Here is a 104,564-nt window from a genome sequence, read left to right as displayed (position 1 = left end):
TTTGACACCCCTTCTCGGTTTTGTCCTCATCTCTGACTTCATAATGTATTTCTCCTGGATAATTACTATAATAATTAAGATTGATAGTAATATGTAAGATGTTGGTACCATAATATATTGGGCTTCGTTACTTGGGCTTCCAGACATTGAGCCCATAATTTATGTAAAAAGGGAAGAGCCCTTAGTCTATAAAAGGGACTCATCACCCTCACAATCGAGGGGTCTCATCCTCACATCCCCAAATAGAAACTCTCTCCCAACTCTCTTCCTTTGTGAACTCAACAGAGGGCAATACCCTCACAAACACAACAACATTTTGTAATTCATACATACAGTTACAGAGGAATACAATCAACATCAGTGTAGACGTAGCCCAAACATTGGGGTGAACCACGATACATCTTTGTGTTCTTGGGCATTTGCATGATTCAAGGTCGGATTTACGTTGTTCCAAGACCTTCCGGTTTTGTGCATCAACATTTGGCGCCATCTGTGGGAATCGACACGAAAAGCTATGTCGTTTCTTTCTCAATTTTTCATCTCACCACCGTGAAAACTTCACATCATCCATCGTGAATATGCAGAAACCCAAGAACCCAAAGTTTTCCCAAAATTCCCGACCTGAGCCACACTTCTTTCTTTCTCTTTCTCTCTCTTTCTCTCTCTCTTCGTTTCTCTACCCGCTCTTCCAAAACCTCTACCTCCGTCGCACTTTCTCTCTAAATCGAAACTCATCGATTCCATCCCAGAGTTTAATACTCTCCGTATTGAGCAATATTCATATCTGACTGGTTTGGAAGATCAAGTGAAGAATTACGAGGGTCAAGTGAAGACATATGAGGATCAAGTCCAGACATTGGAGGCTGAAATTAAGGATTTGAATGATAAGCTTTCTGCGGGTGATACAAAGATGACTACTAAAGAGAGCTTGGTTAAACAGCATGCTAAAGTTGCCGAATAAGCTGTATCAGGATGGGAAAAGGCTGAAGCAGAGGCTCTCGCATTAAAAAATCATCTAGAATTTGTGACTCTTTTGAAGCTCACTGATGAAGATCGGGCCTCACATCTGGATGGTGCTCTTAAAGAATGCATGTAGCAGATACGATATATGAAGGAAGACTTGAAGTCGATACTAGAGTATCTGCTGGTGGTGGTACGGTTTTGCAGTCTGTTCAGGCCACCGCAAATGGTGGAGGCTCTAAAGGTGTTGGCGGGAGGTCCTGTTCTGACCCCCGCACTCTAGTCTCCGTCTCTCCACCCCTTCTCTGTCCCCGTCTCTCTCAAGCCTTCGTGGTTGTAGAAGACTGCCAAACATTTGGACACGCAGAACTAAGTTAGGGTAAATCAAGATGATCATCCCAGCTGTTTCACATGCGGTAAGGTTATCGGAAACAAATGGGATACGTATCTCGACCTGAAGCTTTATCAAAAGCTACAGTGGCATTTCAAGCTGCATTATTGATGCGAAAATTATCTTAACACACAAATTTAACCCTCTTTTGACAATTATAGTATAAGTATAAGTAGGGATCGTTCTGGACCGGGGATTAGGAAGGCTTGCTAATAACCTCTAAACTGACTCAAAAGTATAAAACTAAACTTAAAGACACTTAACAAGACTCACAAGACTCAAAGCAAACTTAAAATACTCAAAACAGCTTAAAACAACTAAATAAACTTAAACTATACACTAGGAATGACTTTGGACGAAAATTGACTTTTACTTGAATCAAAACACTTAAAAACACAAATTAAAACAGATTCTAACTAATTAGACACACTAAAGTAAAGGGGGATTGAGTTTTGGACGAAGTTGAAACAAACAAACAAGTATGAAAAACTAGATAGATTGTAAAACAAATTTGAGAAATAAGATGATGGATGGGATAGCTAGAGGCTTTTTCTCCACACATGACATGTATGCAAATAACTTGATTTCCAGTTACTACTTCATTGAATTATGAACGACAATGCTCCAAATTAACCGTTACATCACTAGTTAACTCTCAGATTTTCCTTGTTTTATTGGATTGGATGACATCATTCGACCCAAAACATTCTTCAAAAGTTCCCTACATGACATCATAATAGAGATACAATCAAAGATCATTACGTTTAATGAAAATCATAAGCATTGACAAAGCACTTGCAACTATGACATCATGTCGCTTATGCTAGGAATTGAACTTAACGCGATCGTTTATAAGCGACCTTCACTACATGTGAATATAAGTTTGTAACGATTATGTGAAACTTCCTTATATTCTAGCAACAGATTTATGCATGCTAATTAAGTGTCGACCCTTAATTAACAAATACAAATAAGTTATCAATCAAATAGTTAAGCCAATTGCATTCACGATTCAAGAGTTCATAACTGGAATTTATCAAATTATATTGCACACATAATCATGACTTTGAAATCACCCATAGCCAAGAGGGGTTTAGCCACTCATATTTACAACAAAACGAAAGGAAATGAATTTAAACATTAGAAACAAAAGAAAGAAAACACCTAAATGCTCAAACGATCCAAGTTGGACAGCAAGCACGTCCAAGCACTTTCCTTCCATTCCTTTGCTACGGCACAAGGTGTTGATGAGTGTTTGAAGGTTTGTTTGTACGGAGTAATGGATGTGAAGATGAATGGATGTGTTTGGATGAAGGTTGTGTTGAAATGGGAGTGAATGATCTAACAAAGTATGAACTCAATTTATGTTACACACACTTCCTTTTATAGAGGAAGTGCAAGGCAAAGCATGGGTAAAATGGAGTGGTGTTGAAATGATTCAAAGGTGAAAGTGAAGTAATGATGCAAAGCATGGGTAAAATGGAGTGGTGTTGAAATGATTCAAAGGTGAAAGTGAAGTGATGATTGATGCAAGAATTAAACATGGATGGAGTGCATGGCAAAGGTTTGTTATGGTACAAGGAACCCTTAATTTGTGTCCTAAAATGCATAGGAAACCTTCAATGTTGCTGGAACTTAGGGACATTTAGGATTTAGGAAAGATCAAACCAAAATAGGAAACATTGGCTTAACTTTCCTACTTCAAGTAGGAATCCTCATCTTTAGGTCTTCAATTTCGTCCATTCCTTTAGTTCCAAGCATGTGATATTTATTCCAAGCCCAAAATTGCTCCAAAAGGCTCCAAAATGCACATTTTTGCATACTTTGTCCTTAGAACCTGAAATTGCACAAAAATGACTTTAAACATAAAACAACTAAGGAATAACAACATAAATGCATGAAAACAACCTAACTCAGTCGCATAAATATGCTCCTATCAATTATCCCCTCCAATCGGTGTATGGTAGGATGACTACTTGGTATACTCCAATGGCACCGCTGTGGAGCGTCTTCACAACGCTGGGCAGTCAGTGATGGCAATTACAGAGCCAATTCAATACGGACAGTTCATGATCCTCAACATGATTGCTTTCCTTGCATCATTGAGCATAATTCTACTGCTCATGAGCGGATTGCCTATGAGGCGGTGCCAGGGCTAATTCTCTGGAAGAACACAATGATGTCGACAACGAATGACTTTGAATAAAGGGGTTCCTATCTGCCCAAGGCAAGAGAAGAGAATAAAATCTGAGAGATTAGGATTTGACTGGGTAGGACCACAAGTGGGTAGGTGCACATGCATGACAGCATGACAGCAGCGCAGAGACAATAGGCGCAGTACGCACATGGAAAAAATCTGCAACGATCCAGTACGCAATAAGTGTAGTACGCACCAACGATCTGCAACTGTCGACCACCAACATGAAAAAAGATAAGCACTTTATCTTTGGGTTGATTTGTTTAAAATTATCATTTTATTATTTAATAGTTTATTATTATCTTGTGTTGATGGATGCTTTACAATATGCATATTCTTTGAGGAGACCACATCATTTCTATCACATTTATATTTTAGTGTGCAGTTAGCTATATATTATTTGCTTTCATGATATGTGTGCATATAATGCGGCACCTCACGATAAATATATGTATATATATATGATCTGATAGTGCAGTGATGAAACCTTCATCATGAAGGGACAAAAGGAAAAAGAAAAAAAAAAGAGCTTTACTTTTCACATCATTGTGTTTTCTCAATATCATTGTTTATTTAATATCTTATTATTTTATTTGTGTCATGGTGACTAATTATAAAATAATAATTTTATTATTTTTATGTCATAATGACTTATGATTAAATAATATAATTATTATTTCTGATATCACATGATTACTACCACATTATTGATTTATGCAACGTGTCATTTATCACACAACAGAATAAATCATTTATTCCTAGAAGGCACACAGTACAATATTTTTGCCTTGACAAACTTTGTTAATTTGATTTATTTATTATACAGTCATACTTATACTGTCATTTATTGTCAGGAATTATTGAGCAACTAGATCTACTGATCAACATTGTTGCTGATTAAAGAAGTCTACCAACTTATAAACTGATGGGCCACGTGCTCATGGTGATCTCTTGTCTGACTGGACACCCTCTATTATCACTAACCAGGTGATCAAAAGTACGTCCAGTACTCCAAAATTATTCGGCAGCCTGTCGCTATTATCACCAACTAGGTGATCAAAAGTACGTCAAGTACTCCAAATTTATACATGAGCATCACTCATGTCAATCATACGTAAACATTCATGAGCATCACTCATGTCAATCATACATAAACATTCATGAGCATCACTTATGTCAACATCCATGAGCATCACTCATGTCAATCAACATAAACATTCATGAGTATCACTCATGTCAATCAGCTTCGAAAGCTTCATTTACATAGCTCCAACTTCGAAAGCTTCATTTACAGAGCTCAAGCTTCGAAAACTTCATTTACATAACTCTAGCTTCGAAAGCTTCATTTATAGAGCTCCAGCTTCGAAAGCTTCATTTACAAAGTTCTGGCTTCGAAAACTTCATTTATAGAGCTCCAGCTTCGAAAACTTCATTTACAAAGCTCCAGCTTTGAAAGCTTCATTTACAAATCTCCAGCTTCGAAAACTTCATTTACAAAGCTTCAGCTTCGAAAACTTCATTTACAAAAGCTTCAGCTTCGAAAGCTTCATTTACAAAGCTCTGACTTCAAAGCTTCATTTACAAAAGCTTCAACTTCAAAGCTTCATGTACAAAGCTTTAGTGCATGGTATACAAAGACCGCCTCTGAACAACCGCCATTTTGGCCCATACATGGATTAAATTTGAAGTCTCCAGCCAACATACTCTATTGATTGAAGACTTGGGGGACTACTCTATGTACCACATGTTGGGCTTCCGCAACTGAGCCTCATGAAAAATACTTGGGAGACTTAGCTCATTATTTATGTACTGAGGAGCGAACCCTTATTCTATAAAAGGGACTCCCTCACTTTCATTAGAGAGCACCCATCACTTATGTATTGAGAAGAGAGCCCTTATTCTATAAAAGGGACTCCCTCACCATCATTAGAGAGCATCGCCGCCTGCTAAGCAACCACCTCACCGCGAGCATCACTCTTAGCCCATCACTTATGTATTGAGGAGCGAGCCCTTATTCTATAAAAGGGACTCCCTCACCATCATTAGAGAGCATCGCCGTCTGCTGAGCAACCGTCTCGCCGCAAGCATCACTCCTAACTCATCACTTATATATTGAAGAGTGAGCTCTTATTCTATAAAAGGGACTCCCTCACCATCATTAGAGAGCATCGCCGTCTGCTGAGCAACCGCCTCGCCGCGAGCATCCACTCTAACCCATCATTTATGTATTGAGGAGCGAGCCCTTATTCTATAAAAGGGACTCCCTCACCATCATTAGAGAGCATCGCCACCTGCTGAGCAACCGCCTCACTGCGAACATCAACTCTAGCCCATCATTTATGTATTGAGAAGCGAGCCCTTATTCTATAAAAGGGACTCCCTCACCTTCAACGCCACAAGTCGAGCCAACCAAGGCAACATAAGCCACAAGCCGAGCAGCCTTGCAACCTCGCAACATGTGCTACTTCTAGTTGAGAATCATTTCACATTAAGCACTGCCTCATATCGAGTATCAATTCTAGACGACATCTAGTTACTTCGGCCTACACATGGACTGAATTTCAAGTCTCCAGCCAAAAGACTCTTGATTGAAGACTTGGGGGACTACTATTGGTACCATATTATATTGGGCCTCGTTACTTGGGCTTCTAGACATTGAGCCCATAATTTATGTAAAAGGGGAGGAGCCCTTAGTCTATAAAAGGGACTCCTCACCCTCACAATCGAAGGGTCTCATCCTCACATCCCCAAACAGAAACTCTCTCCTAACTTTTTTCCTCTGTGAACCCAACAGAAGGCAATACCCTCACAAACACAACAACACTTTGTAATTCATACATACAGTTACAGAGGAATACAATCAACATCAGTGTGGACGTAGCCCAAACATTGGGGTGAACTACAATACATCTTTGTGTTCTTAGGCATTTGCATGATTCACGGTCGGATTTACGTTGTTCCAAGACCTTCCGGTTTTGTGCATCAACATAAGAAAATATTAATTCATTCAACAATTTCCATTTAAACAGATCGATAATGCAAAATTTGGTATAAACAGAAATATAAAGAAGAGGAAGGAAAAAAGAAAAAAAAAAGAATGGGTAGATGGTAGGAGGAGGAAAAGTCACCAACGAGAGACGTGGGTAGTCCTCTTATGGGTTCCTTCTATATATGCTAGCATATGGGCACACACAAAGTGTGTGAGAAATTTTTTTTATTTTTGTTTTTGAAATAGAAGGAGAGAGGAAAAGAGTGATACAGAATGTGGGAGTGAGAAGTTTTATTTTTATTTTTTATTTAGAGATATGTTAGTTAGGATTACATGTAGGTGAGGCTTAAAAAAAACAGCAAAATTTGGTTGTGTGAAATTACATTTATGCCCCATATTTCTTATTCATGTTCCGTTTTAATTAGAGGGTTAAATTGGTAATTTCATAAGATTTTGGTTGACAATGAGTGTTTTATTAATTAGTAGAGATATATATAATTTTAAATAAACAATATTATCTACACTAAGGGAGAGGGGTGGGTCTTAGCCTCACAATGAGCTAGCAATAATGTGGTTCAAATTCGTCTTTGGAGAGAATCGAACATAAGACCTCTCACTTACAAGTGAAAAGGAATATCACTAGACCGTAGTATTATGTGGCGGGTTCCTTCTATTTTTAATTTAAAAAGGATAAAGAAATTTGAATAAAAAAGTAAAGCAACGATTGTCGTCTATAATATTTTAATTCAATATTTAGGTAAAAAATGAAGGCTGAGTATCACGAGACCAAATATTATAAAATTCAACAAGATAACTGAAAGTTGTAATATTCTCAAAATATGTTATTTCGTAAAGAGAATATTCTAAGCATATGATGTTTACAAACCCTACAGTCTACCGTAAATAAAGTTTTTTACCTTAGAAATACTTAGATCTACTTTTGTATTTATCTCATTGGAATTTCTAAAGTCATTGAATTTGCACACTAAACAATGTGTCATCATTTACTTTTACTTTTTGTGATAAATGGACTCAAATTTAAACCAATCACACACTGCCGTGTTATTTCACGATGCAACATGTATGACACCACCACAAACACACACCCCTATCCACCAATAAAATTTCTATAATTGTAATTCAAGGGTTAAAATTTAACCATGGTTAGGGTGGGAAAAAATGTTGGGTTATGGTTAAGACTTGGGAATAAATACTTAAGAGAGGAAGGCCCATGCCCTTGTTCTATTTTATAATTTTTGGTATTTGGGATACGTAGGTTGTGAGAAGTTTTGTTTTTGAGAAAAGGGGCCAGTTTGGGGGATTTTTTAGATTTGGGCTAAGAAGGAGGGGCAGAAAAAAGAAAAGAAAAAAAATTGGTGGAGGTCCGTCCATGGTGTTTCTCTGAGATTCAAATTCCTCAGCCAGTGACCAGCGCAGCTCACATAATAAGGTGATTAAACTTATCTCTGAATCTAGGGTTTTACTAAAATTTAGTGAATTTCGTGCACTGAATCACTGATTCTAGGGTTTCATTTCCGACTTTAATTTATCAAATTCGATCTGTTTGGAGCTGAATTGGAACTGATTGAGTTAGATCCATGGCTGTGATTTCTGATTTCAATTCTCTGATTTGGGTTGTGCTTTTTAGTTTCATTGATTTTGCATCTGTGTAATTATGGGCTGAATGTTTGGTTGAGCTAATTATCACTTCACTGGTCAATTTTGAGCCTCAGAGTTAAATTAGACTCATATATCGTCATTAAATGAGTATGAATTAATATTTTGGTTGTGTTGTGGTTGCGTGGTGAGAACGAGGGTCTCGAAAAAGCGTTGTTTTTTTTTTTTTTTTTCCGGATATCTATTCGATATGCATTTGTTGTTGGATACTTATGTTTGCATACAACTTTCATGACAATTTTCTAACTGAATTCTATCTAATTTGAACAATAAGGTTGCTGAATTGCTAGAGTAATTTGGGAGCATGGGCAAGTAGCAGTTGTAGTCTTGGCTTTCTTGTAGCTTTGGGGATTTTTTATACTACTTTAGGATTAAAAAAAGGCTTCAAGCTCAAGTGCTGTAAAAACAGTAAGCAAACATTAGAGAGGACGAAGATAGAATAGGAATATGGAGTGCAACAGAGATGAGGCGGCTAGGGCAAAAGAGATTGCGGAAAGAAAGTTCACAGCAAAGGATCTTATGGGGGCAAAGAAGTTTGCCTTGAAGGCTCAAAATTTGTTTCCGGGGTTAGAGGGGATGCCCCAAATGTTGGCAACCCTCGATGTGCATATTGCGGCGGAGAACAAAATAAATGGGGAGGCTGATTGGTACGGGATACTTGGTGCGGATCCAAAAGCAGATGATGAGGCAGTGAGGAAACAATATAGGAAACTAGCTCTTATGCTTCACCCTGATAAGAACAAGTCTATAGGAGCTGATGGAGCGTTTAAGCTACTATCAGAAGCATGGAGTTTGTTGTCTGATAAATCTAAGAGGCTAGCCTATGACCAGAAGAGGAGAGTACATCAAAGGGTAGCAACTGCGAGTGGGAGTTCACAGGCTCCTCTAGGGGCCAATGGTTTCTACAATTTCACAAAAGGTACAACATCAGGCGCACAGACTCAGAAGGTTAATACACAGACTCAGAAGAGTACCACAGAGACTCAGAAGGGTACCTCACAGAATCAGAAGGGTACCTCATGGGCCAGCCGCTCTTCAGCTCCTGCTTCATCTCAAAAACCAAGAGCTAATACCTTTTGGACAGTGTGTCATAAATGCAAGATGCAGTATGAGTATCTCAGGATTTATCTTAATCATAATCTTCTTTGCCCGAATTGCCATGAACCATTTCTAGCAGTAGAAATAGCTCCACCACCTACAAATGGTGCCAAGTCAACTCCACCAAAGCATGAAACAGCTGATAGAATGGGTGTTGGATCTGCTGGTTTCAATGGTAATCAATCGTACAACCAAAACAACTTCCAATGGGGTTCATTCTCTAAAGCATCAAGTGCTTCTACGGCTGCCCAAGCCGCAAACGTGGTTAGCCAGGCATATGAGAAAGCCAAGAGAGAGCGCGAGCAGGCTCAAGCAGCATTAAAAAGAGAGGAGTTACGGAGGAAACATCAATCCTCCAGGAAGGCAAGCGGTGCTTCATCTACAGGGTACCCTAATGCTGCCAAGAGAAGAAGAGGAATGGAAGATGTCGGTGTCAGCAGCTACGGAAGGGATGTCACAAATCAAATGGGTGTGGGAGCTGGAGGAGCTGGAACAACCAATTTTTCTGGACCAAACGGAAGCGCCAGGCCTAGTATCACAAGGGATATCTCCCAGATTGATATTCCAAATTTACTAAGGGAGAAGGCTAGAAAAGAAATTCGGAAGAAACTAAATGAATTCACTGTGTCCAAGACTGCAGCCAAAGAGACGGTGAATGGAAACGAGAGAGAAAAATCTTTGGGAAACATTGATGTGCATAGAAATCAAAAGCAGTCTGGTGAGCCAGTGGACACAAAGAATGGCTCTTCTGACATGAAAGGTTCTGGCATTTCTGGTGTCCATTCAGATGCAGACATATTGTCGATAAATGTTCCTGATTCTGATTTTCATGATTTTGACAAGGATCGAACAGAGAAGTGTTTTGAAGATAATCAGGTCTGGGCTGCATATGATAATGATGATGGCATGCCAAGGTTTTATGCGTTAGTTCAAAAGGTGATTTCTGTGGATCCTTTCACAGTGCGGATCAGCTGGCTGAACTCAAAAACAAATAGTGAACTGGGTCCTCTTAACTGGGTATCCTCTGGCTTCTCAAAGACGTGTGGGGAGTTCCGAGTAGGGAAATATGAAGTGAGTAATTCACTTAATTCTTTTTCTCACAGAGTTCGGTCAACAAAAGGTCCACGAGGGGCTATCTGCATATATCCCAGGAAGGGGGATGTTTGGGCGCTATACCGGAATTGGTCCCCGGACTGGAACGAACTGACAGCTGACAATGTCATTCACAAGTATGATATGGTCGAAGTTGTTGAAGACTTTAGTGAGGAGCAAGGTGTACTTGTGACTCCCTTGGTGAAAGTGGCTGGCTTCAAGACAGTATTTCACCGGCACTTGGATCCCAGAGAGGCCAGGAGGATCCCTAGAGAAGAGCTGTTCCGGTTCTCTCATCAAATCCCTTCATGCTTGATCACGGGTCAGGAAGCTGCAAATGCTCCAAAGGGTTGTCGGGAGCTGGATCCGGCAGCTACTCCGTTGGAGCTTCTTAAAGTAATAAATGACATTAAAGAGGAAGATATGATGGAGATTGACACAAAGTGCCAGCAAGGCGATGTAGCAGAGGATGTTGAGAATAATACTGGCATATAGATAAAGCAGCGAATTCTAGTCCTGTCACGGAAGAAGCGAAAAGGGGCTGATTTGTGATATATGCAGATAGAATTTGCTGACATACAAATTTTGGGGCTATGCAGCATGAGTTGGTGAATTTTTGTGGAAAGTTTGATAGGTGAACATCTCATCCATGCGCCCTGGGAGTTGAAGCAGGAAACCCTGAAGGTCCCCTCACGCAGCTGAATCCGAGATTTTGTTCGAGGCGATAGAAGGTGAAACCGTGAAAGCCCAAAAATTTACATTTTCCAACAGCCATTTTTTGTCTCCTGTGAAAGATATATCTCTAACTATTGGTTGTCCATGAGCCGATGCTCCATTAGTCCATTTCCTTGATGAACTTGTTAAAACTCTAGTGTTGCTGTTAGTCCTCCGATTCGTTATCAATAGTAGTGGAAGCTGATACCCCATTTCATTTCAGTTCACGAGTTATATACTTTTCCGATTTATTTTCTTTGTTTCTGTTAAATCTCTTCCTGTTATGAAGGCCTATGAAACTGGGTTAGGTGCAATAATTAAAACTCATGAAGGTTAATGGGGGATTTTTTCTTAGGAAAACTAATGAAAAAGATTTGAAAACTTTGAGTTTTAACAATAAGGACAAAATAAAGGGTAAAGTGAATAGTTCCAGGATTGACTTTTTAGTGTAAAAATATGGTTTTTCGTTAAAGTGAACAGTACCGGAAGCTTTTCGTTAAAGTTCCCTTTTTTCTTGGACCGATATTGAATTTTAGAATATGACATACATTGTTGAATAGATAATTTAATAATTCAATGTATTGAAACAAAAAATGGAGGTCGATGTCAGATCTTGTCTAAGTCGAAGGTAGAAGATACGCAATAATCATGAAGAAAGCTTACCCCTTTCCTAATTGGTATGATTAGAAGAAATGTTTCCGGGATTCCGCTGAGTTATCTCTTCTATCTTCAATTTGAACAAGATTAAAAGTTGGCATCCGTTCTTTTTGACACTGAATGGGATGAGTTGTCCGATCCCAATCCCAAGTTTGAGAAAATATTTTCATATCAAATATTATATTATCTTTACTTTATAATGCACGAAAATAGTCTAGCTAAGATTTCAAAGACTCGCTCTTATATATATTGACATGATTCTGTTTTGGTTAAGTCACAAACGTCAAGAGCTCAAAAAAATCGAATTCGATACCAAATTAAACTGCCTATTGTGTGACTTAGCTGAACTCTCATTTTTCTTAATGTAAAAATATCGATGTACTAAAAAAAAAAGAGCTCAAAAAAGTCAAATTCTGTAGATCATGAATTTTGTAAAATCAAAATTGTGATCTTTTTTTTTTATTATTATGGAAAAAGTGTAACCCAAATAGAAGTACAATGTTCGCTTTGCAACGTTATTACAACTTGTAAGTGAGAGGTTTTAGGTTTGAATCTTGTGGATGACGAATTCGATACCAAATTAGGTTGCTCATTATGTGGCTTAACCGAACTTTCCCCTCCTTTTAATGTAAAATATATCGTTATACTAAAAAAAATGTAAACAGAGTACTTAATTACACTCGATGAATTTCTACAAACAAAAATTCCCTTGTCTTTGATGATTAATTTTTTAATTAACGTTTTCTTCCTCAATTTGCATGAGTTATGTTAGTAGTGTGATAAAACTATATCAAAAAAGTGAAAGAAAGTAATGATGTCTAATTCTCAACAAATTAATAATGCTAGATAATAACAGAGTTCTTATTCTGCATCAATTACTATTCCAAATATGCATAAAAGGAAATTGAAAACAAGTAGAGAAAATTAAACATACCTCAATCTTCAAAAAATCCCTAGAAAAGCCCTTTGTCATCATGAATGACATTGATTAGTGTAGTGAGATGTGTCTATTTATCTACATATGGCTAAAAATGTAAGCGGATTGAAAAAGGAATATCAGAGTGCCTAGAATTCGGCCGAGAGGGTGACAACTTCAATTTGTTTGCCATTGATTTCCCCACTTACAATTATGCCGGGAAATATCGGGAAAAATGCTTTCGCCTTCTACACAGAGGAGAAAAAGTGGTGATTATGGCTTTGTGGCGAAGAAGGCGATGGAAGGATACAACCCGTCCCTACCTTTACAATTTTATAAATTTTAAAATAGTGATTTTACGAAAATTGCCCTTAGAGGCAAAGATTTTGACTTTCGTTGACCATCGGTTAGAGAGACTAGGACTCATTCTTTTAGCATATCCTTGTAGTACTCATCACTAAAGCCATTCGCAAGTCCGGATTATATGGTACAGTTACAGACGTTTGAAATTGGTTATTTAAAGTTTAGTTAAATAAATTGAACTCCTATCTTATGGGAAAGAGGCCCAATTAGATTGTTGTTAAGTGACCAATTAGAAATTTAAGGGAAAAAGGAAGGACCAATCAAGCGTGAGAAGTTAACACCAATCAAGAGAGAGAAACATCCCTCCCCATTTCGTCAACCCGTGCACACCACAACCCACCAGTGACCCGGGTTGTTTCCGGCCAAATCCACCATTTTTTCAGGCGTTTTGCATCCATCCTTCACCTGCAACTTCTTCCACCATTTCCCTTCTACCATTTCCGCCCAAGATTGAAGGGTTTTAGGTCCATTTTCATGTAGAACTTCACCGAAGAACCCGGAGGTCCTCGACAGCGATTCGTCGATCCGGTAAGCTGCACCACCAACCATGTCACATCCCAGTCTCGACTCTGTCGTAGCACGATATTATCCACTTTGGGCTTACCATTCCCTCACAGATTTGTTTCTGGGAATTCAAACGAGAACTTTCCAGTGGGTCACCCATCCTAGGAATGCTCTCGCTTAACTTCAAAGTTTCGATGGAATCCAAAGCCAGTGAGTTCCCAAAAAGTCTCGTGCTATAGGGAATGGAGCATGTACATATAAGGCACATCACCCCCTCTCCGTTGGTCGATGTGGGATGTTACAATCCACCCCCCGTAGGGGCTTGACGTCTTCGTTGGCACATCCGCACCGAACGGCAGAATGGCTCTGATACCATTTTGTCACATCCCAGTCTCGACTCTGTCGTAGCACAATATTGTCCGTTCTGGATGTGACAGAATGGTATCAGAGCCACTCTACCATGTGGTGCGAATGTGCCGTCTAGGATGTCGAGCCCCTAAGGGGGTGGATTGTAACATCCCACATCGACCAACGGAGATGGGGTGATGTGACTTATATTTATATGTTCCCCTCCCTATAGCCTTTTAGGAACTCACTGGCTTTGGATTCCATCGGAACTTCGAAGTTAAGTGAGTTTGGGCGAGAGCAATCCCAGTATGGGTGACCCAATGGGAAGTCTTAGTGTAAGTTCCCATAAACAAAACTGTAAGGGAAAGCCCAAAGCGGACAATATCGTGCTACGGCGGAGCTGAGACTGGGACATGACATAATAGTATCAGAGTCACTCTACCATTAGGTACGGATTTTTCGGCGAGGACGTCGGGTTCCCCTAAATGGGGTGGATTGTAAGATCCCACATTGACTAACGGATAGGGGGTGATGTGTCTTATATGTACATGTTATCCTCCTTATAGCACGAGGCCTTTTGGGAACTCACTAGCTTCGGATTCCATCGGAACTCTAAAGTTAAGTAAGTTCGGATGATAGCAATCCTAGGATGGGTGACTCACTGGGAAGTTTTCGTCTGAGTTTCCAGAAACAAATCCATGAGGCAATGGTAAGCCCAAAGCGGACATTATCGTGCTACGGCGGAGTCGAGACTGGGATGTGACAAACCACCACCCATAATCGACTCTCCTTGAGCCCAAGAACAAGACCTAACAAGTTGCAGGGGCGTTGGAACACCGAGGAAGGAGAATCGAAGTTCACCTATTCTAGGGTTTCCAACAGGTGCGAGCTAATTTGGGGCTTTTCCAGGCCAAATTGGACTTGGACACAGGTATAAAACTTGCTTTACTCGTTGAGATCTTCTTTCATATGAAATTTGGTAATTTTTAGAATAGTTGAATTTTTAGGCAAGTTAGGGCGGCCAGCCACCGCGTGCGGCGGCGCGTGGGCCAAGACCCTACCTGACCTTTCTAGGCTAAATTTGATACTCCAATTCCATATGTGAAGTCCGAGTAACGAAATTCCATTGTTTGGGTACAATTTCACTAAGGTTTGCCATTTGGTCATTATTTGAATCGACGATTCGACCGTTGGATCGTCACCAAGCTTTAATACATTATAGCACATAATATATGAGGATATTCAAAACTCACGGATCAGGAATCCGACATATGGATCTTCCCAAATTGGATTTGTAAGCTCGTAAAATACAATGTTGACCACCACTTGAATTTTCAATTGACGGAGATCCAACTGTTGGATTGTAATGAAACTTTAGTATGATATTCTAAAAGCATAATGTGGATCTTTGGAAGTTACAGATTGGAAATCCGAGGTGCGGATTTTCCAGATCGAGTTACGTAGGGTTATGGATCCAACCGTCGACCTTTGACTGACGGTTGACTTTTGGTCAATGGGTTTTAAATCATTCTAGAACGTCCTTGGGGGATGTGTTTTATGTAAGTTATGTGTTCTATCGATAAGAATTCTAAGACGTGATTTGATAATTATTTTAGGGGCCAATCGTTTGTGACGCTAGCGCGAACTCTAGGTGAGCGGGTATTTTTCTTTTTATAGTGTGTGTGTGTGTATATATATATTGAAGTGATTTATGCATTTCATGCCTTGATTAAATTATGTTATGTGAAATGTTGCGCTATAGTGAAATGCGAAAATGATCCTACGAGATGCGCAGGTAAGTTTGGGTAAGCTTATTATATTGGTTTCAATCATTAAATCATTATGGCATGCATATATTCATGTAGTGCTCATCATTATTGTACTCCGGTGTTAGTGTTCCCGCCCCGGACCAGGGTCAGGGCCAGCCTTCACGTGATCACCTCGTGCACTGCACGCTTGCCTTGGATCCTAGCTTGTCGTACACGTTGCATTAGGCGACTTTGACTCGTAAGTGACCACGCATAACGCTAGCTTCACGTGATCGTAGCACTAGAGCGCATATTATTACACCTAGCCTATCGTACAGGTCATATTAGGTGACTCTGACTCGTGTGTTAGCATAGATTGATGAGCAATAGGTGCAATCGTACAAGTCATATTAGGTGACTCCGACTTGCATGCTAGTATATATTGAGCTTATGATTATATTCATATTGCCGTTGAGATATTCTGCTATGGTATATTTATGGATTTATTGTTGGCATGCATTTGATTTCATACTTATACGTAGTATGATTTTTGGGAAACTATACTTGTTTTACGGCGAGGGATTACAATGTTTTCAAAAAGGTTTTTATAAAACTTTATTTTTAGGCCCACTCACCCTTATTTTTCGCCCCTCCAAGTTTTAGCAGCTGAACTATCTCATCGACGAGGATTCTTGGAAAATCTCAGTATATGTGGCTACCTTTGAGAGTATAATCCTTATTCTATCTTACTATACTTTACTATGCTCTGACATCACGTGTGAAATGGGTTCATTCTCGCTCACAGCGCACTCTTGTATTTAGGCACTTTTAGTTTTAAAATTTTTTCACATTTTTCACATCACTACACTTTATGGCTTCGTCACCTTCCAAGTGTCGGCCAGCACAACTCGATTCGGAGTCCTAGTGGACATTCCGGGTCGAGTTGTGTCAAAGGATGTTGGGTAGAAACCTCGAGACTTAGAGAAAGAATTTGGGAAGGGCTTTGGTTTAAGAAATATTTCAATGGAAACATTATACCCAGTCCCAGTTTGTCATTATGCACTCATTTTGTGAGTATCATATAATATTAAAATAATGAAGTGAAAATTGACTTAGTACTACAATCTAATAGTATTCATCTTCACTTGTAAATATGAGGTTTGAGATCTACTCTTACGGAGTTTGATATCTAAATATGGTTGATTCATTATGTGGCTTAGCCTAAATCCTCACCCCTTCCAATTACTGGTGGCCCATTGGATGGTTGGACCATGGTTAAAGTGAGAAAGATAAATGTTGGGCTGGGAAAACTCGAAACTCTTTGTGCTTATACAAGTACTTGTCTAAATTCTAAGCATGTCCGAAATTTCGACAAAATTTCTTTCGTATCCCCCTTTTTGGCAAGTTATTTCAATACATTTAACATGCCGACGTTTTCGTTGATATTCCTTACTTACATTCTCAGATAAGACCGTCAAGATCACTATTTAAAAGATTGGTTGAGAGAACTTTTTTTAGAGTGAGTCAAGTTGAGAGGATTTTTTTTAGATTTTGGTTAGACAATGGCAGCGTTAAAACTAGTGACGGAGGTTTGTCCAAGGAGATCTTTGTGATTCAAATTTCTCAAACAAAACAACTCGTATACTAAGGTAATTAAACTTATCTCTGAATTTGTGTTTTTCTTAAATTTCATGTTTTCATATACTAGTCACCCATTTTACGAATTCACTTCTAAACTCCTACAGATTAAGCTCTTTCAGTTAAAATTCGATATCAAAAGTTGAATTATAATTGATTTCCTAGATCCACATTCGCTATGTGAGGTCTATGTCAAAGTTGTTATTTTCTTCCAGAAAATGGCTCAATCGACTTTCTTGTGACAACTTACTCGAAATGTTTCTTGAAATTTAAATTTGGTTTGGTTAGTTTAAATTGTTTGATTAATTTTTTTGTGCAACTAATGTATGTGATTTTTGCTCAAATTTCTCAAGTATTAATATTAAATAAAAGATCAATAATGAGTTTCATTTCCGAAAATATCAAATCAAGGATACATTTACAAGCTTTGTTTGAGCTATTTTGTTATGAGAAAATTACCATCTCAGTGGTAACTTTTGTTTTACAATAATTTGATATAATAAAATAGTTACATGGAATTTTTAAAATTTATGTTTTATCTTTGTGTAGGAATATGGACGGCAACAAGGATTCGACATCTTCATCTACTCAGCCAACTTCCAGATTTTTTGGACGAGGTGCGAGAGGTGCAAGATGCAGTTCCAATGCCAAATCTTTTATCTTCACTGTAGACTTATATGCCACAATTGCGGCAGAAATTGCTCCGCCACCGCAAAATGCTCCCTCCAGAACATGCAGGGGTTACGGTAGTACAAGCAGCTCCGAAAGATATGTGGGAGAATCATCTACTGCAGCGTGGAGTGCTACTAAAAAATCGTTGGGAAAGAGGCGTGCTGACGAACATTTTCCATGGTTCTTGCTCCTTCTCAGCAGCAAAACCTTTAGACCAAACATCGTCTACATTGAGTCTAATGGACCAGGATCCTCTCCTGAGCTAAGGATGAGGATCCTCCTCATCAATGAGCGTGGAAAATTGGATGAAAATCCAACGGCTACAAACAGGGGATCCCTTTAAAGTTATAATAATTGTAGCCGTTGGATTTTCATCTAACGACCCACATCCCTTGATGAGGAGGATTCTCATCTTAGCTCAGGAGAGGATCCTGGTCCGAGTCTAATAATCATATGATGATGTGGCAGTTGGTTAAGTGATTGAATAGATTGAGTTAGTTAGGATAAAGTTGTTAGTGAGGATATTTGAGTCTTTTGTAATAGATGGTTGTTACTACAAAAGGTAGCTGCAAGGCCATTTTTCCTCAGTAAGTTGTACTCGACTTTTCTGAGAAATATACAGAGCATTTTCTTTCATCTTCCTTGATAATTCATCTTTCTGCCATTGTTCCTTTCTTCCACTCTTCATAATCTCATGTGTTAATATGATATCATCGTCATAATTTGGCTCGCTGCTGTAGTTGGTCCTGAAGGGTCTTCCGTTGTATTCGTCGAATTGGTTGATGATTTCTTGATCGATTGGGCTGCTAGTGTCTGTTGCTGGAGTTCAGAGTGATGGGTTTTTGTGATTTGCTGATGGATTAAGTTGTATTAGGTGATATTGTTCAAATTTTTCATCTGGGTTGTTCAATAATTTGTCGAATGATGGCTGGGTATCTGCACTATGATTGGATTGAGATTCTGTTATGTTTCTATTGCTTTGGGAATTATGTTGTGTTCTCTCTTGAATTTGTGGTAGACATGTGTTGAAATAGTTGATTGAAGTGTTGAAATTACAGTTTCAAGAAAGTGTCAATCTTTCTGTGTTCAAGATTTGTTTGTTAGAAAGTGTCAATCTTTCTGTGTTCGAGATTTGTTTGCATAGAGTGTTATTCTCTATAGTAAAGTTGTTGATCATATAGTTTCTTGTTTTGTGAAAATGTCAATCTTTCAATCATGACTGCTCCTATAATCAAAGTTAAAGATGTTTTGGGTATGATTACTATCAGGTAGGGATGGGCAATGGTTATGGCGGGCAAGTAACCGCGATTATTTACCCATAATCGTTTATGCTCATACTCGCATAACCGTTTACCCGTTGGGTAATTGCCTAAATAGTTATACTCATACCCATAACCGTTTATAAATGGTTAACCATACCCATAACCGCATACCCATTTAACCGTAACCGTTTAATACCCGTTTACCCATTTATCATTTTTAACCCGTTTATCTTTCTTTTTTTACCATTACCCATTTTTCACCCGTCTACATGTTTTTTAACAACTTGAAAATTAAAAAAAAATGTCATAATTTTTTTTTTGACAATTAAACACCGTTATAAGTACATTCATCATACATTTCCATATTTTAATTTTTTAAGTCCTTATATCATTCCAATAATTGAAATAATAGTTTACGGACGATATTTTTAACTGTTACCAATGAAGGTAAATATAATATTTGCCAAGTATTATTGGGTTACAAAAAATATTTAGAAGACATTTCTGTCAAAGTATTTATGTCAATTTCACGGTTACCCGCAAGGAATTTAAATTAATTTGGCCAATTCCTTGATGATGAGAATCATCATTCCTGTAGTAGTGTTATTGAGAAAATGATCGATGAATTCCTTGCTAATTTATTAGGTGCTAAGTATTATTGGATCGAGAACATGGTTTGTGTTAGCTTTACATATATAAAATAAATGGGTAAACGGTTACCCATTTATAACCGCAGTTAATACTCATAATCGTTCATTTAAATTTTGCGGGTAAACGGTTATACCCATAACCGTTTATTTATCTAAACAGTTATCCATAACTGTAACCGTTTAATTTAAATTGGCGGGTAACCGCGGTTACCCATAACCAATGGGTATTTGCCCATCCCTACTATCAGGCTTAGGGAGGATAATTTTGCAAAATGGGCATTTCAATTTCAGTCTATCTTACGAGGGTATAAATTGTTTGGTCATTTTGATGGCTCAACTCCGTGTCCAACAAAGTTTGTTATAAGTCCTAATACTAGTGTCACTAAGGAGATTACAGTGGAGTATCTTGAATGGGAAGCAACTGATATGGCGTTATTGAGTCTCTTACTTGCTACTTTAATTGACGAAGCCATGAAGTATGTGATTGGTTGTAGAACAGCAAATGAAGCTTGAATTAATCTTGTAGATCGATTTGTTTTTGTTTCAAAATGAAGAGTCAATCATCTGAAAATTGAATTACATACAATCCAAAAAGGGTCAGATACAATTGATAAATATATGTTAAGACTTAAACATATTAGGGAACAACTTAGTGCTGCGGGTGAAATGGTCTCGGATAATGACATAATGATTGCTGGTCTTGCTGGATTGCCAAAGGAGTATGAGGTCATTTGTACTGTTATTTTGGCCAGGGAATCTATACTTACTTTGAAAGAATTTAGAGCACTGTTGCTTAGTGTTGAGAGAGAAATTGAGGGAGAATTGAATGCAATCACTCAGAATCTGTCTGCTTTGTATGTTCAAGAATCTAGTTCTGGTTCAAGTTCGGGTTCTAGTTCATATGCATAAAGTTCAAATCCTTAAAGTCATGATCATATTCCTGCTATAACTGCAGGTACTATCATTGCTATACCATATGGTTCAACTTCATCATCTCATGCAGATCAACAACCATATTATTCTCCTGCTGAGTCTTATGGTTATGGGTTTAATGCTCATTCTGGTGGCCAGAATGTACCAAGATCACAGTCTTCAAATGTTCAATTTCCAACTTAAGGCAATCAGTATAGAGGATGACATAATTACAGAGGTGGAAATAGTTACAGAAATAACGATGGCTTTAGAGGAAGAGGATATACTAATTCTGGAAACACATCTAATTTCTACTCTACTGGTTCAAGGCAGTTTGGTTCTGGAAATAACAATTGGTCTGGAAATGTTGACACTAGAGCTAATGTAGTGATTGAGTGTCAGATATGCAATAAAAAAGGACACACAGCGGTTAATTTTTTTCCACGGGAATACAAATGTTCCAGCCACTGGATTTGTGATTGAGTGTCAGATTTGCAGCAAGAGAGGTCATTCTGCATTGGATTGTTATCAAAGGGGAAATTATGCTTATCAAGGTCAACCTCCACCTTCATCATTGTCTGCAATAAATGCACAACAGACTGCAACATTTGTTCCTTAAGATGATTGGGTTATTGATTCAGGGGCTTCACATCGTATAAGCTCTTATATCAATGCTCTATCTTAAGTAACACCATTTGAAGGGCCTGAGAGGATAACTATTGGGAATGGTACAGGTTTACCAATTAAACATATTGGTTCAACTATACTTCAGACACCAACACACTCTCTAACTCTTAATAAAGTTTTGCATGTGCCTGCTATCACTAGGAGCTTACTTTCTGTGAAACAATTGTGTGATGACAACAAAAGCTGGTTTATATGTGATGAATCTGAATTTTTTGTGCAAGACAAGAAGACAAAGGAGATAGTGTATCAAGGAAATAGTACGCATGAGGAGTTATTCTAGATTCTTATGGTTACTAGTTCAAGAGGTTCTCAATTTACTATCAAGAATCCATAAGCTTATTTGCGAAAAGTAGTAAAGAATAGCATTTGGCATAAAAGGCTCGGGCATCCAACTCATGATATAGTAGCTATAATGTTGAAACAGCCAAATATTTCAGCTCAAACAGATGATACACATAGTACTTGTATTTCCTGTATTAAAGGCAAGATGTCTAGGACTCCATTTCCACTTAGAACAGATAGATGTACTTTTCCTTTTGAAAAAGTGCACATTGATATATGGGAGCCTTATCCTATAAGATCTCTAGAAGGCTATAGGTACTATGTAATATTTGTTGATGAATATACAAGATTTGTATGGATTTTTCCGATGAGTAATAAATCTGATATGTTTATGATATTTGTGAAGTTCTACAAGTTTATTCTTAATCAGTTTGGTGTTTCAATCAAGTCTTTACAAACGGATGGAGGGGGTGAATATACAAGCAAAAATTTTACTTTTTTTCTTGCTGATGAAGGTATTATGCAATTAATTTCATGTCCTTACACTCCACAATAGAATGGAGTTGCAGAAAGGAAACATAGACATATTGTAGAGACTACAATTACTCTTCTTACTTATGCGGGTTTATCTTCTGAGTTGTGGTATTTTGCGTGTGCACATGTAGTGTTATTAATAAACAGAATGCCTTGCAAAAGTTTATCTTTTAGCTCTCCTTACTTCAGTTTGTATAAGAAAGCACCTGATCTACTGTCTCTTAAGGTGTTTGGTTCAGCTGTATTTCCATGGCTGAGACCATACAATATGAATAAATTACAACCAAGGTCAAAGTTATGTGTGTTTTTGGGTTATACACAAGAATATGAAGGCTATATCTGTTACCATATGCAAACCAAGAAGATCATAATCTCCAGACATGTGTATTTTGATGAAAGTTTAGTTCCTGCAAAAATGGTTAATAACACTAGGAATGGACTTCCACAGAGACATGAGGATTGTCAGGAATCAAGAGCTGTGCCTATTATTGTATCTATACCTATATCAAGAAGTTAGCAAGGTGGAACACATGCAGGTTCACAAAGTTCATTGGCTCAACCTGAAACAAGTAATGAGAATTTGATAGGATTTGATTCTACTGGAGTACGCAACAGTTCATCTGAGAGACAATTTGGAGATAGTGGATCGACTAAGTCAGAAATTCAGGGATCTCGGCCATCACATACTCTTTCCTCTCCATAAGACACTACTCATTTGCTTCCTGTCATGGACCCTGCACAATTACAGGCAATCCTCCCATTTACCTCATCTTCTATAAGCCATAATTGAATTATCACAGGAACAGATTCCAATCGTATTCAAACCAAATTACAAATTGGTGCTATTCCTTAAAAGAGCTATGTGGGCTGTCTGTCTTGCTTCATTACCTCAGTTGTCTTCTTTACAACTTAAAGAGTCATATAATGATGATCAATCTAGTGCAACTAGTGAGAATTTTTCTGAGGGATTTTCATTCTTGGCTAATATCACAGATGGTGAAGAACCTAAAACATTTAAAACTGCTTCAACAAAACCAGAATGGTAGCTTGCAATGCAAGAGGACTTTGATGCATTGAAAACCCAAGGAACCTAGCTGTTGGTTCCACCACCATCAAGAGGAGTTTAATTCAGTACTCTTAACTTGATCTTCCTAATTTGTTGATGCATAAACCACACACACCAATACATGTATCACACTAAATTCTAAATTAAAACCAATATCCCGCTTAATTTAGAAACAATGTTATCTAATACTCTCAATTGTGATCCACTAGATTCATTCACCATTCATTTATTCAATATTCACAACATGACACAATTTTTTAATGCATGAATCACACACACCAATACATGTATATCAGATTAAATCCTAAATTAAAACCAATATCCTGCTTAATTTAGAACATAATATTGCCTAATATTCTCAATTGTGTTCAACTACATTCATTCACCACTCATAATTTGATACTAATAGCCCTACCCACATAAATTTAAATTAAAACCAATATCTCACTTAATTTAACATTTTAATGCAGGTTTTAGTTTCTAAATGTAGCTAGCACTCTTAATTTGTCTTTCTACGGAGACTTATTAGAAGTTTTGTCATATTCTACTTTTGCTTTTTCTTGTACTGAAATCATTGACACAGCATGTCGCCATGGATCGCGCGACACCGACATTGCCAAGCAGTCCATGTCCGTAGAGCCCATGCATGCATTGTCCATTCATTTGTTTAGGATATGACTTTGGACTTACATAGGACAGATGAAAAGCATGAGTTGGTGACCTGCTCAATTTATATTTAGAGAATATGAAATTTTTGTCTATTAAGAGCTTGAGTTTTAGTTTTGATCACCGCGTTTTACTTCGACTTTGACATAAAGTCAATAATAATTCAAAATTCTACTTATACTTGTTCCAACTCTGTTGGCTTTGATTAGGTAAGAAAATGTCACTTTAGTTAGGTCAGATCACAAGTTTTTATTTTAGATTTACTCCTTCGTCCATATCTTTTGCAAAGTTAGTTTATAGTCATTTGATAACCATTTTGTTGTTTGTTTTTGTTGACCGTGAAAACTAACAAGCCTATGTGGCGCGCAGACTGAGTAATTAATAAGCTAACTATGTCATTTGGTTGTATGTGGGACGTGCCAACTCAACAACCAAGCTCGGCGGGGGAGTAAAATTTGCTAATGTCGCGTTGAGCGCAATGCTGACTTCTTGATCTTGCGACTGCAGCCGAGGAAGAAACACGTCTTAGCCTTTGGGTTCTAAAGCCTGAAGACAAGGCTGCTAGTTTTGCGAAGTTTACAAATCGTCGGCGCCGAGTTCATTCACGGTGATTATATTCATGAGAGTATAAGAACGCCGAACTAGCACCAGACTATATGGACACAAATACTCAAAAGAGATGTATGTCTTAATGGTAAATGTGATTCGGGCGTCGGAATGCCGAACTCTAAAGTATACTTGTGAATATCCAATCATAAAACAACTCGGTGTTCAACGTGTCGAGCCTAGTAACCTGTAACACCTCACTTCGTCGAAAAGGCTGATAAGATGACCTCTACCAACAAGGACTCGAAAATCCTTGTCGACCGAGACTTGGATAAATAATCAGTCGGTCTCGAAGCATCACTATTTATCCAAATTGAAGGTGCTCCTTGATCGGCTGATTCTATAGCTCCAGTGCTGTTTATCCAAACTGAAGATGTCGCCGGTTGCCTTCACAATGTTGTTTATCCAAACTGAAGATGTGTTGGCGAGAAGAAAGGGGGAGAGGATACAATCTCAAAGGTTGTTGAGAAGCTTTGCACAGGGCAATTTGTGTGTTGAATTGGAGGGGGTTTGAATGAGTTTATAGTAGCAAACCCTTTCATGGCTGAGCTAAAATCATACTCGGATTAGAACTCATCAACTTAATCTGATTAGGTCTCGGCCAATTCTAACTCCAAAATGACTTTGAACCAAACTCTTTAACAAACCAGATTCATCCCATAATTCTCAGCACCTTCGGCTTCAAAACTTCTTGTTCCATTAGGAATCGACTAATTCACCCTTTATCTAAACTTCTCCTCTTCGCAACAGGATTCAGCCGACCCTAACTGGATGGCCCACAAAAAAATTCTAGATAAATATCATTAGGCCGAGAATAATCCCAAGCTCAGCCCAAAAAAATATTTTGGGCTCAAACAGTTTTACAAGTCACTTTTGTGTTATAGATCATAGGAAGAGAATGTTTCAAAAAGGAGAAACGAAAATGTATGATTGATAGTGAAATAAATGTGAATATGAAATGTATGAAACGACACACATATTGAAATTCAACAACCAAAGAAGGAAAATCTAGGATCCAGAAGTTTAGGGCTTTCTTGTGTGTTTTTCTGTATTGGGCTCAACTTTCGAGTTGAATTTTTCTTTTGTTATAGTTTTGGAGGCTCATCTGTTGCTTTGTATTTTCTGTATGTGTGAGCCTCTAATTTTGTATGTAAAGTGTGTCGGTAATAAAAATTTACCTTTGACAAAAAAATGTAAAAAAAAAAAACAAAAAAAAAATCTAATTTTTCGTCCGGGGTCACTTTCTATTTGTGCGGTCAATTGGATCGTGTTTGCATATACCGCGTACGTAATGGATCCATTGTCGAATTTCCGGATACGGGACCCGGTCCCTCTACGCGTTACTTTCTCTCTCTTCTCAAGTCCACCTGTTCCGCGTAGACTCTAATTCTAACGCACACGGTCTCAAGCACGTACTTACCCCCAATCCCCACCCGACGCGTGTCCAAAATTACGTAGTTCAGCCAATCGCAGCGAAGGCGGTGACTCCCTAACGCCGCGGTCGGGGACCCTATCATCCGTTTGCTAAATATAAAAGCGTCTGAAAACACGGCTGTTTTTGGCGAAAGAGAAAATAAGGGCGAGAGTCGGAACTCGCCTGCAAGAGAGAGAATTCGACGAGGAAGGGGAAAAGCCTGCACGAGGAGAATTAATCACCTGAGACGCACACTCAGATACCGGATCTACACCCACAACCATGGTAATTCTCTATCATTGCTCCGATCTGTAGATGTAGATGAAATCATTTGGGTTTTCTGAAATCTTATGCCTTGATCCAGATCTGTAATTGTACGATTAGATTCAGCTATGAAAATTGAATTGGATGAATTAATTGTTTCGGTAGCTGCATGTGGAATTGGATTGTGTTTATGTGTGTGTATTTAAATTTGAATTGGGGATTTTTTGCAGACGACTTCAAGGCGTGTGGCTGACAGGAAGGTGGAGAAGTTCGAGAAGAACATAACGAAGAGAGGGGCGGTGCCTGAGACGACCGCCAAGAAGGGCAAGGATTATCCAGTGGGCCCTATTATCCTTGGCTTCTTCATCTTTGTTGTCATCGGATCATGTATGTCCATCTCACTCAATTTTGCCAATCACAAATCTGATGTGGTTATATCATAATCTAGAATTTGCTTAATTGTTATAATTTGAATAGTGATTCTTAATTTGGTTGATCTGCATTGTATTGTGGCTGCATGCCCTGGAAATCGTAAAACTTTAATTGGGATTAAGAAATTTATACAAAGATTGAAACTTTAAGCACCCAATTCCACAATGCTCATCTGGCTTGAAGCCGAAAAGGGTTTTCAGATTTGTTTCATTGCCTTGATTTGAAGATCAAAACTGAAACCTAAACCATCTATTTGGCAATGCTCATGTGGGTTGTAGCCTAAAGCGGTGTTTGAACTTGTGGCATTGCCCTTGATCGAAAAGATCAAGCGGGTGTCTGTAGTTTCGGTTCATTTTGTGTCCCTTGCATAATTGAACTGCATTGCGTGAAAGGTTTTTGGTGGTTTTGTGAATCTGACATTTTTTTGACTTTGTGTGGAACAGCTCTCTTTCAGATAATCAGGACTGCTACGAGCGGAGGCATGGCCTGATCAAGTTGACCCTACTGATGCAGCTGCTGCTTTCTAAGTTATGAGAGATGGCGTCAACCTGTCGTGCCGTTTTACTGTTTTGTTAGCGAATAGGAAACTGATGATATACAAATGTGATGTAGTAAGAACTAAAACAGCGGTGTTTCTATCTTGTGAAGTGAAAGAAGTTTGAATAAAGGACCCCCTCCACTGCTTCGCTTGAATTCTACCTTTTCTTTTTCTCTCCATATACGTTGCTTCATTTTCAATGGCTGGATTAACTCGTCTCCGACGATTGTATCTCGTGTGTCTGAGACATGATCGTGTCTCCGGCAACCATCTCTCTTGTGGTTGAGTTTGCCTGACATAAGATATTGTGCAACAATTCAGGGTTGTGAAAGCAACTATATTGCCCTTGCCTTGGCAGTCTTTAACCCTCGAGGTTAAATTTGGGGCTCATTTGATGACCATTGGACGAGGTTGGATTTGTGAATTTGGGCTCGTTTGATTACCATTTCTACCTTGTCCAATTTGAAGAAATTCGTGTGCACCTTTGATTTTGCGTAACTCACTCCTGAAACCAGGTGATTTATTTCCAGAATTAACCGAAACAATCCGCAGCCAGACACAGCAGTTGCAAGAAAAAATTCTCATGAAATACCACCTAATGGTAGACAGACGGTTTATTTGAGTACAAGACGGATATGAGAGTACACAAAAGAGTAAAACTCCGGCCGTCATACAACCCATGGAATTGTCCACTTCATGAAACAAGTAACGAAAATTGTCGAAAACAAATTGGCCGGGAAAGCTTGCAACCGACCATGACGAACCGATGGTTAAGGAACACTCCCATTCTGGCCATGCTGAAGCCCACCAGAAACAGAAACCTGATTCAAGCAACAGCAGTCAGGCTTGGATAAAATGCAGTGCCACATGCAATCCATTGCCGCTTCTTCCCACGTGGCACCACGCAACCGGGGACCTTCAGCCATTCCCTGCTCGACACGTTATATGTAACCAATCGGGTCATTTGTCTCGACCTCAAGGACAGCATGAGCAAGCCTTTGTTACCCAGGCAAGTCATCCTCACGTGCTTTCCGTAAAACTCCAAGCACCATACATTTGGCATTCTGTCAACCTCCTTCCATAGAAGTGTCATTTTCTGAAGCTCCCAAATGCAAACGCATGTGACAGCATTCTTTGATAACAATCCCACGAGCATGATCCGGCCTCCACATTCAGCAAGTGTGTGGTCAGTCAGATGCAGCGGGGTGGGAATTATAAACTGCTTCCAAATCCCAGTGGCCATATCATATGACACAATCCCTTCAGGGTCTGAACGCATGAAGTAGAGTGTGCCATCGATTGAAACTGCCTGCGACCGGAAATTCAGTGATAGTGGCAGCTTAACACCTGATGGCATGATTCCTGGACGGGTCCAGGAATTCGTCACTGAATCATAAACTTCATACTCACCATCACAAACCACCCAAAGGATCTTGTAGCCGCCACTGGCTGAACTCCTATTCAGAGTCATCCCCACAGCAATGCGAGACCAGACCTTAACTGACCTGGCTGGCAACTCTTTAAAAGATTGATTCAGGGGGTTGCAAACATAGAAGTTCCTATTACCGATATCAAGAAAACACACCAGTCCCCCTGCTGAAGCCACCGGTAAAACAATTAACTTTGTTGGCAGAGAAAAAATGGTGGGATGGTGCCACTTCTTCAAGGAAGGGTCATACATGGCTCCAGAATTCACGTTTTCATGAGTGATGGTGTAAAACCATGGAGTAGCTTGTGGGACCTCCGCACAATGTTGAGAAAAACTTTCAGAATCCAGCAAGGAATTCCATTTCCTGCATACAGTACGAAATCGAAAAAATGTAGCAACGGGAAGCCTAGCAATGACGGCTTCATAAAGGTCTTCTGGGAAATCTTTCCAAATATGCTGTTCCATAGGCTCAGTGGTATTGGTAGTTCCAGATGATTTACCCCGGGTTTGCTCCTTACGAGATCTCTTGGTAGGAGGAGGCTTGCACGGTTCCAACATCTTAAAACTTCTAGATTTTCCAGCTGCCATCATAAGATTGTAGTAATCATCTGCAGAACCTTCATCAACGTTAATTGGGCACCACCTGTGTAAATACAAGTAATGATGAAGTTAATTATATGCTCCCTAATTGAGGAACTTTACTGTAGTTAGAAATTAAACAGGAAAAAAAATATGAAATGTACCCATGTAAAGGTCAACAAAGTACATTGACATAACGACATGAGAAACAATAACAAGTTCTGAACTATTGAGTACAAAGATGTAAAACAAAACCCAATCTGGGGTTCTTATCAGAAAAATGAAGTAGGAATATCTATGAGGCCACCACAAGGTCTTATCTATGATTTCATTACATTTTTTTCTTAAAGAACTGATTCAAGCCAACTCCGTGCATACAGGCTGCAAGCTTTACCGAAACTCTATTAGATTCCTTGGAAAAGAACTTCACTTAGCCTTAAATATTAGTTTAAGTAATTTGCAATAACTTATCAAAAGAAGAAAGCTAATACTAGAATATGGAATTGACAAGAAATGAAAGATATTGAATATTATGGTCCTAACTTAAAGAGAAAGGAAGGGTCATGGATGTAGTAGTACGCAAGACCAATGACACTTAAATTTTGAAGGTTCCACCCCAAAAAAACTGAAATCAAACACCAAGGATAAGTTCAATTCAACAGACATCAGGTGAACAAACTCGGAGAACAAGTGAACAAATTAAGATAACATTTCGTACTTAGAATTATTTTATGAAACAATGCTTCTCCCAGTGTGCAGGATTATCTTGTACAATTAGCTTGTAGTTTTCATGGAAATTAAGCAATATATCGCCAAATAATGCAACTTTAAGCAACAAATTGTTGAAGGCTGGAATCCAAGTTAGCCAGTTTACCAGTCAAGAAGTGAAGACAACCAAGCAGAACATATAATGCTAACCAACAACCTACACCGAATAAGAAAGAGATATAGAAAATGTAGGAAGTTTGTTGAACACTAAATAATAAATATGAAGAGGTCTACGGGTGAATGCATTATACGTTAGCATACAGTACAAGAAACCAAAGGTGAAGTTCATGTGTCATATCTAACCAGAAACTAATTGTCTATTCGGTACCTAATGTAATTAATGTCGCCTACCAATTAACCCAGCTTGGTCTAAGCAATTCAAGGAAGATGGTGAAGTCGGCGGTCTAAGTTTCTGAAAACCCCTCTTCCAACTTTTTTTCATATGTTTATCAGATTATTCAACTTCCCGGGCCTAACTGTTCTTTTGCTCCTTCCCTTTTCTGGTTTGCTATGGTACACGCAATCAAATGGTACTAAAACAGAAATGGGCAACCGTGAAAAGGTTCAGAGTTGGCCATGAACCTCCCAAAGAACACCGTCAACCCAGAAACCCAACCCCGGCTGGACAGTCATGAACACAAACCAGAGAGGGAAGAAAGAAACAAAAATATCAAGCATTTGAATCATTAATACTGTCTATCACTAAATAGTTCGGTAGTGCTCATCAAATTTGTGCCAAAGAAATAAGCTAAACACAAAAGGAAGAGATGTGCAAAGCACATAGAGTAAAAGGCAGAGATTAAGTAACAATTTCCTCAAATATGTAAGACCCAACTCCACAATGGCAAAACCATTTCTGAAAGCAATCAGACCCAATTTCTCAATCGTAAATGGCAACAAGCAAACAAAGGAAAGCAACCAAATTCGGCAAGAAAATCAAAGAAAGCCATGTAATTTACTCTTCGGAGGAAGAAAAGAAACCAAACAAAGCAGGCAAGCACGTTGAACAAAAATCAGAATGACACCAACAAACCATGAAACGAAAGAAAGGGAAGAAATTGAAGACATGGGTCGGAAAGAAATGGAATTTGAGAAGGTGAGAGAGATCCAGAAGAGGGAGGGAGGGAAACCTGAGGTGGTGGTGGTGGTCCTGCGGTGGTTGCTGAGAGTGATGATGGCGGAGTAGAGGAGGAGGTTGAAACTGAAGTTGAAGATGGTGATGGTAATGAGGAGGAGGCGGGTGAGAGCCGACGAGCTCCTGAAGCTGACCGATGAGCTGTCTCAGCATGGCCAGCCCTTCCATGCCCCTCACAGGCTCTCTCTCTCTCTCTCTCTCTCTCTCTCCTCTCTGCGATTGACGACCCAAAATCCCAACAAAACACACAAAAACCAGAGCTTTTATTCTTCTTCTTATTATTTTTATTTTATTTGACTTATTTGTGGAGAATTAATTAAATAAGAGGAGAACCCCAGAAAAACCAGAGCTGCCCCTTTCCCTTCTCTTCTTCCTCCATCCCCAACCCCCCAAAAACCCAACCCCCACCTCCACTCTCTCTCTCTCCCCCTTTTCTTTCACTCCTCTTTGCTCTCTCTCTCTCTGACCCACTCTTCCTGTACCACGCCAGCGCGCCCATACCATTTACCTTGTACTGTTTCCACTCCTTATTACTCCCTTTCATGTTTTGAATAACAATGTCTTCCCCTTTTCCAACTTTACCCTTCCCCAATGTTTTATTTTTTTTGGGTAATCATACTAGGAAAGTGTTATTGGCACTTAAAAAATCTCATTCTACATTCCTTATAAATGTATTTTTTCTTCTAAATATAGAAAGTTTAGAGTGTAGAATGAGATTTTTGAAGTGCCAATAATAATTCCCTAATTACTATTCACTTGTTATAATACTTGCAGACGATCTAATTGATATGTCATGTACTTATACGAATTGTAAAAATATAAACACATTATATAACACAAGTGAATTTGACCCCAAAAAAAGAAGTAAACACAAGTGAATTGGTAAAACTTTATGTTTGTGAATTTTGTCGGATGATAAAAAAAAACTAAAAATTTATTACTAAAAATGTATTAAGGTAAGTTTATTTGTTTTCCTTTTTTTTCAAATTGTTAACTTAAACTAAAAAAATATTTTGTAACTGTTATAAATTCTGAGATGATCTTCAGATTTTTTTTTTTTATATGTCATGTGAATTTGTACACCCTTTTTCAATTTGTCATACAAGCTTTTTAAAATCATCAATTTATCATCTCATCTTAAATCTTAAACTTGTTTTGTAATTATTTCAAATTATATATTTTAAGTAATGGGTATACGAGTAAATTCATAAGTCTAAATATTTAGAGGATTTTGCAGTCCAAGCGTGTGAACGCAAGATTATAACTTGATGATGGTCAAGGAGACAACGGAGGAGAGAGAGCTTTTGAAGCACCAATTAATAGCTTGGCTTTCAGAAAATCAACGGTTGCGATTAGATCTGGGAAGCTCTCTCTTTCTTGTCCCTGTTCCACGATAAATTTATATTATGACCGGAATATGGATAGTAACATCACTTATTTTTATATGAGTTGATGAAAATTTTACTTTTTAAGTTGTTAATTTTTTAATACACATATCATATATTATGACCTTGATGTACTGTACCGTGTTCCGATCACATTGAAAATATGTCTTATTCCACGCACACGGCATGATTGTCCCTCCCAACACTTATCCCATTTCATGATGAATTTTGTTAAACTTACGGAAGTACCTACTTCTACTTGATGCCGTTCAATCTTTCTTTCTTCTACTCATTTGCCATAATTGCCCCAAGTACCCCTCAAGTACTTTCATTATTCATCTTTTTTTTTTTTTTTTTTTGCCCTTTTATACTAGAGAAAAAGAAGATTATAGAAATAAAAGGCGTCCAACATCGGTAAAGGGAGTTCACGAATCCAAAATCGAGAAACTAAAACACCATGACTTAAATGAGACATGAAATTCGTCAAAAGGTTAGCTTTTCGAAAAATACCTTTGAAGGTTACTTTTTTTTTTCTTTTTTACGTCCAGTTATTCTTTATCTTAGATACCTAATTTAAACTTTTTCTAGAATTGATTCAACCTTTTTTATACATGCGAAATTGATGATATCTACCACTAAAAAACATGAACAAAAAGAGAAGTTAAAGAATGCATACATTCCCCCCCCCCCCCCACAACATTTGATGAAATGAGTGATGGTAGCAAAGCTTGTCTTAAGTAATCATACAATTCATTTCCTAAGCAAATGGCCAATATACTCATTCAATCACACATCATCAAGTGACTAATAAGTGAGTGGGATGTTTTCCTTTTTCTTTTTTGCCAAATCACATCTTAAAAATCGTATAATAAAGTTTAAATTAGATTAACCTAAATCTAGCTAAAAAAGATTGATTTATATGTATCAACCACATGTGTTAGTGTTTTCCTTTTTCTTTCCCCTAAGACGTGTGGCACTTTCCTTTTACTTAATAAATTTGTTACAAAATGGACTGTCATATGCCACTTTGATTGCCACCACCCCCCATTACTTACTTCCAGTGTTTAATATATTGATGAAATTGTCGATATTTTCGTCAAAAAATAAAATAAAAATGAGAATCAATATGGAAACGGAGAGGGGGGAAGGGTAAAATGCAGACTAAATTTTCATTGTTTATTTGCAAGATATCTCGAAAATTTGTGAATATCAACAATATTTACTGATTTTCTACAAAAATTTCGAAAAAGCAAATTAAAATTTTCGAAACTGTGAAATTTGTTTAAGAAATTTCTCCAAAGTTGTAGACCAAATTTTCAACTACATAGTATTTAAACACTTTTTAAATTAATAAATGTATTATGGTTTGATCTAACATTTTTTAAAGCTTCATTTAAAGTTTGAATTTTTAACAAATTTCTATCATTTTCGTCGAATACAATCGATATCAATATTTTTGTACCTCACATCAATGTTTTTTTTATCGATATTGATATTTTAAACACTGCTTACTTCCGACACCCTCAAGCTCAACCTCAAAGGTGCCAACTGATGGAATAAGTAACAATTGCTTAAATCACATCATAGCTAGCTAAAGCTAGAAAGTTGCTTCAATGGAGCACTTGAACCTTGCCTAATTAACTTGTCTTCCTATATAGCACTCACCTTTTTCTCTTGAAGCTTCAAAAATTAGATATCATTTTGCAAAATGTGAGGCAATCATAACCATCAATATAAGATTTCATTTTGCGAAACATGGGACAACCACTTGTTTGATTGTCTCACATTCTAGATAAAACAGGATAGTGTGAATCGTCCGACTGTCTCACTTCTGGAAAAAGAGATCCGCCATTGTAATTTCTTCCTCAAGTACACAACTAAACAAAAGAAGGAGGAAAAAGTGGGAAAATGGTATGGAAGGTAATTATGTAAGGGGGAAGGGGGTGGAGAATTTGGCAAGGGAGGAAGTGATGATTAAAATGGGGAGGATAAAGTTAAGGTAAGATGGAAGGTTTTGAAAAATAATGATTAGGTTTGGCAAAACCAAGGGGAATGAGTGAGAGAGATGCGGATGCGGTGGGTAATCATTTCACATGCTCTTCTCTACTTCTTCCCTCCTAGGGAAGGAAGAAAGAAGACTTGGTAGTTTTTGGTGATGAGGGTTGTTTGGTAATTTCCGTGGGTGAATGGTGGGTATAAATGGTATAATTGGTCATCATCACATTCATGATGGATTCCCTTCTTTTACGTGTGCCAACTGAATTAGTGCATTCCATAATTCCGTTCCTTTTTACCTCCCTTTCGAATGAGTATTTTTTTTTTATTATTTTTGTGAGAATTTTGAGGATTCTCTGATCACGTACGTTCATCGTGAATTGAATGGTTAGAAATCATTATAAATTTTTTATTTAAAATTAAATACAAACAGTACATGAAGAAAACTAACCACACGATGTACGATGAATGAACATGATTAAAGGATCCCCGAAATCCTCACAAAGAGGATATTCGTAAAGAGGATCCGGAGATTCCTCCCTTTCCCCGTCTCAGATTTTTCTTTTTTTCTTTTTTTGAATCTTCACTCAACACTTTCAATTTTCTAATTTGTATTTAGCTATTAGCTGCTAAGCTCATTCCTCAACTTTGGGGTCATTTTGGTCATTTGGGCCTCTAAATAAGTTGGGGGTCCATCGCACGATTGGGCTCCAAACGAGGCCCAAGTCTCGAAATGCATCGAGTCCAGAAGAATCACCAACTAATGAAAACACATCACCCTATAGCCCAGAAGAATCACAACCAATGAACACACATCAGGTGTTAAATTGTTAAATGTTTTTTTTTTTGTCAAACGATAGGTTTTATTAGATTAGATGTTAAATTAATCACCGACATGATTCGAACTCACGCTGTCTTGTAAGAGCTTAACTCATTTCCACCATTATGGTAAAGGCCACTTGCTTAAATTGTTAAATGTTAGGGAGAGTGTAAATTTGTGGTGATCAAATCTGCACCTTGAGTGCATAAGTATTATTACTTTTTTCCACTATGGTAAAGCGTCATCTACGAGAATTTCTATAATTTTGAAACTTCAAAGTGTGCAAAACACCAATAGTAGAATTTGGCTTTAGAGAAAAGAACCTTTTGCAGCGAAAAATGGATCAACAGAGCCAAGGGAAATTGGTATCTGCTTTTTTAGTGTAGTCATTTCACCGATGATTCCTCCTCCAATGAGTCCAAAGTCAAATAATTTTAGCTTGCAATCCTACAAAAATTGTGAAGATTTATTAAATTCGATGAGGATTTCAAATAGATAACAAGATTAAGGGGTAGATTTCAAATAGATGAAAGGCATGAGGTCCAAACCCAATCCAGCATTTTGTGAGGGGCATTCATATTCAACACCAAATATGGCTTTCCCCTTGTTGTGTAGAAATTCAACCAGGCCTGCTTATTTTTTTTTTTTTTGAACAACCCAAGGCTGAGAAGCCAAACAGAAGCAAGAGAGCCTACGACGAGGCAAACACAACGAAGCTAAACATAAAGCAAAGCAGTGAGCGGGGATACAAACCACAGACACTTGCACTAAGTAAAAGTGTCACCCCAAACCCACCACAAACGGCTAATAAGGACAAGGAAGATCATCACTACATAAAACATGAACTAACGAAGATGGGGGTCTGTCAACCCACACAAAATCACACATCTCCGTAAGACCAGCTGACACAAGAACATCCGCTGCCATATTGGCTGATCTTGGCACCCAAGACCAGCGACAGTTCTGGAAAGCCGAACCCAACCTTTGAGCCCTAGCCAAAATGGGGAAAGCCTCCCAGCTGCCATTTTCAAGAGAACCATTTAAACAGGAAATAGCCTGAAGAGAGTCAGATTCAATGATAACAGAGCTGAAACCCAACGAGGCACCCAATTCACATCCGCGAAGAATCGCAATAGACTCAGCCACTAAAGAAGAAGGAGCCAAAAGAGAGGACCTAACCGCAGCCTGAAAAAGCCCACCTTCCTGTCTAGCCACCACCCCCGCAAAACGCATCTGAGAATATTTAGACCAGCTAGCGTTCACATTGATCTTAACAAAATGAGAAGAAGGAGGACACCACCTGACTCTAGCAGCCTCCCGAGAACCCAACACTGGCCGAGCAACACCCAAATTTGACACAGCATGCAAATAATTCCCGAAAGCAGTCGACAATGAAAAAATAACCTTAGACGGGTTGATAGAAACCTGATTAAACAAACTTATTGCACAAACCCACTTGAGATGATATGTTCGGAATTGCTAATGCAGGAAACACTTCTATATAAGCTTATATTCCTAGGGCGCTTTCATTAAAAATTCAACCTTCTTCAGAAAATAGCGGTTTTATACTCTACAAAACTTAAACTTTTTCGGTCAAATACTGTCATGAACGCTTATGATTACCAAATATCAGCTCGATCCTACCAAAAGGAGTCAAACATGCCCTTAATAATAACAAAAACTTTTCACCAAACTGCATATATATAACCCACACGAAATAGAATGTTCAAAACACAAACTGAATTTACCTTTTACTGTCAAATTATGCAGAGTGTCCCATGGATTGAGGTCATAGACAACACCTTCAAGTTTGGATGACCATTCACAGTCGGATGTGTCAAAAACTCTTCTTCCGGCAACACAAACTAAATCATCAATTCGGTAAACCTCCAAAACCCAAAAAGTTAATTAACTTTTACAATTACCTTAATCATCAAAATCTCATCATACATGAGTTTGCTGCAGCCTGCTGATTTTTCATCCCATATTTTTACATCTCGAGCTTCATCTGTTCCCGTAACCCTTGCTTAATCCGTCTTCGATATAATTTTAAAAACTGAGTAAATCCAATCAAGTTGTTCTGGTGAAATCATTGGTGCATGCTTTCGAGTCCGCAGATGTAAAGACTCCAATGCTTTCTGCAGAATCCATCAGCCAAAGATAAAAAAATTTAGATGATAAATGAGCACAAAAAATATAGAAAAATAGCTACTAGGCTGGTTATATATATAATAGCTAGTCAGCTGCCTTATTTTTGCTCTATCCCAACTTCAAAAAATAAAGACCAACCATAAAAACATTGAATTACCACGAAAGCGTACCTGATTCCATTGCTAAGGAGCTGAAGACACGTTATTGTGGATGCAAATTTCTTCCTTCTTGATCTTGGACAATTTTGCACCTACAAAACAATTAACACCTTAGGTTAAGGCCAAGAGCCTCACACGCCCACGATGAATGGGGGGGCTTTGGCCGAAGAACCTCCGATGCCAAAGTTAGAATTTAGAGAGAAAGAGTGTTTAGAGAATTTTGGGATTTTTTACAAAGTGTTGGAATTGGCTTTTTTGGTGAGAATGAGAGTATATTTTTAAGGATAGGAGGTGGCTAGGGTTTTTTGGGTTTTGTTCATGATTGATGGTAATTTTAGGAGTTATGTAGTTAATTGACTAATTAATTTGGCTAAATAGAATTATTGCCAAATTAATTAGCTAATTAGTGGGATGAAATGGGCAAATATGGGGAGATCCGCTAGGATGGCCGGCCATTTGGGAGTTTTGGGGTTAAATGGATGACTTTCAATTAACAATTAATATATTATTTAGGTAAATATATTAATTGGCTAATTAACATTACAAAAAGGAATGAATATATGATTTTTATGGCATGATCAACTAATCAATAAAAAAGATTAGCTAATCAGATGTGAAAAAGGTAAGTCAAAGTGGGAAAATAAAGGAGATGGCCGGCCCCTCTTTTGGGAGAGAGATAACCGGCCTTTAGGGTGTTTTTTTGGTGTTATGGCTAATTTAATTGACAAATTAATGAGTAATAATCCCATTAATTTGTCAATTATCTCAATTTATGTAGGATAATTGGTAGGTTATGAAATAACTACCTAAAATGTGGATGGATGAGATAATTTGGAATTGGTTACCTTTTCTGGAGCATTTTTGACTTGGTTGAGGAGAATTGCTTGCTACTCGCACGTAGGATCCTCGTTATACCTTAAGGGTATTTTTGTCTTCTTTTTCCCAAAATTCACGTGTCGCCTTGTGAATATTTTTTGCTCCACAGTTATGTTATGTTGCTCTATGTCACAAAAAGCCTAATGGAAGGCTGATACAACCGTGTTGTAGCAAAGGCTACAACAACTGTATCCTAATTAAGTTAATGTAAACTCCAAACGTCATTAAATTCGGCTCAAACCAAATCCGAAGTCATTAATCATTGTAATGTACAATTTCCCTAAGAGCATTCCGATCCATTCAATTTTCGCGAACATAAAATTTAGTTCTTTTTTCACATGCCAACAGAATTTGCCACTTGAAGTTGAACAGCTTGCAGAAAATCTCACCCTCACTTGTTTTCTAACAACATTTCCTTATTTAACTCACTAATCGCATCTTAATTTTCCTTTGAACCCACTATTCCAATTTCAAATCTCATAACTTCACTAATTTCACTACCACTTTGTCTTCCACTAGCTCCCGGCAGATATCCATCATGGGAACTTTTGTGCAGAACTCAGCCCAGGAGGATGAACATATTTTCAGAAGCCGGTCCCCTGATGTCCGAGTGCTTGATAACATCACGTTGCCAGAATTTGTGCTCCAAAATGCGGAATTATACGCTGGAAATGTTGCATTCGTGGAGGCTGTGACCGGAAAGAAAATTACCTACGGGGAGATGGTTAGAGACACAAGGAGGTTTGCTAAGGCCTTAAGGTCTCTTGGCCTTAAAAAGGGGCAAGTGGTGGTGGTTGTTCTCCCAAATGTGGCAGAGTATGCCATTGTTGCCTTGGGAATAATGGCTGCTGGTGGTGTATTTTCGGGTGCAAATCCGTCGGGGCACGCATCTGAAATAAAGAAGCAGGTTGAGGTTGCTGGTGCCAAGATAATTGTAACAAATGGTGCAACTTATGAAAAGGTAACGCTTGTAATCACATTAATTCTTTTATTTTGAATAATGCAGGCATTTATGATCATAATTCTAAGCCTTTTAAGTTGAGAATTTGAGATGATCAGGCAAAAGCTTTTGGGGTGCCAGTAATTTTGCTTGGAGAAGAAGTTATTGAACATGAACTGGGAAAACCTACTTGAAGCCGCAGACCGTGCCATAACAGAATTGATGAGGAGCTGCAGCAGACTGATCTATGTGCCCTTCCCTTCTCATCAGGCACAACGGATTGTCTAAGGGTGTAATGCTGACTCACCAAAACCTAGTAGCGAACCTCAGCTCCACGCTTTTTGGAGTAACGCCGGACATGATTGGTAAAGTCACCGTGCTAGGCCAAATTCCGTTCTTCCACATCTATGGGATCACTGGAATATGTTGTGCCACGCTACGAAACAAGGGGAAAGTGGTAGTGATGGGAAGATTTGAACTGCGCACATTTCTTAACGCGTTGATCTCACACGAGGTCACGCATGCACCCATTGTGCCACCGATCATTTTGAACTTGGTTAAGAATCCAATTGTTGATAAGTTTTATCTTACTAAGCTCAGACCCCAAGCTATTATGACTGCTGCAGCTCCTCTTGCTCCGGAAGTCCCCAACGCTTTCGAAAACAAGTTCCCCGGCGTCCAAGTCCAAGAGGTGACACAAGAAAACCCTTCATTTGTAAAAAAAAAGTAGTGTGTTTGTGCTGATTAATTGTTTTAAATTAAATGCATGATGGCTTCACACTGGAGACATTGGCTATATAGATGATGACGACAACGTCTTTATTATCGAACGGATCAAGGAATTAATCAAGTACAAAGGTTTCCAAGTAAGATGGAATACTTATTAACTACTCCAGATTAATTACACTAATCCACATTGCAATGTAATTGCTTGACTAATTATGTGTGCAACATCTGAAGGTGGCTCCTGCTGAACTTGAGGCCATTCTTCTATGTCATCCCTCGGTTGAAGATGTAGCAGTAGTCCCGTAAGTTGATTTCGATGAATCAAAACAAAAGGTTTTGTTGTTCTTGTTTAGATTCATTGGTAGAAATTTTTTGTGCAAGACGGTCTTCCTTCGTCAAACAATGGACTTTGTATCCACAATGCGTCAGTAACATATTGATATGCTTTGCTATGGACTGCGTTATCTACTTACATTATCGGCACTTTTTTGAGGCTGCCGGATGATAAGGAGGCAGGGGAGATTCCAGCAACAAGTGTTGTGATAGCGGCAGGTGCAAAAGAGAGTGAGGAAGAAATAATCAACTATGTGGCCTCGAACGTTGCACAATACAAGAAAGTGAGTGGTGCACTTTGTGGACACAGTACCAAAATCACCCTCCGGGAAGGTCATGAGAAGGCTTGTCAAAGAAAGCATGATAGAAAAATCAAGGCATCCAAGCTCCACTGCCTTAACTAATATTCCACAATTTAATTGCATGTCCAAATTAATAATTAATTACACATATCATGATTTAATTAGGTCAATTGTTGTTGAGCTGTGATTAGCAAATCAAGTACTATAAAGATTATATAACTAATTTAAAACGATTAAGTCAAGCGTTATCATACGGTCACATGATATCACAAATTTACTCTTGTTATGAAACGTGTCTTTTCACAAGTGACTAGACACGAGAGAGGAGGGTGACCACCGACCAGGCCATGGAACAAGGAAGTCGAGGACAGTGGGGGCATAAAGCAAATGAGGTTACACTTGGTCTGCACCAGCACACGTACCTTGTTGCAGGATCACACATATTTGCTCCCCAAAGAAAAGTTCCTACTGAAAAAATGAACACATCTTGGCAACTTTCTTTTGGACGGCATGATATTATGCATGATATACAAGTAAAAATAATTTATTAAAAATGAATAATTATATTATAAACGGTATTATTTGCATGAAGTTCATCTCACTCAGTGGAATAAGGGCCAATCATACCAAAAAATAATTCACTCTGAATAACTCACAAGATAAATTTAGTCAATCACTCACACAGGAGCGAAGTCACTAAGGGATTTCAGTGGTTTCGGGCCCATTCTGACTATGTTGTAAGAAATTTTTTGTTGGCCTTAAGCTTGCGCTGCTATGAGACATGAGAAAGGAGATGGATTGTTCCTTATCACGTTGTGGCCTTCAAATTTTAACAGTTTTGTTGTTTTATCTTTGTAGTTTAATGAAACAATAAGTTTGTAAACAGAGGTTTAAAATAGATTTTAATAATATTTCTAAAGCAACCTAATCATCTATATTTATAGACCTCCTTTTTGCCCTCCCTCCCATAGAATCCTGACTTCTCTATACATATTAGATGGAGAAAATATTTCAACAATGTTATAATTTTTTATTTTGTCCTTGAATATGAGTTCTTGAAGACTCGAAAATGAATGTGCAAAGATTATTCACTCCAGGCGGATGTACACTGGGACCAAGATGGTTTTAGAACCATTCAGAGTTCAGAAAATATACATATGAAGGTCTTTTGAGGATCTTCCGAATGTTTGATACATACTCTTTTGCAACCAGCAAATATTTGATATGTTGACTTGTGGACAACATGATTTGGTTGACGATAACAAGTCGATCAAGTGTTCGACGAAATACCTAAGTGAATAAATTGAAATTTTTTTTGTACACTTCACATTCTGTGTCTACCTAAAAAACTTAAACCTTTCACAAAATTCAAATCCTAAATTCCTCACCGCTCGCACTGTAACTAGTTCCATTTGAATGAACTAATTGCCACTCTTTTTATTATTCGAATGTGTACGCGGCGTCCGTTGATTTGATATTTTGAAAACAATGAACACCAAATGGCAGTAAGTAATGAACAACAGAGAACGTGCCCATGTGTGCCCTTCTCAGCATGAGATCTTGAAATTCGATTTAATTAATTTATCGGATTAGTTAACTAATTGTTTCCATTTGCCAACCTCAATCCACACGAACTTACTGTTTATTACACACAACTAGGTTTAGCCAAAATTAATTAATTATATCGCTTGAATATTAAACACATACTTGTGCAAACAAAAACAAAGCCAACTCTCACTCCCTCTCTCTCTCTCTCCAACCATTAGATTATTCTTACTTTCAATCCCATCCCATGTTGATTTTATGTATCTTAAACTAAATTATTAATTATGATTATTTTAAGTTAAATTATGATTAGGCCCAAGTCCTAACATGGGGTGGAGATGTACTCGATTCTTTGTGTCCGAAACACGCAAATTAAGCGATCCAGACCATTCAAGGGAGAGAAAGGGATCTGAGCCGTTTAAGTTTTTGATTCTTTGTAAAGTGGGCCAGTAAAATATACTAATAAAATGCGTATGATTAAAATTGAGTGGTTCAGATCTTTTGATGTGCATGCTTCGAACACTGACATCTAGAGTGGATCTCGAGTCCCTAACATTAGGGCGATCTCTATATTTTTTTAGTATTAACAGTCATATTGTAAATTAGTCCAAGTTGTTAGTACAAGACACATTCCTAAGTTTACTTTCCTTAATCTAACCAAAATTCCCAATAAAAGAAGGCTTCACATGACATTGGTAACGTCTTTTGTAGTAGATTATTATATAACCACACTCCAAGTTTCCAACCATAAAACCATGTATGGGGTGGTAAGTTTTAGTAAAATACACCATTTCAATACTATCAATACTAAAATACAAGTAAAATAATGTAGTGTGTGATTTAGATTGACCATAACAGTCAACTTCATGAAGTCATAAGTTGACACAATAAAAGTTAGGTTTTTTAAAAAAAAAAATTAAAATGGTCATTGAAATTGGTATAATTTCTTATTTTTGTCTGTGAGATTTAAAATCGATAAAAGCGATCAATGAGATTGTCTATTGTCAATCATTTTGTGAGAAATCTCTGTTAAAATAAGGGTATTTTTGTCAAATCAACCAATTCATTTGAATGGGTAGTTTTTTCAATCTAACAGAGACTTTTTTATAGAATAACTAAAATAATTGACAATGAACAATCTCATTGACTACTTCTATCAATCTTAACTCTCAATAATCAAAATAAAGAGTTATGATAATCTCATAGATTTTTTTTTAAGCTAAAAAAGTCTATAAGTTATAAGTTAAGAATGCTACTCGCACTAAAGGTCATCAATTTGAGCTGCTTTTTCAGTCATGAATCAATAATAAAGAGTCTCGCTAAATCCCAAAACGAAAAAGAGAATAATAAAATAAGAAAAATGTTAAAGAGACTTGCTTAAAGTAAAATTTTTATAATTTCTTTATCATTTTACAATTTCACGTTAATTTATATGTTAATGTTATAAAATATTATGAAAAAACATGAAGTAACAGACATGAGTAGGGGGACGAGTGTGAGACTGTGCCAAAAAGTTTAACATCTTACACAAATAATATTACATTTACGTTACTATTTATTTGTATCATCTTTTTGATATGTAGCCCATTATACAATTAAACGGTAGAAATAATATTTTTGATCTCACGCACAAAAAAAAAAAAGATCACACAATATAAGTGTGCGACCGAGTGAGGGAGCAAGTGGCGGTACTTCCTATCTCTCTCTCTCTCTCCATCCTCTCTCTTTCTCTGGTCAATTTTTAGGACCAAAGATTGAAACTTTGGAAAGGGAACGGACGATTAATGCCAGCAAAAGCTTTTCCTTCTTTAATACCCCAAAAGCAATCTCCTCTGCAACCTCCCCAAATCACCATGTAAGTTTTACTGATTACAACCTCAGCTCGCAATCATTTTCCATTTTTCCACTTTTCTCCTTTTTCCCTCTGCACTTGCAGCATTTCATGGTATAAAAGTTGGGTTTTTTTGTTTTTTTTTTGTGCTGAATGGAATCAATATGTATGTTGTATGTTATATTTTGGAAGTTTTGGGAAACGATCAGTAGCTGCGGTTGTGGTTGTGCGGATTTTAGATTGGTATGTATTTTTGGGGAAACAAGAGAGCAATTATGAGGATCGAAGCTGCTGGAATTTCTAATTTTGGAATTATCAGTTTTAGATTTTTATTTCTTTCTTTCTCCCTGTATTAATCTGTTTCCAATAATAAGAGGTCCAACTTTATTGGGAACTGAAATTTTATTTTGTAATTTCTCATATGTATTGTACTGGAAAATTATTGAGCTTCTTTGGTAATATGCCTAAAAGCAATTTCTTTGGGGGGGTCTGGTTCCAGATTTTTTATAATTAAAATATAAAAAAAATATTGGGTATTTAGTAAACAAGATTTTAGGAAAAACAAAAAGAATTAATCTTTCTTTTTGGGATTAAAACCCCATTTGATTAAGATATTGAGCTGCTTAGTTTGATGGGTGATCATGGTTGTTGACTGGTGCCAATTTCTTGGTGACCAGAAAGGAAGAGGCTTTGAGCTTTTACTTTTTATATTTTTGATACTATTGACATTAGGGTAGGAGAATTCAAGTTTCGAGACCTCGGGTGCAATGGACAATGCTCTTAAGCAACTGAGCTACGAGGCCTCTGCGAGAGGCTTTGAGGTTTGTTGGAGGAATGTGTGAATTGCAGAGCAATGGAGGTTGAATTGTGAAATGTTGGTTGATAGTTGATAGGGTGTAGTAGGTGGGGCTTATTTAATGGCCAACTTTATGAGATTGTGACCGTATTGTATATATGAATGATTGAGCTAAAGGTCTGGAAAGTACGAGGTATGCATGTATAGGTGACGGTAACAAGTTACAATTGAAGAAAGAAAACAATTATTGGAAATAATTGAAGAGAGTGGGAGAGATGCAGAGGTGATGTCCATGTATAATCTTTTATAAAGGTGGGAAATTTTATATGTGGTCAGAGGATAAAAATCCAGGTTAGCATAAAATTCACCTCAAAATATTTGCAGGGGAATGGGGAACAGTTGACAAACTTACTGGAGGTTCAGGTTTTGTAGTAAGTTTGTGAATTGGTGGGGCTTGTTAAAAGTACTTGACTGAGAAGAGATGACTTGGATGTGTGGAATACAATAGGTAGAGTTCTGGATTTATGTATTCCATGTCTTTTGTCTTCGGTCGAATGGAGTAAATGGGGATTATTGCAGCTGTGTGTGGCTGTGTGCCTTAAAAATCTGGCAAAATTTATTAGCTTTAGAAGGATGGTGATTTATAGGTACTAGTTATAGCTGCGAAAATATTTACAGGGGGTGGAAAGCTGTTTATCTGCTGCGAGATACTTCTTTTGCTTATGTATTGAATTGTTTGATCTGCATTTTTTGAACTTTGTGGTTGTGCAGATCTGAGCTCAAGTAGTTCCACATTGTTCTTCAGTCTGCAAAGATTTACTATGTTTGCTTTCTTGTTTTTATAGTGTTTATTGATTAGTTAGTTGACATTGTACTGTATTGATCCTCCCATGTACTTTGCTACATATGTGCTTATATATAATTTTATCTGGTATATATGTTTGCAGCATCTGGTGACTGGGTGCTTTTGCATTATTTGAAGACACGATTTTGGAGTAGTTTTATGAATTCGGTGCTGATGATGGAGTGGAATGAAAAACCTCCTTCGCTGTGGGATTTGGAGAACCTTTTCATGTATGGTGCAAAAGTTACTGAAAATCCTAAGAAGTTGCAACCAGCAGACTGGGGAATTGAAGGGGAACGAGGAATGAATTCTGAATCTTTCTATTCGATTGGGGGTGATGGGGGTAGTGGGGTTTCTGGCTCTGATTTGGGAGATGGTTCATCAAAGAGTTCGAAATCAGCTTCTGTCAATTCTTCAGTCGAGGAAGGTAAGAAATCCAATTTCAACTTTGAGGCTTTTGAAGGTTTCCCGAAGGATTTCTTTGATAAAAAGGATTCAGCTGAAGCTGAGGCCCTTGGATCTTCTCCAACTCATGAGGTTTCGGCTGGCTCCGGCGAGCCATTGCTCAGTCTAAAGCTTGGTAAGCGGATGTACTTCGAAGACGTTTGTGCTGGAAATAATCATGAGACCTCTTCTCTTTCTGTTATTTCCACATCTATGGCGACAAAGACAAAGAGGTTTAAGTCTGCTGCTCAGAGTGCATTTGCATCACACTGTCAAGTTGAAGGCTGCAATCTTGATCTTTCATCAGCCAAAGATTACCATCGCAAACATAGAATTTGCTCAAATCATTCCAAATCTCCGAAGGTTGTTGTAGATGGTGTGGAACTTCGGTTTTGTCAACAGTGTAGCAGGTAAAGCTTGGTAGAGATTCTTTGGGTGATGCAGCAACCCCACAATTACTTGTTTTCTGAATTACAATGATGTTTTGTTTCTTTAGCAGTTAAATCAGAATGAGCTTTAGTTCTTTTCTAACATAGATCTTGATATGCATAAATCCTACCAGGTTCCATGGCCTTTCTGATTTTGATGAAAACAAGCGAAGCTGTCGCAAGCGACTTTCTGATCACAATGCAAGGCGCCGCAAGCCACAGACAGAAGTAGTGAGACACCCATCAAGGCTGTCTTCATCACTGTTCAGCACAGGTACTGGACTCACTTAAATTCTTGCTATTTACCGACATACGTCAAATCGTGATGTAGACCATTTTGTTGAAATCTTAGTTTAAACAGTATGTTTCTGTTTCTTTTTTAGAGTTGTCAAGAATGCAAATAAACCAACCAGGGTTTAATTCACCCATCTAATAATTTAATCTTGCGGGTGTTCTTCGTCATTCACCCATCTAATACGATTCAAGTTATGAATTTTACTGAGAAATAAGCCAACTGCAATATTGGTCATCAGGCATGCTTTTAGATTAAAGCTAATGTTAAATACTTGAAATCATATTTGTACCGCCCCGTTGGTTATCCATTAAAGTTGAGCTGGGTAGCCTGGGTTTCTGTTCCGATGCAGATGGCATGAGCCTTTCTTTGGACCAAGGTCCCTATGATTACACAAAGCATGCTTCAAATTTAACATGGGATGGCTCGTGCAACCTCAAGTTTGCACAAACGAAAGAGTATTTTCCAAATCCTGCAAAAGCAGGAGGTACTGCCAGAGAGCTAAATTTTCCCAACAGTGGAAGTCCAGGCTCGATAAATGTGCTTTATCAGGATTCCAGTAGGCTGTCACCATCTAAGGCCACTGCGGCTGAGGTTCTTAACCGAGGTCTGTTTTACTTCAAAATGCAGACTGCCTTATGATTCATGACCAACAATCAATTTTTGTTATGATTCACTGTTTGATATTTGTTGAACCTCACAGAAAAAAAGATCTTGCTAATCCCGATTTGGATAGTGTCACATCATTGTAGGTGGTGTGTAAGTTTTAATTGGTGATGTTTGCAGGTGCTGAAGAATCTATGATCTCTTTCAACCTGGATGCAACGCCGGATATTCATCGTGCTCTCTCTCTTCTGTCAACGAGTCCTTGGGTCTCAGGCGAGGGGAAATCTGTTCCACTTGATACCAATCAAAGTTATCATAACAACTCACCTCAACAGGGGATGCATGCGATGACTCAAGGTGTGCCGGCCTCTTCAGAGTACTGGCAAACTCAGCATCCACCCCTAGATACCCAAGCACACGTCTCCCACTCACACAGTAATGTTGGCAACCAATTTCAGTATCTTCATCAGTTCAAAGCGCCGTATGCGTTTGGCTATAATCCAAACCAATTCAGTTGACTCCACCTGGAGTACTGTTCTTTCACCCGCATAACTTATCATGTTAAGGTTGGTTCCCTTAGCGGAGTTTTTTTTTCCGCATTGCCTTTCTGATCTTACTGCTACATTTGATCCTAATGAAGTTTTGTGTTGTAAAAATTGTGAGATCCGAGTTGTGTTTTGAGTACCTTTTGGTAGAGGCTGCTGATAAAAATCTGTCATTGTCTTTCAGAAACTCGGCACTGCTTTGGTTTTTTACGGACGAAATTCCGGGGATTAGGCATTATATTATCGGTTGCGAATGCAGGAGCTGTGTATGTGTTTAATCTGGTGCTATCATATCTCCTTTGTTATGGCATGTATAATTTGACAATTTGTAGCAAATTGGTTCACTGTTACATTGCTTTACACATGCATTTTCTTTTATTTGTTGCGACTTGTACGTCAAATTGAAAGGGGATATCACACATGCCCCTCCCAAAGCTCAGATGTCTTGCAACTTTAACAGGGTGCTGTGAACCTTGAAGGAATCCGCCGGACTTTTAATTTTCCGGTGGTCACGAAACTTAAGAGATAGATCCCTTACCGAGAATACCATTCGCACCTGTATATATTTCATGAGCTGCCGTCATCATTTAAATTTCGCATATATACATTTGACAACACTATCTATTCTTCTCTCTTAATAAAAACTCTTTAACAAATGGAAAAACGAAACCGATTTCCGCCTGCCGATTCTTAGCGCCCAACCGCAATAACAATGCCTTGGCCGCAACTCATACCTCCATGCAGCCAGGCCGCCTGCACCGTTCGTAAGGCCAGGCCAGCAACGTTCGCCTTTGAAAGGCCGCCTTCAACTGGTTGTGGGATATTGTAAACCTGAAAAATGGGCTCGTTGCTCCCTATACACCAATGGGGAGCCAGAAGGATTGTACATATTGACGCAAAAGATTGTTTTGACCAACCACAGCTTTTACCAACAATTCTATTACCTCTACAAATTTTCAGGAGAGGATCCGACGAGGATCTTCCAATCACATCCGTTCATCGTACATCGTGCGGTTAGAAATCATTATAAATTTTTTTATTTAAAATTAAATATAAACAGTACTTGACAAAACTGACCGTACGATGTACGATGAACGAATGTGATTGAAGGATCCGGCGAGAATACTCACTCTACAAATTTGACTAAATGAAGAAGAAAACCAGACCTTAAATTCTATTGAAATAAAATAAAAATAACTCAAGGGCCACTTTTTATCAATTTCGCATTTATTAAACTCAGTACTGAGCTAGCACAAAATCTCAAACATAGATCCCGAGACCTATCATATGAACCCCCAATTCTTTGCTGCATATGAGGTGTTTTATGTCACTCTAGACAACAAACACGGGGAAAGATGTATATCATGACACTGAACGGCCTGTCAAACAGCAAACATAATTTTAAAAAAAGGCCACAGGATTATCGGCGGCCATAAGACGTGGAACCACCATATACCAGAGCCAAAGTCCTGACAGAATTTCAACGGCCACAACGTGGAAACAAGGGAAATGGGCAACTCGAAATTGAACTATAAGCAACTGACTAAAAAAGAAACCTTTCTGTCCCCAACTCTTTAACAGTAAGACAATCAAACTTGGGGGGTTCACACGCTTCTAACAGAAATACAGGTCAAACCATAGATACTTAAAAAGACGGACAATTTGAGATCAAATGAAAACCAGAAACATAAGGACTACAGTAGCCTTTATAGCCAACTGGTACCATATCATACGCGGTAACGTACTCACTAGAAAAGATGAACTGATTCCAAAAGCAAAGGGTCTAGCTAATAGAAACCAGAACCAACCTGTAAAACGCATGCCAGATGGTTCTGGCGGACACAAGATGCATTGTACAATCCACAAAGACCATAAATACCATAGCAGTTAATACAACAACTTGACACAGATCATGATAAAGTAGAGTAACTCGATAACCGCTGCAACACGACGACAAGACTGACTTTCAGACACCCATATTGAGCAATGCTGGATGACAACTCTGGACCTTCTCAACCCTCAATTATGTCTAGTACTCACTGGAACAGTAGACAATTATAAATTAACCGATGCACTTGGAAAATACACAAGGAAAATTAAACAGCTAGAATCAAAATCCACTACAGTTTAGAAACAAAAATCAAGTGCAAAAGAAAAGCTTTTAAATTGATCCATTAATAGTTCACAGCATAAGATGCATATCATGTTTGAAATGTGTATATACATCACCAAAAACAAGGATTCCAAGCAACCAATAGAAATCCAGAGAAAATATCTAATGCAACAAACCTGATTATTTTCATTCGGAGCAGGTGAAGGGGACTTCTTTGACTCGGCTGGTTTGTCCGCTCCACAGTTCTGTCTGTTACACTTGGTTCTAAATGGATAGTTTATATTATTACATTTCTCACACTTCCAGCTACCTTCTGGCATTTTTTGTTCTGTAAACAAAAATAGTTATTGACATTAAAAAAGAGGACAACAAAGTTAATAGAGTCAAGAACAATGAAAGGAGAAAGGAATTAATTCGGTGAGAACAAGGCCTGGGATGACTTACTAGAAGTTTTGTCACTCTTTGCAGGCTGCTATTCAAAAAGAACATTGCATGTCAAAAAAAATTGATCCCCAAGAGAAACTTATATGTAAAATATTCAGAGAAAAGAGATGCATAAATGCATGTGAGAGAGAGAGAGACCTGAGATCCAGGCTTTGGCGTATTGCACTTCCTCATGTTACAAACAGTTCTAAATGAGAAGTTGACATTTCCACATTTTGGGCATGCCCAGTCATTGTCACGTGTAGCATCTAAATGTGCAATAAAGTTGAAAACTCAATGATCATTTCTATATATATTGTTTACATGATGTCCAACAACAACAACTAGCGATTCAAAAGGAGACTAGATGACTGACCTGTGCTCTTCTTTTGAGCTTTATCATCTGGAAGGAATCCTGGCCTTGGTCCCTGCACAAGAAAATAATACATAAATTTTACCACATCCAAGATCAAGGAATTCTGTTGCAAGTTCAACAAAAGAAAAGAAATTTTTTCTCTGAACTTTGGAAAGAAATATATAGGAAAATTTGAGAGCCCAAATAGCATCAAATGTAATTAAATGACTGAGGAAAAATTGGATTAAATTAGTAAATAGCAATAGAAAACATATATCAAGCAGATTGTTCTAGGGAACGAAGATGACTAAATGTGAAGAATGCAACAATAACAGTAGCTTTTGCACATACCATAGGGCCAGGGCCCATGGGCAGACCCAGGCCAAACCGATCCATCATAGGAGGGGGCATACCATACATTCCACCTGCAAAATTAGAAAATCAAAAGAGAAACCATAAGACACTAAATCATCAAGCAATAACAGTCTCACATGGAACTTCCATAAGCAAAGGTTACAGCAACATGGGAAAACCACAACATTGTATACGGGAAAAGAAAAACTTGCTTAAACAGCATATAAAAATCAATGTACTTAACTAATCCATTACCCAATCAAGAATCATCATAGGATAAATCAAGAAAGCGTACCATTTCCAATCATGGATCCACTAGAATATGGTGTTGGTCCAGACAAATGCAGAGGTCTGTAGGGGCTGCCTGTAGATAGGCGGCTGCCATAGTTGTAATGATATGCTGATCCCCCTGAAAATGGAACATCATAGGGAGGAACGGATGATCCATTGAAGATAGAAGAACCATAGGGTGGCACACCAAGATACATTGAGGAGGGTGCAGCAGAGCCCAGATAAGGAGCAGCAGAGCCCAGATAACCTTGTGGGGCAGGGAAAGGCTTAGCAGCGGGTTTCTGAAATGTACAAAACTCGGATCTTAATATCTATATCTAACATAATTAACCCAACAAAGATTCCATGTCAAACACAATTATCAAAAATATAATCAGCCCAAATATACAAGTGTTCATTATAAAATGCGAAGTTTGGCAACATAAATCCCCTTTGCCGCTTGACCTCCATCTCTCTTTTGTCTTTTAAACAAAAATGCGAAAAGCAACGGACAAATCATGCAAAGTTTCAACAACAAAAATAGCAAACGGGATTGAGCAAGCGACTTCAAAATTTCAAATATGCATTATAAGCATCACACTCATCCAATTAACATAAGTATTTAGTGTAATTGTGGTCGGTGTCTTACTGAGTTATGATCCGCAGGCCTTGGCTGAGTGCAATTACGCATATTGCAAGTCGTTCTAAATGAAAAATTATCATTCCCACAGCTAGGGCAGGTCCAATCATCTTCCCTTCGACTACCTACAAACACCATATATACGTATAATGAACTCCGAAATCATAACACATCATACAAATTCATTAAACCCTAAAATCCACAATCAAAACTTTATGAATCAATACATGCACATTTTATACAATTACTGAAATTAAATTTTCCAAATAAAAAAACTAAAATAAAACAAAAAAATAAAATCATCTGTAGCTAATAACATACAAAAAAACGACACTTAGTACTTCGGTGCAGTGGTATTAGAGGTATTAGATTCGAATCTCGCCAAATGTGAGTTTTAACCGCATTATTGCTAGTCTATTTTGAGGCTAAACCCCACCCCTCTCCCTTATTGCAAATAATATCGTTTGTTAAAAAAAATATATATATAATAACATACAAAAGACGAATCAAAGGACCTCAATTAAAAAATGAAAAATTGTAAAAAGGCATACCATCGGTTCTAGCACGCTTGGCTGCTGAAGAATTTCTGTTATCAACCTGAACACAAAGATATCAAATTTATTCGCGCTAAAAAAAATTGTAACTTTCGTCCGGCGCGCCAAAATCCCTAATTTTGGCTTCGTCCCGGTGATTTGGAAAAATCCAAAGGCATAAATTGAAATTGAATGAAGTGGGAGGCGATTACCTGAGACATATCAACGGCGAGATATCAGATTCTGGTTCGAATATCAGAGAGGAACGCAATTTCCCTAACAGAAACAACGGTAGCGCTGGCTGTCTGGCTGGAGGACTCGACGAAGATATTGTGAGGGTTTTTCCATACGATTATGTGGATTTGAGTGGCGGGTCGATCGCAGCGCAGCGTTTCGTGTTTCCCCTCTCAGATTGCAAGTTCCGTTAGGATGGACGGTCCAGATGGAACCGAATCGAAGACTATTAGGTTTCTTTTTCTTTTTCTTAAGTGTATATGTTCACTTTATTCATGGACACTTTTAAAGACCTTGACCTAGTGTGCGTGACGCGAACAGCAACACTGTTGGCTTGGCGACGCACATGGTGATAGTGGTTCCAGTGATCATACGCAACGTATAGCTTTCACGTCCTCCACAATATGTCTACACGAGACACATTGTAAGAAAGGTCTTGCAACATTGTAATGATTTGAAGAGAGCCGCTCTTCATTATTAAGAATAGCAAGCGAAACTATAATTGATTAGTGAGTGAGTAAATGCGTGTAAAGTCGAACATGATTGTTCTAAGCAAGACGGGACACCAACCTTCGAATGGTGTTGGTCTTACATATCGTGAACGGATTCACCTCTGGCATTTGGGCACGTTGGAACTGCATTAGCTCATTGAGTGGAGCACGATCTGTCAAAATCCGCATAGGTTAGGTGACATCAATGAACATATAGTAAACCAAACATTTTTCGGAATATTGAGTTTGAAGTGTTTTTATTGAGTTTATACAAGAGAAGTACATGCATTTTCTGTCTTTGCAACGTTACAATTGGACAGAGGTTAATGCTAGTGCTCAGTTCTGCTCCTTGGACAGGCTGACGGAGGCAGATTGTCTGTCCTCTTGTTTGCCCTTCCCATCCTTTCCTATTTGTGCGGTCACAGTTAAGTTACGTCAACATTTTATATTCTTATTATTTTTTATCTTATTATCTTTATAAAAAAATTAATATAAAATATTAACGTGATTTAACCGTGACCGCACAAAATAAAAAGAGATGTGAAAGACACCTAAACAGAAGAGCAGACAATCTGCCTCTCAGGCTGACATGGTATCACATGCAGTCCTATTGACTTTTGACTGCAGGGAGTTTGGACTAATGGCAATTACCGGTGGCGCCGTTCCCAGCCAAATGACGTACATGCTCCCCACTTCCCATCAGTACAAAATAATGACCGCAAGCTAGTTAAACAGTAGAGAAACTCAATTTACAGAGGTAAAGATTAACTCTTGGCTGTGAAAATTATTGTGAAGTGCCAAACACCCCTTTGATACTTTTGTTCTTTGTCAGCTGCCGCGGTGTGAGAAACAGTATATTTTGGTGCCTTTACTTTCTCTTTGGCTTGAGCAGTTGAGCCACTAGAGGACCATTTACTCATAGAATTTGAATTCCAAGGCACAAATTTATTTAAAAGTTCATTGTTCCCTGAATATACAGCACGACTCCTATTGGCGTTTTCAAAAGTTGTTTCTGCACACAGTTTTCTCCTCCTGTCATTTTCTATGTACATGTGAGCATAGCCAAAATTAGAGAAAGAAGATGCTCTCCTGTGCACCTGAGTTCGTTGTATTTTCTTTCCGCAATTTAGATAAGGAAACTTGTTTGACGATTCAAATATTTACTGCTTCAAATGTTTGATGATTCAGATAAATACTAATCTGCTCCCACCACAACAAATGAACATTAAACTCAATACCATTAGAAGTCTGCCAAAGTGGGCAACTACAGCATGCAGTTCACAAAACGTAGATACCGAGTCCAAGGAAACAACAAATTACCGCATAGGCAATCAAATGTTAACAACCCTAAAAAGATCACACAGAAACGACCAACAAAAAGGACGTAAAATACTCCTCACTAGAGAACCTTCATCTTCTGATCAGATGCAAGCTAAACATAGAGAGCAGGGAATGCAAAGAAAACGATGGCCACAGCCATTGCCTTCAGACCAGCATGCTGGGGTCCAAGCTTTATAACTCCGTTGGAATTGTCGGCCTTTTCCGGTGCCGATTGTTGTCCGCCGGATCCAGTAGTGGGAGTTGCTGTTGATGATGCATTATTGGTGAAGACAGCAGCCTCAGGTGAGCCCGCAGGTATGCCTAAAAGCTCTGGCCATTCAAACCACAATATTGCAAAGTCATTAATGAGGTAGGATTAAGATATTTGTGTCGCACATTAAGTAAGGTTAATTAGGAGACCCTAATATAATAGAGAAATGCTAAGAAAACTTTCTCAAAAGCGAGACTCTTGGACTCTCAGTTACTTCATGTTTTTAGCGTAATGTTTTATAATGTTAGCACGGAATTTAAAGTTAAATTGTGAAGTGGCAGAGCAGAGATTTTTCAGTGTGACCAGTACACGGAATGATACAACACGTGTCACTATACAAATGATGAGATATGTGTGTTTAAAAGTTAATAACTTAAAAAATAAAACTTCTCACCACTCCTATTAAAACACGTGGTGTACCACTTGTGTTTCCATCACAATTAAAAATTTCTTGTGACAGAGAGTCCATAAAGAGTTCTACTTTTGAGCATTTCTCAACAGACAAGGATTGTCTGCCTTCCTTGTTCCCGGCCCTCCCATGCTCTCCTGTTTGTGTGGTTACAGTTAAGCCACGTCAACATTTTATATTACTATTCATTTTTGTTGACGTGACTTAATAATATAAAATGTTGACGCGACTTAACCGTGATCACACAAAATAGAAGGGTACAGAGGGCATGAGAACAAGGAGGGCAAACAATCCTTGTCCTTTCTCAACCTAATAAAGAGGCAATCAACTTTTTAACCTAATTAATGGCTATCTACCGCTGCCAGTGACCGTACATATGTGAGCCATATTTCTGGTTGGTAGTTGGAGGCAAGAGCAGTGGTGGAGTCAGGATTTCTCGTGAGAATAGGCCTCTCACAAAGAAGATTAATTGAATAGTGGTTATAAAATTACTAATACAAAACATCATAAATAAAATTAATAATGCAGAACATAAAAAAATATATATCCAAATAATTAAGTAGTCAAAATTAACATATGCATAGATAATTGGAAATTTTAACAAAAAAACTTTCGGTACTATTCACTTTAACAAAAAATCATATTATTACACTAAAAAAATCAATCATGGTACTATTCATTTACCCTTTATTTTGTCCTTATTGTTAAAACTCAAAGTTTTAAAGCCATTTTCATTAGTTTTCCTTAAATAATTTTATCTATTCATAGTAATTATAATTATTCTTGACGAATTTCATATTTTGAAACCGTTGCATGATATCATCAATACTACTATTGAAAGAATTATTAAATTCAATAGAGAGAACTAATAAAAATTTTGGAAACCTTAAAACTCAAGTACAAGGTGGGATAGAATAGAAACAAATGTTTTATAGAGAATAATAAAGTATTACATACCTTCTTGCTCTTTATTCAATAAATTTGGGATTTGGAATGGCTAAATATATGAAATTCAAGAAGAATAGGGAATAAATCTGCCAGTGCATAAGTGAAAGACGAATTTTTTTTAATTAAAAGGGAATGATGAATTTTATTTTAAATGTTATTGACTTGTGATAGGGTGGTGCTATCACACACCTCTCTTTACCTTCACACACACCTCTCAATTTTTGACAGTTGAATGAATTGAAGAAGTTCAAGTGACATAAATTAACATAGATGTGTAGAAGATAAAAAATGACATATGTATAGCAATACCCTTTGTGATAAATAACCATTTAAAATATATACTGAATTTTGGGATGAGATATGTTGGATGAAAAATAAATAATGATTGAATTTGTTGTAATTGTTGAGAAGGTTTGCAAAGCAATAGAAATTGAAATAGGTGTAATACTAATCTTATTTTTTAAGTCAAGGTAGGCCTAGGACTAGTGCAGTCCTTAACTGCCTCCACTAGTGGGCTGGAGCAATGGCTTATTAATCGGATGAGGATGCTCCTGCTGATAATCCTAGGAATCAATTCATCTTTAATCATTCATCGTACATCATGTGGTTAGCTTTCATTAAGTTCTGTTTGTATTCAATTTTAAATAAAAAATTTCAAATAATTTTTCACCACAAAATGACTGATGAACGGATAAGATAAACTGATCCCTAAAATCTTCTCAAAAAAACATCCGAATATAATCATATTCCTTATTAATCCTCGTGCCCCATATGCGACAGGTATAATAGGGCATAAGGTGCTTTGAGCCTTGAGGCGTCAACATGTCAATTGCCTAACCCATGCAGCAGCCCATAAATGAAAGAGAAAAATACAAGGAATAATGATATTTTGTAAATTATATAATGTGGAAACAAAATAACACAATGATTTAGAGAGAAAAAAAAAACTACAATGAACAATCACGTGATCTATAAAACATGTTTTGTAAAGATAATCTCTTTAATGTTACCCGAAAAGGATTTTTTTTTTTTTTTAAATCCAAACTTCAAATTTCCCATTTTTTTTCTTCACACCCTCAAGTGGTGGGATCCACTCAACTTTTTTCCCCTATGTCACGTATTACGAAATGAGTTCATATTGGAAAGAAATTTTTTATTATGATCGGAACATAAATGGTACACTACGTATTTTTATATAAGTAATGATAATTTTTATTTTTTAAAACACATATCCTATTATTTACATAGTAACACGTGGTGTATCATCATGTGTTTCTCAGAATATGGAACTCATGTCAGAGACTTGGAATAAAAAAAATTGACAAAACACGGTTTATGTTCTAGCATCACCTACTTCATCAATCATATTATTTTGATACGTAAAACTAAATTGCATCGCTTTTAACAAATGAACCGACTTAGTTTGATTATTTAAGAGAAGAAAAAAACTGAATGTCATAGATCAAATGATCACTGACGGGGTTGCTTGTTTTCCTTTTTCTTTTTCCGCCTTTCCGTTTGCAATTTTTGTTGTTATGTTCATTTAAGACGTTAAGAGGTAATATGCAATATCCCACCATCATTAACTAAACAAAAATCTACACTTACTAGTTACTATATAGATTTGGTCCTTCCAAGCACTGCATGCACCTTATTTAACGAAGTCTATGAGTATCCCTCCCAATTACAAGTGAAATGTCCTAAATTTGACTCACTGACAAGTTTAATACCTAGTTACAATACTTGTACCGATCTCATGTTTAGTTCACTCACATGGTTTTGAGTTCGATAAATAATTATAACTATTTGTGATTTAACTTAGTCCAAATCCAACTCAAGTTTAGAGATATTTTTCAATGTAACCGGAATACGAGGTGGTACATCACGTGTTACTATAGAAATGATGGGATATGTGTGTTAAAAAATTAATAAATTAAAAAATAAAATTTCATACCACTTACATAAAAATACGTGGTGTACCACCGTGTTACAGTCACAATCAAAATTTTCTCCAAGATTTGTATTAAAGAAAAGTAATATATCAAGACAGGCAGGCATGTAAACCTAAAATGATACCGTTTTAAAACTTACTAGGGCAATCGGAGGCAGTGGCGTTTTTCAAGCTGCATGCAGTGGGGAGCTTAAGCAACTTGGCCACCTGAACCCCCATCTTCTTAATCTCCTCGCTCCCGCTGTTCGCCTGCTGCATGACGTAACACAGGCACTCCGGCTGAGTATCCCTTATCCCCTTCACCGAATCACAGCACTCCTTCGTGGGCGTCTCCGCCTTCCCTGTCGCGTAGCTCAAGCACACCGCCACCTTCTGGAACTTGTCGCTGCACTTCTCCGCCACCGTTGGCGCTGCCGCTCTGACGTCGCCAACAGAAGCGCAGGCGACGAAAACGGAGAACAACACCGCAATCATTTTCCTCGTCATCTTCTCAACGAGCTATATTTCAAGAATATTGTATTTTCTTCTTTGCGTGTGAGATTTGATACTCTGGAAATCTCAGAGTAGGTCTTGTATAAGTAGCTCATTGAAGCAGGTCTTGTATAAGTAGCTCATTTAATGAATGTGAGCTGGGTGTTGAGTACGTTCAATCTGGACCGTCCACGTCAGCTTCGGGTGGCATCGACCATCGTGATGTTTATCCAATGGCAATTTTGTTTTACGAGAAAAAATGTTAAAGAGGTCATATTTTGATATCACATTTGCACATCACTTAAAATAATAAATATTGTATACGCGTTAGGTGGATTAATGAATTTATCTGATAATAATAAAATATTAGTTATGTACATTATTTACAACATCATATGGTACGTAAATGTAATATTTCTAGTATTACTCCTTTCTGATAAAGGAGATTTGCATGCAAAGAAGACAATTAAAGACCTATAGGGAGACAATTTTTACACAATTATTTGAACTTTTGATATATTTTTTACTATTTCCTCCTATCATACCAAGTTAGATCTCTCTTGTTTTTCTGACCGACTTTAAGACGTTATGAACGGAGGCCCATTGGGGTAGTTGGGCCGCATTTAATAGCTTCTAATGAAGTGAGCTGTAGGAATGTGCACTTGATGAGATGAGGTTTTGCTTTTGGTGAAGTGAGCTGTAGCCTTTGGCCACGTGGAAGCTCCGTGATGTGCGAGATTCGGAGGGTTTAAATGATTTCCTTCTCGGGAGTCGTTCAATGATCCAACGGCTCAGCCTAAAATACGACAACAACAATGATTGATGATGGGCCCCTAAAGGCCCAAGAAATGTTTGGTTTTTGGTAGGGCCTAAGCTAAGCCCATGTTCACATGAAAGTCGGAACATGTCTTACCGTGGAGCCAAGAGCTTTGGCAAAGTCATCTGTACGGCCCTTTCACAGTCAGTCATGGCCATAATTATGTCTGCTTTCCTCTGAAATTGAAAATCGATCGGTTCGTTCATTTTATTCATAAAAAATTAGTATGTGATTGAACTATACCGATCCATGTTTACATATTTTATTTTTTGCATGTTGGAGGGTAGGAATTAAATTTTAGAGTGTGCTATCCACACCTCTTTTTTTATTTATCACATATTTTTTGTTAATTTATGTTATTTTATTTTCTTTAATTCATTTGATCCGACGGCTGAAAATTAGAAAGATGTGTGAGAAATAAAAAAGTGTGTGTGGATAGCATATCCTTAAATTTTATGCAAAGAGATCTCCATTTTTGTTCAATAAATGGGAATTAGTTATAAGATCCACTTCACATCGAATTTTAACTATCTGAATCGTCTATTTTGCTCGATTCATAAATCATCCTTACAAAAATTAAATTCGATCGAAAACCATTTATCTATTTAATTATTAGAATGAAATTTCATTGTTTCCCATACAACAAAGAGTTCGTTGATTTCTTTGAACTCAGTTAGATGTCTCAAATATTTTTGATTTGACTAATATTTTGCAAGGATGATCTAAAGGGTGCAACTTGAAAAAATAAATGGTTCGGATCGTTGAAGTTCGATGTAATATAGACCCACAACTTGTCCCATTTAAAAAAACAAAAAACAAAATCCTTTCCCTTAAGTACCTCATATATATATTGGTTGGTAGAAACCGTAAAAGAAAATTGCTATTATGTTTAGATTCTCATAAGACACTACTATTCATGGACTACCGGACTCTTCCAAGGCAATACTCCACATCTTTTTTTTTTACTACAAAAGTTTGTGATATAACATACCAACCACTACCCCCACATTGCATGTTTGTTGCCTTTTGATATCTCATTTTCTTGCTAACTTTTTGCCTACCAATCATGCACCAACAATAATTGCAGTTATAATTTCAGGACTGGTTGGGACAATCAGCCAGACTGCATCCGCGGCTAAAAAGTCTCCACCCCCGTGGCCAAGAGTATTCCAATTTCTAACTCACTATTTTTTTTTAAAGAACAATTGGTAGCGAATTACGGTTAACCACCTTTTTCATACCCGAACGAGGCTAGTTGGATTTCATTGTTTAGTTTTGAGAAAATACGAGTATTCATTCTTTATATGAAATTTGTATTTTCTCGTTATTTTAGTATAACAAAAATATTATGTACTAATATTTGTTGTTCATGTTATTTGAATTTGCATACTGTGCTGATCACTTCGACTGTACCTTTATTTTGATGTTTCATCCGTCTAAATACCAAAACCTTCAAAAAAAAAAAGCAAAACAAAAAGTCCTGCACTGTAGAAGGCTAGAAGCTTCTTTTAAGTAGACACTGGGGTATGCAAACCGAGCAGATGGGTTTACAAAATTTTTAGGCCTAATCGAATAAATGGTCCTCGTGGTCATAAGGTATTCGGAAGATAGCCCTTGTGGTAAAAAAAATTAGATTTAAAACCATGTGGTCTAAGTCTGTTAGGATTTATACCCTTCTGTCATTCATCCGTTAAGCTTGACAAGTCACTCCCTTTCAACTTCAGCACTTTCCGACCACCTCTCTAGCCCACACCCTTCAAATCCCTCAAACGCATCCAAACGCCGCCGTCTTTGAATCCCAACCCATTAAATCACTCATGTTCTCCCCTCTCAACCATCTATTTGCTCTGCCAAAACCTTCGCCGGTACTCCGCCCATCCCCTCTACCAGTGGACCACCACCCCTCTCTCACCCTAATTTTTTCTTCCTCTCTCTCACTCTCTCTCACTCTAGAACTCACACAGTACACAGACGATGCAGAGGCATCTGCTGAAGAAGCTCAGACTGGAACCTCCCAATAGACTCACCCAATTCAACCAACGAGTTTGTACACATTTCTCACTCTCCCAAGCTTACATTCTCGCTGTTTGATGACTCAGGTTGGGTTGATTCGAACTGGGTCATGGGTTACATCGCCCGGGTGTGGCTGCGAGCCGAAATGGACGAGGAGGGCAACATGAGATTCACGGCTGACATCGATTTCGAGATCACCAGGGGTTTCTGCTCCTGCCTACTTTCCATGGTCGACGGCGCGTCACCGGATGAGGTGTTGCGGGTCAAGACCGATGACTTTGTCGTCCCTCAATGTGGTATTTTCTCTATCAAGCTTAACGGATGAATGACAGAAGGGCATAAATCATAACAGACTTAGATCACAAGGGTTTAAATCCAAATTTTTTTACCACAAAGGTTATCTTCCGAATACCTTATGACCACGGGAACCATTTATCCGATTAGGCCAAATTTTTAAGTCTATTCTCTTGGTTCGGAGTTTGGCTCCGAGAATGTGGCGGCAACGGTCTGGTTTATGCTATTTGAGACTAGGATTTTTTTGTTGTTTGTTATCACAGCCTATGGGCCTAAGTTTGTGAGGGCTTCCTGTTGTATCTTAGGTTGCTGCTCTCACTTTGCTTAGGCCTTTTATTTTATTTGTTGTTGTTTATCAGGTTCCTTTTAAGCCTTGTACTAGTTTTTATTGTAATGAAAGTTCTATTGACCAAAAAAAAAAACCAACAGTTTCATTTAATTGGATCTAATCAAACCGCTCTTATTAAAATTAAAGAATAGTCTTGTAAATTATGGTCAATACCAAGTATATAAGCAGTGATTTCAAATTCGGAGGTTAAGGGTACTCTAGCAACTTTACGTAAGACAGAGTTTGGCAATGCAATTTCCTGTTTCATTTAAGTTAAGAATAATGCTAGAGAGACCAATTTTTTTTAAACTAAATTTGTAAACCAAATGATGTGGTTGTTAATGATTTAATTATTACTTAAATGTTGATTAACATGCTTATTTCTTATTGGTGACATATCATTTTGTTTGCAAATTTGGTTTAAAATTTGGGTAATGCTTGGGATACTAAATTTGTAGACTAAGTTTGCAAACTAAATGTTGTGTCCCCAATATAATTGAGCACGTTTATCAACGCTTGAGTAATACTTTAGTCATTAACTTTCATGTCATTTAGTTTATAAAATTTTGTTTACAAATGTAGTCTCCCTAGTATTACTCTTAAAATTTTAGTCTATATTAGTGTAAATTTTGTAGACTAAGAGCATCTTTACCAGTTGGTAGAGGGCAATGACAATTGGAGGGTAAGGGCAACAAAATTGCTCTTACTATTCATTCCAAATAATAATTGCCTTTGTGCAAGTCCACCATTTTGGAAGGAGAAAAGGCAAGGACAAACGCGATTACTATTAACAAATACATTTTTTCTTAATTTTTTAATGCTTATTTCGTCTTATCCTCCACGTGTCATTATCGTCATAGACTTTTGCTAAGATTCGCAACCCTTCATATAGTGCCACGTGTCATTATCCATTCGTAATATCTGCTCTGATTTTTGGTAACATTCTCGACCATTCTTGTCGTGCTGCGTGTCATTATCCAATCTTATGATTTCCTCATTTTTCTCCATAAAAACCCTTCAAACCACCAAATATACTCACACCAAGCCTCCTCCATCCTCCTTACTCATCTTAATTCGTACATTTTTACAAAACAAAGTTCTTCCAACAATGGATAACTTGAGGAGGTTGCATGAGAAAGAAAAATGAGAAGATGAACAACGAAAAAGGAGACATGCCTAACACTGAAGGCGTAGAGAAGCAACGCTTCAAGTGGTGCAAGTGGTCACAACAATCAATCACCAAAACGAAGAAGTAGGTAGCTCAGGCATCGGTTATGCACCCAACCTTAACTAAGGCAGAGGAACCCGAGGTGAGAATCTATTGCAAGATTACTTTATTCCAAATTGTTTGTACCTAACATATTATTTTCTTAGAATATTTAGGATGCAACCACATTTGTTCAACAAAATCATAGTTGTTATTTGCAACCATGCTAATTACTTTGTTCAAAAGAAGAATAATGCGAATAATTCAGGTTTTCTTCCTGATAAAAGGTCATGGCTGCCTTGCGAATGCTTGTGTATGAGGCATTTGTAGATGCGATTGATGAGATATCGAGGATGTGAGAATCCACTGTTCTTAAGTCCCTGAATAGGTTATGCAACACAGTTGAACAACTATAAACCACATAGTACCTTCGTGGACCCACATCGGTGGACCTTAGAAAGCTGAGGTTGAGGTTTTCCTGGCATGATTGGAAGTATTGATTACATGCATTGACCATGGCAAAACCCAAGTTCATGGCAAGGAGATTTCAGAAATCGAAAAGCAACAAAAAGTGTTATTTTAGAGGGGGTGGCATCATTTGATACATGGGTTTGGTATGCCTTCTTGGGTGTTCCAGGAACTCAAAATGACATAATCGTCCTGGATCAATCACCTGTTTCCAACAACGTGTTAAAAGGAGAATAACCTCAAGTTACGTATGAAATCAACGACACAATGTACTCGAGGCTAGGGGCGAACTCTCTGGCCACTCGTGGTCCACTTTTATCAAGACATCGCCAAATCCACACACAACAAAGGAAAAACACTTTGCAACAAAACAAGAGCAAGCAAGAGGGGAACAAGAAGGAAAAACGCTTTGTCCAATGATACTATTATAATTTTTTATTGTTTAAATAATAATAGACATGTTATTTAATTTTCCTTAAACTTAAAAAACAAAGAATTTTTGATTTTTTTAAAGCCAAATGAAAAAAATGAGTACAGATTCGGTACCTGAGTACCCGGCAATTAGAAAAGTTCCCCAACAGTAAGTAATTCCACGTGTCGTCAGTAGAGTGAGCGCCATTTAAAAAAATGTGGAGATTTAAAAAATGTGAAGGTTCCCATCTCGTCCACCCCGCGACGGGATTTGCGCACCCACAAAAACCAGACCAGGCAACCGCAGACAGGTTTCTGGTTTTTGCTGCACTAATAATCTTATTAATGTCCCCATCGAAACTCCCCCCTCCCCTTCTCCCCTCCCCTCCCCTTCCAATCTCTCCACCTTTATATAAACCACCGCACACCGGAACCTAGAATCTCAACTGCAGATTTACCTTTTTCCATTTCACTTTTTTGTTTTGGATCTTTATTGTTGGTAATATTATTATAAAGTTTAACATGAAGAATCGGAGTCCATTTTCCGAGAGACCTGGGTTTCTCGCCGTGACTCTGGTTCTATTGATCGGCGCGGCGCTGGCCATCTCCAGCTTCTGCCAGGGTGGCACCTCCGTCCTCTACTCCATCGCCGGCCCAACATTTCTACGCGCCGTTGACGATAACTACTCGCCTGTGGCGATCCAGATCCAGGCCATCCTCCACTACGCCACGTCGCGCCAGACCCCGCAGCAGTCGCGAAAAGAGATCGGCGTGTCCTTCCAGGTCCTCAAGTCCCGCGCCCCCTGCAACTTCCTGGTGTTCGGCCTCGGCTTCGACTCCCTCATGTGGGCCTCCCTGAATCCACGCGGCACGACGCTGTTCCTGGAGGAGGATCCCAAGTGGGTCCAAAGCGTCCTCAAGGACGCCCCCCAGCTGCGGGCCCAGACGGTGCGCTACCGCACGCAGCTCAAGGAGGCAGACAAACTACTTTCCTCGTACCGCTCCAAACGGTCGTGCTCCCCGTCCGAGGTGGTCCTGCGCGGAAATACCGAGTGCAGGCTGGCACTGCACAACCTGCCGGACGAGGTGTACGACAAAGAGTGGGACCTGATCATGATCGACGCGCCGCGCGGGTATTTCCCGGAGGCGCCGGGGCGGATGGCGGCTATTTTCTCTGCAGCTGTCATGGCGAGGAGGAGGCGGGGATCCGGTGTGACACACGTGTTCCTGCACGATGTGGATCGGAAGGTGGAGAAGGCGTTCGCGAATGAGTTCCTGTGCAGGAAGTTTTTGGTTAAGGCGGTGGGGAGGCTGTGGCACTTCGAGATCCCCTCCGCCGCAAACGTGACGCACGGTGACGGCTCGCGTTTTTGCTAAATCCCGCGGCGGTCGTAACGGCGAGCTTGGATTGGTGGAGAAGCGTTACTCGTTACTACTCGCTGCTTTCTCTCTCTTTTTTTATTGAGGAATTATTTTAATTTTATTTAATTTAACTGTTTTTACAGTATTTTTATGTATTTTTTTAATTATTATAGACCGATTAGTTGAAATTAGTTATTCGTCAAGTTAAAAAAAAAAAAAACCGTTGCACTTAGAAAATTTCAAAATCCCCCATCCATCTCCGCTATTAGATTTTATTAATAACATGAAGTGCTTTTACAATATGATAATGTATAAAATGTGATAGTTCATTATTAGTTGAATGAGAATTCTTTTTGTAAGGATCCCGAATATCTTCTAATTGCGTCTGTTAATCGTAAATTGTATGGTTAATTTTTATCAAATATTGTTTATATTTTATTTTTAATAAAAAATTTTATAATAATTTTTACTGCACGATCTACCTAAAACACATTTCTATTAGTTTTTTGGTTGTTCTTTTTTAAATATTAATAAGTTGACGGAATGATTAGTGGGCCTGGAATAATCGGTGAAAAGAAAGATAATTTAAATTAATTAATGATAATGGTGGAAAGTAATCCTACAGGATTCTCTTTGGATTATTTTGATGAGTATCGTGAGGATTCGTGAATCATGTCATTTCATTGTATATCGTGCAATCAGTTTTTATTAAGTACTTTTTGTGTTTAATTTTAAATAAAAATATTTAAAATAATTTTTAACTGCACGATGTACGATGAGCAAACACAATTTACAGATCCTCAAAATCCTCATAAAAAAAATCCAGATTCGAAAGTAATTGACCTCTCAACGGAACAATAATGGCGAGTTCGAATTTTTTAGGTACTTTCCGACTTTAATTTTTTGAAGATTGTATGGTCCTTGATTCATGTTTAGGCTTGTGAATTAATTGTAAAGACCTTGTCAACTGGAATGTCGCAATGTGTGGGTTACACAGTGGAATAATCCGAGGACTTAGGGCATATGCTTGACCGATCATATCATCATTAATTTAATTTAATTCTTGAATTTCATGTTTATTTATTAGTTTAATTGATTAAAAATAAGGAAAACTAATAGAAAGAGCTTGAAAACTTTGAGTTTTAACGATAATGACAAAATAAATGGTAAAATGAATAGTACCATAATTGACTTTTTAATATTAAATTATTATTTTTCATTAAAATGAAAAATATCGAAAGTTTTTCGTTAAAATTTCCTTAAAAATATTCATTTATGCACTTAAAATCTTGCAATATTCTCTTCAAATCCGCTTGTTTTAAGAAAAAAAAGAATTTATACACCCAAGCTAATAGGCTTGGCTAATTGTAACTTGAGCTTCGGCCCAAAAGTGGCCTGCCCCCGTAATTGAACTTGGTCAGGTTTAGCCCAGCTACGTTTTAGGTTAGGTTTGGTTTGGTTTTTTTTTTTTTTTTTTTCTTTCTTTTTTTTGTCAAATGATAGATTTTGTCAGATTAGATGTTCGATTAGCTACCGACATGTTCGAACCCACACCTTCATGGAAGGGCTCAACTTCTTTCCACCAATGTGGTAAAGGGCCCTGGAGGATCCTCTATGGATCTTCTTTGTGAGGATCATGAGGACCCTCAAATCGTGTCTATTCATTGTATATCATGCAGTCAGTTTTCGTTAGGTATTATTCATATTTAATTTAAAATAAAAATATTTAAAATGATTTCTAACCGCACGATATATGATGAACTGACATGATTTGAGGATCCGAAGAGGATCCTCATTCGTAAGGGGCCACTTCCTTTTATTTCTTTAGTAAGGTTAGGTTAGGGTTGCAAGGCAGACATTATTATCCTTGATTTGTTACTGTTTAGAGGTTATGAATTGCTACTTACCCTTGTTCAGATTTAAACTATTGATGCTTCTGATTGTTTGATCCTCTTGGTCTCTGCATGTAGATGAGGCCTTAATCTTCGACTCCATAATCTTCTTTGTGAAGGTCAAGAGACAGTGAACACGCCAATGGCCAATGTGTATTGTCTTTTGTACACTTTTGGAACGTAAAACTTCGGTGTAATTAATGGTAAAAATATTTCTATGACTTCTCACCATAACTTGTACTGCAGTCCTGATTTCCCTCTAAACTTTTATTTTAACTAGTTTCTCCTAAAAGAATAGCAAATAACATCTAATGAAGATGAATGAAATGTGTGTAAACATGACCAGTAAGTTGAAATTTAACTGTTTACAATGACTTGGGGTTTGAGAGGAGGGAATAATTGGCCCAAATGAAGTTCAACGGAAAAATCAGCAGTTGCTACAAGTTCCAAGAAAATATTAGCGAAATACTCCAAATTAAAAGCTCTAACCACAAATTCTTTGCTTAATGCTTATTGACCAAGAAAGTAAAGCATGCCTTATGTCAAGACTACTAGGTTTTGAAAAATAGGATTAGGAAATAGAAAGACTTACTATGCTCCATTTATAACAGGAACAAGTACAATCAGGTCCAGAAATTACACATGTTTATTGTTACTAAAAGCAATATCATGATGAAACCCTAGGCTGGATTAGTCATAGTATCAAATGTTTTTCTCCTGACCAAGAGGCAAGTGATGTTGGATGGCTGGGTCTGAGTGGGTGTATTGTTGAGGGTGCACAACACAAAATCTGGCCGGTACAGCGCCAGTGCTAACCGGTCCTCCCCCAAAACCAAGCCGGTCGCGTCAAGCAGGACATGCCATGAGTTCCTGTGTGCCTCCGAGATCCAATGCATGGAGTATTTAGTCCCATTGATAGTGGCCGGATAGGAAAACAGTCCCTTGGGACTATACTTGCACTTTCTCCTAAAGTACTGGCTAAGTTGTGACCCTTTTATTCTCAAATCCAACCAAGTTTCTGGTGCTGAAATAACCCTAGATTCTTTGGTACTTGCAAATTCCTTTATGGAATCAGTCTCCTCACCCACAATGGTCATATAGTAATTTCCTCTGAAGAAAGGGTAGCTCTCACCAATCATCACCATAGCATCTTTGTAATTTGCCATGAAAAGGACTAAATAATCCTCCTCCTGCAGCCCACAGTGCCTAAATGCCCTATTCCTTGCTTGGACCTCAGGAATGGATACAAAGTTCCCTTGGAACGAAGATTTCTTGGTCAGGATGTCTAAAAGTCTTGAGGGTTCCATCTGAGTCCTGTCCAGGTCTGAGTGAGTGCTGCTGAATGGGGACAACTCTTTTGGTGCCACACTCTTGGGTGACTTGAGCTTTTTGTCATGGGGTGCAGTTCCTGATGATTTTTCGTTAATCGAAAGATTATCGATGTCTAGTTTTTCAACATCTTCCACTAATCCATTGCAGTATTCTGGGTACTTTGCGAAGATGTATTGCTGAACATATTGCATCTCACTTGGTGTGATTGGACCTGACCATCTCAGATCAAGGCCTCTGAGTGAGGATATGGCTTCTGCTATCAAGTGAGCAGGAAACATGGTGTTTGCCTTCTGTAATTCAAACAAGTATAGCGGAATTCAATTAACGCGTGAATTAGTAATACCACAAGGTGGTGCGACCGTCACACTTGTAAAAAAAGGGGGAAAACTATTTGGACTAATTAGTCCAAGAACAGAATTCACTGACCTTAATTATCATGCTGCTTGGTCTCCCATCTTTTCTTGGACTTCCATCTTGAGTTGGTGAGTTTGGTGAAGAACCCGAAGCCAGTTCTTGGAGTTCCCCTTTTACCATATCCTAAAGAGCAGAGAATTGGAAATTTACAGCTGAAACTTAGCAACAATATTTTTTCTTGTTCCAGTTATCTCAACTACGAGTAAAAAAATCAGAACCTGGGTACCGAGGGAGAGCATAGTGCCCTAACCAACTTCACTATGCCAAAATATGTCAATGAGAAGTGATTTCCAAACACTCATTTTCTCTCGATGCACACCCTGTTTATTCCTAATCATTGAGTTGAATAACTAAGGAGAACCAAGGGACTAAAATCAACTGGGGTGTGCAGATGGAGAGAATGAATGGACGGAAATTATTTCCTTGTACCAATTAGGAGCAATTTTGAAGTAATTAAGTCAGAGAGGAAAGTTTATGGACATACGTATATGTACCTTGAGTTTGCCATTCATGATGTCTTTTTCTTGTATGTTTCTTCCCATGCTGCTGCTCCCTCCTTCAGAAGCAGGAGAACATAGAAAATTGGGAGAGGAAATAGAAGTGTTGAACAGGAAGCTGAGACTAGTCTGTGTTATATGAAGATTATATGCTGCAGGTGCAGGGTTGGGGTTGGGGGATCAAATTGAAATATTAAAGTAAAACCATATATCTTCAAGACAAAGAGAGCAATGCCAGCAAGTGATGAAAGCAACACCCACACACAGCATTTAGGACGTTAATCAGAGTTTATTCAATTATATAATCCCCTTGATTAGCTCAGCAAACTATAATTATTCGGGTTAATTAACCCAAGTGTACACATTATGTCTACAACTTCAAATCTTTATTCTCAAACGTTCGTGACATGTTTACTTACTGGAAATGAGTGACTTTCTTAGTTTTTACTAACACGTACAAAACTTAAAAGCATGTCAGTCCAACATTACAACATGTAATCCAATACTTGAAAAGTCAAGAATCAATTGCGTTGATTACGGAAGTAGTTGATCCCGTAGCCTTTCCTCAACTCTAAACCAAAACTAAGTAGGGCATCTAGTTGATGGTTCAATTTTTGGATTTTTAACTTGTGTCACCCGTAAGTTGATATTTTTTACATCGAAATGCTTACGTGACACCGTTGATCAATCTAACTTACAAAAAATAAAAGATTACAAAAAGTTGGAGACGACGAAATGTCAACAACTAGCAAAGTTTTTTAATAAAGATGCCAAGTATTTGGTCATCATAGATTGATTAAATTATTGGGAGAGATGGCGACTCGTTGAGGAGAGCATATGCATTCAGGAATCTTTAGAAAAACGACAGGGACTCGTAATTTTGATGAACTCAGCCTACGACAAGATAAATTAGTAGATTTGAACCAAAGTTAATAATAATTTTAGGTGGGATTTGATTTGTGAAATAAAATTATGCGATTGCCTTTGAATATTCACGTACAACCAATTGGTCTAGCCTTCTAGGGTTTATTTTCTATTTGTTGGGAAGGCGAGATAGGGAATTATGTGTCAGTTTATTCAAAGTAACGTGCTTTTTTCTTTGCATTCGAGTTTGAATGTTACTATTTGTAGTTTAGATGTATTTTTAAAGTAAAATATGTTTTCCCAAAACAGGGATTAGTTTATATGCTTAATGATGTGGGCTTAAGATTATCAATATAAAATGTTTTAATTTAGTCCCAACCACAATTCAAAATAGATGTGGTCCTAAACATTTACATCCATGAACTATTACACGCATGCCGCTTGGAATCCAAACACTATTGGTTCATCTTGCAAGTTCTGCATCGTTTTAGCTCATTTGTTTGCAATTGTCGATCAGGAAATTTGAATTCGGAACTTCATTTAACAAAGTGAAAGTAAGTGCTGTCAGACAAAACTAATATTAGTTATCTTTTAAAAATGATATGGATTGGTTTGATCCCTTTAGTGTAATCCCCCTTCCAAGTTCCAAACATTCGTTGATGCACAAAAGGTCCTATTGCGTAGGAGACGCCGCATGGCAGCAATTTGGTTGCTTCTTTGAGCCAAAGCTTTGAAGCAAAACGCTTCATATGTTTGCATTACATGATTGGAATTTTGCTAATTTGGTATGTCGGCAGCATCTCATCTCCAACCAAACACATTATTTCTTCACGAATATCAAATTGGACGGACTCGATTAGTATGATGATAATAATTGGTTTGCATTATTGAAGTATGCTGAAAGTATGTTGTGACCTCAAACAAATTACCCCCAAGAAAATTACGACTAAAATCGACTCATTTTGCAGACTTCGAAACCAACATTAAAGAAAAATATGCCCCAAAAACACTCCTCCAAAGCGCCTTCAGTCATCTTAAAAGCACTTCAAGGAGCCCTAATTGTATTAGATACGATCTTTGGACAGATGATTCTAAAATGGTAGGAAACTAATCTGGCCCTTCATAAAATCAGTAAACAAAGCATAAAATTCACAACTGAATAATACAGGTCGATGATTGCCTACTTTCTGAGTTATACCTAATTACATACCGAGCGAGTATATGGATAGATTCTGAGCCACGACTGCTCTGCTCACTGGTATCATGAATTAGCCCAAATCTGAACCAGACAAGAGGAGGGCACTGGGAAGGCCGCTAGAAATTGGCACTCTGTACAAAAGTACGGTAAAAAAGGATTATCCCCGCTACAAAAAGTATTTCATCCGATCATCTCTTCTCATGGCATTGTACACAGCTTGGACCTGGAAATCACAGTAACATTCCATGTCATTGAATTATAAATTTTACCATTTTACTACATGAAAATTTGTTTACATCATGGATATAGAGAAATAACGTTAGCAAATTCGTGGCGGTTGTGCAGGGGAGAGGGGGGAAAACCTGTTCGCTAGAAATTACTTGAACAGGTCCAATGTTTACAGATACATATTTTCCCCTTGATGATACCTTCTGCCTCACACGACCCTGACATAAAACACAACACCACGTAAAATTGTCCATCAAACTTTTGCATTCATTATTTGAGAGTGGATTGAACTCGTGCACTTGATTGATTAGACATCAGTAAACGTATCAACAATCACATTTTCAATAGTGATTCTTAATTCAAAAGGGGCAAAAAAAAGGATTGAAGCGCAAAGATTGTGGTTACATGTTACACCATCCTACCACTCGCCACATGATCCTTTTGGATGAAATGAATTTTATCGTATAGTAGGTTTAAATTAAAACCAATACCAACTCATGATTAGTGCATGAATTGTGACCAAGCCGAGAAGACAAAGACTCCCAGTACTTTTAGTATAATGTTCCTTCCATTGACAATTATCTTATCGGTAAAAAATACCCATATGATGGAACTCACAAAAAAGATAATAATTTGGCATCCATTGATCTTAATTTGCCATGTTGATAACTTCATTTTATACTCAACAATCTAAACTTCAAAGCGCATTCCGATAGCCCTATGGTCAATTCAACTATTGGTCGGTATCCCTATGATTGGTTCCATGTAACCCTCAATAAGTTCACATCAAGAGCCTTTTTCAGTTATGAGCACTAAGGGCAGGATGTATACCACATTTTTCTACCCAACAGTTCCCTCTTTCTTAAGAGATGTTGGCAAAGTACCTACTACACTCAATAGAGGAGTTGAATAGTTCCTTTTACCACATAGCAGCCTTGCTGAACTCTTTGCACAACATTTTCAATTCAAACCTAATAATGCTCAACATCATTTTTGAGCGCATTTCTCACTCCTCTTCAGGAGATTTGAACTTGCAATAAGATATTTCTCAGTGGATAACTGCATAAACCATGATTAGTTTTCCATCATGATCACTGGTCAAAGCTGCTTCTTGTTTCTCGTAACTGCTTCACATGCCATGTTCCTCAGGCTGTCCATCAGTACATCTTATAGTCCCTGAGCTACAGTGACACTTACTTTGGTTGGAATCATAAAGTTCTGTACAAAAATAGAGCGCACGAGGGGCATGGTAATATACATTGCTATAAGGTCTCCCTTTGACCCCAATGAATAATAAAATTACCTTTAAGCCTACTGATAGTAATTTCAAGGATTTACACAGAAGTCTAAGAAACAACTCAAATGCACCACATCTTTGCGTATGGTTTGGCACATACTAAACATTGCAACAATATGTCCTTGCATGCTTTAGGACAACAAGCACCTCTTTGGCTATCATGATTCACTTGTATCAGTCCATAAATTTACACACTTGAGAAGTCAACTCCGATTTAACTGCTAGTTGCCAATTTTATTCATCTCCTATTGAACCACTCAGTACACAAGTAATAAAGAACGGGGATTGTAGCTCAAGTGGTTAAAAGCATTTACTCATGCACCCGAGTTCCTACGTATTCATGAACATTGATACACCCAATGAAATACTATTTACAAAAATTGCACCCAAAAGGGAAACAACTTCCCCCAGAAGTGTATGCCCACTTAATGGCTTGCTTTCAGGAAGGTACTGGTACGCATAATGCTTGCAAATACATGCATTCGACAACCAATTCATAAATATATCTATCTACGAATTGAAATGACAGCCATCCACAACAAGGGATGCATACACATATATCGTAAGTATGCATACCTCTGGAACAGGTTGCTGAATTACGGACTCGACAGCAACAACCATAGCTTGCACAAAATCATCCCCTCCAGTTCCAATTGCTGTGAACCCTCTAACAGTCGGGTACGAATTTACCTTAAAACACAAACGCGCGCGCACAAAATCATACCATTTATATACACAAGCTCATAAAAAATCTTAAAAACTTAATCAATGAGCTTTTTAAGTCAAAATTAAGACAATGGCTTTCCCAATACCTTTTGATCCAAGTCGACCCATTCATTCGTAGAATCATCAGCCACCGTGCCTCCGATAACCACATTCGTCGTCTGCCCAACCCTCCCTTCTGTTTTCGACACCTCTGCATCCAATTCCAACACCAACAACGAGTCAAAAACACACATAAATTGAAAAAATTAAGGTAAAATAAAATAAATTTCACAGGCTAGGAGGCGAGCGAAACCTGAAATTGCTTTCAAGATGGCCTCTTGCGGCGGGCCCTGGTCGTCCTCCGACAAAGCCGGCGAGTTTTCGTTGTGGGAGCTGTTGAGGTGAGTCCGTCGCGCGAAGTGGATGTCTCGGGTCCTGAAGTGGCGGCTCAGCCTGGGGGAGGAGAATCCGCGGGTCCTGAACGAGGCGGAGGCGGAGCTCCGAGCGAGATGAACGGGTCGCCACGCTTCCATTAGCAGAGCGGAGCGGAGCGCGGTCCTGCACGCCATTTCTGGTCCTTTTTGGATTCCGAGAACAGATTGTGTGCGTGCGTGCGTGTTTTTTTTTATTTCTCTGTCCCAAAAGATAAATAAAGAACATTCTTTGAGATTTAGAAAGACGAAGTTATCCTTCGAAATTGGCGTTGGTGAGGGGGATCATAAAGGGTATAAAAGTCATTTCGTGTGATTGTGGATGGCTTGGCTTCCCACCAGTGTCTGTTTACCGCTGACGAGGGTATAAAAGTCTTTTTAATACTTTTTATTTTTATTTTTTATTTTTTATGAACTCAACTAGTTATAGGAATTTGAATTGACGGATTTGAGAATGCAGATGTGGGCTTAGCCAAGTTGGCGTTCATTTTAAATCGTTGTTCTGTATTTTAAAATTAAATTAATTTGAATATCGCTTAAACAACAAATAAATAGTTTCAAAGATTTGAATTCGTAAATTAGTTAATGCTGCAATGTGAAGTGTTGGTATATGAGTCACCAATGTTGTAACATATACTATACATCCTTCCTTTTGGAAACCTTACAGGATTTTATTTCATTCCTGGAGCACTGAGCGTCGAATAAAAATGCCAATGGCGAAGGAGGGAAAAGTTTTGGCTGCAGAAGGGAGTTCAGATTCTGAATGTAATTCTGCTGTCAGCAAAGGGGTGCCAACTGCCAAGGGTGGAAGTTCTTTGAAGAACATCAAGTGTCGTCAAAAGGAAACTCAAGGAAAATCAGTTTCGGCTTCAGTTTTATCGTGGAAACTGCGTTGGAACACCCTTGGCCTGCAATCTGAATGGTCCAAGGTAGGCGTTGGTTATGCATTTTCACTAAACAAAAGTTGCACACCACTTGGACGCTACCCCGGTTTAGGCGAGAATAAACAGAAACTATGCTTTCATGCTAAAAATAATCGTTACCCTTTGTAAGAAATGAATAGTTTCTAATATTTATTGGTAAACTAGTTCACCTTGACGCTATGTTTGATGCATTTGAGTTGCCACACAACACATATCTAAGTAAATTTATGTTCACGGTGTAAGGGAACTATGATGTCTCTCTCCCATATGACAAAATCCCTGATACGCTTTGTCAACTGGCTAAAAGACTGGCAAAACCTGCAATGCCTCTGGGTGAAGAGTTCCAGCCTGAAGGTGCAATAGTAAATTACTTTGACCACCTTGATGACATGGAATTTACATCTGTTGTGTCTTCTGGTTTTTTGTCCAAGTGACATGGAAGCTGATTGGAGTAAGCCTATTGTAAGCATGAGATATCTTTCCATGCCATTTCATTTTTGTTTTTCGATCCTGGTTGTTCATGAAGAAATGTCTCACCTTCCTCAGTTTAGGCTGCAAAGCGATTTTCCTTTTGGGCGGAAAGCATAGGGAGGATCCTCCAACAGCAATGTTCCTTCGAAGCGGTGATGTTGTACTTATGGCCAGGAAGCGAGGGAATGCTTTCATGGTAAATGCGAATCTTCATCTTTTCCTCTCTTACGTGATTTCTTGTGATAAAAAGTGCAGCTTACCATTTGCCACAACACTTGGTGTGGTTGTGATTTCCTAGAGTACTGTTTTTACAGTCATATGATAAGGGCTTTGCTTTCTTGTGTTGCTGGCGTGCCTCGGGTATTCACTGACGGAGAAAATGCTGAAATTGTGCCTCTTGAAAAGCAGTTCTCTGACGAGGAAGATGTTTTGTGTTTTGAGTACATCCCAACTTCAAGAATCAACATCAACATCAGACCAGTATTTTGAGTTTCTTAAATTCCTTTTCATTGAATTTTCGGTTTCGGAAAGAATTTTTGGCGATACAGAATTGTAGGAGGTGGTGTTACACATTGTTTCTACTGTGTTTTAAGAATTATCAGATGTAAAATAAAGCTGATGAGCGTTTGGCTAACTGAATTTTAAAAGTGTTGTTAGTATAAAAAGCAGCGTAAAAGCGTTTGGTAAAATTTAATGTAAAGGTGGTATAACTATATACAATAACAAATGTTCATAATAGTAGGAGTTGGGGTGACGATAGCAGTGGTGGTGGTTGCAACAATGATGGTGGTAGTGGTAGTTGTGGTTGTGGTGGCAGTGATGACGGTTGTGGTAATGATGCATAGTGGTGGTGGTGGTGATGGCGACATCGATGGTGGTAACAATGGTGGCAGTGGTGGTGGTAGTGCTGGTGGCGGTGGAGGTAATGATGGTGGTGACAATGGTAGTGTTTACTTTTTTCTCTAAAGAATAAAATGTGTGTGGAAAGCTAAATGTCACTTAAAAAAAATTAATCAAGGTATACAACAATTGAAAATATTTATTAAAGACCTAACTCTGCTTTTTATTAAAGCAGCTTTTAAAAGTAACCTACAAGCTACTTTTAAAAGCTGTCGTCTGGAGCCCGTTACTTTTAAAATAAGCATGATATTTTACTTTTGCCAAACACTTTTTTACTGTTTAACTTTAAATTGAAGAAGTTTTTAATGAAAAAACAAAAAAGCAATATCAAACTGGGCTTAATTCATAGTACTATTATTGTATGCTTCCGCAGTGCAAAATTGTAGTTTTTCCAGAACTCGATTTTGTAGGTTGTTTTGGGGCCTAAGAAAAAATTTGTAGCATCTTTGGAAAAAATTTGAAGCTAATGGATGCTAATTGTTTTGTTTATGCTCAATATTCTCCGTTTTAAATGCAAATTAAAATTCAAACTAACCTTACCCCCCAAAAAAAATTAAAAATTAAAATTAAAATCATGAAACTAGAAAGAAAAAGAAATGTTGACAGTGGGATTTGAACCCACGCCCTTTCGGACCAGAACCTTAATCTGGCGCCTTAGACCAACTCGGCCATATCAACTGGTTGTTACAATTTGCTATTTTTAATTAAATAAGGTAATAGAATACACTGCGCCGATCACAAAATAAGTTTTTGCACTTCAGGAAACATTGATTGGAGCAAAATATTCATAAAGATTTACACTTAGATTTGATATCACCAAGCCTGGTAGTGTGAACTTGTAACTAAGCAAAGGAATTTGGTAGTGTAAACTTGTAACTAAGCAAAACAATAATGTGATTGATGTATTATGGAAGTGAGTAAAAGTGTTTTAATTTTGGTCACCATCTTCTTATATGTGTGGGGTCACTTACCACGCCTTAAACTACTCGAGTTAGTACAGCAACGATTCACGTCAAGATAATTATTTACATTTTAAGAGGTTTAACATGTCATGACATACATTCTGCCGACATTTTACAAGGCTTGACATGCCCATAACATATCATGACATCCATTTTGCCTTTCAGGCCCTAGTCCCACAGATGGACAATACTTTGGCCAGCGTGATGCTTGGCCTCACCCCTCGTCCTACATTGCAGTCTTCTTTTCTTGAATTAGGTGTGAAATATTTTATTGTATATAATTAAATGTTGGGTTAGAAAAGACTTTAACTTGTGTTATTTTCCAAGTTGTGAGCATGTCTAAGTTTTGCAAAATTTTCTCCATATCTCCATTTTTGTTATCGTATCACAATTGAGATTTTTTGTAGATGCTTATGTTGATATGTTCTTATCTTTATTTCTTGATAAGACCGTTAAAATTAGTATTTAACAGCATGGTTGTGAATACTTTTTTGAGAAAAGTTCTTCGATAAGACCGTAAAAGTCATTATTTAACTGCTTGGTTGTGAGAATTTTTTTTTAAAATAGTCAAAATCAGTATTTTATATAATTAAATGTTGGGCTAAGAAAGATTTAATGTTGTTGTGCTATTGTTCAAGTTGTGAGGTTGTTTGAAATTTACTCGATATCCCCATTTTTTGTAAGGTATCCCATTTGAGATTTTTTTGTTGATGTTTGTTGATATGTTCTTATCTTCATTCCTCGATAAGACCGTCAAAATCAGTATTTAACGACATGATGGTGAGAATTTTTTTAAGAAACAATCTAGTTTTGGGGATGAAAATTAGAGACAAAGGTCTGCCCAAGATAGCTCTTTGTGCTTGAAGTTCCTCAACCAACATAGCTCGTATAACAAAGTAATTACTCATATCTTAATTTGAATTTTTCAATATACTAATACTCATTTTAGATTTGATCAAAATTGCTCATTCTGTATATTCATTTATGACTTCCAAGTATTAAGTTCAAGGATCAAGATTGTTCAAGCTGAAATTTCATTGTTTGAAGCTTAATTCTAATCACTCTCTAAATCCACATACTTGTTTGAAGCTAAGTTATGAACATGGTTTAAATGTTTAAGAATATCACCGAGACTTTTTTGATATTTTCATTTTTCTTCAAAAGTATTGTTATTAAATTCAATATTTTAATGATGTTTTATTTTGATACTTCAACTTTTCTTATGGTTTTTTCACAATTTAACTTCATATATTTTTTTTAATTTTCTTTGTTTATCTTCATATTCGGTATTTTTCTTACATCGGCATTTAATAGATTTATGATAAATTTTCATTTCTTTTACTTTTGTTCCTGATCGAACAGAAAGGTGGTTTGGAAATGTTGAGGTGTGAGCGGCATATGATGGCGATGATGGGAATCTCTAGGTATTATGTTATAGTTCGTAAGGTGAATTTTTTGGGTCCTTTCACACTGAGGATTGGTTCGCTAAACTCTAAAGCAAATAGTGAACCTATTTCAGAAGGATTCAGTTCACTATTTACTTTTAGAGTTTAGCCAACTAATCCATAAAATGTAAAAAAAAAAAAGACGTAAAGATGTGTGAATTTCCAAGTAGGAAACTACGAAGAGGGAAAATTACTCAACAATACAATGTTGTCATATTTAGGTTTTTCTATACGTGACATTGTATTATTGTATCTGAATGTCACAATAATGATTAAAATGATCTATATAAGTGCTCTCATCCACTGGAAGGATGAGTCTGAGAATTATATTAGGACTTTGTCTCCCGATTGGAATGAATTGACAACCGAAGACATTATACACAATTATGATATGGTCGAAGCAATTGAAGACTTTAGTGGAGACCAAGGTGTACTTGTAACTCCCTCCGTGAATGTGGCTGGCTTTTACTACAATACCAAAACAATACTTGATTTCTACTCAAAATTATTTGTTGTCAATTTATAGAACTCTGTTTTTATAATTAGAATTATTCATCTTATAAATCATTCTATAAAGATCCTCTCTGTAAAAAATCAATTAAAACTAAGGTCGTTTAGTCATCGAACTATATAAAAACAAATGAATGGAATTGGTAAAAACATTATGAACCGTCTATGTATTTGCTAGAATAGATTAACTAAACGACCTTAATTTTAATTCATTTTTTATAGAGATGATCTTTACAATGTGATTTATTATATGAACGGTTCTGATCGTAAGCACAAAACCCTGTGAGTTGAACACAAAGAGTTTTGAGTAGGAGTTCCTACTCATTTTTGGGTAACCGTTGTATTTCATCGGCATATGGATCCAGAGAGACTAGAGATATTTCATCGGTAATTAATTTAACGAGTTTAGCAATTTTTGGAATAGGAAATTATCAGAATATTCCCAACAATCACACCCATTATCCACTTTCAAATATTTTTTACAGACACTCATAAAAATTTCAAAACTAATACCTAAGTTTGACAATTTTTTAACCGACCTACTAACACAACGCGAAAGGACGCTAAAATAACCTATTAAAAATCTATTAGTCCGAGACGAAACACACAACCCATTAATCAATTTAATCGCCTACTAAAAATTTGTTAAGATAATAAGTTTAACACGACACATCTCGTTAAGATAATATAAAAACACCACAAACATGACAAATACAATCTGTTTTTCAGGCCCATCACACCTGAAAATTTTCCAGCGGTGTAGAAGAAAAAGAAAAGAAAATCAAGTGGTACAATCCTACCTGTAGCGTAGAAGGAAGAAAAATCAATAAAATACAAAACACGTCCGCAAAATTCCAAATCCCCCGCCTGCTTAAAAATCCGACCCAGCGGCGTCTACGTGTTCATTCCCTTCACCACTTTAATTTTTCAATTTTTGGCAATAAACCCCCAAAAATTAAATAATAAAAATCTTCATTTGTTCTCTCTACACCCTTCGCTTATTTTCCCCCTCTCTCTGCTCTCTCTCCTCGTTATCTGCCACATCAGCAACAATGGGAGGTCCGATCGTGCTAACTCAGCTGGCCACCGGTCTCGGCGTCTTGGCGGGCGCGGTCTTCGTCAAAACGATCATGGACCGGAACACCATGGCCGGCCCGTTCCCGCGGTGTCCCAGGTGTAACGGAACGGGTCGGGTCTCGTGCTTCTGCTCCCGCTGGTCCGATGGCGATGTCGGGTGTCGGAGCTGTGCCGGGTCGGGTCGTACGTTATGTAGCAGCTGTGGTGGGTCGGGTACGGGTCGGCCACTTCCGGTTCAGATCTCCGTACAGCGTCCCAACCCTCCGTCTTAGCTGGTTCAGTTCTGCTTCTTATTAGAAAGTTATAGAATTTCTCTCTTTCCTCTCAATTTTTTTTCCAAAAAAAAAATTAAATCTTGTATTATAGTAAGTTAATGATATTTTGAGGGAAGGAGAGGAGGTGAGAGTTCATCATTAGGCTGTAATGAGGTGACTTTCCTTCAAATTAATATATTTTTATAACTAAATTTGTCTGCTTAATTGACAAATTTGTTACCTTTAAGTGTAATTTGTATTGGGTTCCACTGAATTTCACAATTTAGTTTACTCAAGTTTAATTAGAATTTTAGTATTTGCTGCTTAATTTATTGCTTGTGGCCGCAAGGTTTGTGTTTATTCATTTTTTTTGGTTTATTTTCATAGATGTAACTTGGGCTTTTGTGCAAACTACAAAGCAAGAACCAGAGTTTGGCAATTTAATGAGTGAACAGAAATCTTACTGTCCAATCCATGTGTTTAGTTAACTAACTAATCTGGTGTTGAGGTTTCAGGACTTAGGTCCAAACAGTTTATCTTCGAGAAATGATTTCCGTACACGTCTCTTTTTTAGTACTCTAGTGTTTATTTGGTCTCTTAATTCTTCAGAAATGTGTCGTAACGAAAAAAATATGCAAAAATCACTTATTTTTATCTCCAAACCAAACCATCTAACATGAATTTGGCTTCCATGAGCCTTCGCTTCATAAAAGTTGAATGCTTCAAAACAAATAATTGTCCTTTTGTTTTCAACTTGAGGGGAATGATTGATGAATTAGATTTTGAATATAATATGCATGATTTGATGGTTAAATATGTGAGTGCGTCCACTCCATCTGTAGCTCACCGTCCTGATTAAATTATGTTGAGGCTGAGAGCCATGTGATGTTGGTTGGCAACTTGGCATCCAAGTGGATGATTAAGTACCTTGTACAACTTTCAGCTGAAAGGGGAGGAGATTTTGGTTACATATACATGAACGAGGATCCTTTATGGATCCTTTTTGTGAGGATTTTGATAATTCATAAATTACGTTCGTTCATCGTACATCATGCAATGTGCAATCAGTTTTTGTCAAATACTATTTGTATTCAATTTTAAATAAAAAATTTAAAATGATTTTTGACCGCACGATATACGATAAACATACATGGTTTATGGATCCCCAGAATCCTCACAAAGAGGATCTAGAGAGGATTCTTGTAGAGCCAAAAATAATCACAAGGCGACACGTGAATTTTTGGGTAAAAGATGACAAAAATACCCTTGAGGTATATTGGGATTCCTACGCGCGAGCAGTGGACAATCATCCGTCAATCAAGTTAAAAGTGTCCAAAATAGGTAACAAATTCAAAGATATTCTCATCCATCCTCATCTTAGGTAATCATTTTATAACCTACATAACATTCCATTTAAGTGGAGGTTAATTGGCTAATTAATGGATTAATTCCTAATTAATCCATTAATCACCAATTAAATCAATAATTACACCCCCAAAAATACCCTAGGGCCGGCCACTCTTTCTTCCAAAGAGGGCCGGTCATGCTCTATAAATAGGACTCAATTTTCTCTAAAAAGTTAGTTCCAACACTCTTGCAAAACTCCCAAAAAGCTCTCTAAACACTTTTCTCTCTAAATTCTAACTTTGACATCGGAGGTTCTTCGGTCAAAGCCATCCCATTCATCGTGGGCGCGTGAGGCTTTTGGCCTTAACCAAAGGTGTTAGTTGTTTGTAGGTGCAATGTTGTCCAAGATCAAGGAGGAATAAATTTGCATCCACAAATTGGTGCTTTCATTGAGAGAAGAAATCCACACTCGTAGAAGACTCTCACATAAAAAAAAAAGGTTTTTCTCTATTTTCTAGTCTAGTTGTATTTTTTTGTACGTTCTTATTATTAGAATTTTTTATTTGCAAAGATTCTTTGATAAAACGTAAAAGAAGAATACAATGGCTAGAAATTTAGAAAATTCCACGAGTGAAAATTCCGATATCCAAGGAATGCGACCACGGCAATCCACGAGGCTAAATGCGACAATAAGTGGAATGGCACCACTACCACGAGCTTCCACCACGGGAACCACCACGGTGGCTACCTCGGTAACCACCCGTGGCGAGGTCCATGGTGCCTTCACCATTGCCCGAGTCGTGCGATCCAAGGCAGCTTACGTCACTAAGGCCACGACCCAAGCCTCACTCTCACATGCATCACACATTGGGCAGCCCACTCTCGTGGCCCAGCCTGCTCCCGCCGAGCAACATACTCATGTGGCCCAGTCTGCTCCCGTGGCCTTCCAAGTAGCTCGAATTGATTCAAGATTAGTTCAACCGTCCCGACTCCAAATTTTTGGATCGACGATCGAACATGAAGCATTTTCACCACATTTTTCTGCGGATTTGACATTTCCCAACTCAAATCTCACACCCGTGGTCTACCACACTTCCACTGCTTAAGAAGATGTATTTCTTCCAAGCTATTCCAACCCAAATGGAGAACAACACTTGTCTCGACAAGTCATAGAGTTGACGAGCGCCATCACACAGCAGACGACCTTGGTGAACCAGCTATTGCAGCGCACCGAGATGCAACGTGCCCCAGACGAGGTGTCCCGAAGTAGGATAAGGGCAGACTAAGAACCTCTCCAGCAGTGTCCCGACAAGCAGCCACTCGACTAGCCATGAACCAAGCGTTCGGGCAATGTACACTCCCGATTAGGCCCCCGAGATAGCGTATACTCATGTCTTACCGCGCAGAGGAGCGTGCAACCTCAATTAGGCCCATGGACGAGCATACATTCACGGTTGGGGTCACATTTCGATAGTCAACATGAGCAACCTTCCAGGCGAAGTGTTCATTCGCAGCTAAGCCCGTAAGGAGCATTTTCCACCTCGCATTGGAGTAGGCATCACGACGGACGAAGAGAAGCAGTTACTCAATCTGGCTCAAGTTCAATAGGTAGCCTGCGAAGAACTCGCTCACTTGCTAGGAACACACTGCACGCACCGCATCAGCGGCATAGACGAGCCAAACACATGGAAGAGCAACCTAGACTAGCAAGTCACGGCTGAGGGTAGCCGAGAGCTCCGCTACCTCAACAAAGGTAAATTTAGGAAGAAGTATAGAAACTTTTGACCAAGCAATTGAGCAATTTCCAACGCAACAAGGTCACCGACGAGGCACTACGATGGAACATGACCAACATAAGCAGGTCACCCTTCACGGACGAGATCGAGCAAACAGAGCCTTCACGCGAGTTCAGCATGCCACATTTCACATCTTTCAAAGGGGATGAAAACCCGGAGAGACACTTAAAGCACTACCAAAGCGAAATAATCTTTTATCGAAACAACGATGATCTCATGTGAAAGATATTTGTCACTACTCTACAAGGCGATGCGCAAGATTAGTTCTACGACCTGCAACCACAATCCATCCGGAGTTTCGATGAACTTTTTGTGGTTTTTTTCACCAAAAAATATTCATCCTATCACTCAATAAAAAAGAAGTCCGACCATTTGTTCAATGTTAAGAAGAACCCAAAGGAGTCGCTTCGCGACCATGTGAAGAGGTTCAAAGCAGAGAAGGTAAAGATAGTCGAATGCAACAACTCGATAGCTAGAGCAGCTTTCCAAAAATGACTTCCAGCAGATCACCTGCTATTTGAAAAATTGATCATGAAAGAAGATCTAACTCTGGTAAACTCTTTCGTTCTAGCAGAGAAACATGCACTTTGGGATGAGGCTCGCCAATGTACATTCAAGGACTTGAAAAAGTACCCGACATCACCTCCATACTATCCAAACCGGAAGCAGTAGATGACTTATTTGCAGGTTTGACAATATCTAAAGTAGCAATAAGTTCTATCATTATGCGAGAATAGCTGGGGGCCCAACTACCTGTATTCTACAGTTCAAAAGCTCTCATCGATGCTATTAGAAATTCAAAAGCTAACTTTGGCGATAGTTGTTGTAACCTGAAAACTCAAGTGTTACCTTCAAACGCACACAGTCATCATCATGACGCACTATTCCGTCGAATCCAGACACGCGACGATAAAAGTGTAGACCTTAGAGGATGCAAAGTTTTCAAACGAATGCAACAACTCGGCCCAAAAGATACGCCAAAGGCAGACGAACACTGGAATGAACACTCAGAAGTAAGTTTTGTCCTCGTTGCCCCATAAGATTCTACATAAGAGCAACATGTACCGGCAGTTGAGCACTACCTCCTGTCGCACGTCACACGGCCCTAGCCGACCCTTGCTCCATTATTCAGCTCTAGAGTGGCCAAATACCAGAAGTTGAGCATCTCCTGCTACATGTAACATGGCCCCAGCTCCATGGCTCCCTACCGCGCCTTCACGCCTAGCCCTGACAACGCAATAAAGCGGCCCAACAAAGCCCCGAAGGCAGCCGAGCACACTTTAGCCGCACCTGCCCCATCAATGGAGATTTCTGGTATTTGCATGTCGACGGCGCATCCAACTACAAAGGCTTACAAGCAACCGTGATTCTTGTCACCCCAGATGGCTCAATACTCGAGCAGGCGATCACTCTAAGCTTCAAAGCATCTAACAATGAAACAGAGTACAAGACCCTACTAGCAGGCATCTGAATGGTAAAAGACTTGGTGGTGAAAAAACTCGCAATTCATTCTGATTCCCAGCTAATCACCAGCTAGACTACTGAGAAGTACACGACAAAACATCCGAGGATGGCGCAATACGTAGATAAAGTACGCAAACAGCTTGAGGCATTTCAGACTTACACTCTCACTTAAGTTCCCCGAGCAAACAACACCTATGCAGATGTGCTAGCCGGCTTAGGTCTCCGCTTTCGACCACCAATTCAAACGCTCTATTCGGTGGAATATCTAAACAAGCCAAACATAGAGACGGAGCCGGCAGCCAAAGTGTCACAGGTTAGTGTAACTCCCAACTAGCAAAGTTCTATTATAAACTACCTGGTCAACGGTACATTCCCCACCGAAAGATTGGAGTCTAGGAAACTTTAAATCAAGACGGCTCGCTACTACATGTGGAATGGCATTCTCATCCGAAGATCCTGCACCGGACCACATCTCTGCTGCTAGCGCATCCCGATGACTTGAAGGTTCTAAGCTCAATCCACGAAAACATTTGTGGAAATCACTCCGGAGGTCGATCCTTGGCACATAAGGCTCTTAACACAGGCTACTATTGGCCTACCATGCACCAAAATGCTAAGGAGTTAGTACAAAGTGCGACCGTTGCTAACACTACAAGCCGTTACCAGCATTACCTGCTAGTAAACTACACTCGCAGACGAGTCATTGGTCGTTCATGTAGTGGGAAATCGACCTGGTAGGACCAATGCTACCTGTTATTGGGGGCAGAGACATGATGATCGTGGCAACCAACTATTTCACCAAATGGGTAAAAGCAGAGCCCATAATGACCACGATTCAGACGGACATAGAACGCTTCAAATGAAGGAAAATCATTTAGGGATTTGGCATCCCTTAGTCCATTGTCACCCACAACGGCCCGTAATTCATGGGCAAAGATTTGGAGAAGTTCTTCTAAGAATATGGTATCAAGCAGCACATGTCCATGCCGAGATATCCTCAAAGCAATAGGCAGGTCGAAGCATCCAACAAAATGATCCTTAACTGCCACAAGAAATCCCTCACCAACAAGAAGGAAAAATGGCCAGATGAACTTCCCGGATGTTTATGGGTATATCACACCACCAAAAGACGAGCAACCGGTGAAACTCCTTTCTCTTTGGCATTTGGTTCGGAAGCAATCATTCATCCCAATGTCATCAAGCCAAGTATCACCACTCTACTACCAAGCATTGAGCAGAACAGTAAGGAGATGGTCACAAACTTAGATCTGGCAGAGGAGAAGCACGAGCAGACCAGTACCCGCATTGCAGCTTACCAGCAGCAGCTCATTTCCAGCTACAACAAAAGGGCTAAGATCCGGTAGTTCTAGCCCGGAGATCTAGTCCTAAGAAAATCCTTCATCACTGCCCGAGGAGAAAGCTCCAAAAAGATGGATCTCATTTGGGAAAGTCCGTACAAGATCAACAAAGTAGGCAGCAAAAGTAATTACACCCTCGCCACCATGAAACGTCAAAAAGATCGAAAAGCAATGGAATGTCTACAATCTGAGGAAGTACCATGTGTGACCTCCCGCTACATCAAAGCCCGAAGACTCAAGCAGCTCGACGAGCACCACCTCACAAGTCGAGGACTATCCAGTTGTTATGCAGTTCCTACCTTACAATTAAGTTCTCATTCGTTTCATTCGTTTTTCAATGAGGAACTTGGCTCGGTTGCATGCTTCTAACAACTGATCACTCATACACTTCAAAAGAAGACTGCGCCCTTCTTAGGGACTCATCGCATGAATTGCGCCCCCCAAGGGACTGACCATGCTCTCCAGTGCGAGAGGGTAAACTAATTGCTCTTAGTACGAGAGGGCAAACCAATTCCTCGACACCCACATGGGTCAGCTCTCCAAGACGGGAGGATAAACTTTACACTCCGAATATCCAGACGTGGATGAGCTTGGCTACCCTAGTATAACTAAATACACGATGGCTTGCGCTGGGATTCCTAGAAGTAGCCACAATGGTCTTTTTCAAGGCTTAGCTAAGTGAAGGATTTTGGGTCTCTTAGCCTAATTCGTGGGGAACCGGGCCCTAGAGACTTATGGGGCACATTACGCAGTACGCCCTACAGATGGCTGCCCTGGAACCCTAAAGCTGTTACTGAGTGCACTAAGGTAGCCTACGATTTCCGAAAGACTGTATACGGTTTGCCCTTCGAGCAGTAAAACCACGCTAGACTTATACAACTTCACATTCTTGTGAAAGGTTAAACCAGCTAGCGTGCATATACGAAGTTTTATCCACTACCGACATGCTACATGGTCGATAAACTTCACCTCTGCCAAGCGCGGAACAACCTACACCAATTTCTAAAGTGTTGTGATACTTGCTACGCAACCTATGGAATTAGAAAAAGCCAATGTTAACAGCCTAGTGGTTACGCGGACTTGTCTGCTTTTGTAAGTAAGGCATCCGGCTGCCAACCCTATGGCTAACAACTTTGTAAAGCTCTACACCAACACCTACGGCTGCATAGGTTACGCGAGTCTGTCTGCTTATAAAAAAGTAGCACGTCTACCACCGGACTATAAAGTTTAAAGGTTAAGGCATGAACAACAGAAGCGAAGATGAAGACAAGCAAAGAAAACATGTTTATAAACTATTAGCAAAGGCCAAATGAGTTCAAGCAAAACAAGAGCTACAAGGAAAAATAAATAAAATCATAAAGGCTACCTAGAAGACTACAGCAGCTTGGACATCCCACGACTACTCAGTCACCACACCTTCAGCAGCCGCGACGCTCTTAGCAGCGGCATCATCCAGTGCTTCACTCCCAACTGCCCCAGCCTGGGCACTAATTTCTCCAACTACTTCACCAATGGAAGCCTCAAAAGTAAAAGCAAGCAAGTCTTTCAGAAAAATAGAGAAGGTCTAGAAACCTCAAGCTCATCATTCTCACCTTTCAACTGTTCATTCTTCTCAAGCAGACCAACACGGACACACTGCAGCTCACCACTTCCTTCTTCAGACTTTCGTTGATTTTCAATACACCTTGAATTTCAAATACTTGGTGTCCAAGCCTATCGACGATTCTCTTGAAATGGATCACTTGATTATAAGCAGTAATCAACTCTTCATCCTTTGCATAAACAGTGAAACGAAGCTCAGAAACTGCAAACTCAAGATCTTGAATCTAAGGTATGTAACATCCAATCTCCTTCTTTGCATTTTCATACTTAACTTGGATTGCGTCAAGCCTAGTCTTCAAGTCAACGATCTTTTGGCAAGCGGTCTCAAGCTGCAGAGAAGTAGGGGTAGAAATATTATACCCCGTCAAAACAACAAGCTCAAAATCCAACATTTTGATCTCCTCAGTCGAGGAATAAGCTTCAGCTGCCATAGTCTTCGCCACCTCCTTGGCAGCCTTGCTACATCTGCATAATAGAAAGCCCATCCAAAGGTGAACCAGACTTATCTCCCAACGGACGTCTTGGTACAGACTTCGGTACTGGGGGCACGATAGGACCTCTACGTTGAGCAATCCTATCAGCAATCGTACTAGTTATTCTCGATGGCAGGCACCAGATGCTTAGATCTAACAGCTTCAATTTTCTTCCAATTGGAAGAAGTCATGCCAATCACAGACCTCTCGGCAGCAGGCGAACCCTCACGAGCAGTGGAAGAAGTCTTCATTTTTCTCATAACTAGCATCTCTTGAGTAGGCAGGGAATATCTCTTATTTCCACCTTCATTCATAGTAAGCTCTACGACATCGATCAGATGAGTTAATGCATCTGCCTTAATCCTCTTTACCTCATCTTTTGGGGGCAGCCTACCTTTCTCCTGACAAATAGGACTAAGCAGCCAACGACACTAACGGTACTTAACAGAAGAGCTCAACCCAGCATTCTAGCAAGCAGGAGGCCTACATGCCCAACATTCCAGCAATCCATGAGCTCCCACGACCTCCTCATTTCTCTCAGTCGCTAGCCTGGCCTGAGTTAGGTCTAATAGCCCAAAGGACATGAACCATACGGCTCGCCTAGCACTGCGCCCTAGCGCCACAATCCGCGGCCCCAGCCACACAAGCTGCCCTTGGCTTTAGCCAAGCCGAGTTGCCCAAGCAGTGGCCTCTGCCACAACACCTCATCGGCCCATGCCGAGCCGAGTCCTGGCCTCCTGACAGCCGACGTGCTGCACCACCCCTATGGCTGCCCCGCGACAACACTATCCAAGAACAAGACAAGAAAAATTAAACTTTTCTTACATTGGTGCGGTACGGAGAAGACGAAGAAATCAACGAAAGACGGTCATTTGCACGAGCAAGATGTAGAAGATTGCTAGAGGAGGGGGAACAAATATCCTCTAAGCTCTCTCTCTCTCTTGTAGGGTAGAGTAAATCGCTTTCCAAAGTTGATTTAATAACCCACTTAAGGTGGACTTAAATAGACTTTGAGAGAAATTTATCTCCCTTTCCTAGAAGGATCTAATTTCCTATTAAAGAGGGAATCTATATAAAAAAAAAAGAAGCAGTCGTATGTTTCATAAAGCAAGATCTCTACACCTGTTGCCCTTTCCTACGAGCAGCCCAACAGGTGTGGAGGCATTTGTGGAGCCAAAAATAATCACAAGGTAACACGTGGATTTTTGGGTAAAAGAGGACAAAAATACCCTTGAGGCATACCGGGATTCCTACGCGCGAGCAGCGGACAATCATCCGTCAATCAAGTCAAAAGTCTCCAAAATAGGTAATAAATTCAAAGATATTCTCATCCATCCTCATCTTAGGTAATCATTTTATAACCTACATAACATTCCATTTAAGTGAAGGTTAATTGGCTAATTAATGGATTAATTCCTAATTAATCCATTAATCACCAATTAAATCAATAATTACACCCCCAAAAATACCCTAGGGCCGGCCACTCTTTCTTCCAAAGAGAGCCGGTCATGCTCTATAAATAGGACTCCATTTTCTCTAAAAAGTTAGTTCCAACACTCTTGCAAAACTCCCAAAAAGCTCTCTAAACACTTTTCTCTCTAAATTCTAACTTTGGCATCGAAGGTTCTTCGGCCAAAGCCCCCCCCATTCATCATGGGCGCGTGAGGCTTTTGGCCTTAACCAAAGGTGTTAGTTGTTTTGTAGGTGCAATTTTGTCCAAGATCAAAGAGGAAGAAATTTGCATCCACAATTCTCATTCCATATACACAAATAAAGCTGGTTAAAAATGATATTACATCGTGATTAATATACAGCTTATATCAGTTTATTAGATCCGCACGTTTAATTTTGATTAAAACTTTGTAACCAGTTTTATTGTATAATATATATTCCCAAGCTAGTTTGATAAGAACATCGGTTCACATGGTTGTGAAACTTCGAAATCGCTTAATTTTAATAAATAAGACTGCAATCTGACCGTATGTTTGAGGCTTTGGGCATCTTCTCCCTGCCTACACAAACCAGGATTTGGATTTTTTAAAAAGTTCATGTTGTTTAACCTTTTCGTAATGAATATTGTAGTATAATAAAATCCCAAGTTAAGTTCTTTCCACGAAAAAAAGAAAACATTTTGAAGTGGATTTGTAACTTGAGTGATTTAGAATACTTATTAATACATTTATGGTTCTAGGTTCGATCGTGCCCTCCTCTAATATCGCAAAACAGTAGTTTACATATTTATAAGTTCCGATTTTGTAGGTCGCCAGCTGATTTCATACATATTGGAATGAAGGTTCCAAATAGATTTTTGTACACAAGGCAAGCAGATAAAATTACAAGTTTTTAGTCCTACAAACGTTGCCCCTTCTCCTCCCGCACTTGAATCCCAATTAGAATTCTCCTTCTTTCCTCACTTCGGGGAAAAAGACTGTCAAAAAACAACCAAAACAATTAGATATGTTAACCCTAATTAAGAAAACCCTAAACATGTTCTCAAATTAGTTTAAATCAATTTATAATGTACTAATTGCACTTACAGCAAAAATGGTGGCATGGCCGGGATCGGCGAGGTGAGCGAAGAGGTTGTCAATGGGGCCAGTCCCAGTGTAAATGTGTTGGAACCAAGCTCCCATCACAGCCAACATAGCCAGCCTTCCGTTCTTGATCTCCTTTGTCCTCAACTCCTTGATCTTCTCAGGCGAGCCGCTTCCCCATCCAAGTGGGTCGAACCAGAGCCCTCCCGGGTACCCAACATCTGTCCCGGTGAGCTTGTTGTTGGGGAAGATTGGATCTGTGTTAACAGACCCGGGCTTGAGGATGTCCGCCCATCTCCTTCCCTCGGCCCACCCGATCAAAACAAGCTCAACGACGAAGAGAGTGGTGGTGTCTGTGAAGTACTCTTGCTCTCCGGCTGTGTACCATGATGGGGTGTTTAGAATGCCAATTTTGGTCAAGAATTCGGGGATGAAGATTCCGGCTGCGCCGAGCATTGCCCATCTGCAGTGTACAAGCTCCGCTTGCTGGTTCCATTTCAGGCTGTCTGGGTCAGATGCTGTAATTACAATTTAATAAACATTATTAGTTACAGATTTCATCAGCATTTAGAGATCATGTGAGAATTAGGGTTAGGGTTTAGTAACACTGGTGTTTAACTTACAAAGACCAAGCGGATCAAAGCCAAAGTCTCCTGGGAGGCTGCATTATTATAGCATAATTAACACGTAATCAGAAACTAGCAAAGAAGATGTAGACTATATAAAGAAACATATAGAGTATTATTTTTAGAGTTCACATGTTAGTAACAAAAAAGACAAACAGTCGGATCAGAGAACATTTATATGTAGGTATACGAAACATTTTGGACAGACCTTCCATCGAGCCATGGTGGAGGGGTGCTTCCCGGAAACCACAGAGGTCTATCAGGGTCAGCAGCAGCAGCACGTACTGTAAAAGATGACGATGATCCGGTGGGTGCTGTGAAGCTTCTCACTCTCAGCTTCCTTCCACCAAAGAAAGAAGCCTTGGTCGCTGCCAAAGTAGCCCCACCCTTCTGGGAGCTGCAGTATAATCCATATCCTTGTTGTATCAATTAAGCAAACGTGACTAAAAACAAAGCTCCAAATTTTTACTAAACCATGCAAGAGCAAGTAATTAACGACAACATGAATTAAGTTAATTAATTACTAATTACCGTGAAGATACGGCGAAGGTTGCAATGGCGGAAGAGGAAGCCCAAGCGGAGGCCATTTTGTGAGACTTTAACCAAACTTTGCTGCTTATTTGATCTATGAAATTGTATGGGGTTTGGATGTTTGGGGAGAGAGACGCAAACGAGTTAATGTAAGGAATCGAAGGGGCTTATCTTGTAGGATAGGAGAGTGGTGTCCGATTGGCTTTTGGATTGCCATGTGGCATGCAGAATCTGAAAGTGGGCCCCTTCATTCCCTCCACCTCCAGTTGTTGAGCTTACCTGTTAAAATCACAAACTGGTGGTTTACATTACAAGTCAGAGTCACCAATATATCTGAGAACGGGTTGCAACCAATGATGGCATCGTATAAGGAGGCCAAGCAGATATCTGATATTCTCACATAAGGTAATGTTTGTTACCCAGTTTAATGTGTATGAAACACGTATAACATTAACACAAGCTTGAAGCCATTGATTATCCACAGTTCTCGAACAGACATAACAACGACGCCTGGTAGCCGTATTAGGCCATATTTCACCAGACTAGATTGTACTCAAATACATTGGCTTGTATTGCAATGTGTTGGAGAAGTTATCTTCGGTCTTCTTCTTGGCAAATTCTTGATGTAGTGCATTGAGATTTGAAGCACATCCCTCTTACAAGCCGGTTTTTGGGAATGAGTGCTATCCATAGACTAATGGGAGGGTGTCCAAAAGCTTAGTGCACAATTACATTTCGGAGTTTAGAATTTGTAATGATTTCTATGAGTCTATAATGTTAGGGTTTGTGATAGTATTTGCTTCCGGTGTTAGCCAAGCAGTGAGGGAAGGCTAGGGTAATGATTCAGAATCAGGATAGGTCGAAGTTAGATTGCCATAACGGAATCGGGTCGTTTAAGAAGGCCCAACTTTAATTGGGCTCAACTGTACGGACATTTAAGAGAGAAACTTATTAGCCTGAGACCTTCTATCACATGAAGCCCAGTTGAGTTTTTTTGGGTCAGGAGGAACTTATTCAGTTCAAGTGGGCTTCCTGGGTTATTTCAAGAAAAAAGCCCAATCATAACTTTGGAAGGACTTTAAATACTAGAAGAGGAGCTACTTTTACAAATTTGATAGCCTTGTTATCATGAAGCAGCTGTAAAAATCATAAGGGAAAGAGTGTTGGTTACTCAAAGTAATCAGCAGAAAGCAGCAGCTGTGGGAAATCATTTGGGAAAGAAAAAAGGAAAAACTAAATACAACTCCAGCTAGATCAAACCCAAACATTCAATAATTTCTGCATACAAGTCAATATTTTGTGGATTAAAGCACAAAAGTTTTGACTTTTGACCCATATGTGAAAGGAAGGAGTAACTCCGGAAAATGGCTTCGCAATGATGAAAACTTTTCAATGATGCAAAGGATCAAAAGTTAAGGTGAGGATTTTTCTCTTCACTCAACTGCATCTTGGTTCAAATCCTCCTCTTTTCTTTATCTTGAACCAACAAGATACGCCAATCTCAGGATGCTTTACTCCTAACTCTGCAAGGTTCCGAGATGGAGCTTAACTTGAGTCACAAACTAGTAATCCATTCAGTCATTTCATCTTAGACTTCGCTACCTGACTTATCGGCACATGCAGCATTATGACTGAAGATCTGTAGGCCATAAAAAGCATAATTATCATGGGGCGCTCGCATTTTTTGGCTTTTCTAAAAAAAACTTAAGTTGGTAAAGACCCATCTGGCAAATCTTTCGCTCTACCTCCTCTTATTAACACCATAGAATGTCCCTACTAGCAGTGGCGAAGCCAGGAATTGACGGGGGGAGGGGCAAAGTCAAGTAGTGTCTATGAATTGCTTCACGATAATTAAGTGGACAATCAAGCATTCGACGTCTATGTCCAGGGTCTGCAGGAATATTAACCAATATTTCGTCAACCTAGTGGCCTCACTTTGTTGTGAATTACTCGGAATACTTGAAGAAGGACTTCTTGGAATATTTGAAGGAGGAGGAGGACCACTTGGAATATTTGAAGGGAAATGACTACCCGAAATGTTTGAAGGAGGATTTAAGCATTGTTTCTTATAGTATCGTTCCATTAGGGTGCGTTTGGTACGCGGGACGGGACGGGACGGAACGGGACGAGGCGTTCCGTCCCGCATTTGGTGCGCCAAAAATGGGTGGAACGGGCTGTTCCACGGGACAGATTTTGGGTGTTTTTGCGTTCCACCTCCCCCCCTGGAACGGGTTTGTTCCACGTATGTGGAACACAATGTTTTACCATTTTAAGACAAATATACCCCATGTCTTTTTCAAAAATGACACCTTCGTTCCGTCCCGTCCCGTCTGCGTACCAAACGCACCCTTACGTAACTGTAAAATGGAGAGGAAAAAAAATTCTTACACTCTTAATTCTAGAGTAGACTATACTAATATGCATAATAATTAATCCAACTAACAATTCAATTAAGCTATACCAATAAGCGTACAAATTATTCAATTCAACTAATCATATGAATAATTGTATACATTATGTAATAATTCAATTAATTAATCAATAATCAAGAATTCAAATTTTAATTTTCAACCTAAAAAATAATTTTAATTTCATATCAATAATCATAGAATTAGATCAATAATCAATAACCATATTAGTGCAAAAATAACATTACAAATTACAAAAACTAAATACGTCCCCAACGAGATCTCATACTAAAAAATGCATCATGATAGATTTATTGTCAACTAGAGCAAAAACATCCGTATATGATTGAAACCATCCAATATTGAAATTGAACTATTTGATATGTGGACACTGGAGAGGAGACTAGTGTTGTGCTGGTGGGTGGTCTTCGATGGGGTGGGGTGGGGTGGGGATAAGGAATGGTTCTCTGTTTCAAATTTGAACCGTTTTGTTTTTGTTTTTTCAAAAAAAAAAAAAAATTGTGAAAACTATATATTAAAGAAGTGCACCAAACGCACCGTTTTACTAAAGGGTGTTTTCAAACCCGAGCCCTATGTAAAACACACCGTTTTACTTAAATGATAAACAGTCTTCTTCTTCCTTCTTCTAATTTGCAGAACCCCAGAACTCTGCAGCCCCGCTCCTCTTATCCTCCACCTTGTGCCCAGACTGGGTGGTCCTCGGAGGTCCTTATAGCATGTTATCTGGACTTTCAGGTGGTCCCGGGACCACCTAGGTCCCTTAATAGATCCGCCCGTGACTGAACCAGTGGGTTTTCCAACGAGGGGAGGGGTGGACCCAGAAATCCAGTCTTGTTTTCTGGCGAGGGGAGTGGCGGCCGCCACTCCTCGCCCTCACGTGGCTTCGCCACTGTTTGCAGCCCCGCTCCTTTTATCCTCCACCTTGTGCCCAGACTGGGTGGTCCTCGGAGGTCCTTATAGCATGTTATCTGGACTTTCGAGTGGTCCCGGGACCATCTAGGTCCCTTAATAGATCCGCCCTTGACTGAACCAGTGGGTTTTCTAGCGAGGGGAAGGGCGGACCCAGAAATCCAGTCCTGTTTTCCGGCGAGGGGAGTGGCCGCCGCCACTCCTCGCCCTCACGTGGCTTCACCACTGCCTACTAGAGCGTCCAGTCCCTCAGATGCAGGCGAGAGGGAGGAATGCTTTCTTTCTTAAGTTTATTTACTAGAAGAGAAACCATCCTCATTTTCTTAATTTTATTCAGAGGAATAATGTTGCTTGTAATTAACAAAAACGGTAAAAGTTAAAATAACCATGTATATATTAGGATTACTGAGACATACTTATCCCAAAATTTACCCCATAAGATAAAGCAACCGACCAAGAAATCTAGGTTGGTGGAAAATGGTCCTTTTAAGGAAGCAAATGGTGGTTAGAAGATTTCAGAAACGTAATTAGTGATTGTTTTGAGGTCTACCAACAACATCAAACCATGTTTGATACATATAAAGGCATCGCAATAATCTTTATCTTCTTCTCCTTTACTTCATATCATTTCCTTTGGATTCCTTATCTATCATTTTGCCATGCAACCATGTGCTCGCTATTAGTATTGCAATTATGTCTGCCAAGGAAATTACAGTACAAAAACGGTGTCCTAATCATGTCTCACTGAGCAGTCATTGAGCATTACAGCATTACAAAATTACAAGTCTCTCCCCTGGGAGAAATATTCATAAGTATTAGAACAAAATTACGTAGTGTATTATTTTACGTGTTGGGTATTAAGGGTGAACGACGAGGTTGATATGCTTTAAGGTAATACTGTAACATAAATAAAGAAAAAATCGACATGTTCTAATTTGAGTGAAATAGTAACGTCACAAGTCCGATTATGTGTTCTATGTTAAGATTTCAAAGTCGGACCAACAACTTACTAGTACTACTAATAAGATTGATATTGTCTCAACTTAACCATTCAATACAAATTGTAGCACAGACCAACATGTGTTAATTTTATCAAAAAATGTCCTAATACAATTAGAAATGTAACTATTCAATACAAATTGTGGGTTTGACTACAATACTTATATGTATTAAGTACAATCATCATCTAGGCAATCAGAAGGTAGTTGCATTAAATACATATATTCACATGAATATAATTGACCCACATATGATAATTTTGTATTAATTATATGTAAGTATTGTAACCAATCTCATCAAGTGTAATTTGTTTTGTCAAATTTGTGTGATTGCATCCCTCAAACTTTCCGGTTACACCGAAAAATTACTTATCTCCGTGACAGACAAGTAGGGTCGATTCCTAAAGTTTGATTAGCATACAATTCTATATTTTCTCATCTCTCCTTTTCATTGTTTCTTAATTGCGGAGTCAACAAGCGACGACGCAGTCCTATGAATCATTGTGTATGTTTTTTTTCCTTTGACATGCGAGATAGAACGTAAAGAAGAACAAGTCCCAGTGAGTTTATTGTTCTGAAAGTACTAAATCATGCACATCTTGAAAAGCTCATTATATTATTATGTCAGTTTTTCTTCTTTTTTATGATGGTGCTTCTGTATTTATGTCCACACCAGTCATGATATGGTCACATGGTATCGGTTGTGAATTTAGGTTCAAGATTGTGATTTATTGGTGGGGGCAAATCTGATGCCAACAACAGAGAGTTTGTAGTTGGAGTGCACATCGCAGATTTGCAAAGGAATTGGGATTTATAGATGTCAAAGCGGTAAATAACATCATTCTCATGGCGGTAATCACTGCCTTATTGTTTTTGGACAGTGTTACTCACACACCTATTTTGACTTCTTACACACATTTTTCAATTTTTGCCCGTCCATTCTAATGAACTTAAGAAAATCAATGGCCACAAATTTACAAGAGTGTGTGGAAGGTAAAAATTAGTGTGTAAATATTACTACCCTTGTTTTTTGCTAGATCAACACTACTCTAGGGTTTCACCAGAAAATGGACTACTTTAGGGTTAATTTCTGATAATTTTTGGGGAAAATATTTCTTTATCATTATCACTTGGTTTCATAACGTGCTTCACCATTTTTTCGGTGTTCCTCGTCAAATTTCGGTATTTATTACCGTGTTTAATCTTCGGTAAACCCAATTCTTGTCTTGTAATTGCCTTTCTTCAACCCCTAACACCCTCCATATTCCATCTACTTCATAAGATCTCCCTTCTCACGCCGCACTCCAACAACCTTTGCTTAAGGCTACAAGTGGCAAATCTCTTTGGCCGTCTTATCTCAATCCTCCCCTCACTATCCCTTACATGACCGGCATGCCAGAATGTGGGGCCAACCGTGTTGAGGCTTAGCCCAAAGCGAGGGGGTGTTTAAGATGCCTCTTAACCCAATCTCCTTCTCCATTTTTGTGTTTTTGGTTCTTTTGGTAGGGGTTTGTGACTGTGGTTTGGATCTAGTGGTTCTTTTACGGTGCTTGGTTTGTTGTGACAAATCTGGTTGGTGATGTTCTCTTGTTGCGGGTTAGAAATTTTTTTGCTACAATGCCTTCGTTGAATTCAACGCGGTGTTAATTTTCTTAGGGCAGCTACCCTTATAGTTGTTGGCAAGGTGGTAGTGGCAGGGGCAGCGACACCAGTTGCATTCTGCCTTAGCAAGATAAGGATTAGGGTTCTCTTTTTCGTTTTTCATCTTTCTATTGAATGGGCTTATTGGTTATCCCCAATTTTTGTTGGACTATCTGATGTATTGTGTATTGGTTAATCTTCGCTCATTCAAAGAAATTTATGTTGATTTAACTTAAAAAAAGACACATAATTGAATACAACTAGTTAGATATAATTTTTGTTTTTAAGTATAAAATCTACCATTTCGGAAACACAGTGTCACACTATTGGGCTTATGCATGATAATCGTGCTTCACTAAATGAATGGAAAACAAATAATGATCATTAGTAGCCTTTCTTGTAAACTAACTGCATGATTCTGTCTCCTTTAAAACTTGTAAGTAGGTAGGTTGAGTCTGAAATATAAACATGACTACCTATGTCAACACTTATTTTACTAATATATCTGTCTATACGATTAAGTTTTAGCCATTGACATTGTAATTAAATAATGAGTGGGTGCTTAGCATGCCTTAATGCCGATTAAAAAAAATTATTACGAAGAAAGTCGTTTATATATACATATACACTTGAAATTAATAAAATTATCGCAAAGAAGCTTCAAGAAAGAAAATCTAAAAAGTTAGCTAGAAACCGTCCTATAAAGCTAAGGGACTGAGGAGTGACTGACTTGTCGATTCAAATATTGCTATGGGTCGATTAATCGAAAAGACATGTACGTACAGGACCAAATGAACTAAACCAGAAGGACTCGTGGTTTTGGGGTCACGTCATAATCTATTAGTAATCCGTTAGTGATGTTAACTTAAGATATGTTTGGGAAAATTATTGGGAAAATATGATATTTTTCTAAGAAGCGTGTAGATAATTAGACTGAGATGCGTGTATCTCTTTTTCTTTAAGGAGATTTAAGACCATTATGGTTTGACAAAAATCCACAAACCGGTGCAACAGTATATCTCTTAACATGTCTTTTCTAAAATATAATAGCTTGACTGAATCGTTGTGTGACTTAAACTTATCTGCACAAAAAGGAAGAGTCCAAAGCTACATCACACGAACACCCTTCTTTGTCTGGTAAGTAAAAATAGAAAAAATTGAGGAATGAAGAATAATTATAGTAGAGGAACTTGCTAGTGGGATAATGAATAAAAGGATGATGGATAAAGTGCTATTAATTATAGGATTACTATCACCCTTAGCGAATAAGGTAATAAACAAAAATTGACAAGAAAAAAGATTACAAGAGTTACAAAAGATGAAAGGCTAAAAGACTCCAATCTTAATTCCTTACATACAACAAATGATGACAACCATTTATTTTTGTCAAGAAACTTAAGATAATTAGATGCCGACCAAAACATCAGGGTTTTGTATGCATTATCTGTAGTGATGCAACCATTGCTTCTTGTACACCACCTAATCTCTGCCTCTTTATATCTATTAAGCTGATGAGAATATACGATCACATTGTGGGCTCTTTGGACGGCCGGTTACTTTCATAATGTTACATGTATGTTGCTCAATCGATCGATCGATCGCCGTAGTCAAGAGTCAACCTTATATTATAACAAACTAATCACACTCATTAGATAATAATTGGTGTGAGTACGTTGTATTGTAACCAAGTCAATTAAAAGAAAAATGAAGCAAACAAACTTGTTAGCTAAAACGGAGCTCTCAACCGTGACGTGCAGCCGGAACTCTGTAAAGGTGCATGCATATCTTACAACCCGAAGGGCCACTTTACCAGTGTTATCGTGCTTTTCTTCTTATTTTTATATGGGATTTGTGTGTTTTAGGTGCATGCCTTATGTTTGATCTTTGAGGTTAACTATTTTTCTAATCATTCTTTAAACTTTGCTTTCGAGTTTGGATTAGAAAGTCTGCCTATTTAATTGATTTATGTGAAATGACGTGGGGTTTTATGCTAACACACAAACAATTTTCAGATAGAGACGTGCATATATATATTTATTCCTATCGAGTCACAATTTGGAATGAATGTTGATGTTATATGCTAATTAACTTCTAGAAGCTGTTACATCAGAATAATATTAAAATTTTAATATAATTTAAAGCCAGGATAAGGAAGGAGTAAGTTGCATAGCTAGATCGGCAGATCGAACCCTAATATGTAATCTAGCTTGCCTAATCCTTCATGATACGGATCAAGTTGTCTTCCTTTCGCTTTTAATACTACTAGTCATTAATAAATCATCAATTTTCTAAAAAAAAAAAAACTTAGGGAACTCTAGTACCTAGCTATCTAAATTCTGCAAGAACTCAACAATACTGTTGAGCTCCTCGTTTTGAGTTTATCAAGTCGTCCAAGACTCTCCTCATCTTAAGCTCTTCTCCAAGTTTATTGAGAAAATTTCATTTAAAACCAAATCACGACATTCCTCTAGACATTTTCAATAGAAAAAACGTCATTCTATTCCTTAAAAAATATTACTTTTAAAATAAAATCTTATGTAAGATTAAACTTAATTTTAGTCCTTAACTGAATGTCCATGCATGTCAGTATACATTTAATCACCTCATATTACCTTATATTTTGATATTTTATTTCACTTTTTCTTCCTAATTTTAATCTATTAATTTCATTTAGTCTTTATTTCATTTCATTCACGATTTATCATAATATATTTTATTGTAGACATTTAAGCAAATTAATTTTTTTATATAAGATATTCCGGTATATTTTGTGTTCTTCATTTAGGTACATTAATTCATTTAATATATCTTGATATATTTATTTTGGTACAGACATTCACTATACTTTTTGGTACATACACTCAAGTACATTAATAGTTTATTTTAATATTATTACGATACATACATTTCGGCACAAATGTTAGGTACATCAATTCATTTTAATATATTTCAGGATCTTATGTATTTACATATTTTGCTTATGTATCACTAAATATTAAAACAAAACTAGAATATAAATTTTGAATTAAAATACACATCTAAGGACTATAAACCATATGTAATCTAACACTATATTTTAATTTAATTTCAATTTTTTTGAGGATTAAAGTTCAAAAGCCCCCATTTCTAATTGAGAAGTGCCCACAAGCGAGTACTTGTGTTGCGGTCCCCAAATTTGTTGCAGTGGTGGAACTTCTTTCTCTCAAACTTTTTACTCGCATATATATATATATCCTCAATTCTAAATTGGGAGAGAGGGGAGGGGGAGAGAGAATAAAAAAAATAAGGGTTCAATGAGAAAAAATATTGGTAAATAATGACCTACTTTTTGGGTTGAATTTGAACAAAATATCAAAATGTATTAATTCTTTTGGATGTGATGATATGCTAACTAGCTTCTTTTTTATTTTTTATTTTTTTTAATTTTTATCTTCAATTACGTTATTATTACAGATTTCCTGATTTTTCAGATCAATGAGGAGATCTTAGTTAGGGAATACATAGTACGTATAATGATTGATAACCAGTAGAAGAAAGTAATATATACAAAAGTATTTTGGCCTACATTTGCAACAAAATGTGTTTAACTTGATAAAATAAAATAAAAATTAAAAAGAACACATTTTGATATCGTCCCAAACCTTACATTCGCAAAAACTGCATCGCTACCTTCAAAGAGTGTACCGGGACGTAATCCCTGTTCGCTGAAAAAATCTCTACTGCCTTACACTCTAATTCAACGAAGGAGTACTTGAGGTGGATGACAGGAGTGGAGGTCAACTTCACTTAATTATTTGGGGCATTTTTAAGGTTTAGGGTTATAAAGGGTGTCCAACGAATGGCCAGTGACAGGCGACGTTACCACTTCATCACCACTGTTCTTCACGTTGTATATTTTTCAAACTTTGAAAGTTGATTCAATTGATGTAATTCATATCCACGCTCCTCATGCCATTGCGCATTATATCATGGAAAAGAAAAAATGAGAAAGGTGGGGCATGTATTTGGAAATTCTTCATGATCATCAGTACTATATATAGTGTCACATCCTAAACGGTTTTGTTTCCTTCTCCTTGTAGTGATTCAAAGATGTCATCCTAGAAAATTTCCATTAACTAACTTCAAGAAGCAAGATTTAGTGTGCTCTGATTGCATATTTGAGTGTTATAAAATATTGAAAAGTAATAAGGTAAAGAAAGAGATTTGTAACAAAACAAGTAAGATATGGTTTCCTAAAATTCTAGTAACTACATGTTATTTGAGCTCATAGTATTGCGTTGGTTTTTCTTTCGTTTACAAACCCTGCATGGAAAGGGGGATATGGAACACATAATTTGAAGTGTGTAGTAATTTTTAAGTCTTACATGTGACATACAAATCGGATGACGTGGACCACGTGTGGCTGTTGGGTTTCATACGTGAGACAACTGCTCTAATACCATGTTAAGAAAGAAGAAGGAAAGCTTTCATTGAATAGGTTGTTGAATTTTACATTGAGACATACAGAGAGTTACTTAACACCTTAACAACATCAACTCTAACAAAACTGATTGTCACAATCTCAGCAGTCCATCATATCATCCTATAATCCTAACACTTTTAACCATTTAAATTAACAGATTATTAGATATAATTGGACGGTTTGAGAAATTATTGGCCCTCTTATAGAATTATTGGATAAACTTAAGTTTAGTGGGTGCTGTTGGCCAAAGGGACCCCAAAATCTAGGTTTGTCTGCTTGAGTTTGACCAAACAAGAGTGCTCCGCAAAGGTAACAAAAGAATATAATAGGTCGCGTTCAGTGTATTGTCAGGGGTAGCAACCTTTTATACTAATAAAGTAACTAAGATCTTGATCTTTTAAAGAATAACTAATTAATATCTAATGGAACAGAGAATGTTACATGGCTTAAAAATGACTCCAACATATATATCATATGTATATTAGGGCATGCAGCACGTGTGGTGGCTCACGACTGAGATATTGCGCAGCAAACGAGGCACGAGGGAGGGAGGGAGGGAGGGAGAGGGTGGATGGAATCATGGAAGGAAAGGAATTAAGGGACCCCAAATCCAAAGCAGCTGTGAGGAAGAAGAAGCAGCTGAAGAGAGAGAGAGGTAGATGCCAAATGCGTCAAGCAACATCCTTAAGTTTCCTCTCACTCTAATCCCATTTATAGTTCGTTACGCTAAATTCTCACAAATCCCTAAGTTTACTAAAATATATATTTCCGAATATTAATTATCTTAGGAATGAGAGAATGATGAAATTTTACGCCACCTTGAGCTGCCATCTTGTTTTTTATTAGGAAGAAAAATGCAAAAAGGACTCTTTCAAAAGTAGGGTCTTAATAAGTTTTCTTTTACCTCATAATTTTTACCATGTTTATATTATTGACGTGAAAATTGACGTTACCGGAAGTTCTATAGAAAGTTCCACTTTTTAAACTATTATCGTAAACTTTAATGCATGCATGGGGGGTTTTGTTGCGGTCACATGCATGCAGCTACTTATAATTTTATAAAAACCGTACGTTTTAATCCCTTTTCTTTTGTTACAAAGGTTATG

General features: G+C 38.3%; 11 protein-coding genes, 1 long non-coding RNA gene, 1 other non-coding gene and 2 pseudogenes across 19 annotated transcripts; 7 read left to right on the top strand and 8 right to left on the bottom strand.

Annotated features, from left to right (window-relative positions):
- The first annotated feature begins 7,780 nt into the window (after positions 1 to 7,780).
- Positions 7,781 to 11,340, top strand: LOC126608440 (uncharacterized). Its single transcript, XM_050276311.1, has 2 exons — positions 7,781 to 7,987; positions 8,489 to 11,340. Exon 2 carries the CDS (start codon positions 8,662 to 8,664, stop codon positions 10,897 to 10,899), a length of 2,238 nt encoding a protein of 745 aa, XP_050132268.1. The 5' UTR covers positions 7,781 to 7,987; positions 8,489 to 8,661; the 3' UTR covers positions 10,900 to 11,340.
- Positions 11,341 to 26,162: 14,822 nt separating this feature from the next.
- On the top strand, positions 26,163 to 27,432 carry LOC126607475 (uncharacterized). The gene is made up of 3 exons (XM_050275062.1): positions 26,163 to 26,328; positions 26,538 to 26,694; positions 27,183 to 27,432. Exons 1-3 carry the CDS (start codon positions 26,326 to 26,328, stop codon positions 27,227 to 27,229), a joined length of 207 nt encoding a protein of 68 aa, XP_050131019.1. The 5' UTR covers positions 26,163 to 26,325; the 3' UTR covers positions 27,230 to 27,432.
- Positions 27,433 to 27,842: 410 nt separating this feature from the next.
- Positions 27,843 to 31,595, bottom strand: LOC126607474 (F-box only protein 6-like). The gene is made up of 2 exons (XM_050275061.1): positions 31,184 to 31,595; positions 27,843 to 29,349 (listed from the first exon to the last, which is right to left on the bottom strand). Exons 1-2 carry the CDS (start codon positions 31,354 to 31,356, stop codon positions 28,104 to 28,106), a joined length of 1,419 nt encoding a protein of 472 aa, XP_050131018.1. The 5' UTR covers positions 31,357 to 31,595; the 3' UTR covers positions 27,843 to 28,103.
- Positions 31,596 to 35,651: 4,056 nt separating this feature from the next.
- Positions 35,652 to 37,566, bottom strand: LOC126608651 (uncharacterized). The gene is made up of 3 exons (XR_007617935.1): positions 37,314 to 37,566; positions 37,137 to 37,234; positions 35,652 to 35,835 (listed from the first exon to the last, which is right to left on the bottom strand). It is a non-coding gene; the product is annotated as an uncharacterized LOC126608651 (long non-coding RNA).
- A 1,545-nt stretch (positions 37,567 to 39,111) lies between these two features.
- Positions 39,112 to 41,061, top strand: LOC126607885 (4-coumarate--CoA ligase-like 1; annotated as a pseudogene).
- A 3,033-nt stretch (positions 41,062 to 44,094) lies between these two features.
- On the top strand, positions 44,095 to 48,583 carry LOC126607659 (squamosa promoter-binding-like protein 2). 4 transcript variants are annotated; one of them, XM_050275335.1, is made up of 6 exons: positions 44,095 to 44,274; positions 45,994 to 46,744; positions 46,897 to 47,036; positions 47,407 to 47,661; positions 47,841 to 48,226; positions 48,390 to 48,583. In XM_050275335.1, the coding sequence occupies exons 2-5, from the start codon at positions 46,050 to 46,052 to the stop codon at positions 48,176 to 48,178; spliced, it is 1,428 nt and encodes a 475-aa protein (XP_050131292.1). In that variant the 5' UTR covers positions 44,095 to 44,274; positions 45,994 to 46,049; the 3' UTR covers positions 48,179 to 48,226; positions 48,390 to 48,583. The 4 variants fall into 4 exon arrangements, with proteins under 4 accessions (XP_050131292.1, XP_050131294.1, XP_050131293.1 ...); XM_050275337.1 differs by lacking the exon at positions 44,095 to 44,274 and adding an exon at positions 44,346 to 44,364; XM_050275336.1 differs by lacking the exon at positions 44,095 to 44,274 and adding an exon at positions 44,905 to 45,554.
- A 1,310-nt stretch (positions 48,584 to 49,893) lies between these two features.
- Positions 49,894 to 53,378, bottom strand: LOC126607660 (ranBP2-type zinc finger protein At1g67325-like). Of its 2 annotated transcripts, none has more exons than XM_050275339.1 (10): positions 53,106 to 53,378; positions 52,912 to 52,957; positions 52,370 to 52,485; positions 51,746 to 52,022; positions 51,448 to 51,521; positions 51,118 to 51,169; positions 50,901 to 51,010; positions 50,763 to 50,790; positions 50,495 to 50,646; positions 49,894 to 50,244 (listed from the first exon to the last, which is right to left on the bottom strand). In XM_050275339.1, exons 1-10 carry the CDS (start codon positions 53,112 to 53,114, stop codon positions 50,242 to 50,244), a joined length of 867 nt encoding a protein of 288 aa, XP_050131296.1. In that variant the 5' UTR covers positions 53,115 to 53,378; the 3' UTR covers positions 49,894 to 50,241. The 2 variants fall into 2 exon arrangements, with proteins under 2 accessions (XP_050131296.1, XP_050131297.1); XM_050275340.1 differs by having other exon boundaries at positions 50,763 to 50,787.
- Positions 53,379 to 54,777: 1,399 nt separating this feature from the next.
- On the bottom strand, positions 54,778 to 59,093 carry LOC126608959 (non-specific lipid transfer protein GPI-anchored 1-like). The gene is made up of 2 exons (XM_050276973.1): positions 58,658 to 59,093; positions 54,778 to 55,268 (listed from the first exon to the last, which is right to left on the bottom strand). The coding sequence occupies exons 1-2, from the start codon at positions 59,001 to 59,003 to the stop codon at positions 55,051 to 55,053; spliced, it is 564 nt and encodes a 187-aa protein (XP_050132930.1). The 5' UTR covers positions 59,004 to 59,093; the 3' UTR covers positions 54,778 to 55,050.
- Positions 59,094 to 64,770: 5,677 nt separating this feature from the next.
- On the top strand, positions 64,771 to 66,250 carry LOC126606284 (probable methyltransferase At1g27930). The gene has a single exon (XM_050273651.1). The coding sequence runs from the start codon at positions 65,049 to 65,051 to the stop codon at positions 65,901 to 65,903; it is 855 nt and encodes a 284-aa protein (XP_050129608.1). The 5' UTR covers positions 64,771 to 65,048; the 3' UTR covers positions 65,904 to 66,250.
- A 2,101-nt stretch (positions 66,251 to 68,351) lies between these two features.
- On the bottom strand, positions 68,352 to 70,279 carry LOC126606368 (uncharacterized). Of its 2 annotated transcripts, none has more exons than XM_050273744.1 (3): positions 70,011 to 70,279; positions 69,539 to 69,649; positions 68,352 to 69,402 (listed from the first exon to the last, which is right to left on the bottom strand). In XM_050273744.1, exons 1-3 carry the CDS (start codon positions 70,032 to 70,034, stop codon positions 68,461 to 68,463), a joined length of 1,077 nt encoding a protein of 358 aa, XP_050129701.1. In that variant the 5' UTR covers positions 70,035 to 70,279; the 3' UTR covers positions 68,352 to 68,460. The 2 variants fall into 2 exon arrangements, with proteins under 2 accessions (XP_050129701.1, XP_050129700.1); XM_050273743.1 differs by having other exon boundaries at positions 70,021 to 70,278.
- Positions 70,280 to 71,986: 1,707 nt separating this feature from the next.
- On the bottom strand, positions 71,987 to 74,923 carry LOC126608845 (uncharacterized). 2 transcript variants are annotated; one of them, XM_050276852.1, is made up of 5 exons: positions 74,629 to 74,923; positions 74,423 to 74,526; positions 74,187 to 74,300; positions 72,448 to 72,531; positions 71,987 to 72,308 (listed from the first exon to the last, which is right to left on the bottom strand). In XM_050276852.1, the coding sequence occupies exons 1-5, from the start codon at positions 74,882 to 74,884 to the stop codon at positions 72,252 to 72,254; spliced, it is 615 nt and encodes a 204-aa protein (XP_050132809.1). In that variant the 5' UTR covers positions 74,885 to 74,923; the 3' UTR covers positions 71,987 to 72,251. The 2 variants fall into 2 exon arrangements, with proteins under 2 accessions (XP_050132809.1, XP_050132810.1); XM_050276853.1 differs by lacking the exon at positions 72,448 to 72,531.
- A 536-nt stretch (positions 74,924 to 75,459) lies between these two features.
- LOC126607884 (alpha-ketoglutarate-dependent dioxygenase alkB-like) lies at positions 75,460 to 76,629 on the top strand (annotated as a pseudogene).
- Positions 76,630 to 77,637: 1,008 nt separating this feature from the next.
- Positions 77,638 to 77,718, bottom strand: TRNAL-AAG (transfer RNA leucine (anticodon AAG)). Its single transcript has one exon. It is a non-coding gene; the product is annotated as a tRNA-Leu (tRNA).
- Positions 77,719 to 80,851: 3,133 nt separating this feature from the next.
- On the top strand, positions 80,852 to 81,616 carry LOC126606210 (uncharacterized). The gene has a single exon (XM_050273563.1). It carries the CDS (start codon positions 81,010 to 81,012, stop codon positions 81,304 to 81,306), a length of 297 nt encoding a protein of 98 aa, XP_050129520.1. The 5' UTR covers positions 80,852 to 81,009; the 3' UTR covers positions 81,307 to 81,616.
- A 9,925-nt stretch (positions 81,617 to 91,541) lies between these two features.
- LOC126608309 (chlorophyll a-b binding protein, chloroplastic) lies at positions 91,542 to 93,184 on the bottom strand. Its single transcript, XM_050276171.1, has 5 exons — positions 93,020 to 93,184; positions 92,697 to 92,885; positions 92,486 to 92,523; positions 91,866 to 92,380; positions 91,542 to 91,756 (listed from the first exon to the last, which is right to left on the bottom strand). Exons 1-5 carry the CDS (start codon positions 93,073 to 93,075, stop codon positions 91,739 to 91,741), a joined length of 816 nt encoding a protein of 271 aa, XP_050132128.1. The 5' UTR covers positions 93,076 to 93,184; the 3' UTR covers positions 91,542 to 91,738.
- Positions 93,185 to 104,564: the final 11,380 nt, after the last annotated feature.

This window comes from Malus sylvestris, chromosome 16 (genome assembly GCF_916048215.2).
Source record: "Malus sylvestris chromosome 16, drMalSylv7.2, whole genome shotgun sequence".
Taxonomy (NCBI): domain Eukaryota; kingdom Viridiplantae; phylum Streptophyta; class Magnoliopsida; order Rosales; family Rosaceae; genus Malus; species Malus sylvestris.
The sequence above is the reverse complement of the archived record's forward strand: the minus strand, read 5'-3'. Positions and strand labels throughout refer to the sequence as shown.

Coding starts and splice junctions, on each gene's coding strand:
- LOC126608440 (XM_050276311.1), top strand. CDS start 8,662: ATGGAGTGCAACAGAGATGAGGCGGCTAGGGCAAAAGAGATTGCGGAA.
- LOC126607660 (XM_050275339.1), bottom strand. Junction 52,486..52,911: donor CAAGCGTGCTAGAACCGATG/GTATGCCTTTTT, acceptor TGGTGTTTGTAG/GTAGTCGAAGGGAAGATGAT. Junction 51,011..51,117: donor AGCTCAAAAGAAGAGCACAG/GTCAGTCATCTA, acceptor TTGCACATTTAG/ATGCTACACGTGACAATGAC.
- LOC126606284 (XM_050273651.1), top strand. CDS start 65,049: ATGAAGAATCGGAGTCCATTTTCCGAGAGACCTGGGTTTCTCGCCGTG.
- LOC126608309 (XM_050276171.1), bottom strand. CDS start 93,075: ATGGCCTCCGCTTGGGCTTCCTCTTCCGCCATTGCAACCTTCGCCGTA. Junction 92,886..93,019: donor ACCTTCGCCGTATCTTCACG/GTAATTAGTAAT, acceptor ATTATACTGCAG/CTCCCAGAAGGGTGGGGCTA. Junction 92,524..92,696: donor CCACCATGGCTCGATGGAAG/GTCTGTCCAAAA, acceptor ATAATAATGCAG/CCTCCCAGGAGACTTTGGCT.
- LOC126607659 (XM_050275335.1), top strand. CDS start 46,050: ATGAATTCGGTGCTGATGATGGAGTGGAATGAAAAACCTCCTTCGCTG. Junction 47,037..47,406: donor TTCATCACTGTTCAGCACAG/GTACTGGACTCA, acceptor GTTCCGATGCAG/ATGGCATGAGCCTTTCTTTG. Junction 47,662..47,840: donor GGCTGAGGTTCTTAACCGAG/GTCTGTTTTACT, acceptor TGATGTTTGCAG/GTGCTGAAGAATCTATGATC.
- LOC126608959 (XM_050276973.1), bottom strand. CDS start 59,003: ATGACGAGGAAAATGATTGCGGTGTTGTTCTCCGTTTTCGTCGCCTGC. Junction 55,269..58,657: donor CACTGCCTCCGATTGCCCTA/GTAAGTTTTAAA, acceptor TTGAATGGCCAG/AGCTTTTAGGCATACCTGCG.
- LOC126607474 (XM_050275061.1), bottom strand. CDS start 31,356: ATGGAAGGGCTGGCCATGCTGAGACAGCTCATCGGTCAGCTTCAGGAG. Junction 29,350..31,183: donor GACCACCACCACCACCTCAG/GTTTCCCTCCCT, acceptor GTATTTACACAG/GTGGTGCCCAATTAACGTTG.
- LOC126607475 (XM_050275062.1), top strand. Junction 26,695..27,182: donor CTTTGTTGTCATCGGATCAT/GTATGTCCATCT, acceptor TGTGTGGAACAG/CTCTCTTTCAGATAATCAGG.
- LOC126606210 (XM_050273563.1), top strand. CDS start 81,010: ATGGGAGGTCCGATCGTGCTAACTCAGCTGGCCACCGGTCTCGGCGTC.
- LOC126606368 (XM_050273743.1), bottom strand. CDS start 70,068: ATGGGAAGAAACATACAAGAAAAAGACATCATGAATGGCAAACTCAAG. Junction 69,650..70,020: donor TCATGAATGGCAAACTCAAG/GTACATATACGT, acceptor TCTGCTCTTTAG/GATATGGTAAAAGGGGAACT. Junction 69,403..69,538: donor CAAGCAGCATGATAATTAAG/GTCAGTGAATTC, acceptor TTTGAATTACAG/AAGGCAAACACCATGTTTCC.
- LOC126608845 (XM_050276852.1), bottom strand. CDS start 74,884: ATGGCGTGCAGGACCGCGCTCCGCTCCGCTCTGCTAATGGAAGCGTGG. Junction 74,527..74,628: donor CATCTTGAAAGCAATTTCAG/GTTTCGCTCGCC, acceptor AATTGGATGCAG/AGGTGTCGAAAACAGAAGGG. Junction 72,532..74,186: donor TTCAGCAACCTGTTCCAGAG/GTATGCATACTT, acceptor GTTTTATGTCAG/GGTCGTGTGAGGCAGAAGGT.